At 39.1% G+C, this 144179-nt stretch overlaps 1 long non-coding RNA gene across 1 annotated transcript; it reads left to right on the top strand.

Annotated features, from left to right (window-relative positions):
* The first annotated feature begins 44025 nt into the window (after positions 1–44025).
* On the top strand, positions 44026–108458 carry LOC134884135 (uncharacterized). Its single transcript, XR_010168378.1, has 5 exons — positions 44026–44170; positions 45392–45472; positions 59083–59177; positions 104544–104650; positions 107036–108458. It is a non-coding gene; the product is annotated as an uncharacterized LOC134884135 (long non-coding RNA).
* The last annotated feature ends 35721 nt before the right edge of the window (positions 108459–144179 follow it).

Raw genomic sequence — 144179 nt, 5'->3', positions numbered from 1 at the left:
AACAACACAGCCACTGATGTGCTCTGTGTCAACTGCGCATCTCCTCCACTGTCCACCTTCACAGTGTCCTGGTGCCTATGTCGCAACCTTGTTGTTAGCCAATTTCATACATTTACAAAAGGTGAGAGAAGACCACCTACTATTCTAATGAGTTTTCATTTTGCAGTTTTTTCTCTACATGGTGTCAGTTTTAAAGGCTGGTTTGCCATATGTTTTCTCTAACAATGGATAACAATATCAGGGATAATACACAACCATACTGTACTTACACTTAGTCTATTTGTGTACGCACAATGGCAATCACATGGAAAACATAATTTCATATCTGGCCCTTTTTTATTAACATTAAGTGGAGTTGTGGAGTCTGCATTAGCAATAGCATTAGCATTATAATTAGCGGTTAAAATGATCATTACATCAGCTTACTTGCGTAAAGTCTATAAAAACTATTTTGAAGACATGATTAGTGCCATGAAATGTAGCAAAAAAGTGAAACTGTGATAATTGTACAGCACCACAATATTATAATGTTAACACTGGTGTTACTATCACAATAGTGAATAAAGCCTTGAGGGATGCTGCTATAAACAGCTTTGTAATGATGACCTGTTGTTTAAATGCACATCAGTTGTTTCACATTAAAGTGTATACTGTGAATCCCTCTTAAGATCCATGATCCTCTTAAGTCACGGGCCACTTCATAAATAAACGATATTCTCCACTGAGGGGCTTGTGGCTCCAGTTTAGTTCAGTTCACTAGCTTGTGATGCAATAATGATGAATGCAGACCTCCAGCACACTCACTTAGCGCTTTAATGTATAGAGATCACTATACTGAAGCAATGTCTCAGGAGCAAATGGTGCAGATACATAATTTCTAACATCTATTATGCTTGTTTTTTTTTACTGAAAACTAATGGTGTGTAGTGACATTACGCAGAGTGTGAAACTGGCGTTACACTGTACTGATAACTGGTTGAAGATGAAGATTTTGTTTAAACAAAAATGATACAATTTAAATTGTTTGCTTTTCTATTTTAGAAATGACTCAATATTTGTTTGTAGATGCTTTTGTTTTATGCCATAGCCAGGATTGGCAAGTTTGAGGCCAGGTTCTTCCATGCTGGCTATGAAGAGGAGTTCGGCAGAGTCAAAGGTCATTTCGGACTGCGTGGCATTCCACCCTGATGGCAAGAGTTACAGCAGTGGAGGAGAGGGCGGATACACTAGGATTCATTACTTTGACCCACAGTACTGTGTGTGCTAAGAATGATTGTACAGTTGTAAAAATCACCTCACTACTTAAATTACATTTTAAAGCATTTCTTCAACTCTCCCTATACTAGTCACCATCACAAAGCAAATGTTGATGCAACATATGAAGTTATTTTAGTTTGCCTAATTAGAGTTACATCTCAAATAAACCTTCTTTAATATTAGTCTTTCATCTTTTTATAAATATACCCTTTATCAATTATCACAATTCACATCATTTTCAAAAATAATCTTTTCAGATCTGAACATCAAGCCATTCACTAACTGAGGTGGATATAATATATGCCAGCTGTCATTTAAACTCCATCCATTTATTCGTTATTATGGAAACACAATACATTACACACATGATTGTGTATACATGTAATGAAACGTTTGCTCTTAGTATGGAAAATATGTTGTTTTCAGTTTCCAACGCTGTCTGATACGGGCTGTGCTGAAGCCTGGTTAGCTCCTTCAGAGTAAATGCTGCAGTTTTGTGTGGACTCACAGTTGTAGGGGATTTTAGAGGCTCCCTGTCTGCCAATTTTACAGCTGGAAGGGCAAAGGCCTTTTGAGCTCCACTGGAAAACTGAGAGACATTCAGCGGAGGAAAGGGCCCGGGCCCTGAGTCCCACAGCTTCTCCCACCTTTTGTCCTGCCTGAAAGGCCTCACTGCCTGAAACGCATCACTTGACGCCCAGTGTTTGCTGTTGGGAAACCTGATTAAAGGAGGCGAGACGTACACATACACACCCTAAGCCTATCAATGACTCTCACAACCCCCCAAGATACTGTATTTGTCCTTGCAGCTTGGGTGCCCAGAGTGAATGCTGCCGTCCATTGATCTTTGTCTGATAAAGCCGCTGGCGTGGTGTGCATGATGCCTTATGGGCTTCATTCCACTCAGGCGAGTCCATTTCAGTGAGCTGTGGTTGAGCTAATGTGGGACACGCTGCGCCAGTCACGGCCTTTGGGATTTGGCCTAAGTGCTGTGCGTTGTGATGCTTTGCTCTGAAATTCTCAAGCACAGGCAGCCCTGAAAGTCTTTTACACTTCTTTAACAGTTCTTTCCAGTTTTTCAGGAACATCTTTGTGAGGGAAAACAAGGCTCAATAGAAGATTGATTAGCCGATATATCATTTTTAACAGCTATTTTATTACTGTTTAAAAAATGTGCCACTCAATAAACTATTTTTGAGCTATTGCACAATATCAAAAGGGCATTTAGGAATATCTTTCCATCGACAAAGTACTTTAAAAGAATGCCGTGTGATTGCTGAGCAAACACTCCTGTCGAAGACATCTGACAGATGCTCTTTGAGTTCTATTGGCTTAGATCCTGCTGCCTGTCACCTTTCACATCTCAATGGGCCCAGACGTGACCTCTCTGTTGCCTCGCAGCTCCATACGTTATTGGCCCTAACACAATCAAATGCACGTTCAGCATTTTGGGGTCGAAGCTGTGGCAGCCACTAAGGTGCCCTCGTGCACAGAGAGGGCCAACTCCTGTGACCTCTGGCACCTGAACCATGACCCTCATTTACAAGCAGGTCACCTCTGCAACAACTACATTTACGCAGGGTCAGCTAAGATCTCTGTACACCAAAAAGCTTTAAAAAGCAGACAGTTCTTAATCATTTGGTGTTCCTTAAGAGTGGAGGCATGAATGCTCATCAGCAGCGTTAGAGAGAAGGGTCACAGCTGAGCCTGGCATTGAAAGAAATACAACGCTGCAAATGGAGAGTCATCAACACCTTTTCTCTCAGAAAAAAACACAAATTCACACACTGCATGCACACACATACACATGGGCCTGCGGTCAATTACCATCACAGGTGTTGAAGCTGGTATTGTTTAAAGCCTTATATCTAGGTCAAAAGTGGTACTATAAACTGATTCTTATTTTCATATGAATAACATCTTTATCACATTAGATAGAAAAGAGAATAGGGGAAACCATTTCACATATTTATGTATCAACTTTAAGGCTGAAGCAAGCTATAGATTATCTCACATCACACAATCTCTCAAGCAGCACAAAGTCTGTAGTAGTGTAGGTTTGATAAAAACTGACACTACTGCCATTAACATTATAGAATAGAAAGTATGAAAAACGTCATTAATATAAGCTAACCATATACCAGTCATGAACACAGCAAAGTTTGAAATGTGACGGGACAGAGACATTCATTGTGGCCGATTTGCCTGTCGTGACATACAGCCATGCTGAAAGAGTTCCCTTATTGCAGAGACATCTCAATAAAAGTAAAAACGGGGGTCCTTTAGCTCTGACCTTCTGGCAGCTCTAAATCGCATAAATAGGAATGACATAATGCACCGTTTTATGTTTAATCGAATTCCCACAGAGCCAAGAAGAAGCGCAGCTTTACAGTCGACAGATAATGTAAATGGACGATGTTCATCTGCCTTAGATTTACACAATTATTTAGTGGCTATCACTATTTACACAAGACTTATGTATTAAAGTGAGAGTTATGGTTCCTTGAATTATAAATGATTTCCCTGTTTCATCAAATCAGTCTGAGTAAGGAAGGAATTTTCATTTGATTCACATTCTGCTTAATGCTGCACACAGAGAGAGATTCACCTGTCATCTGCTACTCTCTCATAACACATTTATAGAGACAGACAAAAGGGGGTGAAAGAAAAGAGGAGGATATAGAGGGAGAGAGAAAAGGAAATAAATTGAGAGTGGGGGAGAAAGAGGGAGAGGGAGGTCACAGCGACCGTGTGATGGTCGCTGACACAGGAGTTCAGCCTGCGGTCAAGGGAAGCAGTTGAAGATGAAGCAGACACACAGGCAAGGCTCTGTGTGCAGGTGCCCCCTTGCTGCCCTGCTCGCTTTCATCCCCCATCCACTCCCACATTGCCCCGCCAGCCCCGCCTGCTATCCACCAATCAGGGCACAGGGGGGCGGCGGCACAGTGGGGACACATCAAAGCGTTCTCTCGGTGAGAGGCTCAGGGCTGATGCTGGCACAACACAGAGGAGCACAGAAGAAAGCGGGGACGGCCAGTTAAAAAAAGGAGTCCAAATGGAATGGAAAAAAGGAGTCTAACCAGAACAAAACATTTCATTCTCTTCACAAACCAGCATTATGCCAGCCGTGCATCCAAAACCCAGACACATTTTTCTCACTGCCTTGAGCCAATGGCCCCCTTGAGTATGTGAACAAGGGGGATAATTTAATTAAGAAAATCCAATCTTCCAGTTTGAGGGAACAAAGTTAGATTTGAATGAGCGCAATATGTTCCCTCCTTTCTTTTCTCAAATTAAAATTTCATAGCTGAAATCAAAGCTTTGCTGAGGTGCCCCCATCTCTATTGAGTGTATGCTTTCAGAACAGACTTGGTGATGAGAAAAACTGCTAGTTTTTCTGTGTCCTCGAATCTAATTAAAAATATTTATAACATTTTGCTTCTCTGAAAAGAATGCAATGGTCTGTAGGTGAATAAAACATCAATAACCTGTCCTCAGTACAAGTGACAAAACAAGGTTATTCCTAATAACTTTGAATAAAGAAAATGAATATGATTGAAATTTATAATGTCCAGTCTCTAATCTTTTCATTAAACTGTAGCATTTCCTAGATGCTCAAAAGAGACTAAATAATGTCTTCTCTCTGATGTATGACCCTTCATGTTCACTCAAAACTTATAACGACTTTTTTTGTGAAAGCCCTCAGAGTGAGGAAAGCTTTTCTAAATGAGAAGCACCCCTACCATAATGCTGAGCAGCCCGCACACAAGTAGCAGCCTCATAATGCGAGTGTGTCAAGTCCCTAAGTGAGTATGATGCACAATCCAGCAAGCTTTTGCATATGTTAAGAAGGATAATAGGTTCCTAAGGGAGAAGAGTCTAAGGCCCAAAAGTGAGCAGGACTGTAAAAGTGCTGTGGAGGGGATGCACGCTACATGGAAAAGTGTAGGAGCCACGCTCAACAAACACTGCTTTGAATTATGAACTACATCGAGGAAATAGAGCAGCGCTTGTATATACAATGATAACAGTTTAAAGGCTCCGCATCACCTTCCCTACGGCACTGTTTGGTAATTTGAACAAAATGTCACTCAAAATACAAAGAAAGAAAAGAAAGAGAAAAAAAGAGAAGAAAGCATGCAGTACCCTTCCCTAAAAGAAGATGTTTTGATTTACTAAATGCTCTCTTTACTCATCTTTTCCCCAATGGATGGTGAACATGAAGCACAACATTAAGATCAATACTTAACAAAAACAACAGCAACAAAACAACACCCCGGTGACTTTGTTGGATCGAGCTGCAAGGGAGCGCTGCTGTTACTATCCCCCGTGTTCCTAGGCCTGTCAATAAGACGAGCATTGCCTCAAATACAAAATGTTTGAATTCAACCTTTCTCGGGTGAACTACTAGGAAAAATATAAACACATTAAAAACATCGGGTCATTGGACATGTTACAGCACCTGGATGACTGGAGGCGCAGGATGAAGACAATGCTTTCATCATCTCCTGCCCTGGGAAGAAACTATCATACTGTATTGACTGAGAGGGACCCCTTGTTGATCATTATAGGACTGAGGACATACAGGTGTGGAAACATGAAGTCATATTGATGGAAATATCAAAGCCACAGACAGGCGCCATTGACCCTTTCATGATGTCAATGCTCAACTCTTGCTGCTGGGCACTGTTTAAGTGATAATATAGACATGGCATCTCAACATAATGAAAAGTTATTGATGCCCTGTGCTGCTCTAATGATGGAATTGACTGAACGCACAAAGCTATTATTTGTATTATTCAGGGCGTTTGACATGTGTCAATGTCCCAGAACAAAAGAGAAGGTTTTTTTCTGGCTGGTGTCAATCATTTTAAAGCACATTATAAACAGTTTAAAGACAGCAGTGGCTTACACGTCTGAACAATGAAATATGTGTCAGTTGGGACAAATCTCAGGATTTATCACTGAACAATAAAACAGAGCTGCTCAGCAGGAAATGGGACACATTGAACACATGTTCCATGGTGTGTGCAATCTCATGTAAAGACCCAGCTGACATTCTGGCAGCGTCCTCCTTTCTGTTTTCACTTGCCGTTCTCTGCTCCTGTGCCAACTTATCCTGTGTGTGGTCTTTGCTGTGACTTGGCACTGTACCTCTGCAGCTCAGATTACTACATTCACATTTGTTTTATTGAACGAGCTCCGCAGTTGCTTTTTGGGTGGAGAGAGGGCAAGCGCAGCAGCATGGACGACATGGGCAAGGTCGGCTCTAAAAGTGCAGATTATGGTAAAGTGAGAGGTGTCACTGTGGTGCTGTGTCCACGTGGCTCGCCAGAATGTATTTGGGGTGACCTTCCCATTGTTCGTGAGCAGAGGCTGCCCTGCCCCTGGTCTGGGCTGGGTATGTGCCCGCGGCCAATCTCATCAGACACTCAGCTACTACCTATCCATCTTCCCTCATTGTGCACAGAGGTGACAGCTGGCATTCAGCTGTTTGTAAAAGGCCTTTAAAAAACATGCAGGGCCTCCATACTCGGCTACATTAAAGTAATTAGCTGCCAAGGTAGTAGAAAGCACCCCCCACCAAGTGCCAGCAAGACTACGGATTGAAGTCGGCATCCTGTTTGACACATCTGGGCAAGGGAGAGTAATGAAAACAGCTGCTTCTGCCCATATGGCATCCAAAGGCTGGCAGCGTGGCGGTGTGCTGTGCCAACCTTAGGCAAATTATCCATCATTAATCCCGGGATCTGACCAGCATACGAGTTGCTGCTAATCAAAACATCTGGGAATGGTGGCAGAAGAAGGGGGGTGGTCTCACTTGAAAGGGAAGTATTTTGTGAGTGGAGTCAATGCAAGGGGACTGTTCAACAAAGAGCCCTGGGTAGATTACAGGTGTGATATCTGCAAAAAATTGTGGGCAAATAAAGTAACACAGATCTGAATTTATTTTTAAATCTCCAAGAGAAAATGCAGCCTTTTAGGTATATGTTTCCATTCATGTTTTGCCACATTTCCTCTATAAATAATAAAGTGCATCCATCAATGTTTGGGATTTAATAGGAACCTAACATGACTTTTAAATGTTGTTATTTTATGAAATCCTTACAAGACAAACACCCACCCAGAAAAAAAAATCAATTCCCAGCTATTCTTTGATTAGCTGCAAATTGCCCTCACATTTGTTTCTGTGTTTGTCTATTGTGTGTCCTTTCCGTTCATAGGCTGGCCTGTTCAAAACCAGGCTTCAAATTCCCTCAGAAAGTCAGTGACATTAAAATGTCCTTTGATGTGCCTTCCCCAAGCAGGGAGCACTAACAGTAATAGTGATTCTGTCACTTAATGCTTTTCCGGGGATCAATAGCTCTTAAATGCTAAAGTGGGACAATTAAAAATAAATAGGAGGTTGCTCTAGTCTAAATCAGATTATACATTGCTGCCCCTAGCAGGTCCTCAAAAGCACAGTATGCCTCCTCAGTGAGTCATCTGCACAGCACCCTGGTTTGTGACTGATGCATATGTAAGTGAGGATGAATTGGAAACACACGGCTCGTTTTCTTTCTTTTCCTGCCAGAGGGTCCTTCATTCAGTCAATATAATAATTTCTGAGGAATCAAAAATATCGTGTTCAAAAGGGCACATTACTATTAAACTGTATACAAAATATAATGGGTATCTAATTAAGATTAATAAAACACAATTAAAACCTGAGAAACCTCCCAAATTGAACAATGATGACATGACTGAGATTTATATTGGCTTTTGAGTATCCATCAGCCCGAGCCATGGCAGTGAGGTCGCAGGTTGGCTCCAGCTCCCCTGTGGCTGCTGCAGTAATGTCAACTCCGGTAGTAATACAGCTCTAACTGGAGGCAGAACGTGATGGGAACCCGCTCCTGACAGACATGACCAAACCCAACACAATTAGCTGGTGACAGCAGGTGCTGCCTAACTCTGTTGCGTTAACACGTCTCAGGTTTCCTTGTAATGGCCACAAAGTGATCCTAACTTTCAATTAACACATCCCCTGCCTCCACCACCCCAGCCAGCCACTCATTTCCACATCCCCGCCATTAGCTGCGTGGGAAGCACTGCTTTGGCACTGCGAGCTCTGTGCATGCTGACTGTGAGAGGCAACAGTGTTCATAAACAAAGACACTCATGTACTCACAGTTCCTCCATTTTTTACTCCCTCTCTCTCTGTAACACACACACAATGCAAACACCACTCCATTGTTGCTGGTATTAAACAAACGCTATTCTTCAGAGTTTTACACCGCAGATTTGTAGCAAAAGCCACTAAGGCTGTGAGAGGCTGAATATCAGTCTCTGTCCAGCACAAAGGGGAAGTACTGATGTTACCACTCGAACCTAAATCAGGATAAATGGCCAGACTCTCAAGGAGAAGACAAGGACAAACACACATAGTGCAGACACCTTCTCACGCTCAGGGAGAGCTTCATCTTCATTCAATAGTGCACTATCCATCACTTCATGTGACTCCACAACAAAGGCCCTGAAAACCACACAGCTGTCCTGGAAGCATCTCCGTGACACAGTGCCAGGGGAATTACATGGCACAAATGATTGCTCAGGTAGGGAACGGGTTGTTGTCAAACAACAGTCTTGTCTTAACTTGCTCTCCACTGTCCATCAGAGCAGAATGAAGAAGTGTTCAGCTCTGTCATTTGAGTCTATTGACCTTTGGTGATTCACTGGCAGGATGTACCTGAACCAACAGACAAGAGGTGAAGGGTTTGGGCCTAACCTACGCACCAGCATACATCATGTAGCCTGATGAGTGACACGGCTCTATAAAGTGTCATTTACCTTGTCAGCCGGCAGATACACCATCCATATGGATGGATATGCATCCTCTCTAGGTCACACATGCTTTGCCTACGGACGGAATAGCAAATGACCGTATGGGACGCCAGATCACTTTCTTTGATGGATATCTTTTGTCTCTCATTATCAATTTACATCTTTATATAGTATGTGGCCTGTGTTGGAATGAAATGAATTGAATAAAGAAATTATGCACACTTCAACTGACTTAACCTTGTGATGGGTAGGTGTTAAAAATGTTTTAGATCATGTACAGAGGAGACACGTGTGAGACAATTCACCATGCTCATATTATAGAACGCATTTTATCCTACACTTTAATTGATACACATACGCCACACATAACAATGGATGTACGGAGCATAACGCAGTGAGCCAAGCCCGGTCTCAGAGGTACAGTACCCAGCAGCACTTGTCACGCTGGCTCTATCACAGTTTTGACCTTGTTTGAGGGGCAATGAGAGTCGTCAGGAGCTCCCTTTACTTCCCTGGGACTCAGTAAAAATGACAGGTCCCTGCAGAGTGTGAATAAACATGTGCTTTAGTGAAAGTTGTGTGTAATTTGCTCTTTGCCATTTTAACTGTAGTTATTACTATTTTAAATGGATACATCTGTCTATGTGAAGTCTTTCATTACCTCCACTCATTACCACCACATCACAGTGCTCCCCAAGGACACGCCTTTTACGTGCTCATCCGCTGAAATCCACTTTAATGTTTTGAATTTGACGCTTGTCTCAAAACAAATTTGTCTGAAGCAATTAAAAAGTATCACCTCGCAAACAGCCCCCCCCTAAATGCTATGTTTTACATCAGCTTTTCTCCTACTGTCTGGTAAACGTGTGCAGCACTACATATTTGACCTCACTTTAAACTGCGTGTTTGATATGAATAGATTAAAGCAAAGGCTTCATTTCATTTCATATGGAAAACACGTGAAGCTCAAAGACCATGTTTTGATTTGTATACATCCCTTATTATTGCCTTGTTATATTCAATAGTTGTATTTACTCTGTGGTTTTTAACTCTGCAATGGAGAAAACCTTTTTTAACAAATGATCCCACCTTTCAAATCATATGCTGTTGAAAACATAGGTACAAAAGAAAGGATTCATGAACAACTAAGTGAATAAAAAGTGACTTAAAGTCTTCATTTATGATGTATCTAAGACCATAAGACGGCTTCAGGGATAGTATATGACATAGAAGGAGGTCACATATAGGGCATGTGGAGACTGTGATTGGTCAGCATCAGCTTCTTTTGTTTTGTCCCAAGTGTTTCTTACGCTGGTGGAGATTGTTTAGAGCAAAGAAGTCATTAAGGCTGCGAATCCAGCTTACTAAATACATTTATTTAAATAATTTGTTAAATCAGGGAATGTTGGTGGAATTGTAAACAACATGCCTTCAACACAGCTTTAGATTAAAACAGTTTTCATTTATTGATGTTAGACAGCCTTGCGCGCAGAGTTCATTCATAGTTTGAGAATTGTTGATGGTGTATGCGCGCAGAGTTCATTCATAGTTTGAGAATTGTTGATGGTGTATGCGGTTATGCTTCTTTCTCTACATTAGTGTCCTGAACCAAAGTCCAAATTGTGCTGGATGAGCATAGCAGCGGCTATCTGTCATAGTACTGTGATGTTGTATTGTACTGTAGGTAAAGATCAAAGGATTCTGAAATAAAGAACTTGTGAGAACCCAATCTGTATATGTCAATGGGCCACATTTAATAGGTAACATTCACAGACACTGCTTCGGAGCAGACCCTAAAGTTCTCTTTTGTGGAGATATTCATACTTTTTGCAATCACAGCTGAAAATCTTCTAACCTGAACATATATCCCACCATGACATCAGACGTCTGAACATCGTGCCTCGGACACACTGCCACGCTCAATAAAATCCGGGTCAACCTAATACCAGTTGAAACTAAAAGTAGCCAGAAAGGTCTTGGCTGGTGCTGGACAGAAATCTGAGCCTCTCAGGAATGAAAGCGTTTTAGAAGTCGTGAAAAAATGCAGCTGTTGCTGATGAAATCAGTTGGTTCCAGACCTCATTTAGAGGTCATAGCTGACCAAAAGACAATTGCATAGCATAGGTCTATGATTTAACATATGCCTGCACTTAACATAATTACATTTTGAATGTGGCATTTAGTATTAATATTTACTTTTGAAAGCATATTTGAGTACAGTTCAAAGTACCAAATGGCTGTGTTTAAAGCTGTGAGAGTATGTTGGAAATTATTTGGGTCAGAGGGTTGAGGTTCAGTTGAAAGCAATTCCCTCCTCAAGTCTTCATCCTTACCTTGTCCTTGATTTCTGGGTGAATTACTGGCTTGCTTTTGAAAATGTTCTCCCAGTTTGTGTAATATTGTTTGTACAGCTGTAATACTCAGCAGCACATACCTGCTGGCAAACTGGTTTCCTGTCTCCTCTAATCCAGTGTCTCTTGGAAGTCATTGGCTGTGACACCGCTTTGATCCAAAAAATAGGACTGATGCAGCAATCAGGGTTAGAATGGGTTGGGGGGGGGGGTGTATTGCTGGATGTGTGTTGAGTATACAGTAGCTACTCACTGGTCAACATGGGGGCCGTTATAGCAAAATGTATAATTTGTTATGAAATTGAGAATGAATATGACCACATCATGGCATCCTTAGGAGGTGAGGTCTATAATTGCATAAATATACATTTAAATCCTCAACACTCACATACGTTAAAAGTGACAGTTTAGCTTTCTTGCTAAAAGTTATTCTTTGGAAAAAATCTTCACACACATTGATACAAAATAAGGAATTGTAATATCAGAAAAAACTGAGATTTACTTAATTTATCACAAAAAATATATATTATTTTTAGACCATTGCACAACTTACAACACAACACATATATTCTGATTGAACCTAAAAGTGTCTTGTATTAGATGTCTGCCATCCTTTTGTTTTTTTGTAGAAGCCTACTTTCTTATAAGAAACATACTTATGCAGAATGGGTTTTGTGGGTGACACATCCACCAATAACCTCATGCTGTCAGGCAATTGCACCTCATTGGAAAAAGCCTGATGAAATAAATGCTGGCTGCTGACTCCTCCAATTTCACAGCACTCCTCATTGTCACCCCGAGTGCCTTCAACCAGATTGAGATATTTGCAAACTGTCATCTCCCATAAATAGCTGTCTGCTCTGATGCTGCCGGTGCTCCTCTGACTCTGATTCCGAGAAGCTTTGGTGCACCATTTCCACATCCTCTTCTGTTAGTCTATTAAGAGTCAGAACTGCTGCAAACAAAAGCTGTGACAGTGGCTGAGTGATGGAGCAAAAACCCTTTTAAACAACACACAAGCTCTCACATTGCTATGTGCATACCCTACCTCTCTTCATACCTAATGCTGTCACTCACTTCCCATGACTCCTTATCTGACATGCTGCAAACTTTGAACTCCATTAGTGGAGGCAAATCCCTCTCCCTGTCTTTGGGATAAAATGGGCTTTGGCATAGTTCCATGCTGAGATTAAAAGTTGTCATGTCTTGCGTGGCCACAGAGGTTTTCATGGCTCTTTAGGATGTTATCTGGCAGCTCATTATTCCATGAACATTTCCATCAGTATTAAATGTATTTCACAGATAAGAATGAACTATTTTTATATTTTAACGGATTTTTATGTCAGAAAAACTCAATATAATACATTTAGATTTTTTTTTTTTTCAATGTCCAGTTCCTTTATCACAAGGTTGTTTTAGTTTCCACTTTCAAATGACAAATGAATGAATGATATTTTTATAATGCCAACACAGGGATTTTATTGCCCTATGAAAGAGAACATAAACCACATATGTTTAACAGCACTATTTGCAATCATATGCCTGAATAAATGCCATGTTATATTCTTCTGTTTATCCTCTGATGGTAACACCTCAGTTTATTGGCAACTGTTCTGGAAACATAATGACCCATATGGAATTACGGAGAAGACGTGGCAAGGTAAATGTACAGCCAATAACAAATGGACTCAATTTGCCAAAGGAATCCATACGTGCAAACAGTGTGAGGCTAATTGAACATTACAAAAGGCTGGAATAGTGTGAACTCTGAAACACATTTATTTGGGCATAAACTTTTTCAGTGGGCCTCATTAGTAATGGCCCTATTGAAGCTGAGCAGATATGGTTTCAAATATGGCAGAGGAAGTTAAAGCAAGGCTAATGAGAGGTTTAACAAAGCCATGAAAAATAAACCGTAAAAGCTGTTTTTGCAACCATTAAAATGGGTGTTCTTTCCTGCATTCCAGCCAGTATCTCACTGTTACAACAGGAAATGCAGACAGGCTGTTAGGCAGCAACACAGGCCTTTATGAGCTTAGTTATTACCACTGCTGGCCCACTTTTAATAGCCATATGATCCACCCAGCACACAATGAGCTATGCCTGATAATATCATAACCAAGTATTTACCATGGAGCCGTTTAAGATTTCCCAGATAAAGCTGAAACACTAGAGCTGCAAATTTGTTAATATCATTAAAAGATGTTACCAGTAACTGAAGCTGAGAGAATATGATCCCTCAAGGCCTCAGTCTGTGGAAATAATTTATAATGTAACAGTTATAAAACATGTACAAGTTATCAGGTTCAGGACCTGTCCCAGTATCTGAAGGCTCCTGTTACACATGGCACTGCCTTATATACAAGTGGTAAAACAATTAAGGGAAATGGATTTTCCACTGTCTGCATTTCAGAAATCAGGCTTCCAAGTCTGTCATAAAAGCTCCAATCACAGTAAGTACAAAGCAAAAGCATAAGAACATATTTTTGTATGACTTTGGTATATTCCATACCTTGAGAATGGTCATACAGGGTGGAGGTTTTATTGTAGATGTGCCACATGTAAGACAAACCAGTATCCCTTAACACAAATATATGTAAATGGTTAGGGTTAAATGCATCATGTTCAAAAACAACATTTATCCTCTCCTATATTAAGGTTAAGAAAAGCTTCTGCCACAAATAGCTTAAACCCTGCCATATATTAGCTGTATAATGTCCATCTACTCTGTCTTAGGTGTCACATGTTTGCAACAAATTGGTTACAGCAAATGGAGCATAATGGCCCCGCAGAAGGAGGAAGAAATGGATGGTCATTGAAGCTGCCATAGTGTTTAGTATCTCCTTTATTGTATTCACAGTGGTAATGTGATATGTCACACTGTTGCTAATACACTTCTGTACGCTGTCATCTGGCTGTAATGCTTATCATGGCTGTGTTGATGATTTGCCCTCTTGTCAGGGCCAATTATGCTTGGATGTGTCATGGTGGCAGGCTGAGCGACTGATGTTACTGGTGCAGAGGGATGACGTGAGGCAACCTCCCCACCCAACCCCAGGTTAGCAGGTGCTTTACTCGATCTTCCCCCACTGTAGGGCGATGTAGGGCGAGAACCCATTTTCAGGTTAAACTTAGCATGGACTGTTGGACGAGTAAATACTGAATAAACCTTGATTCAAGGCGTCAGTTTTTGATCCATTGGCTGTTCTTTGTCCACATGGCCTTCCTTCTGAGGAACAGATTGGAAAGAAAATGTAACGGACATGAAAAGACAAATAGTCTGGTTACCTATAGCTTATGAATAATCCTTTGTAAAACCAAATGCAATTTTATTATACCTGAAAATTCTCATTGGAAAAGCTAACCGTGTTTGAGACCTTGAAAAGCTCAATAATAAGATAGCTTAAACCATGTTTGACATGACAGAAATGTTCTCTTTATTTCCTGATTGATTGAAAAACAACATTTGACCCTGTCTTTCATTAGTTGCTGCTTTTAAAATATGTAAATACATCCAGTGCAATTCATGAATTTATGGTTAAACATTTCAGGTATTACACTTAATGAAAATTCTTCTGCTAAATGAGATTGTAGACTATAATAATTCTTGCCATGAGGGTTAGGATATAGGACATAAACTGTCAAGTTTACGTTAAAACTTTCAAAGTTGTTGAATTGCCTTTAGACCATGATAGTCATTCCCTGGACTAGTACTTTGTAGTGTTTCCCTTTAAGCTTCGTTTGGTTCAGAAACAAGACAGTTTCCCAAAATAAAACTCCTCTCAGTGACCTTCCCTTTCCACTGAGTAGTGCAAATCCCCATTCTCTCTGCCAACAAGGACTCATTACTCCCCGTTTTAAAGAGAGCTTTCTGGTCCAGGAGGCCTCATTACAGCTGAGAAAGACACCCATGGGACATGCAAGGAAAACAGTGAAGACCCCCCCTTGAGTAATAAGCCTGCAAACTTCTACACAAGACTCAGTGAAGAACTTACAAACTGTAAAGCGAGCAGCCCCCCGCTGTTCCATAGGAAAGGTGTCTTTGAGGTGTGCAGACTGTATGACTCAGTAGTAGGAGAAGTTGCAAATGCTCAGAAACTGATTAGCGTTGCACATCGGTTCAAGACAGCAAAGCAGGTACTTTGACACTACTGATGCCTTCACTGTCAAACATTGCTAAAAAGAGCATGCTTTGAAGCTTTCCTTTTAGCCAAATGTCAGCGCTAATATGCTGTTTGTGTCCTATTCAATTGTCAGAATAAATTAAGAAATCCACACATTAAATTAGCTTCATTAGTCAAATAATCTCCCCTTTGAAAACAAAGGATGCTTTGTTTGATAACAAATAACTACCTCAAATGAGCAATGTCCTTCTATCTGAAACTACAACAATTACTGCAACAAGGAATTTTAGAAGGAGTTATTTTTAGTCGGTCTGTATTGAGTGACCTTGTGGGCTGGACTGAAAACACAGCTGTTCATTTCTGTGGACAAAAATGTTATCTGAACTAATAAACTTTGGACAGCAGTTTACTTTAAGAGAAACATTAAGGGGCCGAAAAACTCACAATTGAATTTTCCCACAAAGTCTTGCAGACGTTTTTGTTTCAATATCGCTGCAAGCTGTGATTCCCACGTGAAAGGCATCAGCGAGCGGCCTCCTCCTGTCACTCACTGCTAAGGACAGAGAGCCTGGTACGTCAATGTCATGACCCCACGCTCCAGGCAAGTGTATCCACCCACAACCAACTCCATAGTGTCAGTTACATAGTCTGGACTTGATCATCATGCTCAACCCAACTCTTCTACTTTGGGCCTCTGAACAAAATAAACATGTAAAATGCTAAGAATGAAGAAGGAAGTTGACAATTATTTCCTTGTTTGTTGCAAAAAACTTTAGCTTGTTACTCAAAAAGAGATCAACAGAAAAATTGACTTAACATGCACACAGATAGACATGCTGGCAGTATAATTAAGTTGTACACCTGGCATGTGTCTACAGCAAAATGATTATTTTTTAAAAATAAAAGGAAACCAAAAAAGAATGGACTGTCAACCTGTCTAACACATAAAGTCAGTAAGTTTGCCAATTTTTCAGGATCCGATCAGTTCTGGATGACTTCAGTGTCTGCAGAGGTCAGCATTCCCAATAGCTAACACAGTGGCAGATGGCATCTCCGCAAGATTTAGTAACACGTGTCAACTGAGGCTCCCTTAAGGGAGTTACTCGGCCCATTTATAGCATCAACTTCTCATCTGTAACAACAGAGAGGTGACTACTGCTCACGCTACTCATGCAAATGCAAGTTTTCTTTTCATTCTTTGCTCTAATTGCAACTGTTTTCCTAGACTTTTCATACTTATCATACACAGTTTATTTAATGCTGAAACTTTTGTACCATATGTATGGAAACATACTTTGCTTTATTCTAACTACAGAGTAACATCACATTCTGTGGTACATAATATTCCAGAAACAGAGGATGTATTTTTTTTGTTTTTCCAACAACAAAAGTTTTTTTTTTTGGACAAGTAAGTACATAAAAGTAGATATTTAAAGAATTAAGGTTTTTGTTGGTGAACAGAGAGTATGCACAACAGCATTTACAAATTGATTTACAGTAATTCTTCCTTGAATCGCTGTCAGTGCACAAAGTAATGTATTTAATGTTCAGTTTTAATTTGGGGTTTGCTATTTGCATCATTGGATCAACCTAAAGCTGTTAAATGGCTACAAAACACATTTCACGCTTCAAAGACTTTATTGTTATGTATACAATAGCTACAATGTAGTTTTGGCAAATATGAAGTCCTAGGTTTTCTCCAACAATGCAACATAATCATACATAAGGCATAAAGAATAGAAATTGTGCAAAAAGTAACTATTGACATTTGATATAACAGAAAGGATTGGGCGACATGCTTAAAATAATCAAATAAAAAAGATACAAGTAATATTTAACAAATTTATACTGTACTTTTCATTACTTAACAGCACTTTTCATTTTAAACTTCAGTCAATCCCTGACATAGTGAAAACAGAGTTGTTTACGCTGGCTAAACAATTATATATGTTTATGACATTGAAGTGCATTGACTGGAAGCAAGTAATTCTGCCCATGAGCCAAATCCGCACACTTCCACAGGTAGTGTTGAGTCATAGGGGACTGTTTATTGACGGGCCTTTAAATGTTTGGGTCGTTTTAATTGATCAGGAGCCTGCAGGCTGTAAGTCAGAGGGTGCAGGGGAGCTGTAGGGCAGGGGAACTTAAGAGCTGTTAGGCACAAGTGAGTGCACAATCGTTGATGTGAACAGATTATTGTGGCTGGTCAAGCCTTAAAGAACACTGATCTCAGTGATTATCTTTTCACCGGGAGCACTCAAAGTGCACTGACACTAGCAAAACATTTCAGAAGTGTCCAGGATAAAGTGCAACTGAAGAGGGTCCTCTCACCAATACGGATCAATGTGCCACGGCCCAACAGGGTAAGTGACTTGCTGCAGAAGGTCACCTTAAATATTCTAAACGTATTGACCCGTGGGTTGTGATGCCTACTGCAATACATGTGCTTTACGTGAGTCACAATAATTATCTGCTTTTATTTCTGCAACCGGGTAGCTCTTAGTATAAAAAAACATGTCATTTATATCCCTGCAGCACTTCTGATATGTTGTTTCCTTTATTAAGATACCAAAACTCCTCTCTTCTCACTCGCTGTGTGGCAGCATAGATAAGAATGTTACCTAAAGGCAAAAAAAATGTAGTGAGGATTTCTAAAGCCAGTTGTCCTAAAAGTGAGATTTTTTTCAAAGTGTAGGATATAACCACGGTCAAATGCACACTATTGCAAGGTGAATCTAAGATACTATATTTTGATGCATGTAACGCATTTCTTTTTACTACTGTACACCTATTATTTTAAGTCCAGATGCTCTGATGGAAGGCGCTGTGAGTTATTTCTGTAATAAAAAGCAGCTCTTTGTTTGCTGTGCTGTCAGACTTTTTGTTTATCGATACCCATAGCAAATTCTGTTTGAGTGACAGAACATTGCAAAATGCCAAAGTTGGAAAGAGCTTTCAAGTGGAGGGAAATTGAGTATGCAAGACTGACACTGACTGATTTAGCAAATGTCAAGCAGTTATCTTGAGCAACAAGAGCCACAATCATAATCGGAGAGGCTCACTTTCAAGTAGCTGTTGAAAGAGGAGGTATTTTAAAAAAAAGATGTTTCATCTACTTTCCTGTTCTGCTCAAGTCCATAATTCTGAAGATTTCTGCACTCCTGTGTTCATAATGATAGATATAACCTTGATATTCCAGATTCCTTGAATCACATGACTGGGAAAAATATCTGCACAAACTTTGGATGCCGCTGAGAAAAATGTGCACAACACCATTCTCAGTGTATCTGAGCTGTCACTAAGTTGTCAGAGTACAGTGATGCTGACAATTGATTCATGTGCAAATGTCTCCGCTCCCCGCATGGCAGTCAGGGTATATAAAACTCACTTTTCCCTCTGTGAGAATGACAGGATGCAGTGAGTCAAGACAACAAAGCTGTCACAAACAGCTGTCTGCACTGACAATTATCAGATTTATTTATTGACAACGATCGGGCAGAACCACTTCATGAAAAGCATCGTCTGAAGACAGGGACATCCTCTCCCGTTAGACAGGATGGACAACTATGATAATACACTGCACACTTACACTGATAGGATGTTGTCAATCACGTCCTCTTTGAAAGGCTGCAGACTGATGGCTGAAAAATTCTTTGAGGCACTCATTCATTACCTTTCACCATCCTCTAAGCGGAAAGAGCTCCCAGTCAAGTCAGTGTGAAGTACCATATATTGAACCGGGTCACAGAAAAATAACGTTCAACTAAGTGAATTCAGTGAAAAATAGCTTTGATAATGAATATCTACAGTGTTAAGCACATAATGATCAAAAGGCTAACCCAGACTCCAATCTCAGTGTCATACTGGCTCTCTGAGGACAGCTATACGTGCATCTCAAGAAACACGGGGTGTAGGCCACCACCCTGGAGTGGCTTATGTTTTTCTGGTCACAAATGCAGTGCCCTGCGGTTAATTTAATGATCTCTCTATCCAAAACCCCCCCTGAAAGGTGAGAGTAATAACACTTGTAACCCTACTTGTTTGGCGAAGAGCAGGGCATGCATGTGACTTGGCTGTGGGGGACATTTTTTAATCCTTACGGCCCTGATAGCACCAAAGGCAATGGCCCTTCATGTCTCATCATCTCCTTGCTGTGCCCCACTGCTACCCATTACATAAGAGGCTGCAGTGTTTGTTCACTGCTCTAAGCGTCAGACCTATCCGCAGAAGTTCATTTGTATTAGTGGATGCACACAGCATGCCCTGGCACTCACTCCTTATGGGATGTATGTATACTGAGGGCCACCAGCTGATTTGGGTAACAAGGTTTTCCAAAGAGCAAATATTTGGATTGAGGTAGCTTCCAAGTGGTGCTGAATAAGAAGTATGTAATGAGCAGTATGGTATTAGATTTGGGCTTTGTGTCATGATCCTCCTGGGGACAAATCCTACTTGTCCAGATGTCAAACATTGTAATATATCTAATGACGCCCTGCGTGTTTGCAGCTAAAGATAGAACATGGGCTGAATCCCCAAACTGGTAACCACTGCTCCTTATTCTTTTCATGTGATGATAAAAAAAAATGTAATCAGGTTTTTGCTGATTAAAGTACCTATCCTTAGATCATTTACACCAATTTGCCAAATTCTAACTGGTAATGTAATACAAATACTTTCTAATATTAGAGTCAAATTATTCAACTGATTTTCATCAAATCCTGTCCCAGACTAAATACTAGTCAAATCAAATGGGGACCAGAGAGATGTGGTTCAATGTTGTTATTCAAATCAGAAAACTGCAGTACAGTTGAACATCTGAACATCTTCGCCTGTCATAAGAAATACTGTTTTTGGAGGAACATGGACTCTAATTACAAAACATAATGTGTTCAAATAATGAATTACTAGCAAGGAAAACTGTATGGCATGACATGTAGGCCTTTTACAGAAAATACTGACATGAAGTGTGCTATTATGTAGAACATCAGCCACATATAGGACATCTGCCCGTGGATGTCAATTGTCCATACATTATCTTCTAGCTTTCATTTTCACTTGTGTCTCAAGGCTGTTATCCTCCATGGAGTGGCAGATAACTTACCACCGAACTGATACTGAGTAAACTTTTGAATGGTCAGCTAAAGAGCACAAGTGAGGTCTAAATGGCCTGAGAGGATACACAGTAATGCTTTAAATCCCACACATAAGCAGGCATTAAGCCTGTGGTCATTATATGGGCCATTTTGTGTCTGAATAATGTTGGGCACTCTGAATGCTAATTTACAATGTTGAAAGTCTAACTGGCATTTTTAATGCATATTCCTAGATCACAAGCAGCTGATCCATCCTTACTGTCAACCACACACTTATCTCCACACAACTGTTTTGAATCACTCTGTTCCAACGTTCATAGGCTGAGAGGAAAAGAGCTTTTCTTTAACTTTTAAATCTTCATCTCACACATGCATGCTGTCTAAGCACAATGTGCAATTATCACCTTCATTATATGTCTTATATAACTATGAGTTCAAACCAATCAATGTCAAATATATATCTGCAATCACTTGATATGTTGTATATATCTTAAATGTGCAAATGATGGATCCATTTCTGTTTAGTTAAGTTTACTTTTGCTGTATGACTAGGGGACATTTTTTTTACGGACATTGCATGAATTTTTCTTTTCTACTTGTTCTTCTGGGCTGTATGTTAGCATGTAACAGAAAACCTTTCATAATTTCAGTTTTCAATGAATTTACAGCAGAGGTATTAACAAGATGTAAATACATTGTAGCATGCTTTAAGAGAATGTGACATTGAGCCAGCATGCACAATACCAGGATCCTGACAGTAAAGGAGCTAGATGGAATTCAGCCATCTTTTATTTTGTCATTTATTTTCATGTAAAAATATCTTCCTTGAAAGAGACATATTGTTAAGAGAAGCATATCTGCTCTTGTACTTTTACTAAGCATGTCAAATATCAAGGTGTTCCATACACTCCTGAAAGTTTCTAGTTGAAAAGAAAGGACTTAGTACATTTAATGCATTGCACTTCAGTGACTTTCGTCCACAGCTATATGGATTGGTAAACAAATCATTCTCAAATTATGCCGGGATGGCTCATTTTCTTATCGAGTCCCAGGTGCCGCTATTTTAATCATTACCTAATTGTCTGGCCGCTCAATCGACAGCATAGAGGCCTCCCACTCTGATTCTGCTGACTCTGGCAGGGCCTCCAAGATCTGGGTTAACCTTTCGATGTCCATTGACGCTCCACAGGCTGATGATGATTGATCGAGGTGGCCCTTGCTGTTAGATAATACCTAATCAGCGTTCAGAGTAATTTGTGTAAATGAGACCTCATTATTGATGGTAGGCAACTTTAGGAGCTTTCATGCACGCTGAATCTAAACAGGGATTGGATCAGCAATAAAACTTTGCTTTGTGCCTCCAGCATCTCCTGCTTGAGATTGAGGGCAGGCGGGCTGGTTGAACTGTTGAATGGCAGATAAGTGAGAGAAGATGAGTTGACAGGGTGCACATAGAGAACAAGAATCAACTGAATACTATACTATGGACCTACTAAAAGCTTATTATAAATTGAATGGGTTGACTGTTATCACCATTTATTTTTGTCAATAAGATTACCATGCGAAACAATAATTGAGATGTCCTTATTAGGCAAAAAATGCTTCTCCGTTCAGCCTAAATGTTTCTTACCATTTACATATTCCTATAATGCGACTTAGATTTGTTCCTTCTTATCTTAAATGAGCTATCTGTGATGAACCGGGGGAAAATAATTTTCCTCTCCGTAAGACGACTTACTCTCAGAAACCATTCTGTCAGCACCCTGGTGAAATAAGTCCAAGCAGGGTATTAAAATGATAATAGAGCGTGTGGGTGCTTGACAAGCCGTCCATTTCGGAGATTATGAAAAGTAACTATTATATTCAGCTCTTTACAAATTTTCTAGTGGAAATGACTGCCAAAAGGCAGACAAAAGTCAGCATCTGTACAGCAGCGCCCATGGGTAATAAGCCTGCATTGGATTTACAACATTAAAATCATATACAGTACCAAAAATTACCTTTTGATAAAAAACATCTGTCCCATCATCTGCTCGATGTAGCCCTAATTTTATCATTAGAGGCTAGTCATAGCTGTATTTTAAAATCAAAGTGAGTGCTTCAGGTGCTGCTTTTCTGAGATGTTGATATTGGAGGATGGATGGTTGCCCCAAGGACAGGGCCCAGTGCTGGCCCCTGTAGAAGGAGCTCTGCCCTGCCAGTCAAAGCACTAGGCCCCGGCTCTGACATGACGACACCAGGCCTTGATGATGATTGATCATGTTGTTTTCTTCATTGCTTTAAACCCAATCAGTGCTTTCTGTAATTTGAGTGATGATGGCTCATTATTGGCAATTGCAGAGTTTAAGGGCTTCTTTATTTTACCCCACCAGTGGACCCTTTGGGACAGCATTAAAGGATCAATGATTTTCTTCTTTTTGCATACACATTGTTGGCTTGGAAATCCTATTTCAACTGTGAAGTTCAAATGAATGGCATGTAAGATAGCTTTCCCAACACTTGTGAATGGCCCAGCTGTTACCTTTAAGCCTATAGAATCCTGCAAATCATGAAAAACAAATCATAATTTTCAGCAGTAAAAATGAGAGACCTGAGGGCCATCCCACTGACTGTGATAATCGTCCCCTTAATTTGATCAATACATTATAAATGAGATATAAAAGTGCACATTTGGCAGTAGATAAAGGAGGATAGAGATGCATATTTTTAATCTCATTTCAATATAATTAAGGTAAATGGACACTAACTAAATAGGAAAACACTAAATTTGAAGTGGTACAGCGCTCTTTATTTAAGAGGCTTTAATGAGCAACTTATTAAGCATACAACACTTCAATTACACTGATCACTGCAGCAAATGTTCTTTAATAATTCAATAAATTATAGACTAGATAGATAGATAGACAGACAGACAGACAGACAGACAGACGACGACGACGACAGACAGACAGACAGACAGACAGACAGACAGACAGACAGACAGACAGACAGACAGACAGACAGACAGACAGACAGACAGACAGACAGACAGACAGACAGACAGACAGACAGACAGACAGACAGACAGACAGACAGACAGACAGACAGACAGACAGACAGACAGACAGACAGACAGACAGACAGACAGATAGATAGACAGACAGATAGATAGATAGATAGATAGATAGATAGATAGATAGATAGATAGATAGATAGATAGATAGATAGATAGATAGATAGATAGATAGATAGATAGATAGAGTATGGATAGAAAGATAGATCATATATATCTATAATGAGATAGATAGAACAATATTTGTTCAAGCTGCTCCATGTTTCTGAATCTCCATCTGGATCCATATAAGCTTTGACACACATTTAGTGTATCTAATTATCAGCTATTGATCCCAGCCATACAGATGCGGCTGTAAAAGAAAAAAAATAATCAAATAGCACAGTTATTAAAAGGGATATGATAACATGAAGTATGACAGCTTAATTAAAACAAGTGTGCTGATTTCAAAGTGAAATTGCGTTGAGCTAAGATAGAGACAGACATCTAAATATCCCCACTGTTGATATCTGCAGAAAATAAAAAGATATATTATCATTTCTAAAGCCTAATGCTGAGTTAAACACTTCTTCTATAAAAGCAGTGAAGTATAAAGGTATGTCTAAATGAAACTGTTTCTGAGGCTGATTGGGATCATATATACTTAGATGAAAGAACCACTGCAATATGACCTTTGTAATAAATACCATGCAGATGTTTAACAAAACAATCACACCAAAGAGCATTTCCAATTTCACTCGATGCCAACAATCAATCATAGGTTCAAAGATGGGACATAGCAATAAAGGCACCTGCAACACCATTAATGAGCCTTTATAGTGCTGCGAGACACAGATGCTGAGAGAGACCCAAGCAAGGGAATTGTAAAGAAAGGTCATGCCACAACTTTACACATCTGATCAGAATCAATAGAAAATTTGGAGATAGAATATCAGCAGTCCTCCAGGATTCAGTGGCAGATGGGGCAATTAATCATGCTAACACTTCATTATTACTACTTTTACTCTTAAGGTCACAGCATGTGCACGGGACAATTTCTCAGCACTTTAAAAAACAAATATTAAAATGAAGTGCTCCATTTTAATGTCTTGCTTCCTGAAAGTGAGGCACTTCACTTTGATGCCACCATAATGAACCCACTATCACACACGGTTATGAAATCTAGTGCATAAAACAATGCTGTGAGACACATGAAAGAATCTACAGCAGTGAGGTCTGTAACAATTCGTGTCTGTAGCCTTGAAAATGTTGATCCTGTGAGGCACTAATGCCCTGAATTAGAGCAGATGAATGGGCCACTCTGCTGGTCATGACAGGGTTTCACTAGCCATCGAGTCTTTCCCTTTTCATCTTATTCCCTTTGGTGAGTCCCTGGTCCAAATGTTGTCCCCTTTCTTCTGGTCTCAATTTCTGTTCATCAAAAGAAAGGTGAACATATGTCCAAATCCTGTGCCCTCAGCCACAACATACTGTGTCATTAGAGCAGGAATGGGAGGGTTTAGCTGCAAAAACACACACATGTACGCAAACACATACACACACTCAAACAGTAGCATAACGGTGGATAGAAACACAGAAATGTACAGCATGTTTAGATACAGGCGGCAACGACACACACACACACACACACACACACACACACACACACACACACACACACACACACACACACACACACACACACACACACACACACACACACACACACACACACACACACACACACACACACACACACACACACACACACACACACACACACACACACACACACACACACACACACACACACACACACACAGGTATTTGATGTTCTCCCCGTTTGAAGCCAAATTCTTTTTATCACTGCTACCTATACCGAGCTCCATTTCCAAGGTTTTTGAAGGGAGTCCAGGACTTTCATCTGAGCCATCGTCTATACAGAAGCCAACAGTCTCAGAAACAGTGTCACACTGACTGATGGTTAACATTCCTAAACCTTTCCCTTATATTAAAACATGACAGGTACATCCAAAATACCAGGTGAGTGGAAACCACACACACTCACTCAGATACAAAGACACACTCACTTTCACAGACACTTAAAGACTTATACAAATCTGACTACCCCTGTCTTCAATCGTTAGCTATATTTAGCTTGTAAGATGTCATATATCATCACTTTATTAAGTCTTTCTGCCCCCTACAGTGCACCTTAACCAACAGCAGCCCTCTCCTCTCCGCACTAACACCCACTCCGTGTAGCTTTGTAGTGAACCACTTACACACAGAGTAGGTATACATTAGCCATTAAGCCCAGTTGCAACCATTTCCTGTCTCATATCAGCAGAAGCTTGGACTTTGAGCAGCAGGGACTTGAAGAGAGTGACGGATCCACTCATGTAAAACATCTGGATTGTGGGGGTGGGCCTCATGTTTAAGCATATTCCAGACTGTGAATGTTTTCATTGTTCACTTAAGTGCGGGGCCCTTGTCTATTTCTTGAATTTAGACAATGTAAAAGGGTAAAAAAGATGAACCACAACATGAATAACCATACTTACATGATAAGTTAGTCAGTGAGAGAATCAATACACAGGATATACTTTTTCTACTACAAGCACTTAAGAAATGTTATGAATAACATTGTAAGGGGAAGAACACAACATGTTTTTTGAAAAATAAAAACTGTTTCCATCACCATTAGTGAGGGTTTTGAAGTCAATTTGAAAGACAAAACTATTTTAAAATAAATGTTTTGCTTAGACAATTTCATTTATTTAGCAATCAGTTTAGGACTGAATTTAAGGATTATTATTTTTCTGAAGGAACTTCACTAAATAACATATAATCAATGCATGGATTGCGAATACTTAGAATCTGGAGTTTTGTTATCATCCTTTAATCAAAGGAACTAATTTGTACCATCCACTTTATCAACTGAAATCATGGTATGTCTCTTTTCCCTCATGCAGAGGAGGTTTATGTACAAAAAAAAAAAAAACTGGATGGTGAGACGCAGATTATATGATAGCTTTTTGCATTTTGGACTCTCTGGCTCTCCCTTCCCTCAAACAAGCTCTGTCAAGATGCTGTGCGATTAGTAAACAGTGTGAATATGTGTTCAAATTGAACCCTATGCAAATTGACTTCATCTTGGCAAGCACATTCACTGATTGCAACAATTCTTTGGAGATTTGTTTTGGTGCGAAAAATTGTTAGCTATAGCTAAAGCCAGCAGTTTACACCTCCCTCTATGACAAGTTAGTTTTAGCTATTAGCAAGCTCAGGAGATGACAGAACAATTTTTTGGCTGTTTGAATTTGGAGAGGCCTGTATCCTCATGAAGAAGTGTAGATTCTTACTTTATGGGGAGTACATCATTCAGTGGACAGTAGCAATCTGGTTAGATTACTGCCACAATTATATCAAGTATGTACTGTACAAATTAATGTCAAGTTGAAAATCAGCAAAAAAGTGCTTCAAATACCCTACAAAGACCTATACGCTTTATGTGACGAATACCAGAAAGAGACAGCAAGACCCAGAACTGTTTCCACAGCATTTCACCAGCCAACATTATGCAATAAGAGCTATTATTATAGTACATTTGCATCTCATTGTCAACAGATAAATGACTTCTAACTTAGCTGTTGTACTCATCCTATTATTGTGTGACTGATAGAATGACAAAATGGTAGAGACAGAAAAATTGAGAGAATTAGAGAGAAAGGGAGATAGAGAGAAAACGAGAGAAAAAATGCGAATGAGGGTAGGGTGGGGGTTAAGGGTGTACTTAACTCTATTGTTCTAAAAATGTTCACTTCCTTTTTGAACACATATTTGATTTACTATTTGGCAGGATTTCATTGCACTTTTACCCACCATTTTCCGCAGAGGAGGAGTTAGTTGACACTCTCGATTCAGAACTCCACCATAAGCTGAGCTGATCCCTAGAGAATCACTCATTCATTCAGCTTTCCCATCAGCCCATTAGACTGGCCATCAGCCAACGCAACTGCTTCCTGTTTCTGTAAGACACCTTTTTCATACTCAGTATAATTCAGTTGTTTGAGAAACTTCCAACAGGGAGAGGTAGTAGATTACTTTAGCCTGAGCATTCTCGTACATTTAACAAACTGAATCCGAACCAATATCGGGAGAATGGTGGTGCATTCATTCCTGCAATTCATCGCCTACTCAAAAGCAAGAGGATTAGATTGAGACTTGAATCTATGGAATGAACTGAACTGGAGTTGATGTAAAAGTGCCTCATGGTGCATAGTAAGTGAAAAAGTAAAGGGTCAACACGTGTAATTGGATTTCACGGATTCAACCATTTCCACTGACTCTCTCTTTGAAAACTGAATACCGTGAGAGTGCATCACAGACTGAAAGTAGACACCTTCCCGATGAAATGCAGAAATAATAGTACCGCTCATTCTGAACTATTTCTAGTGACTGTAAGTAAAATATCACACGTAGGCTATCGACATTTTTACCATGTCTTGTTAAAAGGAAAAGGTGTGAATAATTTTCATGTAGCCATATTTTACACCATGCCAAGTAGAAAACCGATTTCAAAGTTCTGTCACAATGTGTTTCACATTAATAAATGTTGCAGTAGTAGTGTTATTCTGTCTTGATACATCATCACTAACTGTGTGGAAACCAATAAATGATAGCGATAGCATGTGTACACGCTGCACATTAGCCAAATTAAAGTATAGAGGGCAAAAACAGAGAAACAGAATAGTGTTTTTTATACATGTAGGGCATAAATTATGTCCGATCTCGCAAGCTTGATGCCACCGTCGAACAGCTAGTCAATGGAGAGGGCAGGGAGAAGCAATGGAGCGAAGTAATGTGTAATCTTACTACTCAATGGGCTGTGCCCAGCAACGGGCCTCTGAATGCTGGAAGTGTCAGAGAGATAAATAGCAGAGTGTCCCCCTCGAAAAACATGATTAATACCCCGCCTGGTGACGCTGCTGAAGATGAAGTGGGAGCAGCTGGCTCAGGCAGCGTAGGCACGCAGGGAGAGGTGGGAGGGGGGACGGGAGCGAGCGCAGCGGAGCAGAGAGGGCAAAGAGTAGGACACACTGGCAGCTAGGGGAAAGGCAGGCAAGACAAGGGCAATCCGGGCCACCATAGGCACAGGGAACTCTACCTCCCTTCATCTCCCTGTGTATGCAGCTTTGTTTCTTTTTACCTCTTTTTCATCATGGTTTAGCATTAAATAATCTGCAGCTATTCACTTACTGAACCTGCAGTTTGAAGGCTAAACATAAACACAAGCTGGACTTTAATGACATTGTTTCTGTATAGCCCCATGAAAGTTTAGGCCTGTGTCCTTTAATCAAACAAATCTTACAGGAAATCAAGGTTACCAGGAAATTCATCCCAATTCAATTAAGCAGCCAAGTAGTGCATAGCTCTGCCATTTAAGGCATCCGGGATAAAGAAATGTCCCAGATATATGACGATCAACTACTTTCACTAGTGTTATTAACATAAGTGTGCACAAGAGTAAGAGACTCATGATGTGTTGTGCTGCACATGCTGTACTTTCTTAATGCACATTTCCTTTACCCCTAAAAGTACATTTTGTCAGATTTCCTTTAAAGTTTTGTATCCACTCGGCTTTCAGCCCATACCTCTCAATTGTTACTCAAAAAGACAAAGTTTTGTCAGTTAGTAAAAAAATCTACTTACTGTTAAGTACAGTGTCGCCTGCCAAGTGGGGCCAGTTTCAGTTGAAGCAGTTGAAACTCTCAAAACAGAGTACAGAGCACATGGAGTTATTGGGTCTGTTCTGTTGTGTAAGTAAACATGTCGAGGGGTGGGCTACTTTTTCATGGTTCAGGGGCCCCAACCCTCCCCTCACACAATTAACTTTTCCAGAGTAATGAGATGATTGATATGCTGGAAGTGTGTGCTTTAAGGAGATATTAATCATTCCCTCTGGTAATTTTAATCATGCGTTCCATCATCCCCAGCTGCTGAGGATCACCTTCCTAGCAAACAAAGGGCGGCCACGCCACTTGCATAGTCATTCTGTTCTAGTTTAACTTTATTTTATGCTGGTTCCTCCCATCTGTTCGCACAAGCCTCCACAGCCCACGTTGCACGTTGACAAGCTGGGGAAGCAGTGTGTGGGTGGGTGATTGTATGTGTGTGTGAGTGTGTGCATGCATGTGTGTAAACTTTAGAAACACAGGAATCTTTGAAATGGTAAATCTAATCCTCCAGGTCCGTGACTAGTTGGTACAACGCCACCAGCCACCTCCACTAACACGTACAGTAATGCATACAAACAGCGGGCACACACAAACACACACATTATGACACACGTACAAAGACATATACTCAAGCTCATATACAAACACACACATACCACATGGTGTGGGCAATATGTCAGAGCAAAGCATAATTTGGCATTTGAACCAGTCACTATTATTGGAAGTATGAAGAAATGCTGCAGGGAAGATTTGTTTTAGATGACAAAAACTATTTTCCTCCCCTGACTGCCTTGAAAGTCAAAGAGACTTATATATTCCCAAAACACTGATTAGTTCATGTTGAGTGCCTCTATTGTGCTGTACTGTACCTCTGTGTGGTTTTTCCATGTTTTTACCCAAGGCTATGTAAGCTTTGGAGGGTATTCCACAATCAAAGGCATTTCTCCTATGACTTTTATTCAGTTACTGTGTTGTCACAGTCAAGGCCACGGGGAAGCTATTGGTGACCCAGCTGTGCTTTTAAACACAAAACATACAACTCTGAGCATACATGAACAAGAATGTACCTCCCTCAGTGGGACATACCTTACAGTACCGGGATGGAAGGTGAAATATAAACCATGCAGAGAATAAGCTGTTGTTATAATAATGTAAATCATTTCAAATAATACAGAATGTAAGGATTTTCAATGAAAAATAATGCAAAGTAAATCATAGATCTATTTTGTTTTACTTAGTCTTTACATCAGTATCAGATTCCCTAAATAAAGGTGGTTAAAAAACATACAGGCTTCCAGAAGGTTGTACAACTAAATGCTCCTCCAACCAGCGACAGCTTAGAAATTCTTCTTGACAAGTGTCGTAAATGCATGCTTAATCATGAGCAAAATTAATGACAACCAGCTGACAGATATTCCATCATCAATGTAGAAGTTTTTGAAAGTTATTGAAGGGGGCTTGTCTGGTTGTGTACAGATTAGCATTGCTTGCATGTGCTCAGAGGCCAATGCAAAGTAGATAGGTTAATCCCCAGGACGAGTTGATAGGACACATCCCTAAATGCTCTGAGCCTCGCTGCTTCTAAAACCCATTAATTGTGCTCAAAATGAAAAAAAGAATTACATTTTACATGAAATCCCGCCTCATCTGTTATCTGTGGCACACTTCTGCAGAGAACATAAAGGTAATAGAGGTTTTCAGGGGCTATTCCCTACTTATTATCTAATAATGATGAATGAATACGGCAGAAAGTGACAGGTGTTTAGACGATTTGTCGTTGACGAGGCATATCTTTGCAACTTTCCTGGAAATCAGCTCTTGTTCATTTTGAGGACATGAAGCAAAGGTTATAATTATGTCTGTTTCAGGGAAAACACAAGAAAGCCTGTAGCTTTATATTCAGACTTATTACTAAGACTAAAAAAACATCTCAAGATATCCAAACACTAGAAAATATATGAACTAGTTTCAGCTGTCCGGTAAAACAGACAGACAGTTTTAGTAACATTTTACAGGAGTCCACTTTGTTGTGATATTTTTAAGTCTCAATTTGGCCCAAAATAATCAATTATTTTCAAGATAAGGTTAATGATTTTAGTGAAACAAAAAAACTCATAAGGTCAATACTAGAGATTAATGAACAAAACATTTAATATGTAAGACACGTTTAACCGGCAGGTGTGTTTTTACAGGCCACAGAGCATCAGTATAATTTCGAATGCAATATTTTATTTCAAAATTAAAGTTTATCAGAGTATTTCATAAACTATCCATTAAAAAGCACTTCACATATTATTTTGACTTCATGGTTATCACCAATCTTAATAGTGTTGATAGAGTGAAGAAGCTTACAGAAACTGTTTTGTGAACGCTGCTTCTAAAGAAAACATGACGACTGCTGGCTGGCCCTCATTATTTCCACCTTGCTTTACCCTGGCACTCCTGCTCCACCGCATGACTAAAAGACAATTAATCCTAATAATCAGGGCCTAAGCTATCATTCCTCATTCTGGCAGGCCTCTTTTTCCATAGGGGCACAGAGAGAGTGCCCGAGCCATGGATCTCTGCTGCACAGATGAACCTCTTACAGATGTTGCGTGAGCAGCGCGGTTAATCGCTTCGCCATCTCATGGCCTTCACACACGTACAGAAATGCAAAACTGAAGGTGGCATTCCATCGTGTCCTGTCTAGAGCTGAATGTTAGACTGGCTAGATAGAGTTTATATTTAGTTTGGGATCCTAAAATGCATATAGGGATAGGTCTAACATATTGGCACAGGTAATTTAAGCCTCAGTTAACAAGGCATATAAGTATGTGTTTTTTCTTTGGTATTAAACATTTCTGCTTAGCCGACAAACAAGCAGGATTGCATGCTGGCACTGATGCCCCAAACATGCACATCCTTTAGTCAGCAGTGCAAGAGCATAGTGACGCCCTTTCATATCACAGCAGAAAGGCTGTGATGCAATGTTTGACTTATCAGCATGGGGACCTAATCTTCTCAAATTAGAGCCCAAATGTTTGGTGAGTGCTACAGGCCCAGTGTGTCGAAGCAGAGGGAGTGCTATGACCGCCGCAGACAGGAGGCCCAGGCAAACAAGCAGATGCTAAAGGGCTGCTTTAGATGCGGAAGAAGAAAATCACCATCACAATGAAGCAATTATGGCAGTCTCAAATTCACTAAGCTGGAGCACAGTGTGTTCTCACAGCGTCTCAGCAGCACTCACAGCATCCCACACAACAAGCTCATTAGGCCAGCACATCCTCCCTCTGATTTAGGGTGGAGGAATTAATGCAACAGCACCTGGTCTCTCGGAGTCATCCATCCTGCCACATACAGCCGGCCACGCTCAGGTTATGCATTATCTTCTTTAAAAGCGTGAAATGTGGCCACCCCTGTTCAGTTTTAAGCTACACCTCTCTTTTTCCAGAGTGCTATGTGAGGGGCAGGCATATTAATCACACTCACAGCCACTAATGCTAACAATCAGTCAACACAGTTGGCCAGGCTCTCCATCTCTGGTGACAGGGAGGTTTGTCCTGAGGCCTGCTGATTCGTCCTGCTACGTCTGCCTCTAGGACAAAATACACAACACAAGCAGCCATTTCATCCAGTTATTCCCCTACATAATATCATTTTTTCCAAATTAAGGGAAAGCTGAAAATCTACAGAGCATAGTTTGAAAATATCCTGTGAAAATAAAGCAAAGAACAAGGGCAGATACAGTTAGGGAAAACTTATTTGTTATTGGAATGAATTTCTACAACATTTCTACAACATATGTCAAACAGTCAAGTTTTGATAAACTAACAGCTGGCTAGTTCAACTGAGAGGAAACTTCCTACTGAGCAAGAATGATCTCTCCCTGAGTGTCATCCGCCAGCAGCATGAGGCAGAACCAGCATGTTTGGATTCCTAGTGTACACCAAGAATATGGCTCCTCTTGTCAACTTGAAGCTGACGAGTGTAACATTGACACAAATTAATACAAAAACCTGCACAATTAATTTCATCCTGAGCTCCATCTCACAAAAAATAAATAAATTAACTGGAAATTCTATGAATGTGCTGAGTGCAATCTATGTGTGTGTGTGTGTGTGTGTGTGTTTATGTGTGTGTGTGTGTGTGTGTGTGGGGTGCATCCATGTGTGCGTGTGTACACAGTTGCTTATGTGAGTCTGGGGGTGCATATTCTGTTTGTTATTTTTTCCCATTGCTCAAAAAGAAATGCTAATTATTGGGCTTCAGGTACCGTAAAATGTACAGCTGTGGTGTCTGTCAGTGCTCGGTGGACTATTGAGCTGGTGTACAACTTGACAGTGGGTGGTGTCTCTCGCTCTCATCCCAAGAATCACCCAGTGGCATTGGCATCTTCTGCCAACGTCAATCAGCAGGTTGCCTTCAAAGCACAGGGGAATAAAGCTATAGCTGTCTTTCTGTACCAAAACCCTTTCCACCCCCCCTTTACTGTCCGTCAAAATATAGTCTGAGACATCACTGTTCTGACCTCTACTGAATTCAAGGTTTCTGTGTCCCAGAATAAGCTTCTAAGTTTCAAGGATAGGTCAGTAGGTATAGTTAAAATGAGTTTGATCCTTAACCTGTTCAAGCATTAAGGTTGAGCCTAATGTTTGCATTTCAGATCACCTCACCTTCACTGGTAATGGCCAGATGGCAGCGACAGTCCGTGCACAACACTTATAAGTGGGGTCTGCTTGCAACAGCTGCCTGCTATGTTCCACTGCTCTACATGACTACTACAAGTCACTGATATTTGTTAATAAAAATGTTTCTTCACTCTCCATACTGATGTTGCACCAGATTGCTAGATCTCGTGAACAAACTTTATAGACCAGCTTGACGTCAACTTTGATTACTTCATTTGTGAAGAATTCCAGATGTTTCAGTCTTCACTCTAGGGGATTGCTGATACCGGCACAGACAGCATTTGGACCCATGTGCTGTCGCAAGCTAGAATAAATATGTACTCAGCGTAACATTAGAAAGGTGTTCTGTATATAGTGAATTGCTATTCCATAATAATGCCTTGTAAGTTTAATCAAGAGAAAAAAAATATTACTTCCATTTATTCCAAGTTTGACATGAACTCTTCAGTGTGAAAAGTTGTATAGCCCACCACATAACTACACTTGACTTTTCAGATGACTTTATAACCACTGGTCTGTTCACCTCCGCTAACAGGTCGAATGATTTAATGTTATTAGAAGGGTGAAATTGTTTCCATGATTCCTGCAGAAGGCCCATGTCTACTGCTTTTGGATGGTACACATTTGATGCTGTTTGATAAAACTCAAATCAAGCAGTTTTCTCGATTGCTTAGAAATGATCTTTTTGGCCTCTACTTTTGACCAGAAAAGTCCTCCAACATGATTTAGTCTACCACTGCACTAGTGTCTTCACCATGACATTGTCTCCTAGAAGGACTCAACAGACAGAGAAATGATACATCCATTGCCTTTCAGTATGATCAGAACAGGGATTTTCGGAGCTGCTTTAGGTTAAGGCTTTTGTTAACTCTCCTGTTTTTTTAAAGACATTTCCAGAGGGAAAGAGTTGGTGCACTGCGTTATTTCCCAGAAAGAATCCATTGGATCCATAATTTGGTCCTAACTCTTTTAGCTTATAGGCAGTTTGTAGTATAACAGTTCTGATGACTTGTCATGGGTCTAGGTACAGAAGGATTCAGGAATATTGGGCCACATGACGACCTTCTAGCATAGCAACAAGGAAGATCTTGTCCAGGCTCCATTGCTTTCAAAGAGAAATGTCAATTTCAGACAGTGACCCAGGACACCAGAGTCTTTCGTACTTCAGATTAAAGACTCTGACAAACCATCAGCTTCAGTCACCAGCTCACCTACCCCAAAGTGTCATCCCATTGTCTATTTCAGACATGCTTGGCTCTCACTGCACAGTGGATTGTTAATACTGATGTCTGATAGATGACCGCAGCTATAATATAATCTGTATGCTATAAAATATCAGGTGCAACTAATTAGACTAAGACTGAGGTTAGCATCCAAGCTCCCGAATGCTTTTCTGTTCCAAATCAAAAACCACTTGTTCTTGTGCTAACCTTTGTGGCAGATAGATGAGGTGGCACTTCAGAACAGGGCAATACTGAAACTCACTCAACCTTATTACCTAGTCACCCTTTGCTATTACAGTTGTCTTATTAATTACACTACCTGGTTGTTAAGAAGGGACTGTTACAAAAATGACAGTGGAGAAAGGCTTGTGATTTTGGCATGATAAAATCTACTTGATACCATTTTTAATTGCCATATGGAACCTGAACCCTCACATCCTGACAGTCAGGAAACCTTTTGAAGATGATAACCTACTAACTTTTCCAACTCTGTGCTCACAGCCCTCTAATGAATGCCCTACCTTTCCACCCATTGCTGAATATTCAGTCGATGAAGAGTTGAACAGGGTTCAAAATGTCATCCTAATAGTCAGAGCATTAACGTTTTATTCTGTAGTGATGCAAAGAGAAGTAAGTCTATTGAGCCCCATTAGTGGTTTCAGCCAATAATGATAAAACTACATTTACAATAGATAACTGTTGTTTCACTACATTAGAATACATTTGGTCTTCACATAATGTTTGTCAATCGTCTTATAAATACCGTAAGCTCTTCAATCCATTCTGTGGTAGTGAGGTTGTAAAGCTATTGTCTGAATGCTCTCAACATTAGGTCATGATATTACCGTAAAATGCATTAAGAATGTGTTGCAAAGTTCTTTATTGTTTGGACAGTTCACAGTTCACTGCAGACATACATGCCATTGATCGTGTATAGTTGACTTACACTGAGTCACACTTGCAGAGTCAAAGTGCACTACAGGGAGACGTAAAGGCAAAAGATACGAACAAAAAAAGGGAACATGTAAAACATAGCATATGTCGCGGTGCAGGATTGAAACTCACTTGGCTGATTCCGTCGCCCCAGGGAGAGCTAACACTAAAATGCTCTTTGACCATGAAATGGCCCTGCCTGGTAATGGTGGTTAATGGCTGTACGGTGCAGTGGTGCCGAGGCTAGGCAGGAGGGAGACCTAACAGGGACATCCTGCCTGCTCCAGTACGCTAAGTCCTACAGTATAAAGGAAAAGGGAAAGGTTGAAATAGTAGTGATGTTTACCTTGGATTTATAAATGTACATGTGCTATAACCAGGAGACTCTTTGTATGATGGGTACATTTACAATATCAACAATGAGGAGTGATATGTGTTGGTTCGGAAAGCATGAACTAACAAATAGTACACTATCTTAAACCAAGGCACTAATAAATATATTGTGTAACCAAGTCGTATAAAAGAAAATGGTCAATTATTAGGAAAATAAGTAAGTGTGAAGTGCTCAATTCTTTGCATCCTTTGCAACTGGTGGATAAAAAAATGTATGGTTTGGGAAATTAACCCCTCAGTCTCCCCTCAGTGAACATACACATATCAAATTAAACATTTGACAGAACCGTAATAAAAAAAAGAAGATATATATATTATTATGGACTAACCCCAAACTCCTGTGCGACCTTTTCAGATCTAGAGCATATGTTTATACCCTTCGTCCTCTGACTCTTTGACTCCTGAACTACAATTAATTCAACTTATTACTCATGTTCAGCTGTGCTATGACTTGAAGAGCTTCTGACTGCTGACATATTGCCCTCATCACTGCAAGGTTTGACCAATGTGTCTTCAGCTGGAATCCTGAAAGAGCAAAACCCACGGGCAAAATGCGGGTATCAAGACCTCAACAAAGCTGGGGCACATCATGAGCCTACTACGGGCAGAGGAGGTTACTATTTGAAAGCCATCTGGCAATATAGCATGTGACAGTACAAAGGAAATGCATGTATTGTAGCCTAAAAGTGTCAATCTCTAAAGGTCATTATTAAGAGACAAGACATCACACCACCTGACCTTAAATATAGCCTGGCTTTTGAACGATAGGTATTTAATAATATGTGTCTTGATTATTTTCAAAGCAAATAACAAATGAACATTATAAGAAAAGGACATATCTAATGATTTGACTTATTATCAAATTATTTTTCAGCAATTACCTGCTGAAAGCTCAAATATACTCATCAGTTAACTAAGCTAATTTTGTCTGTCTGCCCTGTCTGAGTTTAGCAGGTATTAAGAAAATGATGGCTTTAGTAAAGGGGGAATCGAAAAGTTAACCAAAACAATGATCTGAATGATACTAAACAATATTTAGCTGAAGGAATAAGCAGATGTGGGGGAAAATGTACTGTTGTTTCATCATTACAAAAGGCAAATTCCAAATAAAGCTCACTGTTTTTTGTATTTATTTTGAAGTGCTTTATGGAACATATGAAACATTGAATGTAAGCTAAATGAAATGAAAAATGTTCCTTTGGTTTGTCAAAATGTCAGAATGTAAATATTGCATGTGTCCAAATAACATTTGTTTAAAAAACTCATCTATAGTGAGTGAATTGTCCCCGAACCATCAGATTTTGGATTGGTTGGAATTAATGTTAATGTGTATGTCTTTAAGGTTTTTTACAAATAGATGCTGTAATTATTTTAAGACAAAAAACAGGTATTGGAACGCACTGGCAAAGGTTGTTTCACTGGCCATAATGCTGGTTTTGCAATTCATTATTTGTCTCATTATAGTTACAAACCATGAATATATGTATGTACGTTAACACAGGAACGAATATACAAAACTGTATATTAATAACAGACATTTATAAATAGCAAACTAAGTGCAGAGGCAGACGATAACATATGTCTTAAATGAAGTCGCATTAAGACTGTATCAAATCCAGTTTTAATCTGATTTGACGATGAGTGGTGATAAGAAACTGAGTCATCAGCTCTGGAGCAGACAGTGAGGGAGGATGGAGACAACTGAGGGTTAAGCTGCAAACCTCTTCTGACAAACCTTGTCTGAGAAAGCTTTAGTGGACAAAATGACAAGTGAAATATGGGGTCAACTATCAGTCATTCATCAATGAACCCATCCTGTCATCATTTGAATCTTGAGCACAAGGCAATATTAACCTTCATAACCCCGAGTCGCATAGGACAGCTTGGCGATGCCTAAGACTGACAGGCACAGTATCAAAGTAACTGTTGGGTGTCAGTGTTATAAATGCTTTCAGTCACATAAAGCCATGGATGAAATGGTACCAGCAATGATAGGGATTGGAAAAGCTCTTCATAAAAGTCTTATCCTAACTGCTTTACACAGAGGCTACTCTATGCACTCTTCAGACATAAAATTTAAGTGCTATTCTTTGTTGGGATATTTTAAAACAATGACTAACTTTCCTCTCACACAGTGCGTGTCCTTTGTGCTATAATAGATAGTTTTGCCAAGTAAAGCTGCCAATGGCCATGCCAAAGCTCAAGGCGATTTAATCTAATCATTATGATCTATATGAGTGGACAGAGCAATGTGGCCTCTATGTGTAGAGGGTACTTCTGTGACCTCGGCTGACCTGAAAGTTCACTGGTCTTAAGTAAGTCTGAGATAAAGTTACATCCAGTGGGAACTGGGTGATATCCACTTACTTCCATCGCCTTGTGGGAAATTATGTTGACACTAGGAACCGTGACTACTAACACTATACAACATTAACCGTGATACATGATCAGCAGGCTCCAAATGTAAACGATAGCTTTATCACGTTTGCTATCTCTGTAAAATAATAACTGGAGATAAGTCTCGCCACATTGCTGTTTACAATGCCTGCTCTCCTTTTCTGCATTTAGCTTGATTATATTCTCTGTTGGTAAATGACTCCTTTTGGAGAGAGAAATTAACCTCAGATTTCCATATCAAAGCAATATGAATTGAGCCATTTTCCCTGCCCTCTCTTCTGGTGAAAACAGAGAGCGGGAAAGAGTCTGTAGAAGTAGCCTGCAGTGATATGCAGGCCATACAGGGCTCCTCTCTTACAGGAGCAACACTGTAACAGAGAGAATCAGCAGCTTTCTACTGAAGCGAAGAATGAGATCACTGGGCTTTTTGTACAAGGTCAACTTCCCGGCAAGACACATCGTGTTTAAAATTCAGTCCGATCCTCACCGAGCACTTGAAACACACTGTGCCAGCCGGAGGAACCTGCTTGCCATTATGCAAAGAGGCAGCGGGCTTAAAGTAAATACGTAATCTTAATGAATGCTGAGATCTGTGGAGGTGGGAGTAGGGGGAGCCCAAGTCAAGTAGAGAAGGGTCAGAAACACAGGGTGAATAATCCTGTGTGTCAACAAGACACAACCAGCTCTCTCGATGCAATATGTAGCCATGTTTACAGAAAACATTTAGTTTTTTTTCATAAGTTTTCAAACATTATTGTTGAATCTCAAAATATGCAGGTGACCCTCGAAAACATATCACCTTTTTCATGTAAGAAAGTGTTGTTGAATTCCTGGTCTAAAGTAGAAGTTGAACAAAAGAATGTTAAAATATTTCTGATGGAGAAAAGAAGGGTGTAGGCTAAACCAACAGTTGCTTTGGGATATAAATAAGGTAAGGTAGTTATGTTTGTAACTGCTTAAAGAGGATTCATTTAAGACTGTAATACAATAAAATAGTTGTTTGTAAAGTATGTTCATTACTGCTATAGAAAAAGCCTGCCTATATTTGCTTTTTTTCTTCTACATTGTGCCCTATGTCATTGGCCCCAAATTGTCTCAGATGCATAAATGTAAAACAAAAGGACAGCCATTAGATGACATGTCACACAATATAGGGGTCTTGTTCTGGCCCTGTGCCTGCTGGCGGTGTCCTTTGCTTTGCCCACTTTGCTCTGCGAGACTGCCAGGACATTGAGCCTGACACATCAGAACTGTTGCTCTCTTGGTGCCCTCTTTCATTCGCACTATCACAGAGTCAAAGCCTGCAGAGACGAAGCTGTCCAGAGACTGAGCCCTGCTGGGTTTGACTGGGCCAAGATCCGATCAAGCCTCGAGGAGAGGGTCATCCTCTTCCCTGACTTCTACTTGCTATGATCTCTGAACCGATTCTAAAAGGCCTCTGACTTGATTTGAGCAGACAGTCCCCCTTGAAAGCAGCCTTTGGTTTAGCTTCTGTAGCCTGGAACAGGAAGAGCAGGGTCAGGCTACACACAGGCAGGAGAAAGCTCAAGCAAAGGCAGTGTGAGGGGGGGGGGGGGAACAGAGCTGATAGCCATGCTCCAGGTGCAGATGGCACACTGTTTTATGTGTAGCCTCAATGGATTATGTCAGCCAAGCTACTGGAGGCATAAAATATGGAGAGATCATACAAAAACTTTGTCAACCTAAATTCAAAGATTCATTAACAAAGGTCATCTCCATGACAGCAAATGCCTAATAGATGGCCAAGTCACCATGATGATAAAGCAGGCTGGATAAAGAAGCCTTTGTATGAAGACAGAATGTGTTATTATTTTACAATTTCACAAAAGGTTTGTACAGTTACTTTTGGAGCACGTGTTAAACGGGATGCTTTACCCAGAGAACAAATTGTAGGATGTAAACCTTCTAGGTAAAATAAATAAAAGAGAGCACTTTTAAAATGGCACTCAATGTATGAACTGAGTCAGGATATTTTATTCAAGGGTCCAATTACTAGCTAACTAATACCCCTACTTCTGTACATTGGGATGATATGATCAAGGCGGACACTGCCCCTAAGGAGCCGGGGCTGCAGCAACCCTGAAAACCAATAATGGTCAGAGGTCATAAAAGGGGACACAAAGATCCAAGTCCTATCCTATTGTGTGACATGTTTCCTTCGCCTGCTCGCCCCAAAGGCTTAGTGTCAGTGTTAACACTTCAAACACTCAATATCTTCACAAAACACAAAGGACACAACTGCTTGCCATCCACATCATTTCTTCCAGGAACAGAGATATGGATCCTTTCAAAAGGTCACTGCCAGCTGAAGTTTCAATGATTAAGCAAAGCTTTGTTGTTTGACTTTTTTCTGTAGCAAAATCTACTTTAAGGTGCAAATTGAGTTGTGTCCAATATTATAAAATAAAATTGAACCACGTTTTATATGTCAACTTAAAATTGTAATGGATGGCCATTTTTGTTGGATAACAATTGTATTATTTAAAGGTGGATACTCAAAAACAAATGTCAAAGAGGGAGGAATATTCAGTCAGATAAAATAAACCATATTCCCTGTCTTATTTACCATAATGAATAACTGCGTAACAGTGTTATGGTTGCTAGCCAAATAAAATAATTCTGCAACAATGGTTTAAACAGTAGCTAATAATGTATAAATATACAGTGGGCCGTTTGAGTGGGTGACTAACACACATATGTTCCTTACTATACGTTAATAGTCTCTTAGAAAAAGGGTGATCGCTTTCTCTGGAACTTTCGTTGTCATGTCACTGTTGAACCCATGAATGCTGTGCCTGCAAGCTATACTGCCATTGAAGCTACTTCAACAGCACGCTACTGAATCAGTCAAAAGACAGCATTGTTTCCAGAAAACTGAATCTGCTGTGTACTCTCTTACACATTTATGGAATCATGCACCAGAACACAGACAATGTCGTCGGCTAATCTCACAAGACCAGGATCCAATTTCAAGCAGGCACTGGTGATTCAAGAATCAATCTGGTTAGCTTCCTGTTTTTAGCCTGCTGCTGTTATACTCTGGGTGTAACTCAAAGGGATCTCCAGTTTCCCCGGATTGTGTTCCTGCTCCTAAGGTGGTGATAAAACACCTTATTTTATGGGTGGCTGATTACTCACTGTACCCTGGTGTGTGTGTGCTGATACCAATCTTAGCAAGCACAAAACTAGAGGACTCTCCATATTTACAGTATAGTCCAATTTTGCATTTCCTTCCCAGTTCCCATACAACCACACACATAAAAAATGAAGAAAAAATCGGAGGCAGATAAATATATAATTGTTTGATCAAGTGTGTTTTGCACAGTATGAGACCTTGCGATTGCTGCACCAAGTAGAATGCACTGCAGGCAGTCTCTTGAGGGAAGGTCTCATTTTCTGCCCCCTGTGGTGAAATATTCAGTCCGGCCTGAAATAATATGGGACTCGTTTCAAGGCTTAGCACTTTTCAAATATGCTGGCAATAATGGACAGGGCATCAAATGAAGCACAGCCTCTCCAAGCTAGGGGAGCAGAGGTTTTGAATCCACAGCCAGGGTTTCACATAACACCACAGACAGTTGAAGTGCTGTCTACATATAGAGTGCAGTGATTAGTTATTGGTGTGATGAGCCTGTGAATTTTTGCCAACATGGCTTCAGTCATACTGTCCAAGGTCCATTTGGTTTGAGAATATTTCATACAAATTCAAATACCAACATTATTTACAAAAAAATCCAAATCATATTCCATATTTCTCTGCTTTGCATATCATCAGGCAATCTGAATTTCATTCACTCTTTAAAAGAGAAGAGAGGAAAATCAAGGGTGCACCATAAATGCAAAGAGATGGAGTGCCAAAGAATGTTATAGAGGGGGCTTTGGTGAAAGGATTCAAGGATTTAACAATCCCACATCCTCTCAGCCTGTCCTTCATCTCTAATAATCAAGCTTGGCCACAGAATATCCCTCTGGATGGAAAAAAAACATGTTGCCTGTCCGCCTCTCACTCATCTTTAGACTGCCAGTCTTGGGTCTTCCTCTTGAAGTCTTCTGTCACATTTATGGCTTCAAACACTAAGCACAGCCTTTTTTAACTGACTGCCATGTCTTTAAAGCTAGATATCTTTTTTGTACTACATTAGCATGAGATGAAGGGCAGTGCGTCTGATGCAAAGGAAGCCCTGAGAAGGCTGGACCACAGACAGTATGAACTTGTTTGTTGCTTTACACCAAAGGCCACGGAAACAAGCTAACCGTTTTCAGCTCAGGTGAAGTATAATGTATAATGTATGTATGTAAGTCCATAGTATTCCTGCATATTCAAGTTGCTTTCCTAGGAAAAAAAGTAGTGTTTTTATATAATGTACATATGGTTCAAAAGTCAAGTTTAAATTGATTTTCCAGAAATGTTGCATGCATGCAGGTTAAATTCGCCATTTTCACAAACAATAAAATCCATGAATGAACATTTAGGAAAAGCTAGTGTCATCTCAGCATGCACAATTATTTGTAATTGATTATTATAATAATATAATACAAATAATATCTATCTATCTATCTATCTATCTATCTATCTATCTATCTATCTATCTATCTATCTATCTATCTATCTATCTATCTATCTATCTATCTATCTATCTATCTATCTATCTATCTATCTATCTATCTATCTATCTATCTATCTATCTATCTATCTATCTATCTATCTATCTATCTATCTATCTATCTATCTATCTATCTATCATGATATGCTCTATAAAATACATGGCTATTCTGTGAGCTCTTACAATTTACCGTTACACAAAATAATATAAAACCAGACCGAAAAATAAATGTATGAATATATTTGTTTTAAAGTTTTGCATTTGGAAACTTGATAAAAGTTTTTGTGTTTGTGCATGCCCGGATGATGCGGTGACTGAAAGCTCCAGCGGAAGGAGCTCCTGTAAAGCAGGAGCGGCCACTGAGCGGCGCCGCAGCCCGCAACATGCTCACAGAGCCGGCCGTGCCTCCTGCAACACGCTGCAGGCCAATCCGCTCACTCAATCCGTGTTGGGTTACAATGACAAGGGCCCTGTCTGAACCACGACTTTTAGAAAGATAATATTACAGGTAGGTGCAAGCCACGGACCGTGTCACTATCGATAGACAAATTAAGCATTGAAAAACAAGACCGTGACCCAGAAATTCTCGCTTCAATCGGGTCACCGTGCTCGTTTTCAGCACTGAGTGATAATGGCACCTCTCACTGTCCTTAGCATTTGAAGTCCCCTTACCGCAACCTGTAGCTTTTGGGGCAGTGGAAATTGTCCAGCTGGACGCCTTGTTTTTTCCCCTATTGGAGCCTTTGTATGTTTCCAGCCATGTACACCTGCCTGCTGATAGCTTTCAACGTTTTTTTTTAAAGCTAGTTGAAGGTCAGTTCTCCCCTCTAATGAGCCGCTGTGAGCATTTGGATCAGCAGAGCTATAACCCAGCATGTAGATAAATGTGTAGGCTACAGCCTTAATTCACTTGTAACTGTAATCTAAGTTAAATGAAAGTGTTGGATCAATTTAAAGCAACTACAAAGCACACATTTTCTGCAAATTGAATCACTTCATTTTGTTTATTGGTGGGTGTTTTACTTATCAGTCTCCCTAAACATGTTGGTTACAACCTACCAAAGTTGTATAATTGACAACATTAACACATCATTGTAATCCTCTTGTTAACTCTGCAGTATGCTGGAGGACTGTAATGATTTGATTCAAGTGAAAAGCTGCAGTAAAAGGAGGGTAAATGTCTTTATGTTGCACATGAGGGAAATAGCATGGAAAGTACACGTTAGCTTGTGGGGTGTTGAAAGAAATGCTAAGATGTAAGCAGAAAATGTCTCTGAAATAGGCCGAATAGAGAGTCTTTTGCTCCTACAGCGTTTTATTCAGGGTTCAACTGAGAAAGCCCAATGCAAAGTGGGCCTACAGCCAACTGGGATAGATTCTAGGGTGGAACCTAAACAGATGGGAAATAGTATAAAGGTGAATACAAGGTCAATCTGAGCTTCAGTGATAAAGCTGTGGGCACTGCTCATAGCAGTGTTTTAAAAGTTGACTTAAGAAAACAGATTGTGTGGTCAGAATAAACTCTTAAGACCATATTGGGCCTTTTTTTTTCTCCAAGACTCCTTTTGTTTAGATTGCCACAGGCGGAAGCAGCAGACACCAAATGGTCAAAAAATTGTTACCATTATGTTTGTCTGGAAATCAGCAGAATGGGGGAGTTGATTTCCAGCGGGTGGGTTTTCCTTTGTCCCCTTTTTTTTGTTCTAACCCAGATTTTCATGTTTAACAGGCCCGCTGCTGATCCATCTCCCAGTACACAATTGAGACAGAGGAGGTTAAAGCACTCTGAACGCATGGGACTATATTGCAGGTAATTAATATGTCAGCTCAATGATGAACTTCGTCAATACATCTATCACCACACTTACTTGTAACTGGAGTAGCTCGTGGGATGCTGCAGAGAGCGCACACAGAGTACATTTGTCCATTAGTAAACACTTCATAGTGTGTGTTGTGATTGGGGAGGTAGCGGGGCTCCTCTCTGTCCAGTTGCAGTCATTTTCTCCCGTCACCTCCTCATCGCTGTAAAAACACTTGCTGTGGTTTGGTAGATTAACAGAGAGCCCCCTAATGGAGTAATTACACCGAGCCAAACATCTATTTTTCACCTGTGCTCTGCCATTATTCTCTGTCCCCTATCCACTCCATTGGAAGTCACTTACTCTCCTTACAATGAGTTATCATTGACTGCCATTTAGACGTTCTGGAGCAATTTGTCTTACTGAGGCCATGCGCTGGCCTCATTGCAAAGAACAATCATTCTCCCTCCAATATATAAAACATTCATGGGGAAAAGGAAGAGAAAATGCCCCACAAACAGATAGTAGAGAGTGGCTAATAGATACTATAAAGGTGACAGACAAGGAAAATAATGTAGGAGATTACTCGAGTAGGAACAAGCCTGCACAACCAGTACAAAAGCTTCAGTGACTGCACCGCTGGAAAATAAATCTTTCACCAGACAAATGTGTTAAATGGGTAGTATCTCTGCTATGGTGGTGGTAATTGCTGTTGTTGCAAACAAACTGAATTCTCAATTTAAATTCTGAATCTTGATTTTGCCATTGCAATGTACTATACATTTTCTTCATTTTATTACCACATTAAGTAAATGTTTAGCCATTCTAGTGTAATATTTAGGTCAATTTTTTCCCCTCCTTTGGTTGGTTCTTCTTTGACCGTTGACTGGTTATTGATTGACTTGTCATGATTATCCAACCCTGTTTTTTCATGCTTTAGAAAATGAGTTCCTATGTAGTACTGTATGTAAGAGGAAACGCTTTTCATCTCCTGGTCTGTAGATCCCAGTCATTTTACCCAGTCAGTCTCAATTAGCACAAAACCAATAAGAAATACCATAGAGAATACAACATAAAGTTTCACGGATTATAATCGATGTGCAAGGTTAAATATTCCCCTTTTGTGAGTGCATAAACTGTTATTTTTAGCATGTACTACCTCTTTATTGAACATGGTTGTGGCTTGAACACAATATAGCTGCTGGTAAATAATTAAACTATGTATCTGTTTAATACACTGCTCTTCCCAAGACAAGCATTCATTTTAGACAGTGGTTTGACTGCTGTAGACAGTTCAGCAAACACCCAATTCAGTTTCCCCAGACAGGGTTAATCACGTTCGTTTTGTTAGATTACTCTCTCTCACTGCTTAACACAATGACAAACAACCATTATTCTTTTTCTTGCACTGATAATCGGGACAACTTAAACATTTCTTACTAGCACAAGTGAAACCATTAATCCTCAGTGATACTGCTGATAAGTGGTGACTTTGGAGTAATGGCCCTGTCACCTTAAAAAAAGAGAGAACATTTGAACAATTAAAACAAGATGCCCATTATATTTGGTGTGTCCCATCTCTTTGTGTCATCAGGACAGATCCGTCAGTGGTAATAGGCAAAAAAGATGGCATTGCTTTTTGTTAATAATGGATCCTGGGGAAGATGTCCTCCATACACAGAGGATCATTTAAAATACTATTAATTGTTGACTGATATTTTAGTAATGCTTATAAATATTAAGCCGAAGTTACCGCATCTAGAATTGCAAGTGTCAGTCAAATAATCAAGTTACATATTATACATCTGTTACTATTTTGATATTAGATTAAAGTCAATTAAAAGATGCCCAAAATCAGATGTTTTCACCTTCTAAAATGAAGTTAGCTAATAACAAAGAAATGATTTGATGACATCTGTTATGGGAAGTTGTGAATTTGAACTATTTTGTGCTGTTTCACAAAACTAATATTTGAAGAAAAGTTACACCCTTTGCCTTCCTTCCTGTTGAAAACAAACTTGATTGTATATTATTACGTTTTAGCCCTATGAAAGGACTTCTGCTAAATATAATTTTCTACAGTTAAAGATGCTTTATGGCTCTAAAGTCAAAGAGCCAGTGAACATGAACTGTTACTGTAGAGAAGCTATTAAAGGTGAGTGTTTTATTAAATAAAAACTCCAGCTGAAAGGCTTGACGTATCAGGACCATACCAAGTAGTAACACACTAATCCTATATGTGTTTTATAGATGAAGCAATAGATAGATTTTTATGCAGATTATGATGTTATTATCTTTCACAAAATAATTACACACTTAGGGAATAACAACGGTGCACTCTGCTTTCCTAAAAGTACCTTATATATATATATATATATATATATATATATATACATATACCGCTCTTGTATGTCCTATAGATGTATCTGCAGGCAGTCTATCTTTAATGTTTAATGTTGTGTGTGTTGTTGCTGTAAAACACCAGTACCACTGCATTACTTTACATAGACCAATTGAAATTCACTCGGTTAGATCATATTCACCATCAAATGTTCTGTTTGTCATTACGGCTGTCCCCAGCACTAATCAGCTGTTGATGTAGCTCCATAGAGGTCTTGCACTATAACTGACAGGAAGATGATAAACACCCATAATTGGGTTTTTGATTGATTATGATTTTTAATTATTTTCCAATTTTCATTTAATCTAGATGGCTGAAAATAATATATAAATGCAACACATATACTGTATATATAACATTGTCACATTGTTAGCCTTATCATCAATTTGGTAATAATTTGAAGACTGTAGAAATATTTCAAACTGGGATTTAATGGATTTAATATTGGAGTAAAAGGAAAACATGCCTACTTAATTGCTCAAGATGGAAAAATTTGTTACAGTTAAAATAATTGTTATTCCTGTTTGTTTCACCAAACATACTGACTAATACAGGACACTCGCTGAGAATCAAAATGTAACTAATTAGCCAGTTGAATATTTCCACTTAATACATAACATCCTTTTAAAACAGATGGAGTTTTCACTACCACATTTTGACTAGATGTGCCATTTGTTTTAAATTATATCCAGAATAGGTTTGATCAAACCTACTGCTATCATTGATTGGGACTTGAAACATCTAAACAGATTTAAGTTACTACTGTGTATTTCTTATAAAAAACAGGTTTTGCTGCTCATACAGTAGACCTTGATAGAAACAATAACAACTATTATGTTGTATGTTAAGTTTAGTGTTGGCTCCCATCGCTGCTGAGGGCCATCTCTTAAGACCAGTTTCAGTAACTACCTTCAATTGTTTTAGATGTTGATCAAACCTTGAGTATTATTATAAAAAGTATGTTTTTATACTTGTTAGCATCTTGATATTCTATTACTTGCTATCTGTTAGTGTCTCATCTTTTCCTATTCTTTGGCTGCGACACAGTCCCAGGCACTTGATACTCAGTATTTCTATGGCCGTAGCTCTGTTTTGATCAAAGGGGTTCAGGGGCCTAAGTTTCAAATCCCCAAAGCCCATTTTGGTGACTCTTTGTTTAGCCCATTGGCATTCTGACCCCATGCTTCTCAGACTTTGAACTCAAAGCCTTGAAAATCCGTATCGCTTCTTTAAACACATTATCAGTGGGCTAGGTTTTAAGAATATCACTAATCATCTTAAGGTTTTAGTGCAGTGTGGCAGCACCGTTGGAGCCTCGGGGCCCAATTGCTGGCATGGGCTCCGTTAGACATATTATGTGAAACATATGATAACTTAAGGACAGCAAGTGTTCTGTAAGCTTATGCGTTTCATATTAGAGCATCCTAAATGTACACTGCTGGAATAATGTCAAGTTAGAACTTTTAAAACATCCATTGGGATTTATACCAGGTGTGCTCAGTTTTGTTAATATGGAACTTGAATGAAGTTTGATGTTTCCTAATAACAATTCATGCAAGGCATGACTGCTTGTAGCATTCTACAACAGACTGCCCAGTATTTATTTTCAACACTCAGTTCACTTATTTAGCTATTAAGATTTGACTGTTTAATCGTGCTAACAGACATCCGAAGACTTGACTTGGAGTTTTATTTAAACTGTTGATACTGTAGTTTCATAAGTCATTTGCATGTTACTCTTGATGAATTGGCCTGAACTTCATACATTTTGATAGAGTAATGCAGCTCATGCACATTATACAAGGACTATAAGTGGAAATATGAATGGATCAGATTTCCGTGGAACATGCTTGATGCTACGGGTTGCTTAATCAGTTCTTGCAAACTTTTTAAACTGTTGTCAAGCTGCTTGAATTTAAGTTTTTGCAGAATCATTTTATAGATTCGTTGCATACTGTGTTAGTATTAATATTGGTTGGAACATTTTCTGACAGTTACAATCCATAGCAGTGGTATACAATAAATAAAAACACAACCTACCACAACACAGACAATACAATGTTTGAAATTACTTTTAAGTGCAGTCTGATGTTTTACATTTTCGTTATGTAATTGGCCATGTGTTTTATTGCTATATTGAAAATCATGCTCCTTAGCGAAATTAAATAGCTGTAAATTGAATTTAAAATGTTTGTTAAGTTGTTAAAAGACAAACCAATCAGGTATGTTTCTGAACACATTGAGCACTACCTGCATGAAAATTGTCCATATGTCAGGAGCATCTGCTTCATCCTAATGAATACTATACACTACCTGCAGTGCAACGTGTAAGAGTTGATGATGATGCTGATAAACATTTAGCATTGTAGGCTAGTTAGGATAAAAATATCTTATGACAACATAGGACCATCTCTTTGTGCTCGTCTTGAGAATGTGTGTGTCTATGTGCACATGTTATTGCATGCACGTCTGTATGTCCCCCTTAGCTCCTCTCACACCTCCTCAATCTCATCAGCCCCCGTGCTTTAGAGTTGGCACCTTGAATCACATTGTCTTCATCTGGAAATATTTCAGCTGCATTTCTGCAACTCTAAAGGGAGATAAAGATAAAGGAGAAGAAGGTAAAAACACACCCTGTTGTGTGAATCCTGGAGAAGGCCTTGAACCCTGCCATTCATCCCTTTCACTTCATCAGCTGAGTCTAATTGCCAGAGAGGACAGGATACCCAGGGCCCAATTGTTCCTTATCCTCTTTGGAGCCTCTGAGGCATGAAAAGCGAAAGGCCTGCTTTTGATCTTTTTTTTGTGAGTTTTTTTTTCTTTTTCTCTGTCATGCCCTACTATCCTTTCCCTTAGAGTGAGACTATCCTTTCACACTGTGCCCCCTTCTTCAACCACGCAAAATAATTATCAAGCTCTGCTTCATCAAATAATGGTAGATATTGGAGGTCATGATGGGGAGGGCCAGAGGTCTGCAGGGGTGGCCTTAGGACGCGGTGGCGCTCCCAACTCATCTTAAAGGCATGCTCCTTAGCTGTAGCTACCTTTATATACCTTGACCCCAGTTTTCGTTTGTCTGTCCTAATGAGACCCTCTCATGCAGCCAATGCAATTGAGGTCTTGCAATGGCAGGGTTGGGAGGCCAAAGTACAATGAGACAGGGCTGTGCTCAAACAAGAGGCGCATCTGTGCTATCTTGGAAAAGAGCTCATGCGTCTCAACGCCCCATAGGCGCTGAGAGCGGATCTATTGACACCTACTTGTCCTTTGCGGTCATCACCTTTCTGTGAAGAAGCAGACACACCCAAGTTCTTGTTAGAAGTAGTTCTTGGCAGAGTATTTAGCAAGGCAAAGTGCTTAACTCGGTTTGGGTGGCCATGCGGTGTAAGGATAAAGAATGCAGCTTTGTATTAATGAAAAATTCCTTGGACCCAAAGACATGACAAGGGATGTCAAATACCAATTTGTCTTAAGCAAACAGTCCCTGTAGTTAAAGAAAGAAGGGCACCGTTGTCTCTCTAAATGCTTAATTCCACACTTGATTTTTTTTTTGGTTTAAAAGCATGCTTTAGGTTGAAGGTAATTACAATGTTTAGAAAGTGCTTATGTAGAACAGTTTTTAGCTGTGTTTTCCTTAGTTACTGTATGGACTCGGCCATTAACCATGCCCCGAAATGTTTTAGAAATTGAAAGAATAAATGCACGTTAAAACCCCTGCTGATTTTAAAAGATTGTATAAGAAAAAAAAGAAATCAATGTGTAAGGAACAATGAGACCAAAGATAGGCAACCTACCTAACTTGACAAAAGGGACAGCAGGATATACGATAAGTAGAGCAAAATGACAAACAAAAACACAAGTAGGCAAACAAAAACCTTTAAGCAATCATGTTAAGCACGCCTAACATCTGAGCACTCTGCGAGAACAAAGCAGGGCTCCTGTCAGAGCATCGATCCACTCCTGAAGGCACACACATCCATAGCTCTCTGATTGCTCCCTGCCTCTCACGCCTCTCTCCCCCGTGCCTCCAACTCTCTCTGCTCCCGCTCCTTTCTGAGAATGTGCTTATCGATCTGGCCTACTTCGCTGGAGTTAACTCACTGATAAAACCTGAACAAGGGCTTCCAATGGCCTGAAAGAGTTTGGAGAGCTGGTGAGAAGGCAAAGACGATAAGAATAAAAAGTAGTCGCTTAAATCACACAAATATTTTTAGCATAACTTTGAGTTAGTTAGTTTAATGTTAAGTTTATTCAATGTTCAGAGATATAATTAGTTGTTAAAATCTTTATATATTATTATATTACATTATATTTCGTTTAACTGTAAGATAGGTTTTTGTTAGATAAGATGGTTGTCCAACCAATTATCCCCATCTGAAACATTTTGAATGATTGTGGGATTCTACCTTAAAAAAAATAAAATTTTAAAAGTATTTAGGCTATAGTCAAAACCAAACACATATGTGATGTGCACTATTCGGAAATGTTGATAATATACATACCAATTATTTTCATTGTCTTTCGTTCACTCACTTGGTATTTTTACACATGCTTGTGTTGTTTCAATTTGTAAGAAGCTATGAACGTTTGAGTATGGCATTTCCAGTAAAGTGTGTAAGACCTTCTGGTGAATGCTTCCATACTGTAGTTAACTGACTGGGATAGGAATTTTACTTACTCAGAAAAAACGCTTGTATTGTAAAAAGAGATTGTATGGTAGAGTATGAAAACGAAATTGGGATGGTGAAGAAGGGTATTAAGTAGCTTAAGTCATTTATTCATTCAAAAATATAATTGGAGTTGTCTGACAGTGTAATGCAAAACCAAACTACTGAGCATTTGTTCAATGACTCAATTGCTCAATCATTTCTAGTAATTGTATCCTGCAATCAGTGATCCATTTAGTATTGTGCAAACTAATACATTAGTTTAAAAAAAGAGTAACTTTAGTAATAGTGTTTTTGTGCAGTTTATTGTAGATCTCAGACAATCAATAATTTCTTGTGATGAAAACAAATCACTGTTTTTTTAACTAAAAGTGACTCGTTTTGTGTATCAGTGTGTGTGTGATTGTCTCCAGAGTGTGATTACATTGTATGTCAGTGTGTGTATATTTTTGCAAGTGTGGTATGCTGTCATGTTTGTAACATTCCATGTGGGAGGGTCTGTTGATAAGTAAGCCATCTGTAGTGTTCTGCAGCACGACATGTTGTAAAGCGAGATTTGAGAGTGTGGAGAGACTTGACTTGACAAATCTTGGCACATAATGAGACAGAAGGGAGTAAAGGCAGAAGTCTGTCCAGAGATAAACAATTAGATTTGTCCCTGAGGTAAAGGCCAGGCAATGCAAGAACTCTCAGACTAACAAAATCAATATGGCTTCCAGTAAGAACACTCAGGGGGTAGAGTGATGAAGAGGTTATCTTTCATTTCTCAGATTAGGACACATATACAACGAGTACCAATAACGCTTTAAAAATCAATTTGGTCTCAAACATGAAAGCTGCTCATCAGTGATGAATACATTTTAAAGTATTCATCTGATATGCAGCTATCTGTCAAACATCCTCGGTCTAATGAGACATGTCAACGAATATCAACAGGGATGCTGAACTGAGATTGTCAAGCCAGTTTACTTCAGCAGCCAATTGTGAATGGATCCTAAAGGACACAGCATTTGGGAATGAAACTTTCACACCCTCAGATAAAACCATAATGGAGCATGAGCCATAGACGGAGTGGGCAGTCCCTTCGCATTGCATCGCCTCTCAGGTCCTGCCCAGACTTGAACGTCTAATCTAACATCTCACCACTGTTCCCAGCAGGCCTCACAAGGGTAGCACTGCCAGGGCAAGGAGGGTTGGATGGTTTGACTGTTGGGGGGAGGGCGGGGGCGCCGTCCTGCTCTCTGCTTGCGCTTGCTTTAAAGAAGAAAACAAAAAAGATAGGGTGAAGGGTTTTGGGGTGGGAGTGGGGGAAGATCACAACTTGTGTGCAACTGCTGTTAGGCAGGGAAGCCTCCTTAGAGACGCCAAGTCGCTGACCATAAAGGTGTGAGCCGAGGCCAGCCTGTCGCCTCATCTCCATGGAGACAGCGACGTGTCACCCCAGTGGGCTTGTCTCTGCTGTGGCCTGGAGCATCAATAGCACTTGGGGATGTGGCCCGGCCGTCACCTGGGCTCCAGGGGACCAGGAGCCACTGCTCCGATGACCTTCAACAACCTGCCAGTCTGTCATCTCGGTTTGGGGAATAACAAGAAAGAAATCAGCTGGGGATTTGAGTAGAGACATTGTTTATTGGGCCATTGTATCTATGGAGGAGGCTCTTTGTTCCAGTGGGAATGAACTAGAGAGAAGGAAGTTCTTTCACAACATTAACCCACTTGATTTGAAAAAAAAATCCTCTTTGCCAGTATTACCATTTCATGTCAAAACATAGATACAAAGGCTATACTGTAGTCTGGTATTTGGTTAATCTCCTGCTAGTAATTAAATAAATAGAAATATATGGCTGAACAGGAAAAAGTTGCATGTTAAATTAACATAAGTGTATTGTAATATTATCATATCGATCTGTCAAACTCATTATTTTCTTCAGCGAGTTACAATACAATCAAATACCTTTTCTGACAGAAATCACGACATTTTGTATTGGTAAAGAAATGTGTTGAGTAAAAAATGTGGCTTTGGTTGTGATGACACTATACATTTCAAATGTGCATAATAATGTTGGGGCTTCAGCAAATCATTTCAATATTAATTAATCTGTATAATATTTTCTGGATTTGTAGAAAATATAATAGAAAATACTTAAATCACAATTTCCTGAAGCCCAATTTCCTTTCTCTTAACTTGTGGTCAGCATCAGCTTTTAGTATTAAGACATTTTCATCGATATTTGTTGTTTGTTTCTACTAACACTTTTTAGGTCTCAACACAAACCCCAGTAAAGAAAAGTGAAATATAAAGAAGCTTAGTTTGTTCTTTCTTTCTTTAAGGGGTGTGGACACTGCAGTAGAAAAAAACCTAAAACAAATGTATGCATAATCAGAAACATCAGAGTAATTCCTGTATACTTGCTATTGTTGGTATCAGTGTGATACATTTTTGCCAAATCGGATCTAAAATCTTCATTCGAGTGTAAAGCTGCGCTATCCCAACCATTCCCTGGAGACACTTGTGTTGCATTATCTGACAAACCAATACATGGGACTCTGTGGAAAAATCTGTGCTTTCTTCCTTTCAGCCAAAAACAAAGAGGATTTTGAATGGAGTGGTGATTCTTTATGCAGAGCTGAGACGCGACACCTTCGGCGAGAGATGGCGAGCCCTAATAATACAGAGCTGTACAATGGTTCTGACAGGCGAGCAATAAAGCAATCAGGGTCCCAGGCATTCCAAATCTTTTTACCGCCCACCCTCTAACAGACTGAGAGATGGGCGGCTGACCTGTGGGCTGTCAATCATGGGGGATACCTGCTGGAGCCTGATCAGGGAGAGCTGAGGGCACCAGTCCATCAGATCTGTTTTCACACTCCAGACACTAACATTGCAAGCATAACCACAGACACAAAAAGCCCCACCACCTCGCTCTTAATTAGGAGATGTGGGTGCATTGTTTGGGGAGGGGGGGTCTGGACTTGTTTGGTTTAAATGGGTATGGGAGTGTCTTAGATATAGGGGGATAGTAAGTGGAATCCCAGTGAGACAGAGAATAACCTTTTCCCTTGATTTAGGAATCAGGCATTGATCTGTCACGCTGTTTTGTACAAGCAAGAGCTCTTTCAGCATTGCTTCTCTGGGTGTGTATGTGCGATACTTGTGTGGAGGTCTGAGAGAGGGGGGGTTGGGTAACGGAGGCTTGTTCATTAGCTGTCTGTAGCCCATTCCAGCAAATAGATCACCATAATACTGTGGTTAGTTAATGGCTTTCTGGTGTTTTCTCTAGAGTCTTCGTGTCTGAGGGCTGACTCGCTGAAACTCCTCCACTGTTTTCGCCTCCTTTTTCCAAGTGGGGAGTCTTGTGTTCTGCTGCCTAACTCAGACAATTGGCTTCAGCCAGCGGCCAAGTCTGTGAGCAGTTTGGCCGCATGGACTCACATTAGAGAACTAAAAGCAACATCACAAAAACATGCTGATCTGACATTCTGCCTCACTAGTGACTGGATTCATACTGGTTCTCCACAAATAAAACACCACATGTATGACAGGGAAGGCTCTCACAATAGGCGATTATATTGTTGTGTACCTATAAGGGTTTAAGTATAGAGATTTGTCATATTCGGCTCTGTAAATGAAATGACATGACTTGACTTTGCATTTGGCATCTGTTGCAATGAAGATCCAGTTGTTCACTATTATTCAGAATTAGAGTTTGACTGTTAAAGTCCCCGGATGGAATATGGACTGGTTGCTATAGAGGTGCCAGTATACTTACTGGGCATGACCAGTGTGCCCTTGAGCAAGGGGATGACCCCAAAAGCATATCGTATGTCGTGTACGATGGCTGACCTTGTGCTATGACCCCTCTAAAATGGATGCACAGTATATGTTAGTATTTGGGATATGCAAAGATCACATTTCAACCTAATTGTTTAAATTGACCTGTCTAAATCTTTGTGTTTATTGAAAATAAAAAATGATCTACTGTATATCATAAGTATTTAAAATGATAGGTAGCATGACAGCTAATTATTCCTAATGCATCGCTTGCTAACTGTGACTTATGCCTCAAATACTTCCCAAATGGGATAACTCAAAAGGGCTTTATTTTTTGTTTTGACATCTCTTAATGCTGTTTTGAGGTTTACAGGAAGCAAACGAGTGTTAATCTGATCACTCAGGTGACAAAATCTCATTTTTTGACCAATGTAGTTCCTAATTGAGGGTTTAAACAACCTAGGCTTTTTTTTACGGGGATATGTATTATAATGTTTAAATCTGATTGCATCATGACATTTTTCCGATATTGCCTGGACATTTTTGATTTAGTTACTTCTGATGTGGGAGATTGTTCACTATTGCAACGCATCAAAAACATGTAGGTTGTTGTGGGATTTTTTTATGGTAAAATCGGCATATATTTGCTTGAGAAACGTTTGTCATCATAACTTAAACTGCATTCCCAGTATTTGTTAAATGTATACAATTTACAAAAAAAACCAAGGGTAGGCATTTGCGTATCATTACTGTCCTTGGTAAAAACTTACAAAACAAATATTCCATTGGGTTAGTTTTTAAGGGCAGTAACTTTATATGTTCTTTATATTAATGGGAAACCGTATTCTTTGAGGAACTGGTTGACGTTATTGGGTTTGAGACATCTTCATAAGAGCATCTGTACAGTAACTGTATGCCATTGTGTGTGGTTGTGTGTGGCGGAAAAGACCTTGCTGACTATTTTTGGTGAAAACCATGAAGTCTTGCCCCTCTTTTCAAGCTTATGGGATAGCTGTCTAACGTGCGGAAACGTGAAAGTTCAATGATAGAAGATGAAAGGACTCAAATTGTTTTAGGGTGGATTTTTACCTCAGCCATAGCCATTGAAAACGAGTGATGAGTTTTGCAGAAGTCTTTACTTCAACGGTCCCTCAGTGGCCCTCTGTAGAACCCCCCCCCCCACACACACACACACACACACACATACACACAATTTGGGGGCCAGCAGCCTAAAGTCTAAAGAAAGACGTGTTTTTTTTCTTGCCAGATATCTGATGTCATCTTTTACTGAAAACATGTATGTGATCTTCTGCAGCTGGAAGAGCAGCCCATATGCATTTTACATCACCCTTAGTTATTTTTGGGTCAGGGAGAAGCAGGGTTTACTGGATCATTCACAATCTGACACAGACTGGGTTTCTCTTCCCATGCTCCTGTCCACTGACAGCAATATCCCCTAAACACATCAAGCCTTTAAAAATGTCATATCCTGCTGTATAACTAAACTTAGGTGTCTGCATTCAATGTTTAAACCTGATGTCAAAACTTTTGGTTTGGTTTGCTGCCAATGTACATGGTTCAATTTCATGCATGTATAGTTGTCTACTTTTTATAGCTAAGTAGTTTAACACATTTCCATTTTTTACTTTTCCTACTTTATTCAGACACTGTTGATTATAACAGTTGATTTGTTCTCCAAAGGTTAGACTATTTTGGGATGTTATACTTCAAGATATAGACTCCAGCTTTGTTTCTGTGTTGTGAGCTGCACTCATTATATTCACCAACTTTGACTGAAGCTCAAGTCAGAGGTAAAGTGGATTTCTTATATTTCAAATGTGAGACTTTGTGACCCCTGTGGAATCATACTACTTTCCAGGTCATATAAATAGTAATAAATGAGTACTGTTGGAGGTGGAAAGAAAGTAAATCCTGCTTGAATCATATGGCCACCTTGTGAAACTCTGCTTGAAAGTTTTGTTAATTTTCCCATTTCTCAACTTCAACGTGAACACACCGCAAAACAAACAAACCTGAACAAGCCCCGACAACTTCTTCCTTTTATTGGCAGCTGATACATGAACAAGAGGTTGTCTTGGCTGAAAAATGCAACTGCTGAGGCGTTGCTGGACCTCCAGACCTTTGTGACCAATGGCGTGTCATCCCTCACTTTGTCATGTTTAACTAAAACCAATCCCCATTCAAAGCAGCATCCATCAGTGTTAGTTGAGAACAATGACAGATAGCCTTTCTGCAGCACTCAAAGCATCTGGATCCTTTCTCTACTCCCCCTCTTTTTATTTATGGTAAACAGCCTGAATAACAGCTGGGCAATGAGAATTTACAAGTTAATCAATTGTTTGTTAGGAGCCACAACGATGCCCCATACCAAACCATCTGCGAGTTAATGTTCATTTACCATGCTAATTTTACCATCGGCAACAGTGTATCTATTGATTTTTTTCTAGAGAGATTTATCCACACTAAACATTATCCTTTATGTTTAAACTAACACCTACATTAAAGATGTGAGTGTTCAATTTAGCCTGTGCGGAATAAAAAGTTAAGCAAACTGAACAAAGAATTCATCTGGTGCTAACAAACCTGTGCAAAAACAAGCAGAAAACTATAAGAGCATTACCACTGGGGTCTCATGTGGTTCCAGGATGTCCTGGAAGTCATATTAAGTTTCACACAATGTTGATGCGCCTAGTTAAGCACTGTTTATCCTGGACACTGTGTTTCCTGTTTAAGTGAAGTTGCCTTTGTCTCTCCTCCCAGGTGTTTGTGCCTGTGGCAAGGTCTTGGTCTTTTGTTCCCTCCCACTCCCTTTAGTCCACCACAACACGACCGGCATGAACACGAGCCTCAGACAGGTCAGTCAAAAATTATCCCTCAACACACAGCAGTCTACACCATGGGCTCAAGTAAAATGTCTCCACATTCATAAATGTATTCATCATTAAAAACTACTTTGAGCATCAGATGCATCTGTTTTTATTCTTAAAATGTGAAATACTAACAAGAAAGGAAACTGAAAACTAGAAACAAAAAAAAAAAAAAATACAGGCATGTACTCGTGACTTACCTTCCCTCAAGAAAAAAATAACGATATTTAATAATGGCATGGATTGACATTAGCAATCGTTAATCTAACAATAAAATGTTGAGAAAGCTCTTAACCACACAATGGAACAACAATGTCTTTGAGAACATTCAGAAATTGGAAAATATTTTTCTATTAAATTTTAATACTTTTTTGGCTATGCTATCTTGGCAGCCTTGAACCAGTGTTAGGATAAGGGCACCATTTATAACTGAGCTGTGAGCACTAGTATTCACCTTCCCCTATTTCCCGGCTGCAGCACACAAACCACACGCTACTTTATTTATAATCCAACCAACCTCAGTGTGTAACTCTTGCCCTGTACTCTTGCTCGCATCACACAGTGAGGTCACTTCCCTCTGCACCTCCACCACTGCTCTTGCATTCCAACATGGCTCTAGGACAGCAGCCCAGCAAAGCTCTATACTCCTCAAATCACAAAGAGGCCCAGATCAGAGCCGAGCTGGACGTGAGCCAGGATCCAGGCCCTCACAGCCCAGGCAGCTGGGGGCAGCCTATAATAAGTGGGAGACAATGAGAACTAGCACACCTCCCACGCTTTGCATGTGGATGTCGATATAGAATTGAAATTAAATTGTTTCATAGGTTTCTCTAGACCACACTAATTTAGAAAATATATGTTAACTGCTGGTGGTTTTAGTGGATATTTACATTAAGGATATACGTTTAACATAACTGACCTCAAATTATGAAAATATGTATTATTCAAATCACTATAGTGGGTTTCGAAAGTGCAAAGCTGAAAAGGACAAAGAATAATACAATTCACTTGAAAGAAAGAGGCGTTCTTGAGCTTTGATTTGGCTGAAACTTTGAAAAAGTGCTGAACTATGTATTCCTTTCTTATGAATTCCTAGGCCAGCTTACTTTTTTTTATGTTGCCTCCACTTTCTTAAATCCAAATTTAATTGCGCCAGACTAAAGAAACTAGGCAACTTAACCGTTTTTCCAACAGTCATCAAAAACATGTATGTACAATGTTATTCTTTCACATGGGGAAAGTAGACATATTAAAGGCATTTTGTTTTAATGAATAATAATGAACAGTTCACTATGATGTAGATGGCGGTGGTGCTTTAATGGTCCCTTGTAGCCTCTTAAGCCTCTGGTGATAAATCTCACACAGGCTCACTCGTATAACTAAAACCCAAACCTCATTCAACTTCACATCCATCAGTGTTTGGCTGAAAGCGATGACAAAGCACTTTCAATTACACCAGTAACTGACTCTGGAAACAGTTCATAGCAGGGTCCAGGCTCCAAGACTAAGGGAAACACACGAGGGGGAGGGCAGAATAGCTGGTGGGGCATCAGTTTGACTCGCTCCCAAATAATAAAAAGGGTGGTGTGACTCTGGGACACAAGGGATGCCGCCAGCATCGCGAACCCAAGGACAATTCACCTATTTTGTGTGCTGTCACCCCTGTTGTCTGATTTATGGTTTGGACATCCTTCCTATGACCCATTCGTCCATCAACTGGGCGCTATAAGGATACTGTGGTGATCAGAGGCTGAAGTATCAAAGCGTCCTCAGTCAGGGCCCTTGTGTTGTACCAGAGGGCCTTGCTCTCCTGAAAGGGGAGGGATGCCGTTGCGAGGGAGAGCATTGCAGCAGCAGAGGAGAGCCGTTCTTAACCCTGAGCACCAGAGGATAGAAGAGCTTTTTGAGAATCCATCAACTGTAAACGCTTCATTCTATAATGTTGGTGTTTTCTTTTCCATTTTTTCCTCCCAATTTGTAATTATATTATGTGGAGTGTGTGCTCTCTAAAAGTTAACATGGCAGTGTTTAATTGGAGTGATTTTACTCATAATTGCATGATCCTCTCTACCACTTTTGGCTTCCACTTTATTTGAATAAGCAGGCTAATTTCAGAATCCATCCTCAAAATTAATCAGTATAGCATACTTAATATGGAAGTTAAAAAATGAAATTATTGAGAAAACGTAAATCTGCTTTGAATAATGGGAGCCTTAATCATCAACAAAAACAGCAAACGCCAACGATGACGGCACCAATCAGGGAAACATTTAGTGCAGCAGTAGATAAGTGATGATCATTTTCTCTCTTTTAAAAATCCTTTTATTACATAAATAAAAACAGAGTATGATCCTCCAGAGAGCCTGATCTTTTAAAGCAGCTCTGACTCCAACCCCCCTGATGAAAGGCCCACAGTAACATCAGGAGTCCAGAGCCTTTACTCTCTAACTTCAGGCAATTATGACACAGAGGAGATCTTTGCCTTCTGCACTCAAAAAGAAGAAGAAAAAAGGCTTCCCTTTTTTCTAAGCTTAGTTGTAAAAATAAGCTTGCTCTCCTGAATTGCCGTCACCTCGTGCCCTTTGCAATAGCAACAAGGATGTATCGGAACAAGCCATGGGGCAAAACAAATCACTTGTGATTTACAGAATTATAAAGATTTTAATAGCTGCAATGTTTCTCTCTCAGATTGGTCTTTATTTCCAGGAGTCAAAGTTTCCTGGAAGCCCTAGGCTTTTTAAAAGCAGTAATTGGCCAACAGAGAGACTAAGGATCTCCCTGAGTGATTGAGTGTATTTGTTGCTATGAACTTGAGGGTATCACTCTAAAGATCACAGGTCCAGGTTGTGAGAGCCTGCAACTTATAAAGCACAATTCAGTTTGCAGCAGCCGTGGAAGTCTACTTTTCAAAGCATTTTTGTTTAAAGTTCTAACCTTTTTGTGGAACTTGATGATTTTTTTTGCTGATTAGTTTTGTTTCTAAATAATTCAGCATAAACTAAGGGGCTCTGGTTTGTGAAATAAAAACAGCCTTGAATGAATGCAGAACAATTGTTATGATAAAGAGCGTGACTGTTATCCTGGCATGTAAAAAAGTAGCATACACAAAGTCCATCTTTTGAGGAATAACAATGATTTCTGAAGTGTAATTGAATTATTTTTTGTATTTTACCCTTGTCTTTCAACTGGCAGTTAATCAGTTTACCACCTTTACCATAAATACATGTTATGTACAGCCATTTATTATAAGATAGCAAAAGTCAAAAAAAGCTTATCAGGACTGTGCACTATATACTACACCACTTACAATGAATACAAATTCAACCAGAATTACCAGCAATTATAAATCTAAGAAAAATGCATTCACTGCTTAAGAATTGTACTCTAATAGTAAAACTAATCCCCCATGTATTTCTTAGTTTATTATATTTTCTGTATATATCCAGTTTTTTTTGTTAAAAAAAAAAATGTCAGCGCGATGACATCCCCTTACACCATATCAACTATCTATATTATACTGATATTTTTTTGAAATATATAAGAATTGATTAAATGACTTTCTCATTGTGATTTAGAGTTACATGTTTTTATTTGTATCATTTATATTAATTACTGGGAGTGATCACACTCCTTGATGTATGTTTCAGAGACAGCAGTACATTTTACGTATCTGCAGAATAGCTCTCGTAATGTTTAAAGCATGTGCTCTCTTACTCTTATAGAAAAAAGTCTGACCGTAGCTTAGCTATATTAAGTAAATCCACCAGGGAGGCATAATCGAGTTTGACTCTCTACCGGTGGTCTCCTTGTTAGTGTTGTGAGTGTCAGAACTGACAGTGCAGGTAGCTCAAATGCCACTTAAGGTTTTAGCTTCAGTGGCTTTTGCAAAGAAATGACCGTGACCTGTGTATCTTGAGCCCACATCCCACACCCTTTCTGCCTGACAGCTGCTCAATGGCAAGTGTCTGCCAGCATGCCGAGGGGAACGCTGCCAAGCAGCCGGAGATAGAGATGATTACCACATCCCTCTCAGCCTGCTCTCTGAAAACTGATACCTACTAACAAACTGCTGTCAACATGTTAGCGCGGCAGAGAGAGTGAGAGCAGAAGTATGTGCCTGAGAGAGAAAAAAGGGAGAAAAAGAGATGTGTGGGAGAGTCCAAACAAGTTAGGATTAATGACATTGAAACAAGTTTTTTTCCGCTGCTTTCTGAACTAACACCATTGTGGAAGACTTAGGAATGTAATCAACGCTATAAGGAAATGCCTGTTAGACATACGTGTCGATGAGATGATGAATGTGAGACAATCCTGTCACAAGGTCACTATTTTTCATCCTACTGTGCTCATCGTGCAAAATGATATGTATCAATGTGCAGTCATGAATGTCACCGTAAGATACATTATTTCTTGGGTTTAAGTTTGAGTTTTTATGCAGAAGAAATGGTCATTTAAATGCAGGGAATACTGCATTGTCAAAAGAAAGTTTTTACGTTGTGGTTCAGATATGCAAATCGCTTCAGACCTTTACTCCTGCCACTTAAAACTTAGCTTTTCCTGCTGAGGAGAGAATGAATGCATTTCTTCCAGGGAAGAGTTATAAATGTCAATGTTTTTGAATAAATCCCCTACAGCGCCACTTTAAAGTGAAATAAAAGAAAAATCACAGCTGACATATTTTTCTAATTGTTGCAGAGAGGGGACAGGAAGCAGCATGGAGTAGCTTGAATTATCGGTAATTTGAATATCGCTGTGCTTAATTACAAAAGATTTTGATTGTCTGATTTCAACAGAAGTACTATTTTAACTGCTGTCTTAATACACAGTTGTTTTTGAAGATTGACTATTATGATAATGTGCGTCCCGTCATGAAATATTTTAGGCAAAGGCAGGAAAACAGAGCATCTTAAGCACTCATAATGCATATTCTTTGAAAAAATGCTAATTAAAGAGAATGTAGCAATCTTTTTTGGTATTTTCAAAATTAAGGTTATTTATCCAAGATTATTTTCAGGGCACTGCAACTTTAATAATGTGAAGTGTGTCAGGATACACACAAAAAACAAATAATGTTGTATGTCTCCTCTAAATGAAACATTGTTCAGCTCCATTTGTTAAACTGCCCTGGAAGAATGTGGGTCAAAAATACTCAGTCAGGTATTCATTTGCCTGGCTGGAGGTTATAGCTAATGTAAAAGTTTTCTGCCAAAACAAAAAATCAAGTACTAAAACTTTGGTTACATGTGGTTCAGCCTCATTTTATAATCAGGCTCTGCAGACGATGGTGATTTACTTCTTATTTGTTTATTTTGTTTATTAAATGCCACACTTACAACATTTAAAAATAAAATCAGGGACAAAATACTGTCTACAGTAATTCACTCAGGAACTTTGTGGAGCAACAAGATAAGTATTTCTCTAAAAATCAATTTTCGAGAAGAGACAATGGAAACAAACCTAAGTGCTAGTTTGAACCAACCCCACAAGGCTTCCAGAGAAACCACCAAGCCTAAGAAGCACTTTATTAGCCAGCAGGGGGGGGTCAGGAGGACCAGCCCTATCATTGATTGAGGTTGGAGGATGCATCCACAGCTGCACTTTCTCTAAATTTCTAAGAGTAAATATGCACCTTTGAAGTGGGGGGTGCCTAGGAGCACTCCTCTGCACAGATTGTGTGGGTTTCTGTGGGGAGCTGTAGTTACGGGAAAGATCAATGGACAGGGCATTAGGGGAAAGAGCACAGTACACTGTCCAGCCCTCCAGCCTCCACAACAGCTCTGCAGCTCCTACATGGCCAGTATTATTGAGCTCAAGGCAGTTTAATTCTCCATGCTGTTTACTCAGACTGATAAAAATTTCAACCTTTCTGGCTGCAAAATGTATTGGAGGAAAAGATGAAATATTCTATGAACTTTATAAACAACTGCAGTTTGGTTCCTATTGCTCAGCTACTACTTTTTTTTTCCCTTAACACACATCAACCTGTAGTCATGATCCCTCAAAATTCTTGTACGGGTTTAGAGATTACGTACTTTTAAAAATGGTTTATATCTTAGCATTTGCACTTCATTCTGTAAGGTCATTTATTTCCTGTTTATAAATCTTTAGTTCTCGACATTTTCATATTATGGTGATATATTTATAAACATAGCTACTCTAATTCAACAATATATCATTGATCATTACTGGAGATAAGATTTTAAGCTTTTTTTAAACAAAATAATACTTTTGACTGGAATACGGCTGCCTGCATAATTTGTGACTGGAAAACTCCTTTGTCCGATTGTGAAAGCATGGAAAAACCCATATCCTGCTCATTGTGTGGCTGGGTATGTGTACTTGTGGCATGCTTTAAGTGCATTAGACTTGTGCTGAACACACAGCTTCCATATTGCGGTTGTAAAGACGATGGAAAAGCCTTTTGGGGTAGCCACACTTCCAGATGAGGCTAATCTGCTCGTGGTTGGTACAGAGTGATTAGTGAGCAGAGATTTTTAAGCCCTTTGTCTTCTACTTATGAATTATAAACTGTCTCAATCTCAGTGTTTATTAAATTAAAATGAAGTAAACAAAAAACCGAATAAGCTTTGTATTTGGAAAAGAAATAGCAATTATACACTGAATTCATTATTTATTTGGATGATTTTTAATAAGTCGGAATTAAATTGGTTTGTTACAGTAAATGCTATGATGTCCCAGAGGACAACATGTGTCCTTTCCATAAAGTGTCAAAGTGTAGTGTCTCTGCGCTCCCAGGTGTCGCCGGGGTTTGGCTTCAGCAGGCTTGTGAGATGCAGCCAGAAAGAGTTAGCATTTACAACCCCTGTCACACTCCACAAAACACTGTGTCACTCAAGCACAGCCTGTGTGGCAGCTCTGGCATTAATGGAGACGTTGACATCTTTCGACAGAGTGTTTATCTAATACTAATGCTAAGCAACCAGAGCCAGTCGCCCCCACACGGAGACATCGAACTGCGCCTCAGACCTCAGTGTCTGGCAATCGCACTTTTTTTCCCATTCATCCCTCAAGATTTATAGAATTCATAACAATGGCTTTGCTGCTGCTCTGTGTCATGTCTCTTTTTTTTAATCATTTGGCTGCATATTTCTTGCCACCATCCCCTCGACTGCCAGACTGCTTCACAGGTGCTTAACACAAAGTTGGGTGGAATTATGACAAATTGCAGGAAGCATCACCTGTGTATGCTGGCGTGAATATGCAGCTCAGGACCTTCAACAAAAGTTGTTTACATATTTCTTCTGCGGTGTTTTTCACAGATGTATTTTCTTATGGATTATTTTGCCTACTCCCCTCACACACACAAGCACAGACTGTCTCTTAGAAAGGGAGTTTCAAGTTTGTGTTAATGCATTCTTTTTTTTAATGTAAGATATTAATTTTTGAATTATTTCATATTAATCATGTACATATGTATTCTCATACAATATTGTGATATTGTTATTTTCAAAGAAACATTTAACAGAAAATACAGTTGTCTTAAGACACACTGTGTATTATACACTCCACAAAAGGCCGTGAAATTGTATATATGTTACCATACATATCTGAGACTGATGAAGTGTATGGAGCTATCTTTAGAGGATTGATTTCCCATACTGCCACGCAGTTGGCTGCATTTATATTCCATGCCTGTGGCTCTGTGACCCCTGGTTCTCCTTTGATGTGGCAGGCAGAAGCACAAACTAGGATGAGGCAGAGAGAGAGAAGGCTGAGGGATAGCAAAAGGTGAAACAGTCTACGATGGAGGGGGGGGGTAGAGATTTTTCTGCTAGTGCAGGTTTCCAGAAGGGGATGAGAGAACTTGATGAGGGAGTGTAAGAAAGACTGTTATGAGTTTGCAGGGAGCAGCGCGAACCGATGAAGCCATCATCTGACAGATCTATAAGAGTTTGCACTGAGGGCGGGTTGGTGGTGGGTGGGCAACAAGGAAACCCGGCCGAGGGAAAGGGATTGGGTGATGGTGGGGGGTTGGGAGAGGGCATGACGGTGGCGCGAGCTGATAGAGACGTCAGCGCCGCTTCAGTAATCTCACGACGGCTGGCCGCAGCGAGGGGCCATCGAGGGGCCCACGAGAGCAGAGGCATGATAGAGCAGACCACCCCGACAACACTAGCAGGGGGCCAGGCAGTATGGACAAATCAAAGCGGGAAGAAGTAATTTTTGAGAAATTACAGAAATCTCCATGGAAATTAGCATGAAACACTTTCTAATCTCTTGCTTTTCACCGTGGACGATAGGGGTCAGTGCTTCAAGTTCTCCAGCCCTTGGTTTCTCTTTCTCTCTCGCCCCATCCCTAATTTCATTATTCCCTCTTGATTTTTTTCCCCCTCCCTCTTACTTTTTATGTATACTCATTTTACAGCCCCTCCCTCCGCTCATATTCTTCAACCATTCATTTGCTTGAACCCTTTTCATTGACCACAATTAAACGTTTAGATTTCAAAGGCAAATCAAGGGAGAGCCAAGCCTTGCCCTCAGAGTGACACAGGATCAAGCTGTTGGGTGCTTTGGAGTCTCGGATGAGGTGAATCCCCCCAAGATTTGTCCTCTGCACCCTGCCTTTCGTTCTTGTGTCTGTCAGAGCTCAGAATACTGCTCAAATGAATGAGAGGAGTGAGGCACCCCTAGTTGTGACCATGTGGTTATTGGTAATCGGCAGCATTTTCAGCAGTTCAATGACACCCTAAGACAGTATTCTTCTCATCACAATTGCTCACAATCTCAACAATACGGGACAAAATGCACCTTAAGAAAATGGTTGTGGAACAGTATTGTAGATGTGCATACCAGAATTTAAAATAGTTTTTCCAGGTTAATTAGATTTGTATGATGCTCTTAAATTATAAATTAGATTAATGCGTGTTTTAAAACAATTCAAAAGAGGCAAGACGTGATTTTTTATTTAGTATAGCAGAAATCTATTTTCAGAATAGAATATTATAAAATATCATTGTTAAAGGGTTTAGACCCTATGTTTACAGATGTTTTATTATTATCAAAAGGAGAATTTCTTTTTTTTTGGTATTGATAATAAAGTGTAGCTTACAGAAAACTAAACTTATTTTCTCTATCCTACATCCATGGCAACACAGTGTGTTGTCCTCTTTCATAGTCGTGGTCATTTTATCAAACATTGAACTAAACCGAGCTGCTCCTGCTTCACTGAAGCACAGAGAGTGAGACTTTGTTATTGTCTTAAATGCACATTGTTCCTCATTGCGTGTTCTCTTCACGGCTGGACAGAATATTAAACATACTTTGATTAAAACAAAAAAAACATCTGCTTCTGACAACAACAACAACAACAACAAGAAGTCTGGCTAGTGTAACATTAACATTCTGCCCTTAACCTGATAATAAATAAATGAAATTATGCCATATAAAAAATAATACAAATTCAGTATAAAAGAGATTTTCAGACTAATTATTAGATACATTATAAACCTCCTTTTTTTCCCCCTTTCCACTGTATCACTATTAGGAGACAGCAAAGAGAATGATGTGCCAGGAAATTCAATCGAGGCACATCCAAAAGAGACCAGGGTCTCTTGAAGCCTCAGTACAAACAAGAGCCAATGAGAAAAAAAGAAAAAAAATGGGTCATCTTTCTGTCCTGTTGTACTAGAATATAAATAAATGATTGCATTCAGTCACCACAAAAACAATTTCTCTGAAGTCAACTAAACTGGTTTGTAATTTTATGAAGGAGTTCCAGTTTTCATATATTTCTTTGTTTAAATGTAAAAATGGAAATGGTCATATTCAGAATTTGTATTTCATTTTTTCTTTTGTCCTTGGTTTCCTGATTTATTGGTAAAGTATTTTTCCTGAACCGACAATGTCAGATCGCTTCCACACTTCTCTGTGTGGAAGCGATCTGTGTGTCTGCCTTGTTAACTAAAGATGCACACATATTCACTAATAGGTACAGTAAGACAGAAATAATGGGCATTAGGCCTGAAAAGTAAAATAGTGGCATTTGATTAGCATTACATTGTATGCTGATTCATGGGGAATAGCTGTAGAGTAAAGGTGCTGAGGACTTAATTAGAGTGCTTGCAGACTTGGCACATTGCAGTGACAAGCAGTAGAAATGTGTGTTGGATATAGAAACCTTTCTAACCTCTGGTTAAACCCTCTCTTCCACTCTAACAGTTTGTCTTCTAATTAAGCTCCAGAGTTGGGTTGTCTACTTTTTTTTCAATTCGTTCACATGCAATTTTGCTAATTGCAACGTAGAAAATGACAGTATTGTCCTAAATCACAATCTATGGTATTGTCTAACATGTGTCAAAAAGAAGTTTCAAAAATGTTCAACTATAAATATGTGGAAAAGTTGCACATTTTATGAATGCACTTTTAAGGTTAGTACATTTGTACAATAAATAATGCCTTTATAAATTCAGATTTATAAGAATTTTGTGTAGATAATATATAAATTAGTTGAAATTTATATTTGAATGTAGAATCAGAAGTCAAAATGTTTTCTGTAGTCTTAACCATTGCAGTTTCTTTTCTGAACAGTTCTTCTTTAAACACTCCATGGTGCAGATTTAATCAGTTATAATTTCTGTGAAGCTGTGCTTAATGTGTCCTTAAGAAATAAAATAAGGTTATTCTCATACTTAGCTTGAGACCTTGTTTAACCTAGATGCTACAGACATTTGGCAGGGCCTGAGTATACCTGCTCCTAGTTGTGGTTCTGCCAGTAATAGATAGATGGCACTGCATCCAAGGTAGAGCAAAGGCCCCGAGACTTCTCTCTACCATCTTTCAGGGTCTTACTCTCATTATCCATCCGAAAATTAACCTGTCAATTTATCAATCAACACCATCTTGAGTTTTATGCCTCCTGTTTGGCGACTAGCGTTGCACCGACTCCGACGCGCTGATAACCAGGAGGTATGTGTTTGTTAGTGTAGTGAATGAGTGCATTATCACCTAAATGACTGCTATGAATCACAATTGCTGCCAGGCGGTTGATAAGAGGTAAATACACAAGCAATTTGATTTGAAAGTATATATCTGTTTATGTATTCTTTTATGTGTCGAGAAAATAAGGTCAGGGCCAGGCGGGCAGTATTTTCGGCTTTGTTGGGCTCTGTTTTCTTTAAGTCGAATACAGTGCAGGGCCATGTTGTATTGTGAAGACTGAATTCCAGTTTATCACTATTGCTTCTGAAAAGCAAGATATTTAGAAATATTGTAAAGAATTGTAAATTTACAAGGTGCGTTCGAGAAGAGTAATTATATTAGGACCTCAAGAAAAATGTAAAGCAATACAAAATGTAAAACTAAACACAATATTATATACTTATCAAACAATAAATAAAACAGTATTCCTATTATTGCAATTATTTTCATATTAATAATGATAATAATATCATCCACAACTTTTAAAAAGAATAATTTGAGGTCACAGTATGAATGTTACTCTTTTAATTAACCAAATCAATACAGTATATTTACGATTATGATAACTTGGATCTTTCATTTATTATTTGATGAACAAAGCACCTTTTCTTTTTACATTTCAAATAAACAATATTCTTTATTTCTTGATTAGAAACATAATAATATAATTGCAAATGTAAATATCAATATAACAGTTTAAATGTATTTCAAGGACATTGCACACATTGCCTAATTATTCTGTATTGACTTTGGAGTTAATATTACATCTGCTCTTAGAAATATCTAAAAGGAAGGCAGATTGAAATATGTGTTTGCATGCTCAGCATGCTACAGAGTTATAATAAGCACTGGGACATGTCTTTATCTCTAAATGGGTTATAATGTGATAAGCTAAACTAGACCCTCAAAAATCCCTACCAAGTGCAACCGCGGGTGGGGGACCTCAATTGCTTCAGTTCATTCTCCCTTTTTCCCGGTATTTTCTTCCTCTCTGTTCAGGTTATTAGCCGCTACATGACTGGATCGCCGAAAATGGAAGGACGTGAACAGAACCAGATAGGGGTTGTGAATAGCGGGAGGGACTTTCCTTTTTTCCAATTGTTTTTTTATTTGCAAATGGCCTTATTGTATAGAGGTGTTGGAGAGGAGGGGGCGCTAGTGAGGAAAAATGGCGGAAAGTAATTTAAAATGCTGACAAAAAGACGAGAGAAAAAGGAACACAACATCTGGTAATTTGTTTCAGCAAGCTTAGCCTAATGATGTAAGCAGATTACTTTCCAACAGAGTGGGAAAGGGGCATAGAGAGAGGGCTTTTCTTTTTTCTCTTTTTTTTGTGCCTCTTATGGGTCTGCCCTATTAAAGCCTGAGACAGAAGCCACTGCGATATACACAGCCAGCTCATATTAGTGACTCTATTTATGCTCTTCCATGCCATTTGATAATTCACATGCCTAAAGGAGGGTTTTTTGATCAAAAAATTGCTGCTTATTTTGGAGGCTATTTTATCGCCTTAAAAGGGGAACCTTCCTGACTCTCCGAGGTGGGATGTAAGCCACTCGATGCTGTGGGTGCTCCCTGGCCCGATTTGCTCTCTCTCCTCAGAGAGCAGAGATCAGTGGTATGCCCAGATTGAAAGGGAGGGCAGGAACCCGGCGTGATGAAGGACACTGGCTCCATGTCAATGTGTGGAGGAGACTGGAGGATGAAACACACCATTAAGACCAATTTAGAGTGTTGCTCTAAATTTCAGCAGGACTGATCGATCCTGACAGGAGGGCATCGTACCGCCTGCCAGATCACTTAAACCACTGCCCCTTGTCTCACGTTGCTTAATGTCATGTCATTGGCTATCATTCCCAGTCGAACAGTGAGCTGCTGGATTTCGTTTCAATTACTACTTGTAGGATTACCTTTTATTTTTACACGTCAGTAATCAATGAGGATTTTGATAATAATGTCATAATGCAATCTCAGTATTGCGTTCTGTCCTTTTTTCCCTCTATTCTTAATCCACAGTGAAATCCTCTGAGACTAGTTGTCCTGTCGGTTTATTGATTTTTTTCCCCTTGCTCTGTGAACGTTGAACAGAAGCTTGAGAGCCGAGGTACAGAAAATAGACTATACCTTACCCAAGGGCTTAACCATCAGACAGGTATTCACATGATAATAACAATAACAGATGATGATATCATACATTTATATAACTTTTTTCATGCATTAATAAAGCTCATACTGCTCAACACAGTAAAACAAGACAGATAACCGAAAAGAGACAAAACAAAACTTCAACAATTTACGAAAACTAAACAGTGTCTGTAATAAATGAGGAATTAAAACTATTTAGATTAATACTGAAACATAAAACAAATTAGACAACATAAAAAACAAGGTATTTTATACACATATTTCAGGAAATGCGTTCTGCTCTATATAAATCTAGATTGTATATGTTGTAATATGCAGAGTCCTAGCAGATGCTGTGTGTTATTATTGCGCTGCCACTATCTGCCGGCGTGGTGCTGACATTTTATATGCCGTCTATTTATTAGTTGGGATGTTCATTGAGGCAGCTCAGGTTAAGTATCTTGCTCAGTGTCTGACTGCAGATATTGAACCTGCAGCCCTCTTGTTCCAAGTTCAGTTCCCTAACCACAACCAGTTTGCCCCTTTGAAGGATGAGGTCTCATGAAGAGTGGTGCTATGTATACCACACAGACAGTGATCTATTCCGTGTCTGATATCATGTTGCTCCATGTCACTGACTGATGTTACCTGCATCCCCCCGTGATGATTAGATCCATGACTGCGCCTACAGTTCCCTTATAAAATCAGTTCCTTTCTTTTAACCCGCAAGACGCAGAGTCTCCTATCAGAGAGAAAAGAGCAAGCAAGGGAATGAGGGAGAAAGAATAAGTGAAGTTATTTTAAAGGATGATATTGCTTCATTGTGGGCTGACAAATGTTCCTCATCTCAGTTGGTGACATGCTCCACTGTATAAATGGGTTAGGAGCTAGGATATAAGTTATGTAAGTCACAATGCGTTGAGACATCTGCTAAGCACATTCATATGTAATGGAACATAATGTAATAAAAATAATAGGGGCTACCCAGAAGATTTATCTCCCATTATAAGCATCCTTGCTACGCTCTTTATTGCAACCTTCCACATGTGCACAAAGGTTTTTGAAAATACGTACCGCAAAAAATCTTATCCACAGCTTCGAAGGTCGGATGATTAGTATTTGCAAAACAGGTATAAAAAGACAACAGCAACATTAAGTGTTAAATATTGAGTTTTCGGCTTTTAAATTTAGGAAACAAATCAGAAACTTGGCAAGTCATTTTAAATTAAATACTTTATTCTTTAAGAAAAGGACAAATATTTTTAGAATCTTAAGTAAACTTGCGTTAAGTAAAGCACATCAAACGTTTTAATCAGGTGGTGTAGTGTGATCAGATATTAAGCCTGAAATATGTTTTAGTGCATTAAAAGGGGAGTCAACTAGTAGCCCATTGTACCTATAATGATTTGCCTGGTGTGTGTCTTCAGGGGCCGTCTGTGCCACCAGCTGAGGCGTTAATACAAATATAGCAGATCATTTGTGAACTAACCTGTTTTTTAAGTGGCTTTCTCCAAAAGTGTGACAGGCAGGTGGGGAAACATGACAGAAGTAATTAGGCATTAGCTGTTATTGAGCCATCCTGAGACTTCAATTTTTTTTTTATGTATAGCAACTTTTAAATTTGAGGACATCTGATTTGTTTATTTATTTAATTACATATATACATTTGTGTGCCTTTTAGAATTGCTTTAAAATCAAGACAAGTCATCCTTCAAAAAGAACATCTCGTTAAATAATCTCATTAGCTTTTGCTGTTTTTTCTTGTAAAAAGAAAATAGTAGGGCAATTGATAAAGTCTAAGCTCCACCTTCGCAGCCTCTCCATTTTATAATCACAGGCAGTTTGGCAGCACAACGTAATTAGTTTGCACGCCAGATTTCCCATGAGTCCCAACCTAGCTCAAAGCCAATCCCTTCCTCATCAGCAGCCCAGAGACTAAACACCTACTTTATCTGGTTCCCCCAAGGCTGTCCATCCATGGGGAGTCAGGGTGCCCTGAAAAACATTGCCAATGAGGGCTCCAATGCCTCGGGCTGATATGGGTGAAACTTCAGATGGCAGATGGCACAGGGAAGGAAAAGGACCATATCTTTGAGGTAGAACTGCCAAACAAAAGTGGAACATCATATCCTAGAGCCTTACGTCCCAGGGCTGAGATTAAAGCATGAAATATATGTTTAGGAGCCTCAAATGTCTTCATTTGAAAAAGTGTTAGTGATCAAAGTGTCTGATGTGTGGAGGCATGCTGCAGGGTATTTTTATGTATTCACCAACCCAGGACATATTTCACAGCTTGTTCAAATGTCATCATTGATAAACAGGACTGCTGAAGCTGAGGGTCATTTGTTGCAGCAGCTATCTGTCATAGAATAAGGTGGTACTATGCAGTATGTGCTTTTCTTTATATCATACTTATCACACCATGATCTCTACATCTTATTATGTTTGTAACTAGTTTAGAAAGAACTGTTGAAGGCCACTCTTTTTACTCTGTCTTATCCAGTTCAATCTTTTCATTGTAAGTATTTGTAGATGTGTACACATCTGAATTACCTCTGCCAGTCAACAGCAAGAAGTGATCGGGCAGTTTTTAATACCACTAGGCCCATCTGGGAGAAGGACCCTTTTCATTCGACATACTTGGCTGCTTGTCGCCTCACCATAATGGGCATGTTGAACGAGCTCTGAAGCAATAGCCAATTAAATGCCTTGAAGGGGATGCCTCGAGGCCCTGCGTGAAAGGCTTCAGGTGTGAAATGCTTGTTTTTCAAGAGTGCTGCAAATGTTGGCTGCTTTCAAGTTTGCTGTTGCCCTGCTGGCTTCCCCTTCCAGCCCACCCCGGCAGCCCTTCTCATGTGGAGGAGGGTAGAGGGTAGAGGTGATGGGCAAGAGAAGACCACTTAAGTACAATTTTCTATTCAGTGTTCCAAACCTGTGCACTCTCATGTTTTTCACCGCTGCCTCGTAACAGCGAACAGAGTTTCATATGATGCAGACAATAGCTTTTTAGCGCACAATAGAGAGAAGAGGAGAAGCTGAAGGGCAGACAGGGGGAAATATGGACGAGACAGAAAGTCTGTGCGTGAATCCAAACCAGAGGTTGTGGTGGATGGGTGATGGCGGGGGTTGGCTGGGAGGGGGCTTAAAAGGAGATGGATTGTTTGCTAATTGTGGTCATTTCTGACCAGAACATGACAGGTTCAATGACTACTTTAATGCGTTATTGAATACAACAGAAACTTGAAATGCAATTGTGAGAGAAGCTTCTGTTTTAGAAATGTGTTCGCAGCCTCTCCATGGGAGGGAAGAATGTTCATTCAAGGTTCAAGTGTAAGAACAGGCTTCATGGTCTCTGTGCAATAAAACATTTATGTCTGAAGTGTTACATCCAGCCTTGATTGAAGTATTTATCCAAACAGCTACATTTCTACACTCCATCTTTACAACATGGAAGTTGAAAAACAGTCTTAGATCATTGAGGAGTAACATTAAAAGATGCCTGCAGGGACTAAGAGGGAATAAATCCAGGGGATATTAATCTTATTAGGATCATACATCACTGAGGTGTCAGGTGAGGAGACAAATGAATGGGCGCCTGTTTATCTGAGCTAAGCTTTGTGGTTTACCTAGCCATTGCTCAGGGCCCATATTGCCACTAATAAATTGGTTAAGTCTTCGCAGAGTGATTGTAATGAAGTTAAGGGACTGGCTTGTCTGAGCTCTCGCCACTACAGCCAGCCATACTTGCATCCCCCTTTTATCAGTCCAGATTGGGAGAGCCCTTTCGATAAGATGAAGAGCGGAGAAATCAAAATAAATGGAGTCCATTAAAGGCAGCAATGCATCAACTGCTTGATAAAGTGATTAATAAACAGGCCAGGATTGTGATTGATTAAAGCATTTAATCAAACTGTTAAAAAGCCCTATTGGCAGTGGTGCATAAATGCCCTTCATAGTAAAAATGTATATACGCTACATAACCATTGTTCCTTATTCTTTTTCTTTTAATAAAATTACAAACCTGCGCTGAGGTGAAACATTTAAAATCATGTGTTCAAGTTTAAAAAACAAAAAGCAGTGCTCGCTCTTTTTTTTTTACATAATTAATGCTAAGTGTGCCCTGATATGTAGACATTGTGGCTCTAAAATCCTGGCACCATTTTTTTCTCATTTAAACTAAAGAGCAGTGATTGACTTAAGTGGTAACATGGACTCATTAAAGATGTTTTAAATATGCCCGGATACACTCGTATACTCTAAACACTTAGTAATCAATGACTAAAATCACTTGCACATTCTAAGGTGGTGGGTGAGTGGGTAGTGACAGGCTGGTAACAACGTCTGTGAGACTTAAATGTCATTCAAATTCACTAATGCAAAGGGAAATACATAGAGCAGATTGACATGTTGAGCTCGGTAAAGTTCAACCATGATGTATAGCACATTAAGATGGGAAATTACAGATGTTGTAATTATCAGAAAGAGTGACCTCATGTGCTGAGGGTTAAAGTACTTTTACTTGCTTTTAAGAAGTGTAGCACAAGCAAAGATTGGCTTGTATCTGTAAATGGCATCCTTTTAATAAAATGAATGAGGCAAATGGAGAAGAAGGTAATGTTAAGAATAATTTCCAGTCAGTAATGTGTGATGAGTTGGTAATAGGGTGCTTTTATTCTCCTTCTTGAAAAGGATCAGTGCACTTTTACTACATAAATTTGCGTGAATGCATTTTTTTTTCCTAACAAAGTAGCCATTATATTTCTATAAACTTCACTTTTTTTTACAATTGTCTTATTTCTAGAGCTCAAACCTTCACATACTATGCATCATCTTTGAGGCATGTCTGAGCTTTTTTCAATATTATTATAACAACAATGTGCAATAGATACAATACCAGAGTTAGCTGCAGGAGTCAAAGGCAGAGTATATCATAGGGGACAATGTAGATAATAAATAGCTTTTGGCAATCGTACCCACCCTATTTAATCTATTTGCATCCAGTCCAGATGTGTTTTTGTGTTCCTGTTGTTAAAGCATATTTCTATTCAACTACATTTCAGGACTGAATATTGTACTCTTCGCTAAATTACATTAATATTACAGCTGCAGTCACTAGGTAATTTACAAATGTTTGTCTTGTATTGTTTTACATTACAGGCCTTTCAAATGAGCTCTAAAAATAATGCTTACATGTGAAAGCATAGGGTTGATAATCCAGTTGTTTGAAATATGTAGACAATTGAACATAATTTAAATAACATAGTCCATTCTGCCTTCATAATGAGCGCTTTATTCATGATATCTAAACTATTGACTTTACAGTTTAACAAAAGGATCAGAATACTTTTTCCACCGATACATCACATTGTCTTTGTCTGTACTGTACTGTACTATACTGAGCCAACAATTTCACTGAAAATGCCAGTTCTGCCAGTGGGCATTTTGGAGTGTTGAACCTGCATTCCCATATCTGTGTCAACCTGAAGCATATCTTAAAAGGCTCATGCAAGACACACAATGCAAGGTTTTGTGCAAATTATTGCATGTGTTTCTTTACCCTTTGTCTTGAAATGTCAATATATCTTACTAATAGACTTTAATTGGTGTTTTTAGAGTAATAATCATTTGACACTCGTTGAAATTACCAGATACAGTGCATGCTATTTAATCTGAAGCTGTACAAATGAATAGAAGTCAAATGAATGACACATGAATGACTTGTTAATTATGCAAATGGTGTGCTGCAGGAAGCTGGTAAGTTGCGGGAACTCTGTCATCTAAAAGGGTATGGTGAGTGTGATAATGTAGCGGCTTGGCGCGGCTCTCTTGATGTAATGACAGGTCAATTTGACTTGCTTTATGCTCCGCACCCTGGTTCTTTTCTTTGGCTCTGGTGTGGCTCCCCCTGCCTCCTCCCCCACCTCCCTTTCCCGTGTCCCCTGGACTTTGATTTCTCCTTTGTTCCATTGGCTCCTCTACTGACACTTCCCAAGAATAAGAGATGCCACACAACCATGGCCCTTTCACACCACACCGATGACCTCAGTTTCTTCCATGCATGACCTCTCACCTAGAAGTTGACAGCTTGATTAATTGAAGAATGTTATGATTTATGAGTATCTTCTCAGCATGATTAACAAGGCAACAGGTGGCACAACCAAACAGCTAGCAAGAACATTTCTTCTACGGGAGAAAACAATGGATGATTATATTTAGAAACCTTGTTTTGTCCAACAGTGGCTGTCAATTTGGTTAACCCATATATCATTCTGACTTTTTTTGTCCACCACTGCAGTTAGGATATCTTCACAGAGAAGTTTCTTTTGTGTATGTCTTGTGTCAGCCCAGTCACATCCACAGGAAGATGTCACAACCCAACAGTGTGGTTAAAGAAAAATGCTTATCCAGTGTTCTGATTATCAACTCACCAAATATTCAGTCCATGTCTTGCCTTGCCCTGTCACGACGGACACTTTAAAAACTCAGCAAAAGGACATTTTATTTACACAAAAACAATCGTTTTTAGATTGATATCCATACTGTATCTTTGAATGACTGTTACTGCACGTTATTAGTGATGACAGTGTGTTAATGCTTGACTCTGCAAAGCAACCAGTGTCATTTGGAGAGCAGCATGTAAGAGGAAATGGTGTCAGTTGTGACACAGGGCCACATCCAATTGTCTATCCAAAGCTTTGCGAGTTAACTCACCTGACAGCTTCCCAGATAAGTCTGTCTTATAGTCAAGACACTTAACTGCGTAATGGAAGTTGGTGGTCCAACTCAGGTGACAAGGGTATGGGGGCGTTGAAGAGGTCATATGAGACCTTCTCATCGACTCAGTCAGTCAGAGAGAAGGACTATAGAGTGGGATAGTCGTCTCTTGACACAGTGTCACCGGCAGACTGTCCAGCTGAGCGAAGGCGCATGGTAAGATGTGGCCTTTTCTTCTGACATGGATTTGTTCTGACCTCAGCTTCAGGCTGTGACAACTGATGGATGATTGATGGTGCTGTTTCAGCAGTGTCAGTAGAAAAGCCATGGTACCTCGGAGAAAGCGTTTCTTTGACCCACAGTGACCTGGCTCTGACTTGTGGTGGACAACAAAAGATGGCCAACTACAGTCTATGCCTGTTGCCATTAACTTGCCTGATTATTGTCTAGAAAGTGTTTTGTTTTTTTGTCAGAGCAAACTTTAACATTGGCTGCAGACATTTCCAGGTTCACTTTGCACTCTTACAACTTATTTTTCTTGTACTTTGCCCTTCTCAATTTAGCTCACCACATATTATAGTAACACTCAGATCAATGTTACAATTGTAAGGCCACAAAAACACCTGCACCATGTGAGGTTGCAGCAGCTGAAAGCTACTGGGTAAAGAAATGTCTGAGTGCTGTGTTTACAAAGAATTGCCATCATGAAAAATTAATTATCTGAGAGTCAGCAAAGGTTAATTCTGGTCAGAAACCTTTCGATTTAGAGGAGCTGACCCCGGTAGTGCTGGTCACTGCACTTGTGCCTAGCTGAGGTGACACATGCGGTGACCTGCGACACCGGCAGTGACAGCAGAGTAAACTGGGCCGTGCTCCCCTGCCTCAGTGTGCCCGGAGAGCTTAGAGGGCTCCCAGCTGAGAGGAGCAGGTTAAAGAACAGCGCTGCTCCCGTGTCAGTAGCCCGGCCCGTGATCAGTAGCTCCCTCCTCGACAAACACTCCCCAGGCCTACCACCCACCTCTGTTGTCTCCTAGAGACAGTGCTGCCCACCGCTGGTTGCCCCATATGTTTGGACTGCACACAAGGTGGTTTCTCGGATACTGTGGTTGCTAATTATAAATTTAATTTGCATTTTAATTAGAATGGTGGAAAATTAAAGCCTGCCAGCTGGAGAATTTCAAAACACTTTCCCTCCCTCCTTTTTCGTCTCTCCCTCTTGTCTCCTAGTTTAAACCGAGCATGACTCTGTCCTGTATTCATTTTGTACGAGCACAGCAGTAGCACCTTCTCAGTTTGGCACATGTGAAGTGTCCCTTCTGAGCTATTCCTTCTTTGTAGTAGGGATTGCTAGGTTATAGATGTATGCTGAGAACTCTAATGTTTACCAAGCACATTCTTTCTAATGAAATAATGTATGGCTCATTTGACACCTCACATAATGTTGGTAAGCTCATAAAACTCATTGATATTTTATAGGTATTCTAATCAGTCATTAAATGTCTTCTTATTCTGTGGTTTGATTAGTAAAATAAGGTCCAAATCCTTTTCATGGTGCTCAGTTGACACACTTTACACATGCTGGGAAGTAAGAAATCTGCATGAGCTGGTAATATCATTCAGTTTTGGTTATTATTTTCCAATCTCCATAATTTGTCCCGTTCCCAATGTTGTTCCCTCATGGTCATTCTCATTCCCTGTCTCACCTCCCACGGGCGTCCTTGCTCAATAATTGTCATTAATTGATTGACAGCTCTGATAGACCCAACTAACCCCAGTTCTGCTCTCGTGTCTATGTTTTAAATGAGAGCTTGTACATCCAGTGACCTTGTCTAACCATCAACTGTCAGCGAATGTGAAGCCAATCCAGAGAACGTCTCACCTTAGCAAAGTGGACCAGCCTAAATGATTGTAATTGGTTTTGGAATCTATCTTGTGTTGCACTAAGCATGGTTAAAGTGGGTTAAAGTTAAGTTTAAACTGTTGCTTCATGCATTTGACATTAGTTGTACTAAACTCAGAATATGTTACACAACTTGCTGCTCCTACTAACCTGTCACAGCAGGGCATTCTTGATGTGTAATTTCTCTAAACTTTCTTCTGATGAAGAATGTAGTCACTTTCACTTAAAAAACAAAAACCACATTTTCTTTGACAGGAATAAAAAAAAAAAATGGCAATGCGTCTAGTCATTAAAGGCACCAAACTTAATATTATAATCATATTCCTGCTTTTTCCATTAATGATTTTTCTTGTGGTATTTGGCTTTAAAGAGCTGAGCATTTTCTTACATAAACATTAGCAGTTTTCCAGGAGTCAGCTCCACCTTTTAGTGACAGCTGAGCCAATGATAATATAGGCTCATAATTTTTTTTTCTCTACAATAATCCATGCATGTACTGTGTCCTAGGCACATGTAATGTCTGACATTCTTCCAGGTTGTTTTGGTTTGGGAAGCTGCCAGCTCCAGTTTTGCACCTCTTTGCAGGCCCAGTTTGATGTGGTGTGAATAACATTCAGACATACACACACGCCCTCATTAGCATTCATTCAGGGAAGCAATGCAGGACACCCTCTCTGCTCTGAGGGTGGCATTTGGCAAGGGCCAAATACACCTGGCATAAAGTCCAAGTCCTGCCCATCAAATTTATCACATTTACTTTTCCAACGTGCACAGAAAATGTCTTTGTTTTATCCAGAACATATTTTATAGAAACCGATTGCTGACATAAAAAGAAAGCATTTATTTATATCATATTATAGTGAGCAACAATCACATTGTCAAATTGCATATAGACGCCATTGAAAATACAATTCACATCAAAGACTTTGATGTTATGCAGTTGGGGAAATAAGTGTAAAGCTGTGATTAGACTACTGATTAAATTAAAAGAATGAAAGCACAAGAGAACAGTACATTCTGTGACCCTCAGAAGTCTGGCATGCAGCATCTCTCCCTCTAAGGCATGGATCCATCAGCCTTAGTCTGGAGCAACAGTGGCTATTTGAAAAAAGCTTGGCAGGAGGAAGGCAGGCATTCCCCAGATTTGAATGTGTAGACAGCTGTGTCTGTTACTCTATATAACATTATAAAAAAGCCATATCCATTCTGCTACTTCAACCTTAGCGTTATATAGATATTTTGTTGTCGTTGATGGTTAAAGTCCTTAATCATCTCCAGGTGTTTGAAGGCCTTCAAGGTTTTGTCACTAGTTTGCTATGATAAGCAAACCATAGTTCTTGCTAAAGGTTTCAGGACTGCCATTTAAAAATATATTCACGTATGTCTAGCAAATACTATTCGTTTAGCTGCAAAAGAAGTCTTGGCAGCTGGTTATTGAAGACCCCTTTTTAGGTTTATCTTTGTCAATTGTCAAATATTTGAGTGTATGAAGTGGTGTGATGAGGTGCAGAGACAGATATTTGAAGGGATTTTAACTCATTTGAGCAATTACATGCTTAACTGGCCCAAGATAATCTGTCATCCAAAGCTTCTGTCTCTGGCTCTCCCTCTCTTTTTTCGATCCTCCACTCTCTCATACCCTCCTACGTGGCACAAGAGAAGCTCAGAATAGTGGGATTTAGAGCACAAAAGCTTACCCTGAATGGAATGAAGGCCTCGGAGAAATTAATTGCTTCTAACAAACAGCATGACTGCTAGCATGTTTTGTGTTCCATTCTTATCAGCCTCCAGATGTAGAGGGGTGGGCGACCGGTCTGGAAAGGGTGAGCCTACAAACAAGGGAAGGGCTACAGGAATTTGTACTTTTTAAGGATAAATAGCAGCAAATGCTTTTACATCTATGCAGTGTATTTATAAAAGTATGCAGTATTTAAAGTCTATAATGCTCCAAGTTGTTGCATCAGAGACAACTGAGTTAATCGAATACATAACTTTTGTAGAATTAAATTAATAAATGCTGTGTATTAAAATTCCCACAAAGGATGCAATTAAAAAAGGCCCTTGCATGGCGAAAAAAAACGGATGACAAGTATGTTATTTTCTTTAGCTTAGTAGTGATTAAACTTTCATTGTTTTCACTGCATCAGGAAAAATATTGTTTAAAGATTACATTTTTCAAAAAAGTATATTTGCCAAAATAAAGATAATTAAAGCAAAGTTGATTTCTGAGGATCTCTGAGTGGCAGAACAGCCATAAACGGCCTGTACACCATGTATTTCTCCATTAATGAAAAAAACCCAAACATCTGTAGTAATTAATTAACTGTATAGATTTCGAGAGCATTCAGGGAAGCATTGGCCAAGGCAGTTATGGGATTTACTATTGTGAGGGTGTGTGGCATATTTGCCCCAGTTCTGTTCTGTACTTGCTTCCACTCCCACATGTCACCATTCTGTCTACCACCACCAGCGTGGCATCTATCATCCACCACAGACGCCGCGGCACCCCACAAAAGGAGGCTGGAGCATGCACAAAGACATTTGCATTTTTGCATCTCATTATGGTTATAATTGCATGCCAATGTAAGCAGCTCGCTCTCCATTATCTCCCGTAATTTTATCAGTGACGTTTGAAACGTGTGTTTAAATGTCAATTATTGACTACAAAAAAGGAGTGACCTTCTAGGAGTCATCTCTGTCTGTATCCTCCATCCACTATTCACTCATCCCCTCTCTCTCTGTCCATGGTCTTATCTATTCCTCTCTCTGTAATGCTTGCTATATGTTGACAAACTAAGCTTATCACGTTTTATGACATCAGCCAGTTGACTCGCATGCTGTTAATGTTGATTCACTGTCATCAGCTTTCTTAAGATCTCATTAAAAAAAGCCATAATAAAGAAATTGTCTGAAACAATGACACAACTCAACACATCATCAGTGATATGTAATCAACTTGGTACCAGCTTAACTTGTATTTAATTTATAAGAACTTTTTAATAATACAGTGGATCCATGCACCATGGCCTTGCTGTCATCCAGTCAATTATAAATAAAGGTAATCTATTAAAGTGGTGCTTAAACAATGCTAATTTTGAATATTCTTCACATGTTTTGTTCTGAATATTTACGGTGTTTTCTTTATGCAATTGTATATTGTTTTAGAATAACAATCAACATACCATCAGCAAAAATCTAAAATATATATATATATTTTTTTAAATAACATCTTATAATAATAGAGTTTTTTTTATTATTATAGGAAAAAATGTACAGGCGTTGGTGACTCACCCTTCAACACCTCTGCAAATAAGGAATGAATGCCTTTAAAAGAACCGATAATGTGTCAATTTCTTTTTGGAAAAGTCCTGAAAAGTAATAGAAAAGGGATTATCCTTTCTCTACAGACACTAATGTACATTATGCTCTTCTGAGAGAGAAGTCCTTCTCTATTAGAGCCCTTTGGATTGTGATATTCAGGATGTTTCATTGTTACTTATCAGACAGCATGTTCGGTGATCTGCCTAACCTCAGCCATCAGTGTAATATCTTAAATCCTGTTAATTTAACAATGGATAAAGTTTCACAAAATTGCATCTTTTTATAAAGAAGCATACTTGTTAAAGGCAACCACCTGTCTTGCTTTAAATACATATCCTTTCTAGTAAAAATGTGACCACTTTCCCCATGACCAGATACTGTGTGTCAAAGTCTATCTTCTAACTTTCTCACATACTGTATCACATGTGTTGTGGCATTAGTGTTCACCTAGTGTAGATATGTTATCAAGGAGGAGTGGACTTTGATATATTCATTATTAATACGCCTCTATTTGTTGTTTTAAAATATGTTGTTTACCTTGCATACATTAGAAGATAAAAATACTTGTTTTCCAAAATATCCTAAACATGTATTTTCAAAGCTTTTGAAGAATTTAATTGATTTTGTTTTTTTTCTCTCCTCTTAAATCTCCTCATTATATAAAAGGCCAGCCTTTTTTTTCACCTGAATGATGAATAATATATGATTAGAGGATCAAAACTCCTCATTACTTCTGAATTGTTATTTTGAATCAATTGGAAAATGGAGACATTGAGTGGATATGCCTCTTATTGAAATTACACACTGCATATCATTGTTAATACTGTGCAGTATAATGTATGGGAAATCAAATTTATACTGCATAGTACTGCAGAGATGAGCATTCATGTAATGAGCTGACAACCAGAGGAACACAATCTTTAAGAGTTTATCAAACTACTTGCACCTTCTAATTAAAGGAAGCACAACCCACCAGGATACATTTACATTTGATTTGATCTGGAGCAGAAAATCTCCCTATTAGCATCCACCTCCCCATGAATGTGACAGTAATTGCAGTCTCACTCTGTTCCTGTTGTCCTTCTCTAGTTGAACACTTTTAGCAAATTTACCTCGTACTGTAGGTTATTATTGTGCCATACAGTCTGGGGAATCAAATAAATCACTTAGGTTATCTTATTAATTAAGTCAAAAATAAATGTGCTGCTGCCAATTTATTCTTTCCAAATACCATGGGATCTCCCACTGCAACTAATGGCATAGTCTGACATTTCATAGTCCTAACAAATAACCTGAATGAATTCATTTAGATTTTTCCAATTAGAGATCATTTATGGCTGCTGTAACATAGTATAAACACACATGCATTTGCATTGTAAGTTGAACAGAACTGATGTCGAACTTTTGTAGTGTTTTTTTTTAAATACTACTAGCAGTCTTAATTATGATACAAGTGTTTTTAAAGAACTTTTACCTTACTCATATTACATGTAAAATATTTTCCCCTTAATAGCATGAAATCATTAGCCGGAAATAGCAGCAAATTATAATACAATGAATAGTTATCACATTGTTTCATACCACACATTTGCATTACTCATGGTGGATTTGTCACTTCACTGGTAAACACATTAGTAATTTAGCAAGTGTTCTCCCAGCGACAGCCCAAGCCGGTGTTGAGTTTTAAAGCAAGAGTATAACCCAGGCATATGACAGTGCTGAACCTTAGTGCCCCTGCCCTCAACCGCCCCTCAGGCCCTCAGTGGAATAACACTTGATCCATAGCTCTTGAGTCTCTGTCCACGCCTCCTTTTTATGGCCTGTGGGCATGTGAAGACCCCGAGCCAGCCGTGCTTATCTGACCCTAACCTTGGCGTATGGTGACCTTGACCTGCACCTCACCCCTTCCTCATCCTCAGGGCTACATCTGTTCCTTTCCCTGGGACACCCAAGTAGTTAGTGATATTGAAACATCACCTTGGGGCTCCATTTGTTTTCTCTGGAGAGGTCAGTGAGGGGTTGTCATTAGGACTGAACTTGATCCCCTGCTTCCCCATAAATTGGTCCGTCCGTGGAAAGATTGAGCACGCTGTAAATAATGAGCGTATAATGCTGAACATGAAACAGAAACTTAAAACTGACACTCTATACTATTCCTTTTAATATCATATAGATCCACTTGTTCCCAGTCAAATGTGTTCAAGAGCAAAATGAAGATTCAACAAACACATGGAGAGCAGAAATGTAGCTTCCAAGGCAGACACTGTTGTTTCCAAATCATATGATGCCTACATTTGCAACCTTTTTAGATATAGTTAAACCTAGTGAAAAAAAACACACACAGCAGTTATCTTTGATGTCGCTTTTCTCATCAAGTAAGTGAAACCCTTAAAATGTATCCCCTGATAGAAAGCATACATTTAGTCAGCCTCACCATTATTTTGGGGTGCTGTCATTTCAGCTGATTGGTTTGTCCCTGGATGATATCTTGATTGTGATACCCTTTATTATTTTGCTTAGTGTTTTAGCAATTGTGTGAATTGGCTGACCTTTTTGGGAGTCTTCTCTTTATTCTCTCCTGCAGAAACAAGTGTCCTTGCCATGCAGCTATAGCATGGAAGACGGAGTCGATATTAATATTAATGAACAGGCGCTGACAATGTCAGGTTTTAATGGATAATAAATTAAAGGATTCTCATTGACAATTAACTTTGTGTGGGCAATAAACATCACCCCAGGCAAGATGCTGTCATTGTAAGCAATGATATTTTAATAAATTATAAGAGGGATTAAAAATGGTTTATTCTTTCCTGTCGTGCAGATCAAATTCCTGCCACACTCTGAAGAGGAAAGATGCGTTTGGGAAATAAAGGGAAAGAAAGAAGGCCACATACCAGTATCGTGTCCGCTAAGTCCGTGAAAATGTATTTTCCATCTCTATCAGTCTCATGGTATCATATCACACTGGAGTCAAGGGGGAGGCTAAAGGTTAGAACTCTGAAACATGGCATTGATCCTAACACCTGACCGATTTCTCTCTCTCTTTCTCACTCTTTTTGCTCCTTGTAATTACTTTGCTGCTTTTGTTTTTGTCCCTTTTCATTGTAATAAAAAACAAAGCATGAAACCAATACAACATAACAATAACAACACAATTGTTACCTAGATGAATTGTTTATGCAAGGTGTTATCAAAGACAGTAGTTTAGGACAAATTCTTCTCCTATCTTATTCTCTCTACTACATCGGCCCAGATCCAAGTCTGAAACCAAAGGTGTTGTCGAGCCCGGTGTGCTCTCCATATCATAAATCAGACCTAACTGACATTTTTTTTTTTTAAAGAGAATGAATATCCACCCACTCTCTGTGGAAGGGCCATGGTATTTGTATGGTCAATGTGACCTTTCTCCATACCCTCTCAGATTAGGTGTACGACATAGAAAATTGCGCTCTTGCTGCAGTCCATAAATCATACCGGCCATTTTTTCCTTTAAAGAGGTATGTAAATACCAGTGTACTCGCTAGGTAAACAACACTAACCCTGATACAAATGGCTTGAAAATTGAAGAAAAGCACCTTATTTTTCAGCTGAAATTGCTTTTGAAACCCAGTCCTGGCACATGGGATGAAGGAGCCATGAAATGATTTGTGCTGGGGGAATAGAAATGGGTTGATGATAACCACACTCGACACAGTTCCTGTGTTGGGGAGTTCTAGCAATGATCAAAGATATCATTGTTGCACATTATTTCCCCCCATGCAGACCCGAAATGCATCAGTATCTGAAGTGACATCCACCCCCATGCACTCAGAGTATATTTCGTTTTAGGGGACAAAGGCCCTCCACCAAAGTATAGTGAGGGTCGAGCTTAACCAGCCAGTCCTGCTGCTGCCAACCCGCCCTCAGAGAACTTGTATAATACATTGGTAACATTGTGAAAATATTTTACTTGATATGATTATTTTAGTGTTAAAATGTTTGCTTTAAATGCTATACTATAAAAAGTATAATGTAATGCATACAGGGGGAGAAATGTTAATTCCTACTCCATGTCAGAATAACAGAATGCAATTGTGTGCAGCAACTGACGATCAGACTGGACCAATGAACAAATAGTATACATAGGACATTTTAAATCGTTGAGGTTTATTTGCAACTGTGATGTACAAAATAATGGGTCCCATTTGTTGCAGATTTATACACTAAATGTCTAGGTTTTTAGCAAATGTGGAGCCTCCTGCTCCTCAGTCTGTCCCCTCAGAGTCCTCTTCCATGTGGAGCTTGACTTATAGTTAATGTAGACAAAAGGGTATTCCTCTGGTCAGTGTGATAACCAAGGGTAATGAGCCAGTCTGTATCTTTAGCCATGTTGTGGCTGCCTTAGAAGGCAAAGACATGTTCATTGCAGAATGCAGTGTTAAGTACTTGTGACAGTATAGTTAACACTTATTTTAAACCTAAGTATGTTTCCATGGCCTTTTGGCAAATCATCAACACCTGCAATCCTGCACAGTGAGTCTCAAGGAGAGCTGCAGGGCACAACCCATGACAGCCGGAGGGAAGACTAATTCCCAACATCTGGTACGAGCTAGTACTGTCTGTAGTATTGCCGTAATCGTGGTATTGCTGTGGTGGACGCTGCTTGGCAGCTTGTGCCATCAGACCGTTGAAAAATCACCCCCATCGTGTTCTAAGCAGAATGGACGGAGAGCAAACTGTTTCATTTCAGCACGGTGGACCATTGATGCCTGCAGTAGATCCCCTGTTATCTAATCAAACAGCACTGGTCAGTTATGATGCCAACTCCTAAATCCACAGCCGTCTGTAAAGCCGTGGGGGGAGATTAACCGCTACAGCGCCAATGTCCTACATTCAAAGACTTCCTCTTAAGATCTCTTTTCCTGGAAAGTACAGTTATCCATACAAGCAAACACAGACAGACACACGCACAGACATACAGCCTAAAGTAAGAGTCCTTCATGCTGTAATGGGGCTATCACAAAGACCACACAGCTTGCGTTTTGGAAGAAGACTTGATGCTTTCTAAACCCTCTTTGTCTGAGACCACTACAATATCTCAAAGAGGCTTGAGCCTCCGCCGTCGTCGTCGAGCATTTGAGAATGTGTTGGTTTTTTTTGCTATGTAGGTGCTGTCTTGTTTTTAAGATCCACGTGAGCAGAAGAGAATAAGGACTCACAAAGAAAGGTGGCCATAGACATTTATCCTTTCTGTCTTACGGACTGCAGGACCCCTAATAAGACCACGTTTCCTTTAGTAACCCTGCTATGTGGGTTCACTTCATTATAAACCAAGGAGCAGAATCCCTCACATAGCCAGCAAAGAGCTGTGGGCACTTTTTTGATATTTATATCACAGTCTGGTGTGGCAGTAATGATATTAGGAGCTGACAAAATTCTCCACCCAGCTGGACATGTTAATTGAGAAGCCACGATTTAAAGGCAAAGTTCACATTTGTGCAGATGGTGGGACAATGCAAGATGGCAGAGCTAGGTCAGTGTCATTTCCATGCTATACCTTAATGGCATCAATTTTTTTCTTCCTTTCCCCTTTTTTCCACAAGTTTGACACATACAAGTCCCACAGGTCCCTACCAGTCTATTGGGCTGGTCCCTTACCTTTGTGTCCTTGACGGAGGACTATATTCGACAGTTGATTTAATGGCAACATTTTCTATCCAACCTCCACTTTTAGATTAGTGTGTCCATTTGTTGGCCAAAGACAGAAAAAAAACATTATTTTTTCCTTTTTTAATTTCAAATATTTTATTTATTTTAAATACGCTGTCTCACTTTGATAATAATGAGCTTTCAGGGTGAAACACGTGAATAAAACATAAGTTTCAAGATTCAAGTTCTCCTTGGTCATTTCTATATGTTACTTACTTTATCCTAGCAAAGTGCTGTGGGGACCAAGTGTATCTCCTCCTATTACTTGTCTTCTCACTCAGGGACCTGTCCTTTTATTAAATTACTTACAAAATTGTGAGGTGATAATATGGCCATAAATCAATAGTATTTGTATGATTTTAAAAATAATAGTGTTAGATTTAAAAAAGAAAATCAAAGCTAAAATAAATTATGTGACAGCAGTGTAAAGAGTGAAATGATTACACTGCGTGCAGGCGTCAGAGAAAGTCTCACTGCTGGGAAGTCTAACAGATGGGTTTATCCTCAGTGAGATGGATACTGTCGCACCACACATCTACATCAAATTAGAGTACCCAGAGTGAGTCCTCCCCCCGCTCTGACCATACACCGGAAAGCAGGTGTCTGCTTAATAATTTGGTCAAAGATCAGTGAGTTAAAGGTTGAGGCCAGGGGCAGAGAGGGCCGGGGTCATCCTGGTGGTAGGGAGGTGGTGAGACATGATCTCCTCAAGTCTGGAACAGCCAAACCCCAAGGTCATCCATTAGTGCTCTGCCCCATTGGTGCTGCAAGACCCACAATAAATTTACTGTGCACCCTTAACCCTTTTAATACTCACCATGACCCAGATGAGGAGATCAGCTCCCTTAGGGAGGGGCACATTACATTATTAGCACTGTGCATCCATTGACAGCTATTATATTCTAACAGTGTATTATGGGTGACTTCATACTGTAAATACTTAAACACAAAAACTAGACTAATGTGCATTACAATCATATGTTATAACAATTTAGTTTGGCTGTAGGTTCAGTATGTTTGAAGGAAAGAAATTGCCTGAATAGGTCTGCTTCTGAATCTTGTTAATAATACTGAGTGAGATTGCATCTTTAATTTAAATTACTGCAAGATATTTTAATATCTAGAATCCCTCCCCTGGCCATCTGTGATCAGTTTCAAACAGAGAGATGATAGTGTCAGTGTCTGGCCAAATTTTTTGAGAACATCTGAGTTATGACTGATCATTATCTGGTCTCTCAAACAAAGACAAACTTATCCACCTTTTTAATGGGATGCATTTTTCTATTCTTACAAGAAAAGGTGAGGCTGCAGGGAAGAAGGAGAATAAAATGTCAACAGTGTCAACCACTCCCTTTAAATAGGACTCTCCTATGATCCCTTGCTACCATGCTCGGTCAAACCTTTCCAGGTGTCAAGACTGGGCGTCAGAAAAAGAAATTAAAGTGACATAGTGTTGACAGGAAGAAAAGACATTCCAGTTTTCACCCCTCTCAGGACAATGAGAAGCCATCACCTCGGCTCAGACACAGGCACTAATGAATCAAGCAACACCTTAAGTTCTGCAGTGCAGGGGACTTTTGGCCGGGGGCAGCCATATAGTGTCACTGATAATGGGATCCTGCATTGGACTGCTGGTGATTTGATGTCTACCGCAACCTCTCCCATGGCCTGCCATTTTGACACAGCTTAATTTTGCCCCTTGCTCACGAAGACATCCTGTTAGATGGTGTTGCACAAGTGTTAGGTCTTCATCTTTCCTAGTTATATCTCCCATCTCAGAGCCTGTAGACCTGCAGTATTTTAATAAGCCACTGCTGCGTCGTTAAATGTATTTTACCCACAAGGCACAGGTGTAATAATAGAGCAGAGGAGGCAGCAGTGTGTTTAAATAAAGTGAAATATTTAGAGTTTACTATATGGAAGGATTCAGGGATGGAGAGTTTACTTAAAAATGTACGTTAAGTAATAGCAGTGTTTCTAAAAAAGTTAGTAAATATACATTGCTGCTTCTCTAACATTTTTAAAGGTGGGGTTGAGACAACATTTATATAATGTACGATATAACAATTATTTACTTTGTACAGTTTTGGAGTCAAGATTTTGGTGTGTTCTTTGTATAGTATTCCCAAAGAAGTTTTGCTCTAATTCAGAACTCCTTTTCAGGTGTTGTTAGAATTCTTTGGTCATCCAAAATGCGCTTTAAACACCACATGAAAGACTTATCAAGCACTGGCTTCGCACTGGTTTCTCACTGGCATTCATATCGTGCTGGCTGGTTTATCCTGTAGGTGTATACTGTAAGCTAACCTGATGACCATTGGTGTTGTTACTGTAAGAGTGAACACCTGGCACACTGCCAAACCTTTCTGGGTGGAACTTTCTAAAACGATTGTCTGCATGTTCCACTGTAATTAGACTATTTTACACTAACAGCACTTTCACTGTAATACTAACTGTTTACTGAAAACGTTCTATACCACATTACCCTCCTAATAGTAGTAATTACTGTGAAAAGTTTGATTTTAATTGTTTATATGTTGGATGGTTGCCCAAGTTACTCTAGTATAATTGTTACTAATATAATATATTAAATGTTGTCCCCCAGGACTGGGAGTCAGTTGAAGTTAATGTGAAGTAAAAGCGGGTTTGTAGTATTTAATGCGTTTTGTCTTAGATTAAGTAATGTGATGAGTACTGTACATGTGCAGCATTATACTACAAGAGATTATTGTCCCTGCATAAACGTCATAAACGTTACTTTCTTACTCATATATATATATATATATATATATATATATATTTATATTATATTATGTATATTTTCTGTATGTCCACCCAACCTTACATGTCTCCACTTCTTCATCTTAAGCTGTCTTTAGTTTCCCCCCGAACAGACACACACCATGAACCCCCAACATCCCCCCGCGTTCAAGGCTGGTGGCTCCATTGTGTGACCTGTTCTCACACTGTTCCATCTCCACATCACGCAGGCAGCCTTTCACAGCAGCAATTCAGCAGCAACAATCACACACTCACGCCTCAAAAAAAGACCTCTTGCTCCCTTTGCCAACCAATTAAGAGCCATCTGGGCTTGGATGCAGTAAGAAAGCTATTATTAAATCATACCTGTTATCATCATATTTTCATGATATGTTTTTGATTTGGATACTCAAATGTTTAAAAAAACATAAACAAAAATGCTATGCCTGTACTTACTTGAAAATATAGTATCCTTAAGCAGAGATAATGCACTTACCAATATTTTGTTAATTTGCACGGTGCCAGTTGAGGGCACAACACAGTTTAAAAACATGACAGAGCCAGTCATTGCTTTTGAAGCTGCCATGCAAGTGTGTGATTCCTGATGAACTTGAGGTCATAGATTCCCAGTGGCTGCGTAGGGCAGGGAATGGAGAGCAGCAGGGTTCAAGCCTTGGGTCACTGGAGCTTCAGAAGTGGCCAGCCAGCTTTGTCCCAGGAGGGATGATGGTGACGGATTCACTGGTGTTTTCTCAAGGTCCACTGAACCCTACAGCAAAGACTCCAACTTAGAGCCTGCAGAAAAAGGGAGCACTCCTCTCATCTCCAGTTCACAGAACTCCAAAAGAGAGGCCATCTGGACCGGCTCCAGGATGCCTCGAGATACACGGAATCAAGCCGTTACCTCACGGTGGCACTGCCAAACCTCATTTCAATCTTTTCCTTCGTGTAAAATCTGCAATACACATGAGGCCTCTGACATGCACCGTAATGGTTCATGTCCCCATTGTAGGGAAGTGTAGAACCAGTATTGTCAAGTAGGCTTTATAAGGCAAAAAGATATGAATAGAAACTCCACGCTGTCTCTTTGCTTTTTAATCCAACTAAGTTAAAAGGGTTACTTACCCCTAATCAAAATGGCAAGCCCACTGGCATGGTATGTCCCAGCTGTGGCCCTGGCGCAGCTTTTCCCTACTCCCCGTACATTGTTCTGGGCAGTACATCCAAGAGCTCTTGCTGTGTTATGTAGTTAACTGAGGTCAGAGTTGTCATTATCTGGGTCTTGTTGGCACTAAGGCCTCCTCTGATGATAGGACTCCCTTTCATACCTTCAGCTTTTAGCACCCCCTAAGAGCTAACCTCTGTGAAGACCAGGCAATCGACCACCTGCAAACTAGCCCAGGGATGGGATCTGTTTAAAGGAGAGTATGCTTTATGACAACTCGTCACATGTGTGCCGTTTGCCCTGAACTAGTGTGAGTTTAGCACAGATGCTCCAAGATTTACCTCTGATCTCCTTTTTTTTTTGCCGGGGATTAGTTAAGTTTATATTTACCGACAGGAGACTTATGTTCGGTTGTTAATTAGGTGGCCCAAAATGACTGCAGGCCAAAGCCCTGTCATCCTAAAAACAGTCAGAATTGAGTGCCTGGATCCCAGCTAAATACCAAACTCCAAACACACACTACAGTACATGGTATCACAATTATAAAACTTGTACACTGCTATATATTGGAAAATTGATCCTTAGCCGCATTGTGGAATGAATTGATGGCAGAAACACAACAGGAGATGAGTGTTTGTGGAGGCTTAGTTTTTATGTCTTGATTCAAACAGTGCGGTACCCATTTTAGCAACACTTCCTCATTCATGTCAGCCCCATGGTGTTATTCTGTTAGGAATTATTTTTCAGAATATACTGCTTTTTGGAAAGATAAACTCCCCGATGCCTCTCTTGTTCTGTCATTCTCTTGCTCTCCCTCTCTGTTTCTCTATGTGTCTTACACACACACACACACACACACACACACACACACACACACACACACACACACACACACACACACACACACACACACACACACACACACACAAAACCAGACATGCACCATCCCTCTTAAAACCAGTTTTCATCCCAATAGCAATTTTGTCAGAAGTTGACAATGTCTTGATTTAGTTGTCTGGCTGTTCCGGACAGTTTTCCCTGCTGCGCTAATGTGAACAGGACATCCTGCTGGGCACCAAAGAATACCACTTCACGGCAGCCGCATAGCTGGCAGCTTTTATTTATGGCGCTACCGAAATGAATGGGTATTAGTGTCCAAACATTTCACCATGCTCCTGCAGCCACACACAAAAGCCACTGATTTCCAGCAAATCTGCACTTATTTTATTCAAGAAGACTAAAGCTAGGAAGAGGGAGAGGGAGAGAGACAGATAGACAGAAAGGGAGAGAGAGAAAACATTTATAATGACTTAAAAGACCTCAAAAGAAGAATAGAAATTGCGTTTGAAAAGGATTTACCAGACAGAAAGCAGGCAGAAAAAAATGGCCCCTCCATTTCACTGCATTTTTGTCAGAGTTGGAAATGGGAAATATCTATATCCCTGAAAGGACTCAACTTAAGTGCTTATATTAAAAAAAAATGGCACTGCCTTTACAATCATCCTTTTTGAAGTTTCTCTTTTTTGTCTTGCAGTACAAAATGTTGTATTTTATAAGACTGTACCAGGTAAGAGAAAGTCATTGTATCATGCAAAAACTGTCAATTTTAAAGTGTCTTCAAAAATTACTCTTGCTAACATTTTGCAATCCAGGCTGCCTACTGTCTTGTTAACCTATGAATTTTAAGTGGTCGGTTCCCATTAGATAGCAGTAGCACTGCTGACTCCTCTTGGCTTTTCTGTAGGGAGCAGGCTGAGGCAGAGTGCTCTCCTGGCCCGGCACTGAACTTTGCCTGGTCTCTGTGTCCAGGACCTCATCAGCGCAGAGTCCGCCTGTCCTCGTGTCCCTGCCACTCACCTCCCTACTCTTCATCTGTCATTCCTGCCCTTCTGCAAACACACTCCACTGACATTTTGAAAAACTCTGGCATTCACCCTCAATATGGATTTTTGTTGATTATAGCTTTCTCTCTGTGAAGATTGCACGTATTATTGACTTTGCAATCCCATGACTATTTGCCCAGCTTCTTCTTCCTCTGCATCTCAGTGCAGTCCAGCAATAATATTCTTCATGGTTTCTCATAACCTCTTTTCATTATCCTTTCTTTTTTCATATTTATCTTTTTTTCCATATATTGTACTAATCCCCTCTGGCTGCCACCCTTTCTTCATGCCACCAGAGATCAGAGTTTCTGCAAAGCTTCGGTCACTGATGTCATTAAGATTGGGATCTGATACACTAGATGTCCATTGGTTAAATGCCCCTGGCCTGAACTCCCTATTGTCCCCTAATTCCAAGCGGCAGCTCTGTTTCACTTGCTGCATAATAGCCCATAGGTTAAAGTTCTGCTGCTTTTGCTTTGAATTTACATCTTTCACAGGCTCCAGTCTCTTGTTCTTAGCTGGCGTTTTCTTTTTTCTTCCGCTTTCATTTTTACTGAGCCTCATTGCCTGAAGGCAGCACGGCTGTTTGTGCTCCAGCTTTTTTGACAATCTCCCACATCCAGGCATCTTTTGGAGGGTCAGAGGAGAGCAACTTGACTTAACAGGTCAGCGTAAGTGGGCTCCGCCCTTCTCCAGAGGGGAAGCCATGGAACCCTCCATTAGGGGCTGACCTCCACGTTAGACTGTCCTGGCCCCAGCCAGGGTATCACATGGCTCTGCCTGAGACAGGCTGCTCATTAAAGCCTTCTGCCCATAGCAGGATTAGGCCTTTTCATGGTTTATCCTCTACTCTGACAACTGACAATGGGCGAGGATAGCTGCTTCAAATGGAGTGTGCATATGAATCATGGAATTATAATTGCTCTTTCATGATGAGAATATTGGAAAATCTATCCACATGCACAATGCAAAGAATTAATTGGGGTCTGTTTTCAAGGGCACATTGCTACACTATTTGAGCCCAAGAAAACGGGAAGGGTGGTAATGAGGCATTCTTAATACAGCAGAGCATCTTTCTCGCAGCACATGTACACAGACTGATGTTTACACACACACACACACACACACACACACACACACACACACACACACACACACACACACACACACACACACACACACACACACACACACACACACGCACTCCGATACCTTCTTCCTGTAACCTTTACCCACCTTTATACTTTTACTCAAAGTTTCACTGTACCTCATACACAATAGAGTACCCTGTTTACTTGTGTTGTGATGTTTTCGAAGAGCAACCCCATTAACTGTGGGGGCCCGCTCCTCACGACCCAGTGGTAGCTTCCTAAGGGTGTGCGGGTTACAGAGGGCCATTGCTTGGGCACAGTGAAGTGAAACTAAGATGACACTGCCTCCTGATTTGTGTGGGAGGGAGAAAGCTGGTGATAGCTAGACCCCCACCCCCTGTCATGCTTCCTTTTTACACCACGACTGACTGTTTTTATTATTCATATTTCATGTGGTATCATGGCATGAAAGAGAGTTATTTTCTTCATGTTGGAGTGCAGGTTACAGCTGGCTCTCAGGTCGCACGGCTCATAACAAGTTGGGGCGGGGGGCAGCTTTTCTGGATCCAAAGCATCAAAACAGTCTGCACAAATAGAAAATAAATATTTCCCCTGAGACGTAATGCCCTAGTGTCTGTAGGTACCCAGGTCATATAGCTTTTACATATAAACTGGAAACCTCAGTACACAAACCTAAAGGAAAAATTGTCACTTTTATTCCTTACTTATAACTGTGCAATGGAGAAAAAAATATTTACCTAATTAAAAGTGTGAACGGCACCATTGTCATTTACATATGTAGTGAAGCTTTTTCACACGTTCTGTAATAGGCAAAATGGGATAATCTCCAGGTATATTTAAAAGGTGTTTAATGAACTGCTTGTTAATACTCAAATTGATCGCTATCAATAAAGCACCTGTCATATTTTTTTGAAAAGCAGTGTTCAAATTGTTGTTTAATTTAAATGTATTAGTAGATGTTTCTGATATTAAGTTGCAGCTGTGTTTCTGAAGTTTTTTTTAATGTTGAATTTCCTTCATCATTTAAAACTTTTTAAACTTAAATAGAGCTCTTACATGTATATCTAAGTTAATAATATTACATGTTGCATTATTACGCTCAATCAAATCAGTTTAGCCAAGACTCCATTTTTTATTTTTGACCACTTGGTAAACAGAACAATATGTAAAGGGATATATTAATTTAGTCTGCAACAACAAACAGTTTGTGAGCAACAGAGACATTCTTTTGGAGAGCTGTCAAAAACAGAGAGAGTCCGGAGAAAAGAAGAACTGAAAGTCTGTTAGCAACGCAATTAAACTCTGGTAATGAGGTCAGACATCAGATCCAGTGCAAGTGATATCATTACACAGGCTGAGCGGATGGGCCGCTCCAGCTGCCATGCTCTTGCTGTGGGATTAGACTCGCTGTCCTGAGGGCTGCACTTTTACTAGTCTGACCCCTGCTTGCCATTGGGGCACCAGCCACCCCCTGGGCTCTTGCGGGCTCCGGCCCCCAGTCCTGGTGCCAGTGGCACCGACAGGACTGCGGAGAAGTGAACTGTGCTGCCACGTGGGATGACAGGACTCGCCACTCCATTAGCAAGCACAGAGACAGGCAGGCACCAGCACACAATCCACCCTGTGTTGCCAAGTACAAATTACTGGCTTCCTCTATTTCAGTCAGCTCATTTGTAAAATCAACGAACAATGACAAGGTGATAAAAGGACATTGTGTCAGAGTGCTTCGTTTGAACCTGTTGAAGGAAGAAGATATGGCTCACAGATAAAACACAAGTTTATGCCTTTTTCTTTTTCCTGGAAGAGGAATTTCTGTTGAGTTAAAATTGTGGTACATTTTGCAAACAAGATTGAAATAATGAAACATACAGATTGTTAGCAGTCAAATTTTTTCTACCCCATTGTCTAAAGCCTCGTTTGCAAAGTCCCTAGCAGGAGTCTGCTTAATTTGTCTTTTCTTTTTTGGTCTGCTTGTGTGTTTTGTGCTGTTCTCTTTTTGTCTCCCATGATTACTTTGAGGATATCGTTATGACATTCAGCAGCAACAATAATTCTTCTGTTCTAATTCATATCAATTAGTAGGGGACGGTAATTCAAACTGACAGCAGAGTGTATCTTGAAAGGCTAGTGAGGATGTTGTGGCGGCAGCATCACTGTGCAGCCAAAAGCCACCCTCCTTTCCCCTTTCTTCCCCCTTTCTGTCTTTCAGTCCACAACAAGGGGCTCCAAGCAAAGAGGACAATACAAGTCGGAGCCAGTACTTTGATAATTAGTTATTGATTGAGAACAATGGCAAGGCGTACACTGTCGTATTAGCTAGACGCCAGTAGGTCGCGACACCAGGAGCAGCCATCAAGAAACGAGGGCCAAAACATGCCTGACTCCCCTAATAAGATATTCCTTCATGTTTTTCTCTTTCATTTCCCTCTTCTTTTCTTTCCTCAGGCATGTTAGTGTTCAGGCTACATAGGGTCAAAAGTATTAATGCTTGTGCACAAACGAGCGTCTGATTAAGGAGAATTTAATTAGAGAATGCCCACTCAAGCTTCTCATACCACATTGCCCTTTTTGTATTTATTCCTTCTTTGTTTGTAGGACAAGTGTCCAAAGAGAAATTGCATTAAAAACATTGTGAATTTTCTGGCACTGCTTGCATTGTTTTCATAACATACAGAAATAGTGGCTGCCAAATGAAACGCAGAAAAATATTGTGAAGCAGTGTTACTTTCAAAGACAACCTATTCATGAAGCGTATGTCTGTATGAATTATATTTCATGGCAAGAGTCTGTTGATATAGTTTAATCTTGGCCAGCATTTAAATAGAAAATTAAACATTAGCCGGCTATTATTTTACTCACTTGATTGAATTGAACTGTGCATATTTCTCTGATGATGTGATGGTGTGGAGGGAAAACAGATTAATTTCAACACACATATTGATGCTCACAGTGGCATGTCAGAGATTGTGACACACGGTGAAAGTTTGGCTTTTAACCAAGCTGTGTGTACACATACTAGAATATCCTTAAATAATTGGTGGGTCTCACTGCTAAAGAGGAATATGTCAGGTTTGGCATCAGTGTGAAAGAAGCTTCCTAACTCACTTCACCTGATCCGTGGCCTGTAAAGATGCACCTGGCATTAAACAGACAGGGCAGCAGCGTCAACTGAACAATGCAGGACTGTCAGGCCCGACAGCAGGGCACGGCTCCACCATCACTGCTCTGACAGCGAGGGCCTCAGAGGGTAAACTGCTTTGCTGGAACTAATTAAACAGATGAAGTTATGACATGAATATGCAGATGTTGTTTACATTTTACCATATGGTATTATTTCAGGTAATAACGCACAGGAGAGCCTTCCCACTCATTAATGTGAAGGAATGGAGTGAAAACACTGTCTATCAAGAGACACTCGGAGCGTGTTCGAGAAATATGATCAGACTGACACTCGGGTGTTGAAATCTATTTCAAGCCACTCAATTAACAAACATGTTGATAGCTATTACAGCTTTATTTAAATTATTAGCATACTGGATGTTGGACAGGCTATTTATTGGAGTGAAATGTATCTTTCAATCTAACTAACTGTCACATTTATTCTAATTTAAAATATAAAATAATCATCACAACATTAGCAGTGTCTTGTTACCTAGTTTGACAATATTTTACTCTCTTACTAATCCTCAGTCATCTATTGGCATTTCAATTCAACAGAGTCACTCATGCAGTTAAATCATATTACAGAGCTGCTGTATGTCCGTAGGTTCCCACTTAGAGATGCCTCAGTACACCTGCCACAAAGCTGGTTTAATTCTCATTGCACAGCCAGCATTTAACTCAACTTCTCTGCGTTTTAATTTTTTTTGCAACGTGTTAAAAGTAGTAGGACTGTCGGTGTTCTTTTCCCCCAGTTTTGTGTGCAGCTTTACCATTCCCCCGGAGCGGGTGCTGAGAGGTTAAGAGGGAAAGGGCCGATGGAGTCGCGTTTAGTAAGAAGTGTGGGATCACGGGGGCCAGCTGGTGGGGTGATGGGGAGCGTAATTGTGCCCGCTGTGTGGCTAGGGTGGGGGGGTGAAAGGATGGGGTGAGAAGCCCTGGAAAAAAGGGAGGGAGGGGACACCTCAATTACCTGTGCTCTCTCTGACCCCTCTCTCCCTCTGTCTCTCCATGGACAGACGCTCTGTCTGAGAGGCGGGGCGCGTTTCCACAGGCAGATGCACATCCCCCTCCTTTGTTCAAGATAGCATTCGCTCCTTTTCCTGAGCTGCAGAAACTTAATTGCAACAATCTCCTCTCTAATGCATTTCTACGTTTATTTGTCTGTCAAAAATTTGAATTTTCTCTTCTAAAAAATATCAATCAATCAAATATTTGTTCTGTTGTGTATTTATGTTTGATCATGGAACTTGGTCATGCCATATTAGATTAAAGATGTACAACAAAATAAAAAAAGCGCATTCACCTGAATTGAGCAGTTCTCCCTAACATATTCAGCAGGTTACATGCAGCTGTCATAGTTTATTTTGGAGCTCCTGCTTGGGCTAATACAGTAAGTGACAGAGACTGGTGTAAAATCAATACTTCACAGGAGTGTGATGTCTTAATAAACTCTCTGTGTTGTTCAGACAGGAAAGCTAGACGTGTACGAGAAGGACTACAGCGCAGGCCATTGTGAAGCTGTCAAGTCTAGCCCTCAAAAGCAGATGAAGCTGTCAGATTATTAATATATTTATACTGACAGGCCCCAAGTCCACCCAAAAACCCTCCCCTCTTTCAATGTCTCTCAAAAAATATGCTCAGCTTCAAAGACAGAGGCCATAGGGTTGGATGCAAGGTCGAAGGCCAAATACATTTTGAAAGCAAATTCTCTTCCTTTTGCAACCTGTTTTTATTGCTGTCGCTCCCCTTTTCTGTGGCGACCATTCAGCTGAAACTTAGGCTGAATTGGCAGCAGCTTTCAAAGCGCTTGGCAGCCTGGTGATCCTCAGGAGCGCTCAGCTGACATCTCTCTGGGCTTGTCTATGCTCTGGGGTCAGCATGAGCCCTGACTCCCAGGACCCACTCACTCAGGCGCTACCATGAGTCAGTCCCGCAGACTGAAATTAAAATGTGAAAAGCTGTGCGACTGAAGGCATTCCTCGCCCCCCATGGCATTCTCCTTTCTCTGTGACAGTTCCTCTGAGACTGCTTTTTCTTTCATGTTTCTTTTTTCCCTTTAGATTATTTAACAACATGCGAACAGAGCTGTCAAGGAGAGACATGCTTGATCGACAGAGCAAGGGAGTGTCTTAGTCAACACGGGGTTAAATTCGATTTTCTGCATGTTCAGTACGCTAGTCTCTAGCCAGTTATTGCCTTGGCTTGATGTTTTTTGATGGATCAATTATCCATTATAACATGTTGCGAAGCCAAACATTACGGCTTCTATGACACCTGTCACAATCTTCTATTAGGGTAAGGAAATTGAAATAATTTAATGACAGCTAATTTAGTCTTTGTTTTGAATCTCATTATTGCAGCAGTAATTGTGTTCTATAAAAAACTGAAAGTGAAATATGACTATGCACTCAAAGTAAAGTACCCCGACTAGAGCCATTAATTTGATATCTCTCAATGAAAACAGAAGTGAATAAATTTCACTTTATCAGATTCAGACAAACACAAGTTGGAAAGACTACGAGATCTTGGAGATTTTATTTTCTACTTTAAAGTCCAGTTAGATTAAGTTAAAGTCTGAGATAACACTGTAAAAATAAATATTAAACGATATACCAAGAACAGCGGTGACTGAAGGTAAGGAATAATTTAAGACTGAAGAAAAATGTACAATATATAATTTATTATATTAGAAAAATATGAATACGTTGTTTGGGGGTAACACAGTCATTTAAAACACAAAAAGTGTCTGAGAGTTTTTTTGACACGGATTCAAACATTCCCAGTAGCCTAAAATGTTAGTCAAAATGTACAATTATACCCCCATCATATTAAGCATCGCACCACATAATAAGTGAAAGATATTACTTCAGATTGGGACAAAGGCGCAGAGAGCTGAATGGATGTGATATGCTTGTCAATAATACGTATGTGAGAAAGCTGCGTGGGAGCGTCTTATCGGTACATGTGTGCATATACTTGAATTTGCAAGTAAAGAGCCTTATTGGGATTACCCCCGGTACATTCTAGTTAGTATCATAAAGAGAAAGAGGGACTAGATGTGTCTCCCTTTTTTTTTCATGGATTCGGTAAGCTCTCTGTCAATGGTTTGGAGTTGAATTGCCCTGGATAGTTCCCTTCATTCCAGGGAATGATCTCAGACCTAATTTACTGGGCAGCTCAGGATCCAAAGCATACAAGGCTCTCCTCTGCATAGAATGTGTGAAATAGATAGAGCAGCCATCCCTCAGATGTGCAGAAGTAATCTTCAGCCAGAGCTGGTCCAGCAGGCCTCACCCCTAAAGGGATTGATGCAGTGTCAAAACCTTTGGCTCAGGGGTCATCCTCTCTTCTTGCCTCCCCAATCTGACAAAAGCTGAATTTCTTTCCCTCACTATTCGTTTCTCTTTTTTCTTCTATTGAATTCATCAGTGAGGGAGGCATGAGATGTGAGATGTGAATGAAACATTTTCATTAGAAGGGAGGAGAATCCCCGGTCAGAGACAAGGCCAGAGCTGATCTGAGCCAATGACATCCCCACCAATTCTTTCCTTTTTTTTTTGGTCCTTCTTACTTTCCCCAGCTGTCATTCTCTGCGGTATGTGGCAGGCTGATTGAAATCAGCACTGTGTCAGGGCCGTCATATCTCAGAAAGACATAAAACATGCAGAAACATCAATAAGCAACAGGCCGCTGACAGCTCTCAGGCAGCGATGGCGGCAAGGAGAGATGAGGGGAAGGTTAGGACTCTGGGGGGATGCTGTGCAGTTGAAGTGTCTTCTCCAGGCTTCACTGAGACCCAGGGAAGACAAGATAAAGTCTATCAGGTTATCGCCTAGTTCAAGTTGCTTCTCGGACAGCAAGGCCACTGGGACGCTGGGTGTCAGAAGATCTGTGTGTGCAAGCTTGTGTGTGTATACACTCAGTTTCTGTGTGAGTGTGGATGCTGTAATAATTTCTGACTGCATGATGAATATTGTTTCATACACTCAATATAATTAATGTGAAGTGCTCAACCTGTGAAATGAATGTTTTAAATATTATGATTATTATATTTCTTGGTTATTATATTTCCCAAATATCAGTAAAACTGCTACGTTGCAAATAAGCTTTTTTTAGTTACATGTGCTTGTAAAATAAGATTGATAATGCACTAGTTATACCCTGGAGTGAGAGCCAGGAGATGCTTTGGGATTTTCAGTGTGTATTTAATTCACTAATGGGAGGTAAAGGTGATAGTCTGTTAGATCACAGCCTGACACTACCTCTTGCCACTGCTAATTAGGCAAGTTTTTAGCCCAGAAAAACTGCTGACTCTCTCGATTCTCATGCCGGATAATAATGGTCATCATGGTGCCCTAACCTACCTGTTTAGAATTATGATCCGGGAAAAATTAGTTTTACAGCATTCTGACTTTGACGAGGTAAATTAGTATGACGCAGAAGTCTATTAAGGGAGCGGAGTTTTGGCTGAAGTTTCCCCAAAGTGAAAGCTTATTATTTTTGTGTTGATGGGTTAACGTTGTGGACAGGCGCCCATCTACATATCAAATGTGACTCCCATTATTTTATGTTTGTCTCTGCTAACAGCGCCTCCCAGCACTCCTCCGTGTTCTCCTCCATCTGCCTCCTGTCCATTGATCAGCCTTCCAGGGCATCAGTCTGTTTAACATCTGCTACAAGTTCCAGCAGCTCAGGTAACTATCTGCTGCTCTCCGCTGCCTATTGATCTTCATGTCCACCTGCAGGAACATCTGTTTCGGCATGTCGTTTGTCAACGCAACCGGCTACCTTGTTTTGCTTCACGTCTTGTCCACTTTCACTCAGTCTGACAAAGAGAATTTACTCCTTATTGCTTGTTAAATTTGCGCTTGCATTGTTCTAATAATGAATTGTAAATTCATCATTCATGGTTAGTGCATGTTAGCAAATAGTGGATATAAAACTTTTAGTGGGAAATTTAAATTTAAAGATAAACATTAACTTCTCAGTACAATTAAAAAGAAAAAAAAGACTATACACTTTTTTTCCAAATCTATATTTTATGTCAAATAACTTTATTTAGTTCATTCTTAAGAGAGGAGGAGCTGCCTATTGAAATTAACCTAAATATTGTGTCATTTAACTCTTACTTTAATATGCTATGGATCTTGTTTTTATACTTTTTAAATAAATCTTCTGTTATTTAGCATTATAAATCTTAATAATTGAAAATTATTATATTTGCAGGAAAAAACATGTTAGACACGAAGGCATGAACAAAGCAAAGCACAATTCAAAATGATTATATGCTTATAATAAATTAACTAAAAAACATATATAATTTCCCACAGAAAGTAAGTAGTGTTAAATGTGAAATACATTTCATTTAAGATAGTATTAATGCAGTGGTAGGTACAGTAAACATTTTATTTATTGCATTTAAAACGATCCTGGGCTGAAAGTGGGAGAGACACGGGCCGAGAGCTTGCATCGTAAAACGTGTCTCCTCCAGAGGCTTCCACAGCCCGGAGGAACCGCTGCTGCTCGCTTTAATTTGCTCTTTTGTAATGATGGGGCGTAGGTTAGTTAATTTCAATTTTTGATTTCAAAAGCTATCAAATACTGCTCAGATGAGAAATCAATTTTCCCAGCTGCCCTGGCTTTGTGGTGGAAAGATCTCCTGCCATTGGTGAAGAGCCCGTCACATGACGAGTCAGGGATTAGTTCAGCAGGCCCATGTTGCCACCACCTCAATTACAGGCTGCCTCTTGTCATTTACCTCCATAACATTTCATTCTCAGACACAACTCATATTTAATTCATGAAAGCCTGCACAAGAGTAATTGTAATATAGATTGTTGTAGAAAATTTGACCAAATTTAGACCGCAACTTTTTTGTGATGCGTGCCAACGGCAGTGATTGTGTAATTTTCTCTCATTTGGGATAAACATAGATGGAACAACGAATGTCTAATTTTTGACTGAAGTTGAAATAAAATAAAAAATACTGAAAAATATATCATTTAATTAAACATGGGACTTCATCAAACAGGATGTAGAACGACATGTTTTTAACAAAATTATACTCTGCAAAAAAATTGCAATGATGATTTAAATTTGAAAAGTAGAGTCTTAATTCTTTTGGATTCACAACATATCAAAACACTACATCTTATCCTGTGTCAAAAATAAATATGAAAATGTAATCTGTTTTAAGCAATATTTGTAGTTTAAGAAGACTATTTCCTTCAAATAAATGACTTGTTTGATAACGGTATATAACTGATATTGTTATGAAGAATTTGGTTTGGAAATTAGAATCGATTCCAACATTTCCTTCTCCCAAACGATCTCTCTTTTTCTTTGCAGAACACACACATGGACAATAAAAGAATCAAGTAGTAGTCAAAGAATCTCCCCTTTTCTTATCAATCATTTCTCGCCACAAAAAGTAGAGCGGAGGTGATTTCTGGACATATCACGGGATTACATCCGTTCGACAGTTGCGTTATTCTATGTGGTTTCCATGACAACCATACGGGTGAGGCCTCCAATGAAACCAACCTCAGCTGTCATCTCTCCACCTAAAAGCTTTGTAATTGCTCTCATTTGCATACTACAATTAAGTGTGTTAGCTCACAGCAAGAACAATCAACCTCCACTAAAGACTGGGATAGTATAATTATTATATCAGTGGATTTGTATAAAACGTTACTGACGAGCCTTTGTTTGACGGCGGCGTTTCACTGTTAGTCTAGCTTTACCACTTATTTTCATACATATACATATTTCACAGACAGTGGGAAATGCATAGGCATGCTGGGTTTTTAATAATTACCATTTTCAATCATCTTAAATATTGCTTTATGGTCACAAAAACATGTCTATTTTATTCTACCAATTATCATTTAGTTTCCTGTCTGTCGGTCAATACAGTAAAGATATATTTTTATACAGTTGATAGGAGGTTTTTTGATACAGTGGTACTCTTGACTAGCTGGAAACAGAATGATCTGCTGTAGTGGGAGACAGTTTGAACTGCTGATTGAATGGAAAGGTTATGTGCATTGAGCTCAAAGCATTGTTTCTCTTTCCCTCAGATGCGTCGAGGCTGTAATGAAGAGCTCTTGAACTCGCAGTCAGAGAAGCTGTGACAGGAGTTCAGGAGGACGCCTCTTTGGCTCTGCTGGACGTACGACACATACACACACCCAGTCACACATGCACCTAGAGACAGCAACAAACAGCTAATACAGAAATCAAAATGAATCTGTCACTCAGACGTTGTTTCACAAATCACTAGCTTTTCATTTAAGGTGTCCAGTGTCCAATCTTCCTTCTGATATTGGAAAAATATCAAAAATCTACCTCTGCGCTTCTGTTTTTTTATTTTCTGTTTTCCTGTTATTTATTTTTTGGCACTGCTTTGACATGAGGTTAGAGACGCAATATGAGAAACATCTTCATGGAGGCATAACTTGAGTTTATGAACTATAAAAGCCGCCGTATTTCTAGCTTTCAGAGCTTTATTATCATGCCTTTGGTGCCGCTGCACATCTTTAGGCAGGTACATTTTATTTTGAGATTTTTGCCTTCAGGCCCTGAATTGAAATGGAAGACCAAATGGCACAAATGGCAAGTGCATCATTCCTAGCTCTCTGCAGCCTCCCAACACAAACTGGTCAAGCAGAAATGAGACCTGCATCAATTTTAATTTGTATTTATCCCGCTGATGACCCGCTCCTTTCACTCCGCCGTTGGAGGCGCAAATTACACCCATCATAACTCTGATTCTAACGGCCCACGGTGTGCTATCAGAAAATGAGCATGGTTATATACCACCGGCGGGTTCAAGGTGTCACAACACAATTATACAATCATGCAACCTGACGAGCTCTGACTGGTCGCCGTTGTATGACAACTAAGCTGGAGGGCCACGCTGTCTGTCACATGCAGGCGGGTAAGATAAGTTCACAGACGAGTAGACTGTGCCTCAGTGTCTGCTGCTCTCTATCTAAATCAGTTAAATATCACACAGATGCTACAGTCTGGGGAGATTTTTTTGGGGGGAAGTATAAAGACCTCCATCTGAAGTTATCTTTGACTTGTCAGGTTTTTATTTGGCACAGAAAATTGAGCCTGGAGGGGGGAGTAAAAGAAAAACATAAATCAACGTGATATAACATTGGCTCCCTGTGTATCATTAATATAATTATGTCAACAATGAGGAAAGTTTAAAACCTACTACACACTGCAGTGCTGGCAGCAGCTCACGGTGACTTTGCATCAACCCTAATCCTTGTATCTCATAAAACTTAGACCAAAAAATGAAGGGAAGCTACCAAGCCTGGATCCCCGGTGTGATCTCAGTGTCAAGCCATTAGGCTGTGTGAAATGAGGTGCCACTCATGAGTTATAATGCTGCACATCTATAGATGCAATGGTAAAATATAGCCCTTCAATGCTCAGTCCTCTGTTGGAGTTGGGGAAATAATTCTGCTCTGATAGCAGTCCGTCCTGCAATATCCCGATTCAAAGTCACACAGATATGAAGAGGGCTGTTGGTTAAATTCAAAATAATCTACTTCAGGATAGCTTTGAGATTAATGGAAAAGGTGTGTGTGTGTGTGTGTGTGTGTGTGTGTGTGTGTGTGTGTGTGTGTGTGTGTGTGTGTGTGTGTGTGTGTGTGTGTGTGTGTGTGTGTGTGTGTGTGTGTGTGTGTGTGTGTGTGTGTGTGTGTGTGTGTGTGTGTGTGTGTGTGTGTGTGTGTGTGTGTGTGTGTGTGTGATGAGACTCAGAGGAATAAGAAAATTACAGCAAATCTACAAACTATTCCTCTAGAGCCAACAGAGACGTTGGATATAAGCTTTCAGCTATTTGTGTGGTAAAGCATGCTCATTGTATCCAATTTGAAAGCACGTCAATAGAAGACACACGTCTCTATAACCAGTTGTTACAGAACTACAATCAATGAAAGTTATACTGACTACTGCTATACTTAGAGGCACATAACAAAGCATGCTGGCAGCAGTCTGATCTACTGAAATATTTACCCAGAGGTACTGTAGATGTAACAATGATAAGGAAATAAAGCTAATAAGTGTCACTTTGATATGACAACAAATTATACATGGTTCTATCAGATCTCATTTCCATTCCACAACACAGAGACAGAGAATACCCTGAAGCATGGCTGTTAATGGGAGCCTCTATCAGCCATCGTGAAAAGCCTGCCTCATTACTCACTCCAGCACAACAGTGCCCAGGGTGGTCGATTTCCCCAACAGACACTGGTTCACAGACCAGAGACGCACTGTTAGGCATATGACTTGTTTTTCAACGTGCAGGGCACAGATGCTGTCATGCTGCAAGTGTGTGAAATCATTTATCAGGAAATTAATTTAAGCAAAAATAATTCTGAACCAAAGACAATGCAAAAAAATTGTTGAATAAAGAAATAGGATTGCTTTTTCAAATGTTTCTGACTTAGGAGCATTGGGTGATAAATGTATAGTCTATAATTTTGCAGGTTACATAAATTGTTCGTATATAGTAACATCCAGCCACCACTCATCTTCGTTTTCATTATACATCTGATGCTATACAACCTGATTGTTATTCAGAGCGGATTTTCCATTCGGGAGGGCGTAAAATACTCACATAACCTTCTTTCCCTTCCAACCTGTGCAATGAATATTTTAAAACCTTAATGTATATTGGCCATCTCAATTTTTAGCCTGAGTCTATTCTTTGTCCATATAATCTCAGAACCACCTTTCCTACCATTGTGGCTGAAACTGAGAATGCTGTCATTTGGGTTATTTTTCTTCACAATTTGCAATCGCTGCTGCTCTCTGGTTTTACTCTCTCTAGCCCTGTTTCTAGCTTCCCTGACAAAGTCAATAGGGGGCATCCCTCATCTGTCAAAAACAAACATCACCATACTTTCTTCTTTTCTCATTCCCTCTCTTTGTGCAGCCTCTCTCACTGCCTTTTAGATGTACAGTAGATCCTCGGTTAGTAGATTTGTAGATTATGAGACTATGATTCGGGTTGCGTGGCGACCCTTATCAGCATAAGACAAGTAAGAGCAGTCAAAACATACAAGAGAGAAAGTCCTGAAGAAGTAGCTGACCCTGTGGTGACTCTCTCACCCAGAGGGGAGGCAGCAGCGCTTGCTGTGTGTGTTTCAGTGCAATCTGTGGAGCAGATGGCTGGAGTCCTGGGCAGAGAGCAGCAGGTCTCAGCCTGCATGTCACCAGGATGATGTGAGCTGGCTCCCTCCGAGCTTTAGTTAATACCTTCCTGTCTCACAGACTTGTTAAGGTTCTGGGCAAAACTCCCCGACTCTTCACAAAAAAACAGTACTCTGTCTCTGTCTCTCCTGGGAGGCAGATAATATTTATTAGTAGTTAATGCTTTTAAACTTTAAATATTATTTTGTGTGTGTTAAGATATATATATATAAAAAATATATATTTTGTCTTTGCTAATTCAGCTAAATAAATACCTAGAAATAAGTACCATTAAATGTATGTCTCATGCAAAAATGACGGCCCTACATACTGAGTTTATTTTAACATCCTTTACAATGGCCTAATATATCCAGGAATAAGAAAGTGATTGATTAATATGACACAAGCATAAAGATGTAAAGCAATTTGAGTCGCCCTCAAACTGCCATGTCAAAGAGTAATTATGGACATTAGTGTTTCTCTATTATAACATAATGTCCCAGACTAAATGGTTTTACATTGAGTTTGATGGAGAAGTTCCTGGTTGTGATAAAATCATTAAAGCAAAATCACTAACAAGGTAACATTTGCTCGACTTTTGTTCCTCTCTCTCTTTCTCCCTCTGCCACTTAGGCTTATATCTTGGTTAGTGGCAGGTAGGGAAGGCAAGGCCGTGCCTTGTGAGGTGCAAGTGTGTGCTGCCTCTCCTCCTCGCTCTCTGCTCATATTATATAAAGAGTGGCAGCAGGCAGAGTGACAGACTGCCCCAAGAGATGACACCTGTCACTGAGGGGAGTGCTGCTAATCTACAAGCCTCATTTTGTTTGAACTCTTTGTCACCTTGCCGTCAAATCCTCATCTTCTCAGTCACTGCCAGCCCCACTCCCCTCTGCGTCTCTGCTCGCTCTTCTTTGCCCAATCTCTCCACAATATATGCTACCTCCACCATCACCACACACAGCACACTCCTCCAGACAAACCGCTGTTCTCTGCTGTTACATATTCTTGCCAACAAACATTTATTAATTGAAAGAGTATAGTACATTCTTGTGTTTATGAATATATGCATGGTATGTACTTTTTTGGCAAAGTCCAAAAGCTAGAACATTGACAGCTCATTGTATTTTTTTTCAGACTGGTAAAATTGCTTGTGTTCCCTTAGCATATGAGAAGTTGATGCGTCCCTGTTCAAATGTTTTTATTTTCCAAACAAAGCCCCATTCATTCATATTGAGATTTGTCTAAGTTAAAGTGATCTGAATAGAAATGCTGTCTGGAGTAGCCCAGTCTCTATGGAGCAGCACACTCCACCCCCTGGCCAAATATCTATATTGTCCACTTCTACAGACTGTGCTTTGTAATTATAATATAATTCATTATGTCTATGCTGCATGTGTCACAAAGGAGGAGTCCTCCCCAAAATCCTCCTGCGCTGTTCAGGCTGACCGAACACATTCTTGTTCTCATCTGAAAGCCTACGGCTTGGAAATACCCTCTCACACCCCCATAAACAATAGATTTTCCTATTTTGCTTAATTGAGATATCACCCGCAAATCTGACAGCTCACACCAACCCCTAACTCACACGGAGGGAAATATATATAGTGACAGGATATGGAACGGAAAGAGTGCGAAACAGGATTAAAAGACAAAGAATAAAATGTAGTTTTATTATTATTTGGTGAAAATATGCCCTATTCACAACATTATTTACTTTGTCCATCAAAATGATAAAATCCTTAATATAGAATCTGTGTTTAGTCATGTTAATGTAGAGTTTTGCTTAGTTTTTTAAGATAAATTGTGACGGCAGAAAGAGAAAAAGAAAACACATGATATAATCCAAGTTGCAGCGGAGGCATTAGCCAACTTCTTTAAATGCCTCCATTAAGTGGAATTATCTTTCCCAGACACATTTTGTATGAATGCATCCAAAAATCCCAATTTCATTTGGATTGCTTGGGGTTTAATTTAATCCTTTTGCTTATTAAAAAAATAAGATGCAGCATCTTTAACAATAGAAAGGCTAGTCTGCATCGAACACAATAGTTAAGGTTAAATTGAAGGTTGTGCGCACCCTTTGCTGTATTAGAAGAACATTCATATTCAAATAAAAGCTAGAAACCCTGGTTCATTTTGCATAGCATTTTGCAATTGTGCATTTGGACACACAAAGCAAAACTGCAATGCAGTTACAGTTTTCTGATATTAAAATAAACAACACTCTTTACTCACTTGTGATTTTACAGATGCTTAAACATTGTGTGAGAAGTTATTTACTCCTATCCTACTCCTAAGTACATAATGGATTTTGTAAGTCAAGCAACTTCAATATACTGTACTTACATACAGAAAACATATCTGTAGTGGGGGGGGAAGTATTAGACTCTTATCTGATTGCTACTGACGCCATAACCATATAACAACAGTACAGCAATATCCTGTCCACTTTCAAAGTGCTGTATAAATGTCACACAGTCTTAATAATTGGGATGTTCATTTGTTAATGGGGGTCAAGGTTGAGCACATGATCACTGAGATCATCCAAAAAAAATTGGATCGCAAGTTTGTGGCAAAATGTCTGAAACCGCTCTAGAAGCAATATTTTTATGGCCAAGGAAATCTTAAACATTTGGATAGGACTTGAGTTGTTAATTTATTATATTTATAGTACACTTGTTAGCTTTAGCAAAGCATTTCCGAAATACACAATCAACAAACTCTAGATTTTAAATGTAATTGCAGTCATTCTAGCAAATATTTGTATAATAGCAAGGTCGAAAATATCAGTCAATATTAATCATGTTTAACAAATGCAAACCGGGACTATTGACAGCAATAACTCCAGAAGTGTTTATCATTTTAATCATGTTTGCTCATCAGACAGCAGAGAGAAAGTGTTTGTAGCCTGTGTGAAAAAAATAATTTTGAAGATCTAACATTTTCTATCGTTTTCTTAGTTGGAAAGAAAAATAACTTCAAAGTTAAGAGAAATACTGACAGAATGGTGCAAAAGAGTTTAAGGTTTGTACAAAGATCATTTCCACATCTGGCTGTCGCAAGCAGCATATGCCAATGTGAAATAAAAATGATATTGACAGACAGGTATTTTAAGTTGCTTGGGACCGTCCCTGACATTTTGTATTCAACCCTTGTGGTTGCATTGTCAACAGAATGATCAAATAACTATTAAATCAGACAAGCAGTAATTTACCTTCAAGCTGAAATGACTATCAAAAGTGCCATCTCCAATATTCAGCCCATTACTAAAAACAATAAAACAGTTTGTGACATTGGCACACAGCTCCGCTCATCTTCTTGTTGCTCTGTTCAGATATTATGCCATGGATAGTGAAAGAGTTCCTCACATTCTCAAGGATAATGATCTCATCATTAATAAACTGAATTATCACAGCACAGTGAATAAGAAGGAACATCTTGTTTGGCCTAAACCAACTATTACAACCATGTTTTTTTATCTTCTGCCCAAAAAATCAGCAGCAAACATACACATATTATTATATACAACCTTTTTATAATAATAATAATAATAATAATAATACAACAAATATAGTAAAAAAAAGCAAAGTGACAAAGTTGGTGTTAAGATCGGTTCCTTTTAAGCTTAGCTTCAATTGCATTCAGGATGCATTTCATTCTGCTGTTGCCTCTTTCCCTTACGCATTAAAAGCCAAACAAAATGGCTAAGGCAGCTGTCCCAAGGTAACCAAACAACACAGTTAATGTTAGTGGCAGAAATAGACTGTTGCTGAGGACAAAAAGGAGGTGAAAATAAAACATTTGTTATACTACGCTACATCAGTAAGATGTTTGGCCTTCATAACAACAATTCTTCTTCAAATTGGGATTATTCTGGTTGCTTTTGACAGTAGCGTTAGACAAGCTGCTAACGGTACACAACCAAGTACTTCACAACCTTTGTTACATAGTTTTTTCTTGGAAAACAAATGCCGTGTATCCTATATTGTTGGTAGGTCTGATGAAAAATAAAATAAATGTACTACAAACGCTAAAGTGATCTGTTTCTGCATTAATTAATTAAAGTAAAATCATTCAATCATATCACTTTTTATTATAGCTGATTAACTAGATTCCCACTTCCAAAAATCAGAACCTCGCCAAAGTCTTTCAGTTCATCATTTTATGTCCCGACTTATGATAAAACCTTTTCAAAATGCTACAATGTTAGCACTCCAAATAACCTCAATTTTATCCTAGAGAGGCTCTACCTTGCGATGCATTGTCTGTCCCATCCCCCTGTCTTTGTGTCTGGGGAAAGTCACATGGCTGTTGAGAAACAAATAATTTCATTGGCTATATTCAGAGCATGTCTATGAAGAGCACAGCAGCTTGTCTTGGGAGTCAAGAACTAGGTACAATGTCTTCTGCGATGGGATGGCCAACACAAATAGGCTGCTGCACCTATCCAATTAACACCCTGCCTGCCAATCCCTGTCAGGTCACACGCTTACTCCCAAGGCATGCTCTACCTGTCTCTGCTGCTCGCAACACATGCCCGGCTCCAATATAGAATTAACGCCACTTTTCACCTGGTCACGCTGACATGCCATAGATTAGACTGGTGCAGCATGGAGATATGCCAGGCACTCCAAATGAGGGCACCTGGGGTTAAGATTTCCAATGCAGTGGGGCTATTGTTTAGCCACCCCTTTAATATTAATTAAACTCTGAGGTGAAATTGTTCTTTACCAAACTACCGATTCAAGTGTACAACTGATAAGAGGGTTTTTTAATGACCACCTGGATGTTACAGTTTATCACACTCGTTAAGACCTTAATAAGACAAATAAGCTGCTGGAGCTAAGTGGTATTTGGTATTGTACAATTTCTTAGACATATGCGTTTGTACAATACCACAAAGGGAAAGAGGATTTTTTTGTTGTGCTTCTGCCCTAATCCCATCAAAAATACAAATGAAATGCTGATTTCAACTCCACAATGTATTCTGTAATAACTGTCAGATATCCTGACAACACATTACTGCACATCAGTTTTGCAAATATTTTATATCTGTAAATATCTTAGTATTTGCATAAATACTTACACTTTTTAAGAGATCAGGAGGGTGAGTTAAACGTAGTGTAGCAAGTTAAAAATGCTAATATTTCTTAGGTGGTAGTGCAGCTTCATATCTGCAGCTGTTGATGTTGTTGTTATAATAACATCTGTTAGATGTGCAGTATTTGCATTCTGAGGATCAGAACAGCATTTGTTGTTTATGTTCTTGTTGTTTTTCTCTTAATGACACTCCCAAACATGTTATTGAGTATAAGGCTGAGTTCTTGTTTTAGCCAAATGTGTGGAAACACCTGACCAAAGAACAGAACTATGGAGGGATAGCGTGTTGCTTTAGAAATTAAAAACAACATTTTTCCATTTCTCAACTAATTAGTAAAACATTTGTATTATAAATGTACAATTGAATATACAACACAAGCTTTCTCTGGATTACTTAAAGGTTGATCACTTCCTCCAAAATGGTGCTAATCATAACACACAGAGGATTTTGGTTGACTAGAGTTGCCACATTTCTTTGAGTTGCAGTGTCTACTTTGGAGACAACAATCTACGTATCGATTGCCTGATCCAAATTATAGCTCACTAATTCAACCTCTGCTAATATTATATACTTTCACGTGGGTGGATATTTGTTGCTTTCAATAGTAAAGTAGTAGTAAAGCATTTTACTACGTCTATAACTAGTGGAGTGGCAATATCCACTGATCACGATTGAATATCTCACCCCGTGATGTGTTGACTTTTTCTGTATCCTGGCCCATACCAGTGTTGCTTCACATAAAGCAAAATAGGGCAGAATTATTTTAGTTTTACGCTTGTTCATAAGTGTGTGTGTATGCAGATTAATTACATTACACTCCATAATTCATATTCCCTCTGATTTATCAAAACCTGAACTAATAACTGTGTATAGAAAGTTGTTCCATGACTATGTTCTTATGTTGTAAGATAACTTTTTCATCCCACTTTTGCTTTCAAATATGCCCAAATGTGAACATGTGGATATTCCCTGTGTCTTTTTTTTATTTTAGCCATGCTAGTGGTATGGTTTGAGTGATGGTGATTTTAGTTAGTCGTTTAGTCAGTTCACCTCTCAGTCCAGACTAAAATAAAGATGGATTGTCATGAAATCTTGTACAGACCTTCATTGTCCCCAGAGGCTTAATCCTACTGTCTTTGGTGACGTCAGTGCCATTATCAGGTCAAATGTATCCAATGGTTTGGTCAACTTCTGCTGCCTATAATGTTTCTTTCATTAAGAAAAGCAAATCATGAATCTCAATCAACTCACACAGGCAAGAATAATCATGACCTTTTTTTTTTTCTTTTTTTTTAAGAAAATAATCAGAATGTTTTATCAAATTGTTGTTTAAAAGAATTGTAATACTGTAAAAAAAAAAAAGGTTTCTCAATGCTCCTATAACATCATTAATATTTTTATAATAAGTTTGGTTAAAAGTAATGATTGTTGACTTTAACCACAACATGATTGTTGTTTCAAACTGATATGAAAATAGTCTTGCAAAAAAACAAACACTAGCTTTATAATAGTATATTTTATATTATCAGATTAAAACCAAACACAAAGACATTGTCAGTGTGTTAGTGTGCAGTTACAAATTGTATAGGTGATATACTGTATATCCACTGTATGTTACGTGAGGTGTGCTTGATCACCAGGTGTACTGGTCACATTTATCACAAACAATATAAATACAATAAAAACCCTTTAATGCCCGAAAATCTGATTTGTTGATACACATACATTTTTACTGTGGTCAGCAGAGGAGAGAAACCGAAGCAAGTATCCATTACAATTACCTTTTTACAGTTTTTCGCAATAACTTAGTGAGTTCTGTGATCGCTACATACAGAGCCAGATTAATGTGGATATGGAGTTAAAACGTTTTTTGCAACTGAATGATTTAGTAAAGTAAATCGACACACCCTGCAGATGATTCTGGTGCCAGAAACTACTGCCAGGACGTTTTCTGTTGGGAAACATGTTGGTTGCAAAGATCATTTTTACACAACCCACTCACCAGACAGACCGTGGATTTTGAGCGATTTCTTAAAAGCCAAGATTACATTTTTGTGACGAGATTTGTTCACCGCCAAAGTTATTCAAAATATTATTTCTGTCATATCTTCACATGGTTAAGGTTTAGTGATTTTTCGCCAATTCAAGCTTCATGGTTGAGATTATGGAGGGACAGAAGTCTTGGCAAATCACCTCTATGGTTAAGATTCAATAAAATGTTTATGGTCACCATCAAACTGTTTTACTCATCATCCCACATATCCAACGATTTTTAATTAACATTGTTTCCAGTGTTTACAAGATACAGCATTTTGGATTGTGATGCATTTGAGAGGAACAAACTATGCTGTAGTTTTGTAATTGATAAGATTAGCTGTAATCTCATATTGCCAGTATTCATCCCTTCTCTCCTTCTTTGAATAATATATTTCAACATATTTGGCAATGTTTCAATTCAACACTTGGTGCTTGTAAACTGTTAATGTACAAGTACTGCTGTTTACCATACATGGCTTAAACCTAAGCAAAACTTATATGACCAATTTAAAAATGGTTATTATTACTTGGGTGCGACAGGACAATAATTTGTTTTTAAATGTTATAACATAGTGGTTTCACAAGTTAAGTTCAACGTTTCTTGTTAAAAACGGGATTCTTCCGCTTGCTTTTGACGGTTGACAATAAATTGTTTAAATTTAAAGCATGGAAAGAATACACCAAGTAATCCCCACCCATGAACCAATCCCTTTAAAAAGCCTCAGGTGGTCCTCTTTGCAGATAAGAGTTGGTAGAATGTGATACATGACTCCCTGTATGCATGTGTAAAGATTCAATAATACTTCATCCATGGCTTTTCTCTCTGTCAACTTGAGCAAGGGAAATATCATTAGGACAGGTTTGCCAGGGATACATTTTGCTGCCTTGGGATGTTACAAACCATTAACATCAAGCAAAGACGTATCACTTTTCCAGGACGGAGTATTGCATGTGAAAGGCTACACTCACCTCACTGGATCCCAGTGGATATTAAGCTAACAGTTCTGGATTCCAGTGGGCATCTTAGCAAAGAGATCCTCTTTATTACACTGTAAGTCAATGGCACAAATATGATCTGGGTGAAGGGAAGCCTCTTAAAGGAATCAACCCAGCAGCATTGTTGGAAGTGGTGCAGCTTCTCTACAACTGCATGTAATTGGCAGATTCTTTACACTGTATTGTGTACGCTGACAGGTTTGTGATTTGTTTGCAATTCATGGGTGTCTAATTGATTAAGATTAAAAGTGGACGGTTTGTCTGGCTGCTGAAGGAAATTCCTGGCTGATTTGTATTTGCTGTGCCCCTCCTTTTTTAAGTACAAGAAGACCCTCTTACGACACACCTAACATGAGCCAAAACAGGCCACATGCTGGTTTGCATTCTGGTTCACATGCACTGCATGACACAGCAGCTGAATAAAGCCATCACTTACTCTCTGAACAACTGGGCTCGTGGCTGTCTGTTGCAGCAGTCCTACCATTTTTGTATAAAGTCAAGAACTCCTGTGGAACATATTCTGCCACTACTGTTATTCTCCAAAGTATAAATAAGTGGATCATATATCTTATGCATTGAATGTTAATTAGGTCATCTTTAAGTTGTGCTGCAAAAATGTTATGACATACCTGTTTCATTTTTCTGTTTTCATTTTGTGATGTTAGTATAATTGAATGGACAAAATCCCTGAAACTCTTACTTGTTTTAATTCAACCATAATGTAAAAGGTAGACATGAAGTGGGTTTAATAACAAAGGAAAATATTATGTCAAAGTCAGAGAAGTGGTTTTATTTTCTGCTGCAAGCTAAAGCTAAACTACAAAGTACAAGCACTGAATTCTGTCCTACTTCACTTGCTTTGATAGTGGACCACCATGTTATAAATAATGTATTAAAGGATTTACAATGCAGAGAAAGAGAGCTGCTTTCAGAGGAATGAAAGTTCCTTTACCAGTGCGTGAAAAAAACATGTTAACTCTTTGCCGCCCAGACCCAATCTGGGTTATAAAAGACTTCATATATTTTCTTTTGTATTGTCCAGGTTAAGAGAGTGTTTGGTTTCCTTTTTACAGTTTGTGGTAGCTTATTTTTTCTGCCAAAAGGTGTTTGAGGCCTACTGGGACCACTTAAAAGTTTATGCAGAGCACTAGCCAAGTTGGACAAAAAAGCCTTGAAGTATACACACACTGGCCCCTTTCTCAGAACCTCTCAGCTCTGGCTAGGGGGAGTGTTGTTGGTTTATGAGAGGGAAAATAGCCCCAGCCTTCTGCAAAAGTGAAATGGGATTAAGGCCTTTGTTCGGCCCACAATGGTGAGGGGAATTAGCAATAGTTGTAGGCACTTAGAAGAGCTCTCACACAGAAGCTTATCCCAGATTTTGCACAATAATCATTTGAATATCAACAGTGTTTTGCAACTACAGCGCTAATGTATAAACTTCTCTCTTTTAGATATCGAAATCCCCAAAAGGATTTTTTACCAATGGCCACATCGCAAATATTCACGCTCTTTATGAAGAATATAATATTTTGGAGAACTAATGGACTTTGTGTAGCCAAAAACCACATTGCATTTTAGAGGTTGGGAGGATGAGTTGAGTCTGGGGTAGAAGATTTTAACGTTTATTTTACTTACGCAAGCTTTGAAATGTCTTTGTTGACTTAAAATGTCAGTAAACACATGTATGATTTAAATGCGAAATAATACATTGTTTATCCATAAGATCTAATGATAAACCAAAAATTACAGATTAATAGAACAATTGGAGCCTTTATACCTTAACAAATGTCAAACTTTACTAACCTTTTACTGACAAATGTATTGCAAAATGCAATATTTTTACTGCTGACTTTCTGTTTATAAAAACAGCTTTACAACAAGATTCAATTCAATCTTAAGTGTAGGTTGTATGACAGAACAACATTAATGTACATTCAGCCTACCTTTCCTGACTCAGTTTGAGCTTCTAAATATATAAACATATAGAATAGTGTTTTGATCATATTACTCGGTTTGTCTGCAGACTTATCTGGGATCATGCGGATCCACTGAGGAGCGTACCTCTCACAGAGGAGGAATAACTCAGAGCTTCTGCCTCAGTTGAGTCTCACAAGACTGGCTTCAAGAAGTGTGATGGCCTCAGTTTTTTTTTGCCCACACAGTGAAAACGTATTGTCCAAATCACAAAACATTGAGTGAGATCAGCAGACTTGTCAAGAGGCCCTGGCTTGAATATGAATGATGAGAAGAGCAGGGTGGTCCTAGTGCTGTTTTGGTGTAAGGCAGGTGAAAATAAGCTCAACTGTCCCTGCCAGCTGCACATCGCTAAACCAGAAATAGAGCAGAGTTTACCAAATTAAAAAAGAGAGCTGTTTTTATGTAAATTAACACAAGAACTAGACCAGAATGATCTGCAGACATTGGTGTAATTGTCAAGATGTATTGACTTCTCTGGTATGATTACAACATTTTCAGCTCCAAGATGTAATCATAACACCATCTTCCTCAAATGTCATACTTTAGGTAAACTGCAAGTAGTCATTCTGAAATGAAAAAGGCTAAAGGTGGTTTTCAGTGTGAAGCCACGCATGCATTTTCTGTCAAAACTATGAAATTAAGACATAACACCTCCCCTTCTTTCCTGTCCTTAACACATGCACGCACGCTAGTTCAATTCACTCGAGTGTCTGCATAGTTTCTGCATTCAACTGGATACAATGATGCACAAGATGAATAAAGTTATCTCTGCTGCTGAATGGGATGTTGCTGGTGGGAGGGAACAGGGAGGGTCCCTATACGCCTGAGCTGAAAGGAGCTCAGCTTTGAGGGCCAGTGCTGCAGGGGTCAGGGCCCAGCTGCTTTTAGGGGTGAAAGGGACACCAGCGGGCTGGACTGACTCAAGAAACCGAACAAAACCAATCGTGTCTAATAAAGACATCCCAGATTGGACGTTGACAGATCCCTTCCCCAAGTTGCTGAACACACTTCACACATTCAAACTTTGCTCTGGTTTGTATCATGTCACAGTCAGAGTCCACTTTCACTTCTTTAAAGACTAAAATATAATCTTTAGTTTTTATTTTTATTTTGCTTAATTGTTTTGGGGGTCTGAAATCAACATTTCTACACAGGTAGGATCTTTTTTTTTTTTTATCATTTTATGGAACCAGGAATTATTGTTAAACTTAAAAGTGATATTTATTATCATATAAGGTAACTTCAAAAATAACAACTATTTGTCAAATCCCTCTTTATGTATGATGTATTATTTATTAGTCACTTTCAGTATCTAAATGATTTGTTCAACACTCAGATTCACACTATCATTATCAGAAGGATATGATGTTTCTTTCATATATTAGTCTTTGTGTTATGTGTTGAAGTGTGTTGGTGAAACCACTGCTTTTAAAGTGGATGTTGATGGTTACACTTACTTTGAAATTGCTGTGTTGATGCTTCTATTTGACTATCATTTAGAAATATATATATACAGTATATTAGGCCTTACCTCATTTCAAAGGGTGCAGAAATTCAGTAAGTTTGAATTTGTGGGGGGTAAGTAGGATAATAATCAGGCCACATTATAAGGAATTGATGGTTCATTTTCCCTGTCAGCAGTAGCAGAGCTTTGCCCAGCGATGTGCCGACCTGTGCAGATGGGGTTCAAAGCCAATTTCCATGTTAAAAACTCCTCACAGCTCAGAAATCCCTCTGACTGACTCTTGTTGATCAGAGAATGTGACAAGCCTGTCTCTTAAAACAGGTCTGCTCATGTAAGTAGATGGAAGTGCTCAAATGTACAACAAACAGTCTGTCCGCGTTTGAGTGAAGTATTAGTGTTGTTTTCATGCATAGCCAGAGGCAATGACATAAAGACAAAAGATAGCTCTGGACTGTGCTGTCAAAATGGAAAATATGGCCCATTATATGTGTCATACAGTAATTACACAAACTGTAAAAAGTAGTCCTTTCCATTTTTTAAAAAGGTTTTATTCTCCCTTTCATCAAATGCATGTCAAGTGTCGTTACAAAGCTTTAATTCTTGCCAGAAAATCAGTTCAACCATTCATCATCAGCTCACATTTAAATTTTCCTTCAGGCTGTTTTTTTTTTTTTTTTTGTGTGTATGTGCCGGGTTTACTCAGAGAAGGAAAATCTGTGAGGAGAATAAAGGGATCATTGGGATGGCGGGAATTTGTTTGATGAGTTATGAGATGAACCAATTTCTTTTTTTAAGGAGAAAAATACATCTGCCAAGTATGATCCTCTGTGTCCCGAGCACGGCAGCTTTACGCCACCCTTTATCTTGCTGTCGAATGCTGAATGCTGTGTGTTTGCACGCATGCACGGACACAGCACTTGTAGTGTGCAACGTGCAGGGAAGGACAGTTTTACTTGTAAGTTCTGCACATAATTAACATGTCCCAGAATGGGCTTCTTTTTTTTTTGGGTAAAGCCATCTATCTTAATTGCAATCACATATACTTCAAGAAGAGAGGCAACTGGAGAACAGTCTCATTTTTTCCACTTTGTTCTTTGTTCACTGTTATCACACGACTCTGTGTAATGGTGTCTGTGCTATAAGCTGCTATCCTGCTGCACTGTGCTGGATATATTATATCCATTGAAATGCCTGCTGGCTGCAGAGTATTAGGTATGGTGAAAACACAATCTTGGTGGGGTCTGTGCGACTAACAATAGATAGAGGCATGATGACTTATTAAACACAGCCAACCGGCAGCATGGCTTTTCTCATTACCTTTTCAATTCCCAGCCTATAAAGCCTATGGGTCTGGTGACAAAACTCTTGCCATGTAATTCTCTCTCTGGCTGCTTTCATCAGCCGATTTCGTGGAGAAATATGAAGCAGATTTTATCGCACTCTATAAATTCACAAAAGGCCCTCAAGTTGCCCCCATGGAAGACATACCTCATCTCTGCGATGAGCCACCACTATTGCTGATCCTGAGCATTTGATAACAGTACCTCTCCTTTTTAATGATTTGACAGGCGTCTGACATGAGCCCTATGGACACAGCATTTTTTAATACACTTTTCTTTGCTTGTTTACACCAACCTCGTCAGATGAAAGAACATATCTATCATCTCTTTCTCTTTCAATAGGTGATATATATGAAAAACCTTCAGCAGCTTTCTGATTGTATCAATTGTAAACCATTGTTGCACACAAAAAGGTTTTGCAGTTGTCAAAAATAGTGAACACTTTGATTTTATAACTTCAGGTATTTACATTTTTAAAATAAAATGTAAAAATTCATGTTACTTTAATTTCCTCAACACACACAAATCTCATCCAGAGTGCTCCAAAAGCCTTTTTCCTGTAGAAATGGTTTTATTAATACTGATAAATAATTAGATTTACAATTTACAGCCGTCAAGTTTCTTGTAAATAACAAAATGACATATTACACCAACTACAAATTAGTTTTAGGTGAACCAGAAGAAAATAAGCAATAATAAGACAGTTGCTGTCACATATTGTTAGGTTGTATGTGTTTGAATTTGCTTCTGTTTTTACCCAGTTGTGCTTATTTTCCTCTCATCTAATTCTCTCATGTGGATTCTGGCACATTTGCAGTATTCTGGCATACAGCAGGGATTGTTTCCTTTGAAATGTTTTGACTATGGTGTCATTTAAAAAAACTTTCATCATGCATGGGTACCTAATCAATTGAAATTCAGCTGCCTTAGCCCCAAGCTCTGGTGTAACTTAGACCAGCTTTCATCAGCTCAGCCCTTTTAAAAATAGAAATCCTGCTATGAAGGTTTGTTCAGTTTCAAACAGATCTTCAGCTTCTCCACTATGTTGTGATGGCATTTAAAGTGCTGCAAACTAAACTTTATGTACAATTATTTTATTTACAGGATTTACATAATTAGCCCTGTGAGGACCTGATGTTAAAATGAGGGGAAATGTTTGTGGTTTAGAATATTTCTGCATATAATACTCCATGTGTCAGATTGCAGTTTACAAAGTCTGGGTTTGATCAGTGCATCTCTGTCCTAATTAGATTTCCTACATTATAATGTTTGATACTGCTTCAACGTTTGCTTCCCTTCTGTCAAAACATTTCTGCGAATGCTCCTTCCTGTTAACTCTTTGTGGGCCCACCTTACGTAATTATTTCATATTTGCTATCTTCACCTCCATGGGGAAAATATTATCTACAATAATCATTGTCATCATCATGATTCTCTTCGTGGTCTGTTGGCTCCAAATAAGTAATTTAGTTGTAAAGCAGCTTCATTTATTTTGCCTATTCATTTTTCTTCCTATCATATATCTAAATACAAATCTTCATTTTATAACTGACAGCTTATTACCTCTGAGCATGTGCTGATAAATTTAATTCCGATGAGTTAGCTTCCATTTTCGGATCCCATTATCCACTAATGTGGCAGCAGCGTGTGGGAGGAGAAAACTTACAGGACAAGAACTCAGGAAATAAAATGTATGTCTTTACATGGAAAAATACATTTATTTAGATCTGTATTAAATTATTATTGCTGGTTTTTTGTTAAAAAAATATATTTTATATTTTAACATTTATTTGTCAGTAATTAAGAACATTAAGGCAATCCATAGTGATTTTTGTTTGAATCATTAGGTAACAAACTTTTAGATGTTTAATTTAAGAACATTTATTTTAGAATGATTAAAAACAACTCTAATTTATAAATGTCTGTATTATTTTAAGTGACTTTGAGGTGAATTTCTTTTTTCAGTCAAATTGCAGTGCAGTGTCTAACTCAAGCAGAGCTGTGAGTGTTTAAAGTGTGAAGTGAGACTTCTCAGGGTGAGAGTGTTTTTTGGTTTGCATTTCAGTCCTTTCAGAAACACAGGTCCCTTTATAAACATATACCTTCTTAGAGAGCAGCATTATGCCACAGTTGGGTCTATTTTGGCGAAGTAAGGAAGTAAGTAAACAATTATTATTAGCTTTGATGTTGGCCTGAATAGCACTCAATTAACAATGTGGCTAATGAGCCCATTAAGGATGAAAGTGTTCTCAACAGGTATGAGAGGATACTGCTGTTTTTGGAGTCTCAGTTCTCAGCATTGAATGCAGCATGAATAACGGTTTTCTTTCTCTAACGCTTCAAAGGCCAAACCTCCACAGCCCAGAGAGCAGAGTTAAATAAAGGTTTGCTTGCTATTTAAAAAAAATATAGAAGGGCAAACATTTCAGCAAATCAACAAATTTTCTGTAAAAGGAGGACAAAAATAAATCATGCTGGAATTAATAAATTCTTCACACATCTCTTTCGATAAAAAAATAATCTTCTTTAAAATTCCTCATACAAGAAAGCCCCAAAATCCATGTGTGTGTTTTTAACATTTCAGCTAATTTTGTTTTAATTAGATTTTAGTGAAAGTAAACACAAGCTTGCCTCAGTCTAATAGTTATTTCTCTGCAGTATAAATAGGGCTTGTCTGTCGCTAAGAAAGAAAAAACTGAAAGAAAGAAAAACTGAAAGAAAGACTGTGAGGCTTTCTGCAGCCCCAGCGTTTCTCTGAAGGACTTCCCACTGAAACGCAGTGAAAGCCTCACGCGTGGATTATTTCCACATTATTTGCTGCTGGATTCCAAAAGTTCCTGTTAACTAGCAACAAAAAATCTTTTATCCTCTCATTGGTTTCATATCGAGGGAACTAATTTTCTCATGGCTATTTCAATATTTTAAAATAAATAAATAAATACAGTTAAAATCTTGAAACACATTTCCTTGTTGTGGCAACATTGTGAGATGTTATTTATAGAGGGCAAATCTTTTCATTCTCTGCAGTCGAGCACTAATCTAACTCCTTATGAAAATCAGCCTTTTAGTTTTATGCAGGTGGAAATTATTTTTAAAAGGAACACAGCATAAAAAAGGACAAGAAATATTTTTAAATCAGCCGAGGTGCACAAAATAAATGGCTATAAGTGAAGCAAACGATTTAACAGTGTGTTGAATGAATTTATCTATTTGTAAAAGCTGCATGTCTGCAGAAGTTTCAGAATGTTATCAGCAGTTTCAGCTCAAGAATAGCTTGAGGTGTTTTGAGTGTAAATCCGTCTAAAGCTGCCAGCACTGACATACACAGCATATGCTAAATACAGATAAGAGTATTTTTAATAGATCTGCAAAAAAAGTCTCCCCACATCGCTCAATGGATGTGCTTTGAATGTAGTTGATAAGTTGGCTTAAGCTGAATGCTGTATCCCAACGCAACATTGTGCTACGTGGTGAGCCCATCACAAACTAGCCTTCCAGTAAAGACCACTTCCAGGGGGGGGGATTATAGAAAAGCCTTCGAGATCAGCTTCATGTCTTACTAGAGTTTCTGATTATAAATAGTGCTATGTTAAAGGAAAAAATAGCCATAGCCAAGGATCATATGGAAAAATATCTTTAAGCTATTTATTTACCTACAATGTCAAACTAAAAAGAAGGAGAGATTTGAGGGACATTTTTCTAAATATCCTTAAAATAGGATTTTGTTCGCTTTAGTTTAAAATTCCTCTACTTTTTATTGTTTGGATTACATATTTATTTATTTAAAGCAGGGAAACACAAATAAGAAGGAAAATGCAATGTGAAACTGCAGAAAAAGATCGAAAAGAAATACGTTTTATATTATCTCCATGATCTTCACATAGTCAGTGTGTAGTCCAATCTGTTCTGTATTAATTTATGTCGACACTCCCAGTTGGCTGAACTCAGGTCATGAACTTTGCCTCCTATTATTTTAAATGTGAGAAGGGTTTCAGTTTCCTCCAGTCGTATTTATTTAAAACAATTTGTTTCTTGGAATTCATATACAAATTCAGAATAAAACTTGAGATGATGACTTTTTCAAAGTTTATCATGTAATACAACTACATGTGATGGATGGATGGATGGATGGATGGATGGATGGATGGATGGATGGATGGATGGATGGATGGATGGATGGATGGATGGATAGATGGATAGATGGATAGATGGATGGATGGATAGATAGATAGATAGATAGATAGATAGATAGATAGATAGATAGATAGATAGATAGATAGATAGATAGATAGTTTGATAGATCTCCTCAGGTCATCTGATTATGTGACTGAAGAAATGAGAGGGGCAGATAAGCCTCTTTTATGCTTCCAAGCCACTTAAAGAGCTGAAGCACCAGCTTCTGTTGCTACACTGCTAGAGAAGAAAGCAAGTCATTTGTGTACTACAAAATGGCTTCTCTCTAAAATGTGTTTCCCCAAATCCAAAATATACTGCACGCTCTGACTCAAAGGGCTTTGATAGGTAATTTATTGAAAAGTAATTTAGGAAAGCAGGGTCACTTTCACTGAGTATTAGTTGTGATATTTTTGTAAAATGACAGTAATATTCTATCCAAAATGAATCTACACTGGGTGCTTGGTTTGATTTTATAATAATTTATTTTTACTTTAACTCTAATTAAGCTGTTTCAATTATTTTCATTATAATGAAACATTTTCTTAATATGTCAAAATTCTGAACGTCACAGTAAATGTTTGTTCATGCAAAATCTTTATTGGCTTGACTTTTGCAAAGCAAAGAAAACAGAATCTAAAATTGTGTTTTATTCAGTGATATGGAAATATCTTGGAGTGTCACGAGGGCATCTCTTCCCTGGCTTCTTAATAAGGTATTTCTATAGGCCTCTACTGTAATATATTTCCCCAATAAAGCAATTCCAAAGCCACCCTGGCCTTTTGACCAGCACTGAGAGCGTGGAAAGCAGCAGGCCGCCTTTGCTAACTAGGCTTACTCTCTAATATTAGATACCTGTCCCCTGGCTTTTCAGAGGGGGGCTTAGCAGTTGATATTTTCATTTGGTCCTGCCAAGATGCGACACCCCCGCTTTAATCTTGTGTTTGACGTTAAGCGCTCTGTTCATGAAAAGTCTGGATGAACTTCAACCTTAGGGTGGTGCTGTCATACAAAAATGATGTGGTGGGGGAGTGAAACTGGCTGCTCTATCCTTGACCTCTCCCATTGGCCTGCCAAAGTCTTTCCCCTGCCCTTCTTAATCAGGTGGGACCCTTTCCTTTTAGAGTGGAAGATGGTATATTCTCAGCATCCAGCTGCGTCTTTTATAGAAACTGGCACAGATGTCCACAGATGAAGACATGGTGGACAAATTGTGATGGAAGAGACGTTGCTGCTTTGTGATTTTTAAGGGGAATCTTCAGAAGTCCATACAGAAAAATGGATTATTCAACATTTAAACACATAAATGAAACAATTTCGATTTCTAGAGACACAACCATGAATGTTTTTTTGTGATACCTTCATTTTCCAATCAAAAAACATTTGTTACAACATTCATTAACAAGAATAACTAAAGACATCATTTGAAAGATATTCTTAGTATGCAGGTTAAATGCTCTGAGTTTAAAACGGAGTTCACTGTGTTTGTTGAGAGGCAATTACCTTTCACCATTTCATGTGAGCAGGAGGACATCAGGATACATCAGCAGGTATTAAGCATGCTTCAAGATTTGAGAAGGAAGACAAAGCAGGAGTAGACTAATGAGTTTCTCATGATGAGAAACTAGCTACTTATTCTGCCGCAGGTATGGTGCTCTGCTTCCATGTTAGCATTTATCGTGATGTTGAGGACAAACAAGCCACTTCTCTGCAATCGTTAAGATGAGTTTCCCTACTGATTGATGTGTGGAATCAATTGCTCCCCATAGCATCCATGTCAGTCTATTACCACACAGCCTGGTAATGATAGGCTGTTCTTCACAAGATTATAGAGCTCTGTCACAAAGCAACAAAGACTGGCTTCCCTGTGTCTGACCTGAGCTGCTATAATTGAGAATAGCTTCATTTTTACTATGTAAGTAAACAGAAAAATAGGATGTTGATGGAAGGATGTCTTTTTTATACATTTTAAGTAGTGATTTTTTTTTTACGCTGTAATGCGATGAATTGTTAATATGATTGAATTGCTGACGAAATGTGTGAAAATCATGTATGTTGTATTCTCAATTTTCCCTTAAGAGTTTTTTCTGATTATATACATTGGAAATATTTCAAAGCATATCTCTGAAAAGAATTGGAGTCAGAGTCCACGCTTTCCAATGCAAACATATTTGAAGTCATCAAAACAACAGGTGTTTTCTCCTCGAAATACCCCTCTGTGTAACTGTCCTTTTTTTTGTCCTATGAATGCACCACAGCTCTCTTTCTGCCAAACTGACTACCATCCAACCCAGATAGTGCCAGCAGCATTGCAACTCATTTAGTTTGTGGCCCAGAGATGTAGCACACAGCCCTGATCCTGATTACACATGATCAAAGATGGCTTCTTCAACAGTTTGATTACATATTTGAATAAAATCGACATGCCTGTGTTCCTCTGAAACGACTAATTGAATAAACTTATGAGTTTTATAATGGGTTAATACAACAATTGGCTCTTTTTTTTAAAGATTGAACTCAATCATTGGGGTAGGACTACAGTATATGCTGCATTTAATTACCTACAGTGACATTTGAGTATCCGAAAATATGGCGCATATCAAGTGATTTCCTGCCCTAAGTAATATTATTCCGTACAGTTGGAGTTGGAAAAAGATGACATGAGAACTTCAGTCAAAACAAAAGGCACGAGCTAATGAGACTGGTTAGTGATTCAAATTTATGGAAATGTTATTAATTACAGACACCTATCTTTCATCTGTACCATTTAGTAGTAAAGTAATTAAAACCAACAATGACAGTCCTAGTAGTGGAAAAAGCAAACAAGATCAAAGAAAGCAGAGCAGTCATGAGAAAGTCCCGAATAGACTGAACTAGGGTTGGCCGTGGGCAACCGGGCCTCATTAAAGTCAGACTGTGTTGATCAGCAATTAACCTGCTTTGTGTTGCGTTTGATTTTAAAATGGTATTATACCACTTTAAGGTTTGTGCATAATGTTTGACTTCAGGTGACCAAAACACATCATAAGAGCTGCGTTGTGGCAGGAAGAAACAACCTTTGATTGGTTGATTTGAAAGGACGATTCATTGTGAAGTTTACATAATGCAAAATAAGATTTAGCATAAAACATCTTTAGGTCGATTTATCAAGACCATGACCCACTTTAAGTCTTCACATCATAATTTGAGGACCATTTTAAAAATTTGCAAATAGAAGGAAATTAAAGTCGCAAAGGATGTTTGAGGCAAATTAAGACCTTACAATAGCTTGTGAACTGCTCACCTTCGCATGTCATTCTGGCAAATAATGCAAATACGTAGATGTTACATTTAGGTTTGAGCTGATTAAAAGTGTCTCTGATTTGATTTCTAGTTCATTTCAGGGTGGAAATGTTTTCAAACTCATGACCCTGAATATTTAGCAAACCTTTAAGTTGTTTAATGTAATTCTTGGCATTGTTCTTATGATAGTTTTAAAATGCTCTTTGCAACTGCAAAGTGTACAAACGCTTTCAAATGTTCTCTATCGTTTCTGTATGACATGTTCGTATTAAAGGCATGTCAAATCATGATTTTGAACCCTCTGATTGGAGGATGAGCTTTTTGCGTTAAAGTACAGTATGTAAAACAGAGCAATTGATGGAAAATTATATTTTTCTTAATTGAGCGCAGAGTTCAGTGAGGGTTTGGCAATGTTCGAATTAACCACTGCACAAGATATCTAAGTTGTTTAATTGACTGAAAACCAGAAGTGAAGATAAGCACTCAAAGCAGAGGTAGAGCAGACCACTAGAGACCCTACGCTGTATGGACAACAAATGGATGGCCCGTCTTAACTTTTATTATGAGCACTGGAGGTCATATTTAAAATGAGAGATTAGCCGCTCATCACAATATTGGTGGATTATCAACTACCTGGAATGAAAGCAACCCCTGGCTCTGGGTCGATAAGAGTTTGACTGCATTTCGAATTAATTTTCCTCAGCTTAGAGAGACGGGTCCTATCTTGCTATTGATCAGAGCGTTAATCCATAACCAAGCTCATCCTTTCCCCACGGAACGAGCTGGAAAATATAAAGCGATCACTGTGGAGGACTCTTGACTGCGTGTATAAAAACTGGAACAGACTTAGAGGTGATTAGACTTCATTATTTAAGAATACATTCCCAGACTGTTGTTTAACGTGGCAGTTCATTTTCTATTGATCTGTATGTGTTTATTGTTCTTTTTTTACAACTTTCTACCAGCATTTATTCGGCTCTGTATTCTCTTGGTCTGGGTTGTGTTTATACATGGTGATTGATTGATTTCCCCGACAGCAGGAACACTTCACACCTCAGCTGCTTTCTCTGTTTGTCTTTTCCAACAGAGGGACCTCCACAGTGGATGAAATTTAGCCCCGACCTCTGACCTTTGGGTTCAGCATTTGTCTTCAGTCCAGTGACCACAAACAACTCCTGGATTGCTGTAAATGTCAGTGCAGCGGTGTCTCCGCCCTCTCCCCTGTGAACCATAGAGCTGCACTCAACCTGCAGTTATAGGACACTTTCATGAGAGCTCCGTTATCACCATGCTGTATTTGATATCTCAGATTTCCTCCTCATGATGCCTCTATAAACTGAATGACTGTCATCAAACAAACATCAGTGAGGGTCTGTCTTTCCCTTTTTCTTTTATTAAGCTATTTAAAACCTATAATGTGATAGTTTAAGACACTTCAGGTGATGCGAAAATGTGAACGATCTTTAAGATTTAAAATGCATTTTTTTTAAGTGTGCAGAATGAGCTGCTAAAAGTGACCCATTTAGCACAGAAAGCAGCTGGAACCATCTATCATAAAGCCCAGTTATAATAGATTGTAATTCATGTTCTGAAGACATTGGCTGTAATGCATCCCATTTTGAAGCACTTTGGCTGGCCCTTCCCCCACCTATAAACACACACACTCCCTTTCTCTCCTCCCTGGGCCTCCCGAGGTTGGTGTCTCTGCGTTAGGACTCTATTGTTGCCTACTGCTGGATAATGCCCTTATTAATTGTACCTCTTTGTAAGGTGTCAGCTGTAGTCTCAGATTGAGATGGATGGATCTCTGGAGTCAGCTCCCTGGCCCTGCACAGACACTCTATCTCTGCACAACACACAGATGCAACAGTGAGTGCTGCCACACTATGACTAAAAGCTCAGATAAAACAGGCACGTTTTAATTATTCCACTAAAAAAGGAGACACGGCCCAAAACCGAAAAGCCCTTTTCTGATAATGCTAAGGTAAGCTAGCTTGTGATGTGTTTTAATGATCTGAATATCTGAGCGTACAATCCATAGCAGTGATGAAATATCTTTTTTATTGATTATTTTAGTGTGTTGCAGAAATACCGGTTAATTAGGAGGATTGAAGCCTCCGTGAGATCAACAGCCTTAACATCAAATCCTTTCCCTCTCATTAAAGGAAACAGAGTCAATTTAATTAATGCATATTAATCCCCACTGATGCTCATTTTAGCTTTAAAAAAAGCATGGCTTCTTATTCATCCATTAAAAATAAAATCAGGTTTGATCACTCTCTGAATCAACATGCACACGTTTTAATAACATTTATCACAATCTTTAGAATCATTAACTGGATTGTGGCATTACCTGTAGAAATTACGATTTATTTTGTGTTTATTTATTGATGTAAATTGGTCTAAAATAATTCATTAATATAGTCTTTCATCTCAGTGTAATCATATAGATAAGAAACATCTCAGATATATTATAGTTTTCAGTTCTCGTGTCTTAAATTAAAGTTAGATAAAATGTACAATCTTATGTGATTTGGAAATTGCCTTAAAGGGTAGGAAAGAAGTTAAACTATATGATGTTATACACCTACATCAAGATTAGGCTAATAACTACAATTTTAATTGTGTCCATATATTATCCCCTTCCAGCATCTATTCCACTGGCTTTGTGAATGTGGATGCAACTTTAACCGAGCCAATCATAAGGAACAGACAAGTAGTATGTTATAAAGAATTAGTTGATTTGAAGCACCTCTGGCGACATGTATTTATTTATTTATTTTCCCAGAAACAAACCAGCTAATAGCGACAGACACTACAGGAGCTTTTGGGATATTTGAGATATTTCTGATTACATTTTTAAACAAAGGTAAATAAACCAACTTAATTGTCTTTGTTTAATTTTTCACTTTGTGTGTTTCAATCTAGTGATTGTTCATTAAATTTCAAACGCTCTACTGCAGGAGAAGTAGACCTTCCTTCCCTGCCACTATACCTATGTGTTTAAGACCAAGGTAGCTCCTGCTTATAAAGCTCTCTTTATATTTTCCTAATCCTTCACTATGATGTTCCGTAATTGTGATAAAAAAAACATGTGGTGGTAAAATAAATTGAAGTTAAAAATAAAGATTTGCTTTTTTGTTGTCAAATTTTTATTTTGTAAAATGTTTTATTATATCCAAATATTTTAGCAAGTAAACTGAAAAAAAAATGTGTTGTAAAATAAATTGTTTTATGTCCTTAGAATGAACAAATTCCTTAACAAATTGTAGTTCTTTGAAAGCACTTTATCCACAGCTCTCCTCTGAAAACAGTACGCTAACACCACAGGCAGGAGGAGACTGAAGTAGTAACGGGGAAAAAAGCAGAGCAGAAAATGGAGATCCACTCCCTTCAGATCCCATTTAGAGAGGCCCTGCACATTTTTAAAGTGTCAATTGTTTTTGTCTCTTGAAGTGTAGATGGAATGTTTGAATTCCAGTATTAACTGTAGTGCCTGCTGAGTTAAATTATGGTCCCTGGGCTGTGGGGTGGGAGTAATCAATAAGAATACACGAGGCAGTGTGTAATGTGTCTGCTCCTAGCAGCAGGGACACTGTCCCCCTTACCCTGTCCCCCAGCAGGTTAGATAAATATGATACTGAAACAGGGCACACTGGATTATATGATATCAATGTAGAATCAGGGAAGTGCTATTACACTCCCCTAGCCCACTGTGAGTACTATTGACAAGGTTGGCTTTGAACACGGTAGTGTATTTCTTTCCCTCTCTCGCTTTCCCTCTCTTCCCTTTTTTTCATCCCTCTCTCTTTTTCTCTCTGCATAATATGAAGAACCGCAGGAGGAAAGGGATCTTTATTTCACTTAGCTTTGATTAAACTGGCAATTTTATGCCCATGCCTTGAAGTTCTGTGTGTTGCACCCACAAGTTAATCTGTGCAGGGCATGCTGTGATCATAATTTCTAAATTTCCAGATGCTTCTTTGCATAAAGATCCAATACCATAATGTTAAATCAATATGCGATTGATCTGATTTTTAACATTTTCCTATTGATAACTGGATCTGTTCTCTGTGTCATGTTGACCCCCTGAAATGTCCTCCCAATTAACCGGTGTGCCGATGTTGTTGTTCTTCAGCGTACTAGTTGCTCATACAGTAACCTCATATCACTGATCTACTCCCACTATTGATTAGCTCTCCCTCCTCCTGGTGAAAGGATCAAACCTGGCATGTCTAAAAGGCCATTATCAGCCTCCACTTCAGATAACCTGCCACAACCTGATACAGCCCCTCTCACAGGTCGCAACCTCACTGCCCTCTCCAGCCATCTCCCCCCCACCATCATTATCATTCTTCTGTTAAATGACATACAGGTCAAGAAAACTGCACCATGTTGATGTCTCACATGTGAATAATCCATGCATCCTTTGCAAAATGTCATGCTACTGGTTTATCAGGTATATCTGAACCGAAGCCTCAGGTCAGTATAATAAAGACAGTCTAAGAAGCAACACTTTCTTTTGATTCAATTTAATTTACCGTAGGTGTTCTTGAATTTTATTACACAGTGATGTTTTTGAAAAAGTGTCAGCTCCTAAATATTGGCACAGTTTATAAAGCATTCTTTCTAGAAAAAAAAACTAGTTGCAGACAAATTCAATTAAAGGTTTATCGTGGCAACCCCCAGTCTTCATTCATGTTCACTTAATTTAGACATTCAGTCATTCCTTTATTTCAATTAAAAACAGAACAAGTGTGCTGGGGTTTGGATTTGTTGCACTATTACTCTTTCCAAAGTGCTTTTTTTTATATTATTCTAAGAGGAATCTAGATTTAAAGCATTTTTTTTTAGGCCAGGTATTAGTCACATAGTGGTTGCTTTCACACAAAAGATTTGGCAGAAGCTAATTTGCATAAGGTCAGAGTCAAGCTCCTGATGGAAGTTGTGCAGCATCCCTGTCTCTTAGCAACACTCTTTCTCTCTTGGTGTCTGTGTTAAATTGTGTGGTCCTTGGCACTCATCTTTCACCAAGAAAATTCATAATAAATGCCACCCGACAACCTGCATTTCTCACTGAGAGACACTCCTTACTTCCCTCTTGGGTTGCTATACTTTTTCACTGGAATTAAAACCAGCACAGTGTTTAATGGCACAGCGGAGGAGAATGTCACCGCTGTGTGTTCACTCTCGCTCAGATATGCAGCGACTTTGGTTTTAGGGGGGATAAACATGTTTATTAAGAATTGTGCCAAGATTGGAGGCAAATTAGCAGGTAATTGGAGACACCTGCAAAACAAAGGGGAGGATGGAGAGGTGTTAGTGTGGAGAGTGATCAAGGAAGAGATTGGGCTTCTGGCCTGGCCTCCACCCATTTATTGGTGGGGTAGGTATTTAAAAAGAGGGGATTTGGTATGTTGAGAAAATGACTTTTGTCCTCTTCCATGGTGACAGCATCCAGATGCTGCCAAGAGATGTTAATAGAGGGTCAATTTTTGGACAATAGTATCCATCACTGCTTTCACCACTGCCTCCATCCTCTACACCGAACGCTTTCTCTGGTTAAAAGAAGAGATGTGCTCCAATTACTGTTTTTGGCAAAGGCAGCCAGCCATAAACTATCCTGTAATTATCCTCTACTTGTGATTTCTATCATCTTGGTCACCTTGGTCACATGTGGTCTTGTCCCAGCACATTTAAACTTTCTGTGACAGGTCAAACCCATACACGTTTATCGACCACACATCCTGCTCCTCTTTTGTCATCGCGCATTTCTTCGTTGTCCACGTAGTGCTAGTCGGCAACATCCAAGTCCTGACAGGTGCTGGGTGGACATTAAACCTGCTGTTTTCTGTTTCCATGTGCGCCGTGTTTCACGACTCATGTCCAAGCAGAGTCTGGCTGTGAGGAGCTCTGCCTGAGGAAATGTCTTATTTCAGCTCTCCCTGCTGCTGCACCCAGACACACATGCGCTGCAAACTGGCTCCTTCACTGCAATAATGAAAAAGAAAGATGATAACAACAACAATAATAATAATAATAATAATAAATAAATTACACCATTTACAATAATAATGCATTATTATTATTATTATAAATTGTATAATTTGTATTATTATTATTATTATAGTACATTATTTTATTATTGCATTTTTTTTTCTTGCCAGGTTTAGTCCTGTTAGATTAAGATTGCATATTTTTAAATATGATATACACAAAATTTCATTTAAATGGTAAAGCTGTATCACCTGGACAATTTATTCAAGCCGATCACATTCACATCTGATACCTCCTGATGTTGATTATAAAAAACTATTACTAAAAGTAAATGTGGAGATGTCTAAATGTATTTATTTCTACCTTTGTGTGGTTCAAATGATTAGGATAATTGTAATAAATATTTGTTTTATATTTAAATTATTTCCTCATCCATTGGGTAAATCGACAAAATCTCCTTTCAACACGGCTTCTTACTATTCGTTGGTCTATATTGTATACACGTGTTTCGCCATGTCGACAAGGAAAGCCCCTGTGTTTATCCCACGCGCTATGCCGCTGTGTGCGCGACATCAGTGAACGCGCAGCTTTCTCTTCTGTGTGCTGCCAGAGGTCGGACACTTCTGTCGCACGGCTTTAGTGACTTCAGTAAAACCAAACGACTAATTGTCATCCTTTAATTGCGACTTAATTTGATCCATCGTGCAAAGCTGTGTAAAATTGTCCCAACATGAATTGTTGCAAATAACAATCCTTTAGTGAGGCGTATTGATTGATTCAAGAGAGAGGGGGAAGCACCTGCCTCTATCTGTCCATCTCGGGATCATGGACACACCAAGTATGTCTAATTTCTGAGACATTCAGCTGGGATGTGTCTCAATTGGGACTGAGATCAGGGCTGTGATTGTCTATTGGGTTGGATTGGGTTGCTCAGTGCAATTCTGGGAACTTTTATTGCAATCCGCAGATTGTAATGATGGAGAGCCCTCGATGTGGCAGCACTGATTACATCAGCCAGTCTCTACCTTTCATCGCAGGTAGTCAATCTGTGCGCACCGCACAAACAGCTACAGCCTCTATACGTATGTGTCTGTTCATATAGGCACGGACTCTCCCTCACACACGGTCACATTGACAATAGTTTTCATTACGCTCATGTGTTCATTCATTAATTGATCTTAGTAGTTAATTATAAAAGTAGCTTTATAAATACTCAAATCTTTATGGAATGAGTTAAAGTAATTTTTTCGTTTCCTATTGGCTGCTGTGAAATGTTATAATTAGCTAGGAATAAACCATACACTTTTTTTCTGCAAATCAGCAGGCTCTTCCTCGCTAGTTGCTAAATAATATCTGCATTTAAAGTCACCACTGAAGGAAGTATTCAGTACCTAATATTCACAAAAAGCTGCAATACTGTGTTATAACAAATACTACAAGTAGTATTCCTGCATTCAAATATGTTGTACTGTTATTGGGATTCACTAATCAAAAGCTAATTAGTTTGAATAATATTATTATACTGTATACTGTATATTATCATAATTATTATTATGATGCATAAATATTTATTTATTTTGCTGTTGTAGTTAGTCGAGATGAGCTAATTTTAATAATTTTAAAGACTTGTTGGGAAGTTTGCTCTGTGAAACTGCATCTTATTTATTTTGTATTTGGAAATTCTTACTGCAGGTGTAGTGACAGCTGTCGTGGTAAAAGAAAAACAATGTACATTAGCTATAATTGCATCCAAAGACATAATGTTATTACATGTTCTGAGTTCATTTCAACCACTGCCCCATGTAATTTCTTTGTCATCACTGTGTGCATGTAAACGCTTTAAAAATTATTATTAATTGTTCCATCTTTGTATCACCTGCTTATTTGTGTGTGTTTCTTTCTTTCTTTTTTCTTTTTTGTAGATATAAGCAAGGACTTCACAGACTTCCAGAGCCACTTACCAGAGGTGGATAAAGTATTCAGATCTTCCTATAGAAAAGCAAGACATCAATGCAAAGATACTCCACTGCACGTTACAGTCCTAAACTGAAGTAAAAGTATCAGTAAAACCAGTAAAATAAACATAAATGAAAATTCACAATAGCCCCTTGGGGAGTGCTGCATTACTTTATAGTGTATCAAAGTTTATCATTTATTATTGGATTCTTATTGCTGATACATTCAAACTGCAGCATTTCTATGTTGTTGATTTCATTTTAAGCTGTCGTTTTTTCTTTTACAGTGCAGCATGTTATATAAATTCAAATGTAAAATCAACATCTGCAAGAAACTTTATAGCTTTCAAATACATGTAAAAAAAACAGATGATGGTATACAAGTAGCTCAAAATTGCATTTAATTACACTGACTGAGTAGATGTAGTTAGTTACTCCCCACCACTGCTGCTGACAATAAATCACACTCATGTGTCTGCAGGCTGTGATCACTATCAGCATGTGCTTTCCAGCATGTTCTTATGAGAGCCTTCTCTGTGACATATGGAGATGTTTCCTCCCACAGCCACACCTGACTGATCCTCCCCTCTCTCTGCACAGATGATATCACACAGCTCACTGCGACAAGATTCCCAAATGGCTCTCCTTTACAGTGAAAATATGTCATCTGACCATGTCGCTCGGCATAACCCAAATATTGTGCATTGTTGTTGAAGAGAGGTCAGGCGACTTGTGAGTCGAGCATTTCAGGCTGTGTTCTCTAATTAAGTATTCATGAAGCAGCAGTGGGAGCAAAGTATAGGTTTACACCACACTGGTGGTTTCCGACGGCTTCACCCCCCCCCCACCCCATGTGTAATGCTCGGCTTTCCCCCCGCCGGCAGACAGGCCATCATTCCTAGTGTACTTCCAGCAATGATATCAAAAAGGTTTTTTGGTCAAGCCAAAGAGAGGTCACTCTAATAATACCCAAGGTCAGTGGTGGGAGCCAGCGAGTCTCCCAGTCATTATTCATTTGTTCACAGAGTTAATGACAGTTGCAGGGCGACGAGAACTTGGAGCCAGTAGCCATGTGATGTCACCAACACATGCCAAAGGGATTAGGAGGGCAGGCAGGGGACAAGAAGTGTGGATTATACAGGGAGGGAAAACACGCACAACAACCTTTACTGCGCTGTCACCCAACCATGTTACTACTGGAGTTATGACACACACACATGATGTCACATAATTATGACAAGAGGCAGACAACATTGCCAAAAAAAAAGGTTGAAATACACCTTTTAAAAGTAGTTTCTACTTTTCATTTCAAAGTAAAATGCTCTGTTGGGAGTTATTTAACATGTTTATTACCCTGGGTTTGATGAGATAACACCATCATTTATTTACAGTTTTTTCTGTAAAAGACTGTTATAATATTGTTGTTTTCATGGTGGAAGATGATCTAACAATTTCCATTTCTCTCATTTACAACCCTTTTTTGTCAGTAGTTTATAGTCACCACATTATATATATCACTGTTGTATTAGCACAGCAACAACAGTGGCATAAAAACTGGATCCTGTGGCTTTCACACAGAGAGAATGAACAATGAACACACCTTATTCAGTCGTTGGGCAGGCAGGCAGCGCAGAGCGAACAATGAACCCCTCCCTCCTGTCTAGCACCGTCTGATAATGACCACATCCTCCTCCACTGATAACGCTCTCCTTTTATCACCCACATGAGCATAAATACAGCTCAGATAAAACATTTCAGCAGGGATATTGAGAATATGATCAACTGTGTTCAAGTAGCAACAGAAACTGTGTTTTTTTATGTTGACCTAATGTTTATGAATTATAAAATAAAAGTCCACATGTTGCATATATACAGTATATATACCTGCTGGTCACTTGATCCACGAAGACAAACGTTTTTCCTTTCTGCGCCTAAAACACTCCATATGTTGTTTTTGTCTAAACAAAAGTTGGTCCATCTCTTTGTTGTAAAGCGAATATTCAAAGGATATGCTTTCTTGTTCGTTCAGTTGTATCTGCTGAATAATTAGAAAGAGAATAATAAGCATTTGAACAAATTGCTGCAGGAATCCACCAGTGTGGCCTTTGTCTCTAACATGCAGATAAAGTAGATTCCCTGTTGGAGCATAAGGTCAGAGTATAAATATGAACTGCATTTTACATTACTTTCAGATGAGTGAAGCTGTCAGACCAATAATATGAGCTTTCAGTCCTACTTTCTGCCACTTATCCCCCATTCTAGGACCAAGGGGTCATGTGAAAATTGAAAGTGACAGTCAAAGCAGCATGTTGAACAGGCTGATTGGACTGAGCTGTCACGGCCCAGATCAGAGCTCTTTAACACCAGGCCTATCAGTGGTCCTTCTGTTGGAGCCAATGGATCTCTATACAGGCCACTTTATAAAAAACTGCAATCCTGACCGGGAGAGGAGAAGATTTCTAAACCAGGAAACAGTGTAAACAGCCACATAAATGCTAAATTTTGAAGTGATTGATACAATGACTTCCAAATGATCCACACATGTAATTAGCAAGAAAGAAACTTTAATAAGTTGTCCAAAAAACTCTGAGGAATACTTTTAATAGCAAAAACAAAGCATCAGGGTTCACTGAGGGTTTTTCTATCAGACAGGATTCAGCTTTCATTTCCAGATTCACATGAATGAAGTCCAGTGGTCTACCTTTGTGTCGTTTGAATGAAAATGTTTGTATCACCTGTTTTGCGGATGATTTAATGAGCGGCTGATGCTGTCACATGAAAGAATTTTTACTTCATCGAAAGCATTCCCTGTCAATTTATATTTTGTTTCATATGCAGCATTGCATGAAGCTCAGTCGAAAGCAATGAGCTTCCCGTCATCCATTCAGATGATAATAAATCACGTCATTATCACTTTTACGTGGGTCCATCTTTGAAAGAGATTGAGAATGAAATATTTTTGTCAGGTGGAAGAATAACTTATGATCCTTTTATGTCCTGCTGAGAACCCCTTGAAAATAATAATACACCACAGCAGAAGCACATGAACACCTGAAAGGCGCCGAGTGTTATAAATCTGATGGGATTTGCATATTTTGCCTCCCCCAGCAAGAAGCAGGCAAAAGAAATCACGTGGCATATGAAAAAAAAGAAGCGCTTACAAAACACACTCAGAAGTTAGGGTTCACATTAAGAAGGACATGTTTCTCCAGAACTCACTTGTGATTGAAAACATGAGGATTTCAAGGTAAAAGCTTCTTGAAGAAAATGTCGGGTTCTTTGCATCACAAGGACTCAAAGTCAAGAAAATTATCAGTCAAGTAATCAGTCATAATGTGCTCATTTGACCTTTGTCACTTTTCTGTTTGAGCATAAGTTTCTTTTTATTTCTATTTTGTTTCAACTTCAACAGATTTACTTTATTACTCAGTTCAAAAAAGATGCTTTAAGAGCATCTAATACAGTGAAGCCTGGGCTGTCAAATATTGTTAGTTCAGTCCAAACACTGACACGCAAGTTAGATATCAGAGTCAAATATTGTCTCATCAAAGTTTAAGATGAAGTTGTGTTTCAAGAAAACTCTGTTACATTTTTCAATAACATTTTTGAATGAATTCATTTGAATCATGTTGGTAGTTTTACATGTATGTGATATCAAAAGGAGACATATGTAGGAGTTGAAAGACAGACTCAAATTAGTTCATTTTTTCATATAAAAAGTCATGATAAAACTTTCCTGTTTCCACACAGATTAAAATGCAAAAAAAAGTGTGTGTGTGTGTGTGTGTGTCTTTTTGATATGAGAAAGAGAAAGGCAGCTTTGTGTACACAAAGTGTTTGGGTGAAAAGACACTGCTGTTTTAAGTTTAAATCGATAACATTTCCATATATTTCATTTGTAATGTGATTTAATTGTCTACATGAATTTCACAGACTACATGTTATTGTTTGATCAAATTATTATTATTAGATTTTCAACAAGTCAACAAATACATTTAAAATACTCCCAGTGATAAGCTGCCTAACTCACGTTCATCTACAACTGCTTAACTTGAACGCTTTAAACTTGTTTTATTTGTAATAAGGCAACTTTTCAATCAATGGAGTCATCCGTATAAAATACTTTGATATTTTAATAAGACTTAGTAATTGATCACCACAAAATGTAGCTGCAGTAAAACATTGTGTTTGGCTCAGGATTCAGAGAAAGGATCAAAAGCTGGACTAAACCTTAGCAAAGTGACCGCCAAAGTGGGGAGTTATACCCTGAAAATTAATAACAAAGTGATAACAGTCTTAATATAAATCCTTATGTATTTTGTGCCTAAATAGTGCCAAAAATGTTGACTGTAGAAAACCCACTTCCATATTTTAACTGCCAAGCTTGTCCAACAGCAACTAACTGAATCCTTTGGAGAGTCATGAAACACTTCAGAGTTGTTTTCCCTCACTCCTCCTTTCTGTCGACACACACACACAGCAAATTAGAAGAGTGTGTGGCAGGTTTTGTACATTAAATTCCCTCACATACACACACAGGGAGACATTAGAGACACTGTTGCTTTAATTGTGTGATACATGTTTTAATGTAAGAACAAAAACTTGAGCTCTCCTCCTTCCTCTAAAGGATCAGGTAAAAAGGCTTGTCTCCTGCCTTCCAAAACGCGTCCCATGTCCATCCCAACATCACAATTCTCCAACCCATGTTCTCCCTTTTTACTGATTCCACTGATCTGAGCTTGAAATGCGAAGCCAGCAAAGCACTAAGCCTTCAAACGTGTGATTTTTTCAAAAGATCTCTAGAAGCAATCTCTGCCTGACTGACCCCTGACAGCTGCAGATCTCTTTATTTCTCTCTGCTGGCACTTCATTTGGTAGAAAAGCTCTCAGATTCACACCTCTGTCAGGCAGCACAAGTGTTTATTATGTGCATACACACAGAATATCCCATACAGTGCACACCTCAAAGGCATGCAGTCTTTTGACAAACCTCCTGGACATTTTGAAAAAAAATGATAACAACATATATGTTTCAGTAATTCTTGTTGCTTTCTTCTTCATTTTATTGCACAACCATCATATTTCTTTAATAAACTAAAGGTGATTAACTATAGCCATATAAACATAGTTGGTTGGTTTTCTTTGCAGAGCCATGGAGACAGAAACAGTGAATATGTTGCTTTAATACCAACGCTGCGTCTGAACTGTGTCCTCTGGATGATCTGTTCCTCTGTGCAGACACATCAAGTGAAATTGGTTTGACTTCCTCCTCATGCTTCCAGTTCGTCATCTTTTATTTCACAATGAAAATGACATGATTTTAAACTTTAAACTCACTACAACTGCTGCGGGAAGAAATTATAGTGGAGTTTAAATGATCTAACTGTGCAACATTGTGAGATAACATGGTACAAAAGAGATAATCTGCAGATACTGTAAGTAGCAGTTAGATTTAAATTCACTATTTTATTGAGTTAGATTATAAATATCCACATCACAACAGAATTACCTGAACAATAGCATGTGTTCTTATGTGCAGTTTGTCTTTTTTTTCGTTATGGCAGCTTCTCCTCTGTCACTGGGAGTGCAGGCTTTGCTGGTGCCTCCCTCTCTGGAAATGAGACTGCAGGCTCTATCATTAGATCGGATGGCAAGTCTTTATGCAAAGTGTTTTGCATAATTACA

The sequence above is a fragment of the Eleginops maclovinus genome, chromosome 2 (genome assembly GCF_036324505.1).
Source record: "Eleginops maclovinus isolate JMC-PN-2008 ecotype Puerto Natales chromosome 2, JC_Emac_rtc_rv5, whole genome shotgun sequence".
NCBI classification, from domain to species: domain Eukaryota; kingdom Metazoa; phylum Chordata; class Actinopteri; order Perciformes; family Eleginopidae; genus Eleginops; species Eleginops maclovinus.
Note: the sequence above shows the minus strand (reverse complement) of the source record. Positions and strands in the feature narration are given on the sequence as shown.